This window comes from Astatotilapia calliptera, chromosome 11, assembly GCF_964374335.1.
Source record: "Astatotilapia calliptera chromosome 11, fAstCal68.1, whole genome shotgun sequence".
NCBI lineage: Eukaryota > Metazoa > Chordata > Actinopteri > Cichliformes > Cichlidae > Astatotilapia > Astatotilapia calliptera.
Genome location: NC_137432.1, coordinates 6541750 through 6678050, shown reverse-complemented (window position 1 = coordinate 6678050; position 136301 = coordinate 6541750). Strand labels below are relative to the sequence as shown.

The following is a 136301-nucleotide window of genomic DNA, read 5'->3' as shown; positions in this document are numbered from 1 at the left end:
GACTTAATTGCCATGACAATGATCCCCAAGACACCGCCAGGACAGTGAAAGTATTACTGGAAAGGAACACACACAGTGGAACACTATCAGCAATGGACTTGCCTCCACAGTGCCCGAAAATCAACATTATTGACGCAGTGTGGGATCGTCCTGACAGAGATTGTAATAAAAGACAGGCAACATCCAAAGAAGAGATTTGAAATGTCTTTTGAGAAGCCTGGAGAACTATTTCTGAAGACTGCTTAATGAATTCACAAGAAAGCTGCATCAGAGAGTTCAAACTGTGTGGAATAATCACATGTTCATCCCAAATATTGACTTTCAGTCTTATTTTAATCAGTGCTGCTATTTCACATTTTACTAGCAAAGAGTGGTGGATTGAGATTGTGTTTTACTTTGCATCTCAGATTGTTTTATTATCTAAATTATTATCGAAACAACATATGTAGAATGTGCAATGGAAAAAATTCATTTGTCTGATTATTGGATTCAATATGTTCACACAAAGAGATTCATCATTTCTAATTACTTTGGGGGCTACTAGCAAATTACCAAAAGCTTCACAGGAAACAGAAATAAAAATACCAAAACAACTTAAAGCACAGCTCTTTCTTTGACTCTTTGACATGTACATACATGCCATTGTGTCTTGCAGTGCAGTGTCCCATCTCACTCTGAACAAAAAAAGAATTTAGGATAGTTTTGAAAGAATTAAACTATCAGCTTAAAGACATAGAAAATCTCATTACCAAACAGTGAAAAGTGAACACGCTCAGGTTCATTCATGAACGTTCTCCTAACTCATTGCGATCGTGTAAAAAGACTCTAGAGCTCTGTTTCCACCAGAATTTCCTACCGCGGCTCCATTACTCATCCAGACACATACACACAAAAACACTCACACACCAATATCCACTACACACACACACACACACACACACACACACACACACACACACACACACACACACACTTCTGTCACTCTTTGACGTTTACATCCCGAGCTGATTATTTTGACACGAAATTATGAAAATGGCAGTGTACACAAGTCCTGGTCTGCGTTCGTTTATGCACGCACGCATGCACCCACCAACACAACCACACACACACATGCATAATACTAATTGAAAACAGCTCTTTGCAGATAAACGTGCATGTGTGCATGTACACCTGTTCTCCTCTGGACTGAGAGGGAGCTAATGTTACAGCATATGGCTCTGTGCTGAGATGTTCATTAAATTAACCACAACACAAGGTGCTAAGAAAAGAATGAATGACTGATAAAGCTGTAGACACAGCTCATCCACAGACATATTTCAACCTTTTAACCCTTTCTGCTGACTTTAAGGAACGATGTTATGAAGGAGAACACCATAATCGAAGGTCATTACCATCCAATTACATTCAGCTGACACTGGCCATCACAGGCTTGCTGCTCTGTTCCCCCATGTTTTGCTTCTCTATCCATTGTTTATACCAGTGCTTTCAGTCCAGAAAGGAGTCATTCTCCATAAGGATATAGAGGTCATTCACTTCACATTGGCCTCAGTGGAAACTCAAGACCCTTTCATTATACCCTCATTCAGCAGCTCTTAGAGCTTTGGGAAGTACCCTTCACCCCCACACCTAAATCCTCTCCTATCCAGCAGTATTCTCCAGCCAGCAGGGTTGAGGACGAAGCATTGTACAAGTTAAATGACTCTTCTCATAAGGCACCCCACACCCCACAAGAGCTGCAGTTTGGAAGATGCTCTGACCCAGTCATCTAGCCATCACAGTTTGGCCTGTTTTCAAACTTGCTTAAATCCTTACACTTGCCCATTTGAGGACAAAATGTTCTTTATTTCTTTATTAATTTATTGTTATTAACATGATGAATGCAGGTAGATGATCTGTCTGTGGCAGTAACATGACAAATCATGTTGGTCTAATCTCATGGAGCGAATTAAGGTCAGTCATAACACTAAGTCTTCTTTGAGGAGGTGGTGCTTGGACAAAGGCCAGGAGAGCAAGCACATGCCAATACACAACGTTTCAGAATGAGAAAATGGCATAGGTCAAAGGTCAAGGATGTCCCCTCTGACTTTACCTCTTTCAATTCAGAAAAACTACAAGCTAGCTATGCTATTCTTACCATCATGTTTTGGTACAATTCCATGTTCACACACATTCTCTTGCTTTATTTCCATTCAGAGGGGAAAACAGATTTTTGTTTGTAATCTGACCCCATTTTGCTGGAAGTGTTTGTCCAGGGAAGAAAGTTGTTTCTCTTCACAGAAACCATAATATGCAGGAGGAATACTCAGTATGAAATTCTGCTGGGAAGGGCAAGACCTAGAGCAAAGAAACAAAAGACTGAAGAGGAAGAAGGTAAAGAGGAAAAGAAATAAGGAAAATAATAACAGTCAGAGAATACTTTCTCTGATTTAGTTTGTTTATAGAAAAACTTATCTACAACTTATTTAGTCCCGTAAAGGAAAAAAGATGGTTTAATCCCATTTTCTAGTTCTGGGTAAAACATGGTGAACTGTTACACTGCAGCTGTCTCCACAGAAGCCCTGAAAAGTAATCCAGGGATCGTCTTTCCTTCCTCTGTTGCTTTTTTGATGGGATTAGAGCACCATAGTAATTACCAGAAAACAGGAACTCGTGAGCATTTGTCAGGATGTGTTTTTGTGCTTTCTGAGACACACAGACAAACCTGCAGTTCTGTTAATCAACCAAAAAAATAATACTTGCTCGAAGGACCATTCCTAGGATTGCATGTGTTTAAGCCAAATAATTGCCATGGCCTTGCATAATTTCCCAAAACATGCAGCAATAGTTTGGCTTTTTTACTTGATGCATCCACTTTCAAATATGTTAAGAACATATTTAAAAATTGCAGTAATTTAATTTAAACTTATAAAACTGCATTTTGGTCTGGGCCTTCCTCAGCCTCTTCCTGTTGTGCTGTTCAGTGTTGGATCAGTAAGATGGGCAGATGTCCAGGCCACCCTCCAGAGACAGAATAAAAATAGTTCTTTTAGCGTACTGAGTCACTAAAATTGGTCTAGTTCAATATATATTTCATGTCACAAAAAGTGTAGAAAAAGTGGGGAAATGTCACCATGGCAACCAGAAAAGCAAAGTTTTAAAAGAGTAGCCCCTAATATATTTCTCCAAACCTAATCAAGAAGTTTTTCATGGCCAAATAATGACTTTAACTCACCACTTGACTTTGTGGTGTGAAAGTCAACATCAGTTACTCCTCCACCACACACAAGGTGCAGACACACTGGTGGTCCTGTGCTGGCCCATGTGTGGACTACGTCTGACAAACCTGATCTCGGCCACCAAAGGGCCGTCATTCTTTGTGGTATGTGGGCCGTGTGTAATTTGTGTGCAGCCACGGACCAGTTGTAGACACACTGCTGGTCCTGTGCTGGCCCAGAACAGTTTCAGCTCTGGCCCCAGATGTCAGCCTAATGTGTACCTTAATCAAGCTATGTAATAACAACATGTGCCAGAACATCAAAAGTAACATGACGACACTCTATTCAGACAGTGAAAAGACTGACTCTTACATAATGCTTTTCTAGTCTACCGGATTATTCAAAGTGCTCTATAGAACATGCCACATTCACCCAATCACAGACTTTCTCTAAACTGAGTGCTTCCTAGCAACATTCATACTTTTGACGTGCAGACTGGAGGAGCCAGGGATCAAACCACTAAACTTCCGATCAGTAAGTGACCTGCTCTACCTCCTGAGCTACAGCCACTCACTGGCAAAGACGAGTAAACCGTCTTTAGGTTTTGGATAAAGTGTGCACTCACAAACCTGTCAAACCTGCCTTTGAAACGTTGGCTACCATAGCAGTATAGTATTGCAACATTGCATTTGGGTCTTCTAACTAAAATAGGAAAATAGGAACATAAATAGTGCCATCATTGCCAGACCTGGCCCACATCTGGTTGACATGCACCCTGCCATGACAGTGGTCAGTCAGAAGTACCAGCTTGATGCTAGATCCGGACTAGACCTGTTTTCTATGGGCTTGGGCCACATAAACCAAACCACAATCGAGCCAGATATGGCATGCCATCACATCTATGCCAGGTCCGGCCCAAATCTGGATGACATACATCTTATCATGCCAGAAGTCAGCCAGCAGTGCCGGCTTGATACCAGATCCGGGCCAGACCTGCTTGCTATGTGGGTATGAGAGCGTACTGTTGACAACTCATTTTCAGGGACACAAAACAATGTTGGGAAATTTGTATTGAGGAACATAAAAAAGAACGGGTAAATATTTGTGTCTGTCCGTGTGAATCAATAACTTAAAGGTCATGACTATTTCACAAACTGCTTCGAGACTGGGTTGGTAAATCATGTCTAATGAGTCTAGACTGTCACAGCCATCGCGTCTCTGCCTTGTAATATCATCATTATAAACTGTGATGTGTAATCATCAGTCCAGTATGTTTAGAAATATGCTCCAAAACCCTCAACTATATTACTCCATTGCATCATGCTATGTTTTTTCTGTGATGTTCCTAGTGTTCAGAGTATTTTGCTTAATTTATTTAGAATATGACAGAAAATATAAGATAACAGTTCTTGAATTCAAACCTTCTCTTGCTAGGAAGTCAAACAAACATGCATGCAAGCATCCAAGCATGGTTTAAGTATATTAAACAATTCTAAACTCAACAGCTCGTGAGCAGGAATTTAGCTCATGCTCATGTGGCTTTCTAACTACAAGGGGTAAAAGGGTGATTTGGAAGGTGAAGGAACCCTAAGACTGGGTGTAGGCGTAGGGAAAATAACCATTTAGAAAGAAATTGCTCAATAATTTGTACTGTGAGCTCCAATGAGATGTAAGTGGATATTTCACAAGCTATAATAGCTGATTTCCAACAGCCAGACATTAGTAAGAAAGATAGTAAGAAAATGAAAGTGAATCTAATCAGCATCATCTCTTTAAGTTGTCTGTTAACCTTAATGCAACCTTACACCAGTCTGCTCTGTACCAGCCCAACATGCATTATGTTAGACTTCCCCACAATAGTGCAAACTACTTCTTCTAGCAAACTGCAAACTACTTCTTCTAGAAAACTGCACAAAATTGCCTAGCTGTTAATTTAATCTGTGAATAGTGTGAATAAGTTATTACACTTAAGTTTGTTTCAAAATATGAAGAAAACAAAAAAACATGACTGCCAGGATATGATTTCAAAATAAAAGCTCTAAAATAAAATAGAACATTACAAGTAAGCTTTAAATTTCCAGTTGATCAAATGTCACTTACTGACCAGTCCTTGGCTTTGAAAACACTGTTTTATCTTCCTCTGTTTCTTACAATGTTCTCCTTCTCTGAGAGCTTATTAATACACTATGATTTTTTTTCTTTGTGAGAAATACACCATGTGTTGGTTTAGCTTCCGAGACATGTGTGGCATTCCCACATATGTTTATGCAAACATGTTTTTCTTTTGTGCTTTCAATCTAAAATTCATAGTCCAATGACAACAACTTGGTATCTTGCCCCAAAATTCATAGGCACACAGACTGGAGCAGCCAGGGATTGAACCAGCAACCAGCAATTTTCTGATTAGTCGATAATCTATTGCCACCCCTGAAGGACAAAGGAGTGTATTGAGGGAGCAAGATGTGATGTCATAATTTTATACTTGCTGGAAGCAACACTAATTCACTCAACAGTACTAATGAAGTAATCTGCCTATCAGATTTAATTACTTATTTACTGAAGATGCAGTTTTTAAATCCTCCCTGGTAGTGCTGTTCTGACCATATGTAAGTGCACATCAGCTTTGCATGCAGGCTGAGCCATCCTCTGCTGAGCCAAAATAGTGTCTCACAGAAGCTTTTGATCCCATCTTTTTTGTCAGCAAAGATAGTTTGGTCTTGGTGATATGTGATGACTTTTAAAGAAAGGCAAGCAGAGGAGATTGCCCTGACTCGGTACCAGTGTTTGGTACATGTTACACTGTCATCAACAGCTATTCTCAGACCCCCATGTTGTGGTTGATCTATCAGGATAGCATCAGTGTCTCCGTCAGGGTGCAAAAGCATACATCAAACCCCAGTTAAGTATTCGCATACGCAAAATTTTTTTAATTCAAATGATTATTGGATCATAAATGATGATAATTTATTTTTACTAAATTTACTTTCCAAATATTGACAGCCTAAAAACAATATTATGTATACAAAACACATAAATGAGTCAAACTGTATTAAATGTAATTATTGCCAAAAATCAGATATAGGCCTTGGCTTTTTACACCATGCCATAAAAAACGTCCTTAGCTTTAATAATTGGGTTATAAAAACTACTAAGAAATAACTTAATAATTAGATAGATAGACATGATTTTATGTATATTTCCATGCTGTCTTGATGCTTGCTCAGTCATCCAGGTAAGTAAATCCCAAAAGGTTGAAAATGGAAATGCTACATGGTCCGGAAAACCTGTGGTCAGCTGAGACTGAAGAAGTCACTTGAATGAGTGACGAAACGTATCTCTCATTGAAAATGCTACATCCAGGTGGACAGCATCAACCTTTTGGTACTTGCATGCATGTTACTTAGTCCAGGTTAAAGATACAGAGGATGCCATTGGGGTTTCTTATGGGTCTTTTGGGTCAAACTAATTAGTTTTCAGCAGTTTCTTTCTAAATATGTGTGGACTTGCCTGATCAAGCAAGCTTTATTTTAGTGTGTGTGATTGCCAAGACCGTGCAGCAGACTCTGTCATTTTACTGATGTCCATTGCAAAATCTTTCCCAAACTAAATCATGAATCCCGCCTTTCATCTGTGCCAACAATGCTGTAAAATGAGCTTTTCTCTGGAACTCATATGAGAAGTAAAGGCCTTTTCTCTTTATTGACCAGTTTACAGTAAAGACAGAAAAGAAAGAAGGAAGTCTGATATGAATAGAATAGAATAGAACAGCCCTTTATTGTCATTGTACATGCACAACAGAATTATGGCACCAACTGGGCCAAAATGAAAATTATATAGTACACAGCAGGAATAAATAACAAACAAGATAAAAAATATATACAATCAAGATGGCTATATACACAAGCAGAGAAATACATGCAAAACTAAGAGGAAGGCACACAATAGAGAGCAAGTTGCAAAGTGCTTGGAAGTAGTGCAAACAAAAAGACTGAATACAGTCGGTGTGTGAGTGGCCTGAGTGGTTAAGATTATTCAGACCATGGCTCAGATTGGTGAGGTGAATGGACAAGGGTGGGGTGTAGGGCAATAGTGTTTGTTAAGAGTCTGAATGGCCTGGTGGAAGAAGCTGTTTGTCAGTCTGACCTGAGGTGCTGACCAGAGGGCAGCAGGTCAAACAGGTGGGTAGGGTTCAATGGGTCACCCGCCTGGATTTCCTGAGACAGGAGAATCTGTCCATGGCCTCCAGGGGTGGCAGAGGGCAGCTAATGATTTTTTGGGCGCTGTCAATTACCACCTGTGCACTTCTTGTTCTGAGTTGTGGCCCCTGTATACCAAGCACCCAGGCAGTGGAAGAGCACCCTCTCCACTGAGGAGCAGTAGAAGGCCAGCAGCAGCTTCTGGTCCAGATTATTCTTCCTCAGGGTACGGTCAGTGCAGCTGCTGCTAGGCCAGTGGGTCCACTGTAAGGTGGAGACAGATTCTAAGAGTTCTCCATTTATAATGACAGGGGTGTTGACCAGAGATGGGCAACGCGTTACTTGTAACGCGTTACTGTAATCCGATTACTTTTTTCAAGTAATGAGTAAAGTAAGGGATTACTATTGCAAAAAAGGTAATTAGATTACTGTTACTTTCCTGCAAGCACACTGTGTTACTGCATTACTAAAACCGTGATTTTTTTTGTGAGAATGTCTCATGACAATGATGTAAGCGAGTGCGACGTTCGTGGCAACAGCTGTGTGCAGATCAACAATGGATCACATATCGAGTGCGGCAGAGAGTATGACCGTGCAGCGTTTAAAGCGTGGAAGTACTGACCTTATTTTGAGTTTGATTCCGTAAAAAGTGACAAAAACATTAGCGTCTGCTGTACTGTGCGTGGGAAGAAAACTTCTTTTTACAGCGAAAAAACCCCCCTAAACCTCTGAGCAAGCACCGAGTACGCTGCCACGGAATGAGAAATTCACAGAGAAACTCGCGGATTCTTCCACTGACCGCTGCAGCACACCTGCACCAGGGCAAACATCCGCCTGCACCACTCCTGCTATACAGGTGAAAATAGAGCAACAGGACCGCTGAGTCTTTGATTTTATTTATTTTCTGCTGTGTTTTACTTGCATTTATTTGAAAGACTTTGTGTAAACACAAAACCTATTTTATTTTATGTGCCGAAATGTGCAGAAAATACGTTTAAATGTTAAACAAATTTCTTCCAGTCAGAGAATGTTGCATATAATTTAATGTTTGCTTCATGCGTAAAGTTAAAAGATTAAAACTAATAAAACAAGTTTTAAAAAGAGACTTTTCCATTTGATTACATTTTGTATGATGGATTATGCAGAAAAAGTAGAATTGGGCTGAAAAATGTATTGCTTTATTACCTATTCAGGTTGTAAATCATGTTTTTAAAAAGTAACTAATTACTTTTGAAAATAAGTTATCAGTAAAGTAACAGGATTACTTTTTGGGGAAGTAATCAGTAATTAGTTACTGACCACTTTTTTCAAGTAACTTGACCAACACTGGTGTTGACCTGTCTGTGCCTCCTGAAGTCCACAATAAGTTCTTTGGTTTTAAGGGTTAGGGATGAGAACCTCTCAGTATCTGGTGCTGAGAGACTGTGGAGGGGAGAGGTGGGGGCTGAGTCAGACTGTTCAACGTCAGTTGGTTAGGAAATCTTAGCAATGGATGCACCAAAAAAAAAAAAAAATGTAATAAAAAATCCACACAGTCCTTTATTTTCTCTTAGCTTATCAAACTTGTGATCCCATGTTGTGATTCCGTGGCCAGCATATATGGTGTGTGTCAAACTGTTTTATCTCAGTAACAGATGTGGGAGGCCAGGAGAAATCTGAGTAAGGGAACAAATAACAGCTGATAAGAGTGGGTGGAGGAGCATGTGGTGTGTGTGTGTGTGTGTGTGTGTGTGTACGTGTTTGCGCGCGCGTGTGTGTGTGTGTGTGTGTGTCAGTTTAACCCTTTAGAGCCGATCGGAGCGGGACGCTCTGTTTTGCGTAACTATTTTTAAATCCCGGTAGCTCTGCAACCACGTAAGCTAGCACAATAATTTTTTTTGCATATGAAACCGGAGGAGTTGTACTTACATCTCATGCCATCAGCTTGTCCTAGGTCACAGTTTCCTTCCACATATAGCTTTGCAAAAACTACATAAAAAGCACTTGCAGCAACAAAAACAAAATATTTCAGAAACACGCTTTGCCGATCCGATCAGCTGTTCATAATACTTCCTACGTTGGAATAGACGTCAGCGTGAACTTTTGCATGTCCGCTATTACCTGCTCGAAACCGGAAGTGACGTCATTTTCGTGGAAATGTAGTTGTTTTTTACCATCAGGGCCTCAGGGCCTATACTGGTGTTTTTAAAAGTTATGTTTGACTTTATGACTATCTGTGTCTTTTCTGGGATGCTTAGGACTCATATTGCACTGCTGGAAATAGTTTATTTTGATGCAGATGCTGCTTTTTTGCAAATTTGCAGTATAATATTTATTTTCGTTTTTCCTGCAGTATATAAAAAATTGGTGTATGTCAAAAATAAAACTATGAAGACACTCAAAATAAATTTCCTGTGGTGGGAAACTATTTTGTGCAACTTTTTTGTATTTACAGTTTTGAGGGATAAGCCTCTTAAATTTCTCTAACTAGAAATATATGTTATATGCTGATTCACTGATTACTTTTAAAAAACAGCTAAAAACACATCTTTTTAAAATTGCATTTTGTTAACTTTTGATTGTACTTCGTCTTTTTAATCTGTGTCTATACCTTGTAAAGCACTTTGTGATCCCTTATCTAGAAATGTGCTATATAAATAAAATTTTACTTACTTACTTACTTAAAAAAGCAAAAACGATTTTAAATTTTTTGTGGTTTATTGCACTTTTTTGCAATTTATGTAATTACTATGCACTTAATGCATACATATTATTAAAATCTGGGCTATAATTGTTTTATTGATGTATAGCAACTTGAAATGCTCCCAAAAATGGCACTACAGCATGTAAAAATATAATATAAGCTCTGGCGGACATGGTTCTATGGTAGGTCTTAAAGGGTTAAAGGGCAACCACTTGTTCTTGCAGGAATTATCAAGAATGCACTTCCATGTCCTGCAATGCACGTACCATAAACTTACATTAATAAACACACACACATTTTTTTCTAACCCATTAGAAGGTGTCACGGTTCTGGGTCAGTTTGACCCAGTATTTTGAGTTGTTATGTTTTGGTGTGTTTTTGCATTTTGGATTATTTTCTTATGATGATGATGATGATGATTATGAATCTATGTTTCAGTTATTCTTGTTTAGGGATTAGTTCGTAGGTTTTGTGTTCTCATGTTTATTGCAGGTTTAGTTCTAGTTCCATGTGTCATTTTCTGTCTGTCTCTCAGTGTCGTGTTTGCGTCCTTGTGTAGTGTTTTCTTGTTTCCTGTTTTATTGTGAAGGTCTGCGTCTCATTTGAGTGTGTTCAGTTTTACCGCCCTTGTCTCGTCTTGTTAATTACTCCCAGCTGTGTCCACCACCTGTGTTTCTATGTGTGTATTTAAGTTGCGTCTTCTGTCATTGTAGTTGCTGGTCTGTCTGTGTATCCACCGTGCTCCTTCTGTGTGTTATCCCTGCTGTCATCTGTCGTCATTCTCCGCTGCTCATCCTCCTTCATGTTCATGTCCTGGTTTGTGTTCACTAGTTTAGTTGTTCTCAGTTTAGATAACCTTCTGTTCCTTTTTGCCGTTTGCCCATTTTTATTTTGTGTTTAATAAACCTCCCTCACACCTTTACAAGTACCTGTGTTTGGATCCTCCTTTTCTTTCTTCCACATGGCTCACTCAACTCGCCGTGACAGAAGGAGCCTGAGTTAGTGCTTGAGGGTGAGAGGTACCAACTAGATATAGTCGGGCTCGCCTCAAAGCACCACTTGGGCTCCAGAACCAGTCTCCTGGAGAGGGTCTGGACAAATGTTCCCTCTAAGCTGCGTAACGTAATTGCGCACTGCTGGCATGGTCTCTGCGCACAGAAAATCTGAGTTGCACACAAAAAAAAAATCTAACCTGAATTGAAATTAAAATAAATACTTTAAGATGGCGCCGCCATTGCATGCAATAGGTCGGCAGCCTTATGAAATTTCCCCTTGTGGGACTAATAAAGGTATATCAAAAATAATTCTGTTTTGCAGTGTTAGTCAGTAAGTGACTGGCTGCTCCCGTATGGGATTAGAACAATGCCACCTTATCCCATAGTCCAGCCAATGATGGGATTCACATTTGTATATACGCAGCTAATCAACGTCGTTGACAGGCTATGACAGCGTCCTTATGTGCCGACACCGGTGTTTTAGCTAGCAAAGTGGCGTGGCTGATGTGGAGTGAAGCCAACCATTGGAGATGTGAGCAGGACAGACGGAACAATTGATGGGAAAAGTGTGGACTTTATACCATTTTTTAAATTGTGTTGATAGGCCACGTAAAACCAGAGTTGTGATAAAAATATCTGCAGTGTTTGTTTTTCTTCCTGAATCCTATCGTTGTTTATATTTACTGCGGGAAGAAACGGTAAAAACAGCGTTTTATAAGGAAAACGCTCCAAAACACTCTCCGCCTGTGAGCAAAACCAAAACCAAAAAACCCCAGCCTTTCCTATTGGTCGAAAAATGTACCATGTCGACCAATCAATACTTCCAATAGTGTTAACATACTACACAGGTCATGAACAAGATTTTTTTTTTAATTTTCGTTGTAAGTGGTCTGGACTCTGTCTCAGTCTGGAGTTTCCCTTAGCGGCGGACTGGGGTGGGTATCTTAGTATCCCCTCGGGTTTCTACCTATATGTTGAGGTTTTCCCCTTGGACTAGAGGGTTTTTGTCCATTCGCCATTGGATGAGGGAATGGGACCTGACTGTCTATGCGCCGAACGACAGTTCAGATTACCTGGCCTTCTTGGAGTCCCTGAGTGGGTTGCTTGAGGGTGCTCCACCTGGGGACTCTGTCATCGGAGGCAGCTGATAGGTACCAACAGGGCAAGCGGAACATGGCTGAAGCATAAACTCGAGTGTGTGAGGAGTTCATAGAAAAAGACCTTTGGACTGTCTTGAAAAGATTCTGGCAAACCGTCAGGCACTTCAGGATAGGAAAGAGGTGCTCTATCTGCACTGTTTATAGTGCAGGTGGAGTGCTGCTGATTTCAACTGAGGATATTGTTGGGTGGTGCAAGGAATACTCCGGTTACCTTCTCAATTCCACTGACACGTCTTCCGTAGATGAAGCAAAGTCTGGGGTTGAGGGGGATGTCCATCTCCTGGGGTGAGGAAGTGTTGGGGAGTAACAGAATACATGTACCGCCGTTACGTATTTAAAATACAAAATATGAATAAATGTATTCCGTTAAAGTTATTGTTTAAAAAGGTGGTATTCAAAATACAATTACTTTGTTGAAATAAAGGAATTACACGGCAGGCTTTTCCTGTTTCATATGTTAGGCTATGCCCTCTCTATTTTAGGTAATTCCACGCCGGTGGAAACCCAAACAAAACACGCATTAAGAGGCTCCAATGTAAAAAGTATTTAGTCAGCCACCGATTGTGCAAGTTCCCCCACTTAAAATGATGACAGAGGTCAGTAATTTGCACCAGAGGTACACTTCAACTGTGAGAGACAGAATGTGAAAAAAAAATCCATGAATTCACATGGTAGGATTTGTAAAAAATTTATTCGTAAATTAGGGTGGAAAATAAGTATTTGGTCACCTCAAACAAGGAAAACCTCTGGCTCTCACAGACCTGTAACGTCCTCTGTAAGAAGCTTTTCTGTCCCCCACTCGTTACCTGTATGAATGGCACCTGTTTGAACTCATCATCTGTATAAAAGACACCTGTCCACAGCCTCAAACAGTCAGACTCCAAACTCCGCCATGGCCAAGACCAAAGAGCTTTCGAAGGACACCAGGAAAAGTATTGTAGACCTGCACCAGACTGGGAAGAGTGAATCTACAATAGGCAAGCAGCTTGGTGTGAAAAAATCAACTGTGGGAGCAATCATCAGAAAATGGAAGACATACAAGACCACTGATAATCTCCCTCGATCTGGGGCTCCACGCAAGATCTCATCCCGTGGGGTCAAAATGATCATGAGAACGGTGAGCAAAGATCCCAGAACCACACGGGGGGACCTGGTGAATGACCTGCAGAGAGCTGGGACCAAAGTAACAAAGGTCACCATCAGTAACACACTACAACGGCAGGGAATCAAATCCCGCAGTGCCAGACGTGTTCCGCTGCTGAAGCCAGTGCATGTCCAGGCCCGTCTGAAGTTTGCCAGAGAGCACATGGATGATACAGCAGAGGATTGGGAGAATGTCATGTGGTCAGATGAAACCAAAGTAGAACTTTTTGGTATAAACTCAACTCGTCGTGTTTGGAGGAAGAAGAATACTGAGTTGCATCCCAAGAACACCATACCTACTGTGAAGCATGGGGGTGGAAACATCATGCTATGGGGCTGTTTTTCTGCCAAGGGGACAGGACGACTGATCCGTGTTAAGGACAGAATGAATGGGGCCATGTATCGTGAGATTTTGAGCCAAAACCTCCTTCCATCAGTGAGAACTTTGAAGATGAAACGAGGCTGGGTCTTCCAACATGACAATGATCCAAAACACACCGCCCGGGCAACAAAGGAGTGGCTCCGTAAGAAGCATTTGAAAGTCCTGGAGTGGCCTAGCCAGTCTCCAGACCTCAACCCCATAGAAAATCTGTGGCGGGAGTTGAAAGTCCGTGTTGCTCGGCGACAGCCCCAAAACATCACTGTTCTCGAGAAGATCTGCATGGAGGAATGGGCCAAAATACCAGCTACTGTGTGTGCAAACCTGGTAAAGACCTATAGTAAACGTTTGACCTCTGTTATTGCCAACAAAGCTTATGTTACAAAGTATTGAGTTGTATTTTTGTTATTGACCAAATACTTATTTTCCACCCTGATTTACGAATAAATTCTTTACAAATCCTACCATGTGGATTCATGGATTTTTTTTTCACATTCTGTCTCTCACAGTTGAAGTGTACCTCTGGTGCAAATTACTGACCTCTGTCATCATTTTAGGTGGGGGAACTTGCACAATCGGTGGCTGACTAAATACTTTTTTGCCCCACTGTATGTCTCAATCAAAGTCACCTCTACTTGCGGCCCGCATAATGACATGAAGACATATTTTTTTAAATTATTGTTCAAAAAATGATTTAATATGAAGGCAATAGGCAGAGTTTTACAGGCATAGCCCTAAAGAATGTAGCCTCATGGGCAGTGTAGCCCAGTTGTAAGTAAGCTGTTAAGACTCGACTGTGTTCGTGTTTTCCTCCGAAACAATAAGTTCCGTTGGAGCAGCCTTTCAACGCCTCTTTCTGTCTCTCGCTACCAAAGTTGACCCAGACAACAAAGTAAAGCTAGTTTTTGGCTACGAGCCCGACATAGAACCCAATGTATTAGCCAGAGGTCCCTTTACTACGGTTCAGAGCCGCGGACCTGTTTTATATACGCGTGGATTCATTTTCTATACGAGATCGCTGCAAAAAGTGCAACCTCACCTAATGTCCACCCAACTGTTACTCATTTTATATTAAGATTTAAAAATCTAGTTGGTATTGGTATGGTGAGTAACCTTCAGTAATAGTAATAAATCACACAGCAATAGTACATTCATGTAGTTGTAAAAAGCTTGATAATGTATTAAGTAATCCAAAGTATTCAGAATACGTTACACTCATTGAGTAACGTAACGGAATACGTAACAAAATACATTTGGGGGCATGTATTCTGTAATCTGTAGTGGAATACATTTTAAAAGTAACCTTCCCAACAATGGGGTGAGGTCACTGAGGCAGTTAAACAACTCCTTGGTGGCAAGGGCCGCTGGGGTGGATGAGGTTTGCTCTAAGTTCCTGAAGGCTCTGGATGCTGTAGAGCTGTCTTGGTTGACGTACCTCTACAACATTGTGTGGTGATCACAATGGTGAGGGTGTGCTCAGCCTCCCTAGGAAAGTCTATGTCAGGGTGCTGGAAAGGAGAGTCTGTGTGTTAGTAGAACCTCGAATTCAGGAGAAACAAACAATGCTGTTTTTGTCCAAGTCGTGGAACACATATGTTTTGTGAACTTGGAAAAGGCATTCAACCGTGTCCCTCGGGATGTTCTATGGGAGGTGCTTTGGGAGCATGGAGTTTCTGGCTCCTTCAATTCTTGTACAACTCTTGCAAAAGCTTGGTCTGTATAGCCAGCAATAAATTGGACTTATTCCCAGTGGGCCTTGGACTCCGCCAGGGCTGCCCTTTGTTACTGATTCTGTTAATCATTTTTTATGGACAGAATTTCTGGGCTTAGTCAAGTGCAGGGCTGCCCAATCCCAGTCCTCGAGAGCTACTATCCTGCAGCTTTTAGATGCATCCCTACTCCAACACAGCTGAATCAAATGGTTTGATTACCTCTTCAGCATGCCATCATGTTTGGCAAAGGCCTGATAACAAGCCATTCATTTGATTCGGGTGTGTGGGAACAAGGATGCATCTAAAAGCTGCAGGACGGTAGCTCTCGAGGACCGGGATTGGGCACCCCTGGTCAAGTGGCTTCATCAGGTGGTATCCTCGAGCTCACACTAGAGCAGTTCGCAGCCAAGTGTAAAGTGGTATGAATGAGAATTAGTATCTCCAAGTCTGAGGCTATGGTCCTCAGCTGGAAAAGGGTGGAGTGCCCACTCAGGCTCAGAACGAGTTACTGCACCTAGTGGATTATTAAGTATCTCAGGGTCTTGTTTACAAGTGAGGGGAGCGGAAGTTCAACAGACGCATTGGTGCTGGGGCTGCAGTGAATCGGACACTCTAGAGGTCGGCTGAGAGTTAAAAGTGAAGCTCTCTACCCGTTGATTTATGTGCCAACCCTCACCTTTGATCACGAGCTTTGTATAGTGACCAAAAGAACGAGATCATGGATACAATTGCGGAAATTAACTTTCTCTGAAGGGTGGCTGGCCTCACCCTTAGTGTGGAGTTCAGCTATCTGGGAGGGGCTCATAATAGAGCTGCTACTCCTCCACATCGAAAAGAGCTAGTTGAGGTGGTTCAAGCATCTGACAAGGATGCCTCCTGGGCGCATTCTGAAGTGATCTGAGCATGTCCCACCAGGAAGAGGCCCTGGGGCAGACCCAGGACACACTGGAGAGATTGGGCTACATCTTATGCAGATGGTGCTATCTGAAGGAGATTATAGACTGCAACATGGTGGCAGGAGAGACTGTAGCTAGAAAGTGTTGGATGGTAGTCTGTAAGATAACTTTGGAACTCAAAAAGAGGTGTTGAGTGAAAGCAGAGGGCATGATTAAATGTTGGAAGTTGAAGAAGGAAAAATGTTTTACATAGGTTATAGAGGAATTGAAACAAACTGCGAGGTAGGCAAATGTTACAACATGACAGGGTAGGTACAGCTGAATTGGTGAAGGAAACTGCAAAGAAGCTGTTTGGTGCATCCTCTGGAGGGAGGAAAGAGGACCTGGGGAGATCTGATGGTAGAATCAGGAAGTACAGGGGCGAGGGGCTGCTCGAGCCGGGAGCGGCGGCGGTGGTAGCAGTAGTGACGGAGGAGTTGCGCAACGGGCTGCTCCAGCGGGGAGCGACGGCAATGACGGAGGGGCCACGTAAGGAGCCGGAGGTCCCCCGTGCTCGATTGGAGCTGGCGAGCTCGCGGTGGGGGAGTAGGTTCAGCTGAATGACTCCCCGGCCTCAATCGGGCGTGGTGGGGCGTGGTCTCCGGTGCCGTGCAGGGAGGGCGGACGCACCTGCACGGCATCCTTAATCACGCCCGCCTAGTTAAAAACACGGGGACTCAGGGGTTGGGGTGTGTTGTGTTGTGACGAGTATTGAATAAAATGGTTCAAACCTATGATCCCTGGACCCGCCGTGTCTCATTCACACCACAGGAACACACTGATTATGTGTTTTAAAAGTATCCTAAAAAGAGAAAGTGATTACACAAGACTGTTTGTGTTCGATAGTGTTGAAGAGTAAAAGAGAAGTAAAATAGAAACTCCTCCTGAAAAAGAAGTATCCTTCTATTTGTGTTGTTCTAATGTAAAAAGCCATTTGACATAATCTTTTTCTTCCTGCATTTCCCCTTCTAATTAATCACTTATCTGGGCTTTCCGGGCACGGATGCAGGAAAGAGAGACGTCAGCAACACAGGGCGTGGATTTGTTGGGAAAGACTGCGTGCTGTGGAGGGCTTTTGGGGATACAGAAAGTTTAGAGCATTAAGACTATATCACCAACAACAAAGAGGGAGGAAAGGAAAGCAAAGGAAAGGAAAGCAAAGGAAACCAAAGGAAAGCAAAGGAAAGCCCATAGGCTATAAGTCATATGTGCAGCAAATATCTTCCCAGTGGCAGTCTATGTTGGTTAACCGTTTGACTCTTTGGTGCAGACTGAAAGTTTTGAACTGTTGGATAGTTTGGGGCTTATGTTATGACAGAATCCTCTGTGCGGAGAGTATTTTTAAGGAATCCAGTTTATATTCAGCTTGAAATTTTTTAATTTGCAGATTCAATTCAATGTTATTTATATAACATTGACTTGAGGTGACCACAGCAACAGTCACCTCAAGTCAAAGGGAAAAAATACCAGACTGTGGACCTGGAAAACTGGTGTTGACTCTCCCTCAAGTTTCATTTTCACTCCTTTTTTGAAAAGCATTGAGTCATAAACATTTAAATATATTCTCTTTCTGGTGTGCAGAGCCCATGTAGAGCGTTAACATGAAGCCTGTGCATTTGGCTTCTTGTCATGGTGGCATTACACTTCAAATTTCAACTGTTGAGGACTAATTTGCCAGCTTCGAGTTGAGTAGTTATATGAATGAACTCAGTGGAATTTTATATTTCTCTCTGCAGAGGTTTATAAGATATTTCTACTGATTAGCGCAATATGAATGTACCACAATGTAAGTGTGAGAACTGTGCCCTGTTGATTTAACTTTATGTTAGGTTTTGGTACAGTTTTTATTTTTTTCTAAGGGATGCACTGAATGTAGGTAAATAAAGAGAACTAGTTTTATTTTAATGCAAAAAAAAACAAAACAGTGTTCCGTTTAGATAACAGCAATGAAAACATTTTCTGTCATCAAAATCAATGAATATTTGTGATCTCAATACTGAACAACACAACCATGATGATCATCCTGGTCATAACTGTGTAACCTCATAGGACATGCATTTTGTTGCATGTATCATATGCTGTTGATCACAGTTGTGATTCTCTTTGTTGCATTTGTTTTTGATATGTTAGCTCAGCAAATCTAGTTTTCTTAATCTTGTTGGAATGTGTGTATACAGTCTCTGAACATGGCAAAGTCTCTGAAGGTTCATTTATAAAAGTAAAAGGCCACATTAATGAGTCCTGATACTATTCAAAAATGATTATCTGATTACTATAAGACTGCAGTGATGATTTAGATTCAGCATAGCTGCACATTCAACCTCTGTCTGAGTCTTCCTGCCTTTTCTTTCTCCTCAGCAGAAGGCTGTGTGTCTGTGGTGTACCTCAGACATCAGATGTCACAGCTCATCTTAGCTTTTAGATGTTTGACCTTTCACCTCTGCGGTTTGGAGTCTTCAGGCTTTCACTTGTGAAGGGGGGAAGTGCATGTCATAATGGGCTGCATTCAGGACTTGATTCATGACCACGAAGAATATGATATAGTTCACTCACACACACACACACACACACACACACACACACACACACACACACACACACACACACACACACACACACACACACACACACACACACACACACACACACAAATGAATGTGCCTGCACATACATGTAGGCTGACACATACACAGACCACAAAACATCTGTGACCAGCCTGGTCCCAGCTCCACTGCTTGTGGTTTATACAGGCAGGGAAATTATGGAGAATCCAACTGGCAGACGTGTACAGCACTGTGTGAACGTTTTGGGCACATTAAATATTTGGATTATGATAACTGTTAATACTGATAACAATACTGATAACACAATTATCATATGACTTTTGACAGAGGACACAATTCCCCTGTAATTACATGGAATTTCAAACAGATTCATCTGAAATTACTAGAAAATTAAATGCACCTACAGACACATTGGGACACTAGAATAAGAGGATAACAAGTCAGGTTTTTTTAAAGGAAACAAAAATAAATATAGTGTAAGGACATTTAATTACTTAATTAAGTACCAATTACCTATGTATCTAGTGAGTAATTACTTAATCAGTTACTTTCCAAATAAGTAACAGAGTAAAGGAATTTTGCAAAAAAAAAAAAAGAAACAAGCAATATTTCCCCATCATGAATACACTGTACTTTTCAATGTGTGGCTGTATTATGGAGTTGTCCTGAATATATGTGATAGAGATTGTTCTCCCTGAGCAACTTACAATAAACTATTCTATACTATTAATATTTCCATCCCTATGCGACCCTATAATGATGAAGCCAGGTTTAACTTAACTTTACTTTTTCTTTCACAATTACTGTTAAGACCAAACTTTCAAGAGGAGTGTACAGAAAGTACCCAGAGGTTAGGCAAGGTTAAGCCACTCCATAATATGACCCACAACCCCAAAAATACAGCATACTTACAATGTAAGATGGAGAAATATTGTTTTTCCAGAAAATGACCAAGAAATCTTTTAAAAGCGCAGCACTTATTATGGAGTGCCCAAAATTACTTACAGTATAATTTGTGTCTCCTTTCCTGTAAAATACCTGGAATTTACAGCACTACTTAAAATTAGTTATGTATCACCTACTTTCCTGTAAAAGCCTGACTTATTAGACCCTTATTTAACTGTACCAACCTTTAAGTATTTATTGATAAAAATGATTACATTTTAATTAACAAAAACAGGATATTATAGCACAAATACCATTAAGGACAACAACAGTCTGACAAAAGGTTGTCGAAAATGGCCAAGAGCCAAGAGGCCCAGCATTATTGGTGAGAAGTGTGCACAGTGTAGTTAGTACATCATCTGGGTTCTCATGGTGCACTGGAGCCATATTCCTCAATGTGAGTGCTCTTAAAATAGCAAGTTTAAATACAGGCATATTAAAATTGATGCAATGACACAGCAAAGTCTTTGTTATTGTTGGTTAAAGGTTGTTGTTGGTTGTAGTGTTTTCTTTTAATACTGGAGGTTTGAAGCATGAGAACCAGTACATCTGTAGATGAAGAAGTAGCTGAAGCTATGATTGATGAAGAAAATTCAAAGTTATTCATTATTCTTTAAGATCATATAAATACTACTGCAATAAGACACCCAGAAAACATTGTGATGCTGAATGACCATCACATGACTTTCTTTTATGGACATCAAGTCTTGTTTGAAAAATACTTTCAAAATAAAGGTATTGTGGACAATGGAAACGCAACCTGGAACCTTCTGCTGGATGTCTTCCGTGATCATTGGACTTTCTACCAAAAGGGAAGTTTGTGTACAATTCTTTCTTTTATGATTTAGGAAAAAGAAGAAACAAAACATTATTGCGTGCCATGAAATACCAACATGTAACTAGTTCCCATAAGCTGATGTGGTCACATCTAGAACACAGCAGCATCACATCTTACAAAAGTTTTTTTTAATTGTTTGTTCATATTCAGAACCACTTTAGTTTTAAATCTGTTACAAAAATTCCAGAGATTCCTAAACTGTCCATCAGCACTCAACCACAAAGCAGTGGAGTGGAGTGCACTGTGCAATAACCACAAACACATGACTGTGATTAGTGGTCACTGTGGGGACTCACTGAGAATTTACAGCTAATGTGATAAGACAGTATAAACATATATAACTCTAAAAAGGAAGAAAAGGACTCATTTGTCTGACATGCACAAATGATTGGAAAACTACATATGATATTCTGAAAATGCCAAAGCTATTCTGAAGCTATTATGACAGATAATTAATAGAAGTGGAAGGATGGAATCAAGCCCTAAATCATTAGAATATTTAATTTCAAGTTTGAATAAATAATATTGCAAAAGCAGGTAGCTCTTGGTCTCATTCTGTCAGGGCTCTGTGTGCGGGCAGGCAGAGAGGAGGATCCAAACGCAGGACTCAGACACTAACGTGAAACTCAAAAACCTCAGCTTTATTGCTGGCAAGAAAACAAAACATGAAGTGACCACTGAAACCGGTGAACAGGAACACACAGGCATAATCTAAGGGTACAACGCAACACCAAGCATGGGAAAACACAGGGCTTATATACACAGGGTAGTAACGGGGGAATCGGCAACAGGCGGGAGACACAGCTGGGAGAGATCAGGGCTAACGAGACAGGGGGAACAAAGCTGCACACACTAACATAAGACAGACTTTCACAATAAAACAGGAAACATGAATCACAACTCAGAGACATGGACTCAACACAGAGACAGAAAATGACACATGGAACTGAACTATACATGATACCACAATTCCTAAAACATGGATAACAGAAACATGAAACTCTAATAATAATCATCATCACAACCACAAGAAAACAAGAAAACAATCCATGATGCAAAATTACACCAAAACATAATAAACTCAAAATACTGGGTCCAACGGACTCAGAACCGTGACACATTCAGTACATGTAATCACAATTAAAGAGAAGCCCATTGCACTCACAGTTGACCAGATGACAACTGTTGACATTCTCCACAAGCAAGGTAAGTCACAGAAGGTGGTCGCTGTTCACACAGTGCTGTATCAAAGCCCGTTAAAGAAAACTTGACTGGAAGCGAAGTGTGGTAAGGTGCAGATGCAGGAGGAATGACCACAGCCTGAGAAGATTGTCAAGGCAAGTTTGCTCAAGAACTCGTGAGACCTTCACAAGGAGTGGATTTAGGATAGTGAGAGTACAACATGGCCCATCGTGCACAGATGTCTTCGGGGCTACAGGCTTTTGGATTTCGTAAAATCAAACCGTTCCTGAACCAGAAACAGCTGAAACATCTTACCTGAGCTAAGGATGAAAAAAACTGGACTCAGATTCTCACTTGATGGTTCAAAGTCCTCTTTTCAGATGAAAGTAAATTTTGCATTTCATTTGGTAATCGTGGTCCTAGGTGGAAGAGCAGAGAGGGCATTGTGTTTTACGAAGTCCAAAGTCAGGATAGCAGTTTGTTGATCAATCTGCAGACAAGTTTTATGGAGATGCTGCTTTCCTTTTCCTTCTATAATGGTTGGTTAAACACTGACCATTAAATTATTAAAGATCCAATCTAAAAACTAAAGAATGTTGTTTCATTCAATAAAGGAAGCTGAAATGTACAGCATGAGTCAGGTAATGGAAGTACAACCACACAACTTGTAAAATGCTTCGTCTCATCACTCAAGATGGCAGAACGGGAGTTCACTGTGCTCCTCTGGCAAAGCCATCTCTCTCTCTCTCTCTCTGACACACACACACACGCGCACAAACACACACACACACACACACACACACACACACACACACACACACACACACACACACACACATCTGCTGAAACATTCACCCCCATCATGGTGGTAAGTGAAAATCAAGAAAGATGTTTTGATCTGAGAGAAATACTACTGGAGGAGAGCATGAAATTCAGACTTTTTAAGTGAAGATCTGAAGAAAGAAGGATTAAGACGGAGATTTAAGAGTCCAAAAATGAGGGTAGAGCATAACAAGGAACACAGTAACAAGGTTCCAAAGTGTCATACTCTACACAGAAAGAAGCACATGCCACATGTTGCTTTCATGCAGTTGGGAGTGACTGGAGGAGCTGCAGGAAAGCAGGGGCTCATCAGTCAGCAGAACATGATATGTTCGCAGTGTCGCCTTGTGATTTCCCCACTGCTGTTGTTAATCTGCTTCCTAACCTCTCCATTTCTTTTTCTGCAGCCAGAACAAAACCCTGGAGATGGGTGGGGAGCAGGGGAGTGTTCTCCTGTCTTCAGCTTTATATAATTTGGATTTTATTTTCCTAAAATGTACAACGTTTCAGTTTGTTTTTAATTACTATTATTCTTGGTTGGATTTTCTTGAAGGATTTTGCTACAGCGGATCAGAGAAAGTAGTAAAACTTGTAACAGATCATCTGCTCAGGCAGTCCATTAACATGCCTTCACAAGCAACATTTAATTGGCAATTATTATAGGACAGAAGGAGTCACGCTAAAAGAGAGATGCTTATTTTCTTCAAAGGAGAAGAGTCCCCATGAAAGACAAAACAGATAATTGATGGTTTGTTTGTTTTTTTCACATTTTCTTTGCTTAAATTATTCGTGACAGTCTTCTGTTCACAATGTGTGTTCCTATTTTTATTGGTATTACTATAATTAAAGAGTGTCTGCATTTCTTTCTTCTTTTGAGGTTGGAGTGAAGAAAAAATAACATACCATGTTGATCTTTTAGACAAACTGCATATGAAAGGATAAAGCTGAAGTTTCTCTCTATTTTTCTTGTTGTTTACAAATCCTTTGAAATAATTCTGTTGCCAGACAAAGAATAGTCACATTAGATGTTTCTGCAAAACCCCAAATTACAGAGTACATTGTTGAAATTCTTTCTTTCTGCAACATCTGCACACAACAGTCACATCACTATAAAGGTTATAGGGAAATATAATAATAATGGAAAGTGACAGGCATACATTGACTTTATTCCTTCTGAAAATTTACTTGCTAACCTAAAATGCAAATGATTTCTAAGACAGAGCCATATGGGAAGTTAACCTTGGAAATTCTTTCAAGGACGACTTCCTACCAACAAAAGGCTTCAGTGCATCTCTTTGATATTCTATTAATGAAGAAGAATCATGTATTTCTTATATAAATAATGCCGTAGAACCATCCTATCATCGCCTTGTTTTCCGTTATCGTCACACCTGAATTATAGTTGCCATAGTTGCAGTACAGGAAATTGACTTGTGTAAGATTTAAGGAACTTTACAAGATGAGTTGTCTGAAAAGACCACACTAACTATGCTAGGTTAGGCCCAAGCTTAATTTTTTTCAGATTACACATACATTATTGCTGAAAAACGTCTTCTTCTTCTTTCTTTCTTTTTTATCGTTATTGTCATTGTAAATACTTGAAGAAATACATGGAGGTGGCTTCCTTATGGTGACAGTCATGCACACAATACACATTGCACTTAACACGTGGCACTATTGCATGAGAACACCATCACATGTGTGGCATTATTGCACATCTTTTACAGTAATGGCTAGCGGACAGAAGTTAATCTTGGGGCCAGGGTGTGAGGAGTCTTTTAAAATGTTCTTGGCTTTCCTAAGGCAGCAGGATCTATGGAGTTCTTCAAAAGAGGGTAGAGGATAGCTGATGGTCTTCTGGGAAGTCTTAATGATTCTCTGGAGTGTTTTCCTCTGTGCTGCTGTGCAGCATGATAACCACACACAGAGGTACTAGAAAAAAGGATGCTCTTAATAGAGCATCTATAGAAGGACACCAGCTTTTTTTGAGAGATGCTGAGGACTCTTTTGCTGGGCCTTCTTTGTCAGCTCTCCCACCTTCGCATCTCAGCTCAAGTAGGGAGGTGGGAACCAGTGTTGGCTATGCTAAACATGCTAAACATATTACTAACGAGTAATCTGAGTATTTTAATGTTTTACTTTATTACACATTGTGCCAAACACAGGTCACAACTGCTAAACATATTGTGTCTTGTGTGTGTGACACACTACAAGCCACATCCGCTAGCAGTTACAATGCACAACATTAAACACAGACAGACTTATTTTTGATCCACTGAGTGATGTTCCATTCTGTTTACTCTGCTGTTGTAGAGCAAACACGAGTTTTGGCTCTCTTTGAAACACTGATATGTCATATATCACTACAAAGTCCAAGAGCAGCAGATTTACAGATGAATAACTGCGTGACTCAAAGTTTTCAACAGCAAAGTTAACATCTGCACATTTCAGAATGCATTCAGACCCGTTTACTTTCAATACATGTCATTTAGTTGTCGATTTGTTTTGAATGGATGAAACTAAATGTTTTCTCTTCAGTCAGTACTCCATAGCAAACACAAAGTGAAAACGTCAAAACCTGAAGTGTCTTATTACACACTTTAATACTTTATGAAACATAGACTTTATAGAAGTTACAGTTTCAAGTCTCTACAAGTGTCCACATCTGGATTTGAGCAATTTATTCCATTCTTTCTGGCAGATCCCATCCAGTGCTGTCAGACTAGATGGAAAGCGTATGTGAACAGGTCTCTCCACAGATATCCTGTGGGGCTTAAGGCTGGGCTTTGACTGAGCCCCTCAAAGACAGTCAGAGACTTTTGCTGAGATTTCCTAAGTGCTGTTTTGGCTGTATTCTTCCAGTGCTGTGTTGTGGCTGAATCATGGACCCAGTCTTAGTTTGCTGTGCTGTAAAATGTTTTCTTTTAGGACCTTTTTTGCTTTTAGCTGCACTCATCCTGCCTTCATTTCTGACCTGTCTCTTTTTCTGTTGCTGAGAAGCACTCACAAAGCATGAAGCATGATGCTGCCACCACCATGCTTCACTGCAGGGAGGGAGGACTAGATGGAAAGTTCGTACTTGTCATCTAACCATGTCGCAGCCCGGAGGATCAGCAGGTAGCTGATCAGTAGCATTACAGTTTCTCTCTCGCTCTCTCTTTCTCTTGCTCTCTCTCGCCAGGGTGGAACTCATTGTGGGTTCACGCCCTCGACCTACGCACCTGTGAAGTGGAAACACCTGGGCCTCATTATTGCTGTCAGCATTTAAGCCGAGGGATGGCAGCTACTCATCGCTGGATTGTTGTGTGACTAGCGTCAGTGTAGCCAAGCTCTCAAAGATTTCTGTATAGCTCTTGTTACTTCTTTGCCTTCGTGCATGTCCTGTTTATAGATTCCCTGCACCCGTCGCTGTGTTCCCTGAGAGGATTCCTTGTCGTGAGTGATTGGAGAGTGGCTGGCAGCGAGCAGTGAGTGACCGAAGAGGAGCAAGTGTTTTCTCCTGTCCTCCCCACCTTGGATTCCCTGGAGCCCATACCCCTGTCACCTTGGTATGAAGCACTCTTCCCTGCACTGTCTGTTGGAGATTCCCGCGTGTCCTCAGTGAACCGTGACAAGCCAGGAATGGATTTTATTTCCATTTGGTGATCACACAATTATAGTATCTGTTGTATCATCTTTGAGAACAAACTGCAGCTAAACTGAATAAGGAAGATGTGTTCAAGGCTTCTTCACTGATTTAAAGAAACCCTGTTAATAATAAGGGTTTTGTTACCAAGTTATCAGAGTTCAGTTTCTCACAATTCACTGGATGAACTCATATCTTAAAGATAGAAAAAATGTATTTGAGTGAATAATAAAACTTTGACTTCGTGAATAACAGTTTATTCGAGCATGTTAATTAATGTGTGTTATCTGTCTTAAAAACAGAAACAATATAACTTTAAATCTCCCTGAGGGGCATATTATAAGGTTTAAGTTCAACAAAGCCATGCTTCTTTTGTATTAGCTGACAAAACGTGAACAAAAAACCCTCCGATTTCAAGTTCTGTCGCAAAACAGCGACACGTTAACTGTTCAATTCAATTCAATTCTTTATTTATTTGTCACATGTAGTTATAGCTGGTACAACATACAGTGAAATGTTTTTTCTGGCTAAAAAAGTACTCCCCCCGACTGTGCAAACATGCTAAAAAGGATTTTACATAAGCTAAGAAAAAAAGGAAAAGAAACAAAAGTTAAAAGTAAAAAAAAAAAAATATATATATAAAAAAACAATGTAAAAGTCCATATGTTTGTGCTTATAAATATATATCCATGACGTGCAAGATATTGCACTGTAATGATTTGAATGAGAAGACTATAAAAATATACATATTTACATAGTACAGATGTATATAATAAGGTACGGATAAGGTTCAGAGAAGAAAGATAAAGTGCAAATTATGTACTGTGTGTGAGATTGTCCATCATGTTGTCCGGTTTGTGTTTTGGTTGAGGAGTCTCACTGTTTGTGGGTAAAAACTCCTCCTGAACCTTTCTGTTCTTGTTTTCAGGCTACAGAGGCGCTTCCCTGACCTCAGTGGCCTGAACAGTTTGTGGGCGGGATGGCTAGAATCCCTAATGATCCTGATGGCCCTGGATCTGCACCTTTCAGCATAGATGTCCTGCAGTGCTGGTAGAGATGTTCCCATAGTGCGTTCAGCTGTGCGCACAACCCTCTGCAGGGCTTTCTGTTGCTGTACTGTGCAGTTCCCGTACCACACCATGATGTTGTTGCACAGGATGCTCTCAATGACACCAGTGTAGAATCTCCTCTGTATATTCTTGGAGATCTTAAACCTCTTTAGACGCCTCAGGTGATAGAGGCGCTGTCTGCCTTTACTAATGAGGAAGTCCGTGTGTGTACTCCAAGTGAGGTCCTCGTTGATGTGGACACCGAGGTATTTGAAGTTGGAGACTTTCTCCACAGGGGTTCCATAGATCTGAATTGGGGTGTGAGTTTTCTCACCTCTCTGTTTTCTGAAGTCAATCACCATCTCCTTTGTTTTACTGATGTTCATGGAGAGGTGATTTGCCTCACACCACTTTGCTAGTCCATCCACCTCACTCTGGTAGGCCGTCTCGTCGTTCCCAGAGATGAGTCCCACCACCACTGTGTCGTCAGCAAACTTCACAATGGAATTAGTGGGGTGTCTGGCCGTGCAGTCCGCGGTGTAGAGGGAGTAGAGAAGGGGGCTCAGTACACATCCCTGGGGGGCCCCTATGTTCAATGAGAGTGTATGGGAGTACACATCCCCTATTCTCACTGACTGTGGTCTCATGGTCAGGAAGCTATAAATCCACCTGCACAAAGATGTACTGAATCCCAGATCTTGGAGCTTACCCGAGAGGGTGTGGGGAACTATGGTGTTGAATGCTGAGCTGTAATCTATAAACAGCATTCTCACATAGTTCCCACATCCCTCATCTAGATGGCTCAGTGTGGTATGCAGGACCTGTGCTATAGCATCTCCGGTAGATCTGTTTGTCCGGTATGCAAACTGCAGTGAGTCGAAGTCGGGAGGAAGGAGGGAACTGATGAAGGGTTTCATGAGCCTCTCAAAACACTTCATCACTACAGATGTTAGGGCTACTGGGCGATAATCATTTAGGCTGGCTGGGCGGGTGTTCTTCGGGATCGGAACAATCACTGATGTTTTAAAGCAGGTGGGGACTACCTGCTGAGCCAGAGAGGCATTGAAGAGGCTAGTGAAAACTGTGGTCAGCTGATCTGCACATACTCTTAGCACACGTCCCGGTATGCTATCTGGTCCCGCTGCCTTCCTGCAGTTTGTTGCCCTCAGAGCTCTCCTCACATCATGCTCAGACTGCAGAAGTTCCTGTATGAACTGAACAACTCTGAAAATCCAAGGAAAAGCTGAGTGTATCTTCTTTAGACCTCATCTGGAATTTGATGGATTACTATGCTGCATTCAGGACTTTATCACAATGGTATATGAAGAGTGGTACCACTAGAACGTGTACACACAGTGTCTCACTTCATGCTTGCTCTTCACCAACCTCTGGTGTCACTTTGTAGTCACTTGTGTTGTAATTGTCTTATTTGTTGCAGAGGTTTTTGCTCGGGAAGTAACCGTGACCTCTTTATCAGAGGCTTTTCTAACATTTAATGCTTGTGAAAAATGTTTTTCTCCTTTACTTTAACAGCTAACAGCATTTTGAGCACAGTATAGACAACGGGTTGCACTGAGGATTTTGAACTATGGTCTGTTGTCACTGCTGAGGATTCGTGTACACAGATCCTTTTTCACTGAGCTGCTGTTTACAGTTTCAAAGTCTTCATCAGAACAAGCACTTCTAATTGTACTTTGCTCCTCACTGTCTTTGAAAAGCAAGAGCTGATAAAACAAATCCAGTAAATGCATTTTTATCTTGACGTTTGGTTTAGTAATCTGTCTTAATATATTTTGTGTTTTATTTATTATATGGGGAACAGGCTGTGGTCCTGTTCTAATAAACCCGAATTTCAGGAACACCTTTAGATCTGTTCAGTTTTATTCATATAGCACCAGTTAACAGTCAACAAATCTTGTCTTGGGTCATATTGTAAGGTAAAGACCCTACTGTGTTAACCAAAGTCAAATGTTCACTCTGATTCATTGATGAAGTGAATGCAAGTCAGTAATCAAAGGTGAGTTTTTGGCCATAACTCACTATATGGTAAATGGCCTGTATTTATATAGCGCCTTACTAGTCCCTAAGGACCCCAAAGCGCTTTACATATCCAGTCATCCACCCATTCACACACACATTCACACACTGGTGATGGCAAGCTACATTGTAGCCACAGCCACCCTGGGGCGCACTGACAGAGGCGAGGCTGCCGGACACTGGCGCCACCGGGCCCTCTGACCACCACCAGTAGGCAACGGGTGAAGTGTCTTGCCCAAGGACACAACGACCGAGACTGTCCAAGCCAGGGCTCGAACCGGCAACCTTCCGATTACAAGACGAACTCCCAACTCTTGAGCCACGATATATCTATAGTATATCATGAGTGGACAGACATGGATGTAAACCACACCTTAACGGTTTGGCTGAGCCAAAACAACCGCAGCAGTGATTCTAGCTACATTCTTTGTTTGTCAGGTGTCCTATTTGGAGAAAACACTTTGAAGCCACTTGAATGTATAGGAACACAATTACATGAGGACAAACTGACTTCAAGAAAAATAAAAATGCTCAAATTGTAAAGTTTGTGAGTTATGCTGTCTTTATATTTTAGTATAGTTTTTGAGTTGAGGCAATAAAAGAATATTTAACATTAAATGCACCAATGTGCTTGTGTACTACTTGTGCACAGATCATTTTAAGAAGTTTTCATTTAGAAGCAAATAGTGTGTAAGCTTGTAAATGCATAGAAATGTGTGGTTAAGGATATAAAAAAGTATATTTAATGGGTTAAAGTTAAAAGAAGTGACAGTAAATAAGAATAGAAACAGAATTTTCAGTTTTTCTATTAATGGAAAATATCCACTAATGATACAGAAACTATACCGTGAATATCTGTAAATAGTACAGAGAATATACTGTAAATCTACAGAATTTTACTGCTTATGGAAAAGTCTGTCAACTTCCATAAATAAAACAGAAAATGTACTGGCAAAAAACAATACCAGGACATTTTCTGTTTCTTTACAGAATTGGTTTTTACAGTAAAGGAGCAATTAGAGGAAGTACTTCAGTCTTGTCATCATGGGTACTGATAGAGGTTTTTGTGGTTAATGAACACTCCACGAAGCCTGTGTGCAACACGAGACAATAAAGAAATGCTGACAGAGTAGGGCAGGTTATTGTCAGTCCTCTTGTCTCTCTGTGGCACAGTTGCTACATTCTGTTACGGAAGGGCCCTCCCTACAGGAAAGAATAAATGTATTTCCCTGGCTGACCAGTGAGGGTAGTGAGTGGCTTTGGGCAGTATTTGTGTTGGGTGGATCATCTCTTCCTAATGAAACTCAGCAGGCTGGAAATCCACAGAGAGGCAGAGGTGGTGTCAGCAATGATCCGTTTGGGTGGATTTCCTTAAAAATACCAAAAAAGGAAATGGTGCTATTAAATCACTGGAACAAGGACTACTTTTTGCAGTTTGACCCAAATCTAACACAGCGAGTGATCTAACAATCACCTGCTATGTTAGATTTGTTTGTTTCCTTTACACGCTCGTAATGACAAGCATGCAAGACTGTATTGTAAGGAAATGGAAAATAATTCAGCTGCTAGGTTTCTCTTAGTATATTCTGTCCAATATCATGCCTTGCTGGGAGTTCGTGTGCATATTAGTCCTCACGAAATACCCTTTTCTCCACATACTTCTACATGTTCTTCCAATGAGTGCTCAAGATTTTATTCCCATCCTCCCTCTGTGAGCGACTGTAGTTGCTGCGGAACAAACGGCATGTGCGTTTCATTGTGCAGCCCCTTTATATGTGCGTGTGTTTGTGTGTATCTTTTCTGGGGCAGTTATATGTCACTTTTGGTCAAGTGTTTTATGGAATTGACATGTGTTGCAAATTGTCTGCCAATGCAGTCACTGGAGTGTCTGCGAGCTCGAAAGAAAGACTGAGACAGTGAGCACACATGGGCATAATTCTTCAGAATGACGATGGGAGTGGACTTACGGAAAGTTGCCTCAGTATCATTTATCCTGCACGGCTAATGTGTTTTGTAGTCTGTGGTCTAGACAGTGCGAACACGCATTTCACAGAAATGAACGTGGTCATAATTATGAACAAATGTACTCGTTAATCACATGTTCTGCAAAAGAGAGAAAATAAACACATTTGGTGCAAGCTGTGCTTTTTGGTCTGACAGTACAAATAACACATAAAAATCAAAGGATGTGAGCCAACATATGAAAGACACACAGATGTCATGGCATTCCAAAAATTGTCAGAAGTGATAGTAGTATCATCTGATCACTAATCACACTCCAACACTTGCTTACCATTCAGCTTACAGTTCAGGCCTTGTCCATAAACCCTTTGATGCAATGACAGGAGATGCTGGTGATTGAAATGCCAAGCAGGAATAAGTAAGTTTTCTCACTACAAACTTCCTGGTATAATGGTCTTAACTGGTTCTTGCCTTTCCACCAGATGTGTATAAGTGGTTGCCAGGATTTTCCCCTAAACAATAACAAGAGCTGCAGTGAGAGCCAACACTATTGCTGGGTAAGAACTGGCTCATTTCAAAGGTGTTTAATAGGAGGTTAAAACCAGTGTTCTTTGCAACTGGCTTTCATTACAATTAGAGGAGTTTCAGACCTTGATTATATTGTGGATATGTTGACATGTACAGTGTTATGAAGAAATATTTGCCCCCTTCCTGATTTGTGATTTTGGTTTTGCATATTTGTCACACTACACCTACAGCTACAGGATGACTGTAGGTTAGCAAGTGACTGCTTAATCAGAAATGTGGTGATTTGATCCTTTGGCAAGGTGCTGAACCACATGAATATGAATGTGTGTCAAAGTTAGACAGAAAGCACTCTCACTACACTACCGGTGTAGAAAAAAGTGCTTGGGTGAATGAAGCGCTTTGAAACCTCAAGTAGAATTCAAAAGCGCTATATAAGAACCAGAGGCTTTTTCATGACTTATATATTATGGCATCAAGCACATTTCAGTATTATACAAAGCTGACCCGAGTCAATGCAAAATGCAGAGACATTAGAGGGTTTTCAAGCATGAGCAGCCTTTTAAGGTCATGCCAACATATCTCAATCTGATCTAAGTCTGGATTTTGAATATGGCTGCTCTGAAACTTTTTCATGATTCAGAAGCTCTGGCAGTAATCAGGTCTGTTTGTGGATACTGAAATTTAACTCAGCTTTTACTTGCCAAGAAGGTTTGGATAACCATGTTATATTTTGTATTTAATCTTGTTATTTTGTTTAATATGAACATTTGTTTGATGATGTGAAACATGTAAGTGTGAGAAATATGCAAAAATGGGGCAAATACTTGTTTATAGCGCTGTTTGTGGACAGCTGTGGACATCACAGACAAGTAGTTGTTTCTTTTTGACTTGGTGGTATGGCTCTGTCTTGGACCTCCTCTTCTTTTTACTTGCCTACACAGAATTGAAAAGCCAGGCAGCATAGCAGCATGACCAATGTACAGAAGAAAGCAGGCATCAGTGAAAACAGGTATAACAGGGAGCAAGTCAAACAGAACATGAAAGGAAGAGCTGAGGTGGAGCTGGATATAAAACAGCTTGTAGCTTTGCAGCTTTGCAACAGTTAGGGGCAGGCTAAAGGAGCTCGAATAATATGGTTTATGTGATATTTGTCAATTGGATTTGAAGAAGGATATTAACTGAGTCATTAGATGATTTGAGCCGGAAATGAGATCATCTCTTCCAGGATTGTTGCTAAGTATATCTTCCTGGCCTGCCTGAATTGGCTCATTGTTTTTCAACTCCATTGGGAGTCAACCTGGAGGATGGTCTAAGGAGCTTGGAAAGAAAAGCATCTGGACTTCTTTAAGTTGCTTGAAGACGTTTCACCTCTCATCCGAGAAGCTTCTTCAGTTCTAGGGTCAAAATGGTGGAGAGTCCCAGATTTAAACCCCGTGGGTGTATCCCCCCAAACAGGGACAAAAGGACCCCCTGAGTATCCTCTGCTTTTTTAAAGAGACAAGCAGCTGATCGGTCAGTCTATGATGACAAAATTTATCACACAGACTCAACTGGTCCACCGTGATTATGGAACTCTATAACAGTGGCATCACATTAAAACAGCAGGACAAGCACAGGTCCAAAGAAGCATCCTGAGAATAAAATCTGAACAGATCTTCAAGTAAGGAACACTTTCAGTACCATGATGATCCAACAATCATTGATGAGCCACAGTCAGAATGTTTTCTGCATTTTATACTTAAGTCTTTCGACCGTGGGGAGTATAATTCAATATGTGATACAGAATCTTATCAAAAAGGTCCATAAGAGGGCCTAAAAAAATCTAAAGCTTTTCCTGATATTAAATAATTGAATCTCCCATTTGAAGATGATCCTGTGATGATGATCTGTTCAGCCAATAATATGAGCTAAGCAGCTGTAGTGTAGCAGTAATCCTACTGTGTAGTGACCAGAGAAAATCAAGTACCATGCATATACATGTCTGTCTTTGTCTTGTTCTTCTGTATCTTTACCTAAATATGTCATACTGTGCATATGGATTAGGAACATTAGAGGTTTAGATTCATATTGGAGAACTCAACCTGCCAAGGAGTAACCAAGGAGGCCAGGTACAGTTTAAAGGCAAATGTAGATTCATTTTTTGTCTTTACTGCACTCTATTATTTGTTAATGGATATAATAAGAAGATAAGATAAGATAAGATAAGATAACCTTTATTTGTCCCACACGTGGGAAATTTGTTTTGTCACAGCAGGAAGTGGACAGTGCAAAAGTTATGAGGCAAAAATTAGAATACAATAAGAATAAATACAGTACACAACTGTACAGAATAGAATAAAATAAAATACTATATACAGTAGAATAAAATAAAATAAATATACAATAAGATAAAAATAGAATACAAATACAAATACTATATACAACTGAGTTAAAATACAACGATGACAGAAAGGATTATTGCACTTAGTATTATTGCATATGTATGGATGTGTGTGCTTGATCAGTTAAAGTCTTTATTATGGAGTCTGACAGCAGTGGGGAGGAAAGACCTGCGAAATCTCTCCGTCCCACACCGTGGGTGCCGCAGTCTCCCACTGAAGGAGCTGCTCAGTGCTGTCACAGTCTGCTGCATGGGGTGGGAGATGTTGTCCATCAGGGATGACAGCTTAGCCGCTGTTCTCCTGTCACTCACCACCTCCACTGGGTCCAGAGGGCATCCTAGAACAGAGCTGGCCCTTATATTACTTATATTATAGACGTATTATACTTAGTTAATCTTTGTATAGTGCTACAGCCAATCTGCAGCTCTAAATATCTTCAGTCTTACACAAACACAAGCAGCACAGTTACTATTCTAAAAACAACCCCCCCCCAAAAAACAACAATTAACACTATTTTAATTCTTCTCTCTATATATGTAAATTAATCATGCCTATAAGCTCAGCTTAGGCATCACCTCAGGTTCATCTGACCCAGAGCCTCTATCCTATTTGGCAGTGAGCTGTGACAGTGGTCAAAGGATTAATGGAGATCAAACACTCGCTTTAACATGAAAAGACAAACCAAAGCTCAATTAGCTGCGTGTACATAACCATCAGCTGACTCCAATCACGGCACAGGGCACTCTGAGCAGAGGAAGAGAGGTGAGACTAAGTCTTCTCTTCTCATTGTTGTAAATTGGGGATACTGTGAAATAGATCTGATTGATTGCCTGAAAGATTTTTTGTGTTATAAAAAGTTGGCAAACAGATCAGTACAATTTGTTTTGCTAACAAAACAAAGCCACGTGCTCCTGTCACTGCCCAGCTGTTTTAGGTACACAGAGGTTTTAATTAGTTATAAATATCAAAACAGAGATACTCTTGAGAACTCTTCATATCCAGTTTCATAGACGATGCTTGTAAAAACCACAATGACTGAGGCTTCATGGAGCCCACAAATGCACATTTCTTGAGGTAAGCAAAGAGGGGTGAGATAATATTGTTCAATTTGTTTATTATTAAGGGCGTTGATTATAGGAAAATACTTTCCTGTTTATTTTATGGATTTTTTGCCGCAACAAGACTCTAAATTTCTAGCAGCAGTCTCCTCTAAACCACTGCAACCAGCTGCTTCTTCTACAGACATGGAAGCTTTTGTTGTGGTTTAACTTTCAACTTTAGTTATAATCTGGAAACAGATTCCATTGTTTTGCAATGTATTACGTATCATCCAATTCAATTTTATTCATAGAGCGCCAAATCACAACATCAGTCGCCTCAAGGTGTTTTATATTGTCAGGCAGACCCTACAATAATATATACAAAGAAAAACCCAACAATCATATGACCCCCTATGAACAAGCACTTTGGCGACAGTAGGAAGGAAAAACTCCCTTTTAACAGGAAGAAACCTCCAGCAGAACCAGGCTCAGGGAGGGGCGGGGCCATCTGCTGCGACCGGTTGGGGTGAGAGAAGGAAGACAGGATAAAGACATGCTGTGGAAGAGAGACAGAGGTTAATAACAAGTAGCATGCAGTGCAGAGAGGTCTATTAACACACAGTGAGTGAGAAAAGGTGACTGAAAAAGAAAAACTCAATGCATCATAGGAATCTCCCAGCAGCCTACCTCTATTGCAGCATAACTAAGGGAGGATTCAGGGTTACCTGATCCAGTCCTAACTATATGTTTTAGCAAAAAGGAAAGTTTGAAGCTTAATCTTAAAAGCAGAAACAGTGTCTGTCTCCTGAATCCAAACTGGAAGCTGGTTCCATAGAAGAGGGGCCTGAAAACTGAAGGCTCTGCCTCCCATTCTACTTTTAAATACTCTACCAACAACAAGTAGGCCTGCAGTGTGAGAGCGAAGTGCTCTAATAGGGTGTTGTTAGAGCACTTCGCGCTCGCACTGCATCGTAAGCCCTCAACTGACCAATCAGCATGCAGTAGCAGCATTGTTTAGATAGTATAACAAAAAAGGAAAAAGAAGGACATTAGTGTTTTATTTTAAAATGGACATATTATCAATACTGTGTGTGAAATGAAATGAAAATGAAATGAGAATTTATTTATTTATTTTTGCTTTGTTTCATTTTGTTTTGCCTGAAAGCTATTGGAAATGATTCGGACACCACTGAATCCTGTAGATTGAGGACTTTTTAGCACCTTCTGCTGTGCCCCTGGCTGAATTGCTGACAATTTCTCTATAATGGGAGTAAAGGGAAGATGAATGGCTCGCCTAAATTGGTTCTGTTCTTTGTGCTGATGTGTCTTCCCCCAGGGCATGAGATCCAGCACGCTACTGTACAAAAACAGGGTGAGAGTAATACTTAAAGGCAACACAATACACCTGTGTCAATCACATCCGCTCCCTGGCTCCATTCCCTAAACCACTTGTGCTATCTCTTCCTCCTGCAGCTTCTCTAACCAGAAGCACTACAACAACATTGTCAAGTTACCGTAACGTTTGACTTAAAGCCAGCTGTTCATGAACCAAGCCTCTGAGGTATTTAGTCTGTGTTTGTAATAGAAAACTATATAAAAAATGTATTTTATATATTAGTTTTATGTAAAAATATAAAAAATTATTAAGGGACATAATTAAATGGCAATTTTCACCAAGTCAAATTAAGTTATTCTACTGTTTTAATTATATTTTGGAAATGTAAAACTTCTTGCTAATGCCTTGTTCACATTTGAACTAATAAGTTGGCTTTTTTTGGTCTATGGAGCAGCCACTATGTTGTTATTATACAGGGAGTGCAGAATTATTAGGCAAGTTGTATTTTTGAGGAATAATTTTATTATTGAACAACAACCATGTTCTCAATGAAATCAAAAAACTAATATCAAAGCTGAATGTTTTTGGAAGTAGTTTTTAGTTTGTTTTTAGTTTTAGCTATTTTAGGGGGATATCTGTGTGTGCAGGTGACTATTACTGTGCATAATTATTAGGCAACTTAACAAAAAACAAATATATACCCATTTCAATTATTTATTTTTACCAGTGAAACCAATATAACATCTCCACATTCACAAATATACATTTCTGACATTCAAAAACAAAACAAAAACAAATCAGCGACCAATATAGCCACCTTTCTTTGCAAGGACACTCAAAAGCCTGCCATCCATGGATTCTGTCAGTGTTTTGATCTGTTCACCATCAACATTGCGTGCAGCAGCAGCCACAGCCTCCCAGACACTGTTCAGAGAGGTGTACTGTTTTCCCTCCTTGTAAATCTCACATTTGATGATGGACCACAGGTTCTCAATGGGGTTCAGATCAGGTGAACAAGGAGGCCATGTCATTAGTTTTTCTTCTTTTATACCCTTTCTTGCCAGCCACGCTGTGGAGTACTTGGACACGTGTGATGGAGCATTGTCCTGCATGAAAATCATATTTTTCTTGCAGGATGCAGACTTCTTCCTGTACCACTGCTTGAAGAAGGTGTCTTCCAGAAACTGGCAGTAGGACTGGGAGTTGAGCTTGACTCCATCCTCAACCCGAAAAGGCCCCACAAGCTCATCTTTGATGATTCCAGCCCAAACCAGTACTCCACCTCCACCTTGCTGGCGTCTGAGTCAGACTGGAGCTCTCTGCCCTTTACCAATCCAGCCACGGGCCCATCCATCTGGTCCATCAAGACTCACTCTCATTTCATCAGTCCATAAAACCTTAGAAAAACCAGTCTTGAGATATTTCTTGGCCCAGTCTTGACGTTTCAGCTTGTGTGTCTTGTTCAGTGGTGGTCGTCTTTCAGCCTTTCTTACCTTGGCCATGTCTCTGAGTATTGCACACCTTGTGCTTTTGGGCACTCCAGTGATGTTGCAGCTCTGAAATATGGCCAAACTGGTGGCAAGTGGCATCTTGGCAGCTGCACGCTTGACTTTTCTCAGTTCATGGGCAGTTATTTGGCGCCTTGGTTTTTCCACACGCTTCTTGCGACCCTGTTGACTGTTTTGAATGAAACGCTTGATTGTTCGATGATCACGCTTCAGAAGCTTTGCAATTTTGAGACTGCTGCATCCCTCTGCAAGATATCTCACTATTTTTGACTTTTCTGAGCCTGTCAAGTCCTTCTTTTGACCCATTTTGCCAAAGGAAAGGACGTTGCCTAATAATTATGCACACCTGATATAGGGTGTTGATGTCATTAGACCACACCCCTTCTCATTACAGAGATGCACATCACCTAATATGCTTAATTGGTAGTAGGCTTTCAAGCCTATACAGCTTGGAGTAAGACAACATGCATGAAGAGGATGATGTGGACAAAATACTCATTTGCCTAATAATTCTGCACTCCCTGTAGTAGAGGCTGAATGGATCAGTGGGAAATGTGGGATTGCTGGGGCTAATCAACCTGATCGCCCTGTGTTGGAAATGTGGGAGCAATTTCAGCTCCCAGCATAGACCATTTAAACTGTATTGTCCACCAGCTGAGGCACTTTCGCTCCCTCCTATGTCACAATTCTAGAAATTCAACTTTACCAATTATAAGTTGGATTTCAGAGTATTTAAAATGAAGTTATCATAAAATATTTTTGATTATTTTAGTAAACTTATTTTAGAGCCTACTAAAAAAACAAAGGGTGCAAGAAATACCACAATATTTAATGTAACTAAGTCATTTGGTTAATGTTGAAGCATAGAAAAGTTAAAAATGAACTTATTCTAAGATAAAGAAGAACAGAGCAGTAACTGTGAAGGACTGAATCAATCACCGCCTGCATATTAAAACTGACCTCACCGCTGGCTACAACAAAACATGAAACAGATTTTAATAAATTAATGTAAAAGTAGAAAAGTTCAAATTAGCTAATTTTTTCTGCATCAGCTGAAGAGGGTGAAAAAGGCAGGATAATTATTGTAATTTTATATTATTTTTGTCATCATTTTATGTTGAGTTGTTGGTTAGTTGTGTTTACTTCCACTTCCTCTTCCTGATCATTTTTTGCTAACGGTTTAAAATAACCCGGATTTTTCACTGACTGTGAATGTTGTTGTTTTGTTATCTTTTATTTTTACTTCAGTCATGAGCATGATACCATTAACATGGAGATTCCCAGTATTCATTTCCACAAATTTGGCAGCAGTTCGTCTGAGGACTGCTGTTGTACTGTCCTGAGTTTCTGTTGGCACTCACACTGGATGCTTTTTTTTAAAGACAAGGGTTCCTCTCCCTTTGAGATACAGTGCACTCATACTGTACTGTAACTCTTGTGTAATGTAAATATACTTTTTTTTTTCATTTACACAGGACACATAGATATTTTATATTGTCTAAATACTCCTAATCTGTTCCATGTTTGAGCTGTGTTTGCCACACACTAATGAATTCCAGTGTTCTTTGGATGGTAAAACTTAGTCACTGCAACAGAGACTCTGTGTTATGTTGAAAACTTCCCAGACCAATGCATTTTTTTCTCAACACAGAATGCTAGGGAAAAATAGCAGGAAACAAAACAAGATGAAAATGTGTTTCCTGCTGTGCAAAACACTGTGAAATTGTCCCTTCATGTCATGATCACACCATGATTTATTAATTAGTGGCTGGGTGGTCAGCCATGAGGACCGTGTGATGTAACTGAACAATAATAGGCGGGATACTTCATTTAAATTTAAATTTTAATTGAATGAATGATCAGCGAATTCATCATCATCACTCTGGGACTGGGCAGAGGCATCTGGACGCAGACATGGAGACAGACGTTGGATGTCTTTCCATGGATCCAGTTGGGTGGGGTGGGTGGTACTGTATGCCATGGTTAAGAACTGGCAAAAAGGACAATGCACCAACCGACCCTGAGGAATGATGCATATTATTTATGCACCATTTGACAAAAAAATAGTTGTGACTCACGATAAGCATAACACACTTCATATGTTGCTATGTGTTTTTGGTTTGTTGTCTTTTGTTTAGTACATATTATACTGGATTACAATTTCAGCATAACTTTTTCCAACAAGCATTTCTCTCAACATCTGAAATAGATGAGAGAAAGAGTTACTGGGCACATAAACTGGTAGGTGGGAGATGTTTACCTTCTGGTATGTGTTTAGAGTTGTAAAAGGGTATATTTGAAACCAAATAACCCAAATCCCAAAATTTCAGGACTCAGCTTTGTTGCCTAAAAATAACCACATATTTCCTAAAGGCCAAGGCCTAACCTAAATAGTAACAAAAAGAGTAAAGTCACTCACACAAGTAAAATATAATTGGAAAAAGAAAGTCACCCAGTTAGACTTAAATGCTTGTCTCATATTTAGATTCATACCAGCCAACAAGAACTTTTCCCCCTCAATGTTTTTAAATTATACTAAAATGATGGTAAGGGGGAGACCCCTTTCATTAAAAGATGATGAAAAAAGGTTCCTCTTAAGTGTACCAACAAAATATTGCAAAATATAACTGAACTCCTAGTTTAATCACAGGTAGTGAACTACTAAACAACACCGCTCATTTAATTGTAGGAGACCTCTAACAGCTGTAATGAGTACATATTTTCTGCAATTTTGTCTTGAAGGTACAAATCTTGAACATTCACAAAATTAGAGGAGAGTCAGAGGACATATATAACTTCAGAGGCCTGTATCAAATAGGTTAACACATATTTGACCAGTTTTACTCAAATTCATTAATCAACTGATTGATTGATTCATATATTAAGCGCAGTACCCATCTTTTAGAAAGAATATATAAAGTAAGCAAGAATCAAATAGTCCACCTTATCAACTCTGACCTGACTGAGTGAGTTCCATGCTTTTCATTTAAAACCCTCATTGCGGAGCATGTTTTTGTAGCTGTCTGAAGTGTTGAACTATGCCTATAAACATATTGCAGTACTGTAATGATGAAAGAGAAGAGTTCTTCAGAATTGCTCTGTCAGAATTTTACAAAGTGCAATATACATCCACTGTGAGTCATGATTCATTAGAGGGTAGGGACAAGCCTTGTTGTCTTGGCAAATTCAGCTCGGGAATCCAAACTCCCAAGCATGGGTAGATACAATACATTCCTCTAATCTGCAACCCACACAGCAGACCTCCAGTTAATATTACTACTGTTCATCCACCCATCCATCAATCCTTGTGGCCAACATAGATCAACTCGTAAGCTACCTCCACAGTCAGCGCTCTCCAATACGATGTCTGTGCCACTTCTGTCATTGAGGAATACATAAAACAGAGACTCTCAAAGAGATCAAGTGTGCTTGTGCAGATTAAATTATTACCAAATGTGCCTACGATTAATGATTACAATGCAAAAAAAAAAAAAAAAAAAAAAAAAAAGCACATTCACACACACTGATTCCAGGGAAAAGAATTCCTGGAGGACCAATGCTTTATTCCAAGAGATGATTTAAATTCTCAGGTTTTCTCAGAATACAGAGTCCCTGAGTGGGTGAAAGAGATCAGAGGTATTTATATAAGTATAAAAGTATTTTAATCCGTATAATATTGATAGACTTGGTAGTAATGAGCACTAAAGATGGGTGTTCTTAATCAGACTCATACGTCACACTTGTTGTTTTAACTTTTACAGGCTTGAGTCTGTGGGCGTCCTAGTTCAGATTAGTAACTAATGACCACAGTCAGCAAACCCACATGGCAACGTACGCCCACATGGCTTGGCTGCATTAGTCCTACGTGCCTCATTCTTTAAGCCAACACAGCTGTTGTATAGACTGTAGAATAAACTGTGGCTTTACTCACTGCCTTTGTCATCACTCTGTGCTTCAAGTGTATCTCCGACCAGAACCCTTTCAGTGCACGCACAGCTCACAATTCAAGGCTTCGTACCAATGCATTACTTATTTCCAGGTTTGCTCATCGTTCAGGGAGTGGCAGTAATATGATACACTTGTGTTACACTCCATATGCTGTATATGAAGATGGGCAGCCTGACAGCTCCTTGCAAGGATTCCAAAATAAAGGGATCATTCTCTGATGGCTCGCTGCAATATAGGCTCTCAGCGTTAGAGGTAATGTACCTAAACTAAATTTATTTGATGCTATAAAATCATAATCAGTGACAGCTGAGATTGACAGCTTCTTTGAATGAAATAGTTGGAGCGACACTGCAGACTTCTGTTCAGGGGCTGTACTGATGAATGTGGAGAAATCAGTGTTTTGTTGCATTGTTTATGGTTCGTTGAAGGCATCACTATAATACAAAACATTGTAAGCATGCTAATTTTGTACCCTGCAGACCCTTTAGATAGCTATTTCTACAGATTCAGTTTTTTCCTTGTTAAGAATAGAAAAGGCAGTTCAACATCAGCCTTTTTCATGCAACTAAACACGCTTCCCTTTTTATTGGTTCTGTCTCTAACGATGTCATTGTTCTGACAAGTAGCCCACTGGACTAATCTATGTTGCTCTTTCATTCTGGGACAGTTGATTTCAGAACACCCTCCCCCAACCCCCCGACCCTGTTGCCCCTCAGGCCTAACCATATGCCCTTTCACCTCTGCTATCCTCCAGTCCCCCATGTACTTCGTCATTACCCTGCTCACACGTCTGTTTACTTCTGTTGTTAGGGCTGTTCACATGGTGACCAATCTGGACTCTCAAACCAACGTCTGGGCTTGTGAACAAGTCTGGAGAGAAAGAGTGGAAAGGAAGAGGAGTGAGAGAATGAGAGAGGAAGCCAAAGAGAGAAAAAGAGACTCGATCTAAAACACTCTCCAGACATGGCAGAGGAAAGTACATCTATCTGGGAAAGCAAGTCCAGCGCCCCAGCTTTAATTATCTTTTAAGATGCACATGGGGCAGGGCAAACGATTCCAGAATGTAGCGACGAGTACAGAGGCCGGGCAGATTCATGCTGCAGATTCCTCTTTTTCCTCACAGCAGACAAACAAATGTAAATAGAAACCAAAAGTCGACAAGGAAGAAAACATTCACGGGGATGTAATGAGGGAGATAACTTATTATTTCAGCATTATTCTCTACCGGTTAAAGCTTCTAGAGGCCTTAAATGAACCTGCTGTGCAGAGCAGCATCTGTTTGCCAGAGAGCAAGCGAAGCCTCCACCCCGGACCAGACCAACACTGAGATCATTGTTGTTCCACAGCCCTCGCCGGGCTCTAGCAGTGGGGCTCTACTGTGGTAGGTCTTCCATAGACATTTAAAGTGTTTTCCAAACTCATTTCTGCTCTATTAGATAATGCACCTAAGAGAATGGCAGTTAGGCAGCAGGAAGATGTAACTGATGTATGAGGAACTAGGAAATCCAGAGGTCACGAGACAAAATCCTATGATGCTGCTCAATCACCTCACCATTTGCTCAAGGAGGAAAACCCTGACTGCAAACATTTTGTCTTTTTGTGGTGTTTTTTTTCCTTCTGGTTTAGTTTTTGCTGATCTTTTGTGGCTTATGTATGTCCCATTTTAGCTGTTTCTGTTTCTTTCATATTTTATAGGCATATAGCATATAAGCACACACTATATTGAATATACACACACCAGCCATTCCATTAGTTGTACCTGTTCAACTGCTCATTAATGCAAATGTTGAACTATCCAGTAGCATCAAGACAATATATATATATATATATATATATATATATATATATATATTTGTGTGTCTGTGTGTGTCCATGGAGGGAAAAAAAAGCTTTTTAATGCCATAAAGTTGGGATTCTATGGGGATTCACTTTAACTTTCACTAAGCCCCCTTCCCACCTCTTGCACTGAAAGCAGAGGTGGGGGAGCTGACGTGCTCTCAGTTCAGATAGACGCGATGCATGGTTAATTCCATTTTAACCTTCACTAGGGAGTCTCACGTATGTTTGCTGTCTTTAACTTCAAATTATTTTCCTTTATTTATTTATATTTCTCCAAGCACCTTTTAGATGATTTCCTTAGCTGCTTTGCTGCTATATACACTGAACAAAAATATAAACGCAACACTTTTGTTTTTGCTCCCATTCCCCATGGGATGGACGTAGAGACCTAAAATTCATTCCAGATACACAATATAACCATCCCTCCCAAACAGTGGTCACAAATCAGTCCAAATGTGTGGTAGTGGCCACATCTGCTATATTGAGATAATCCATCCCACCTCACAGGTGTGCCACATCAGGATGCTGATCTGACATCATGAGTAGTGCACAGGTGTACCTCAGACTGCCCACAACAAAAGGCCACCCTGGAATGTGCAGTTTTTTGCGCTATTGGGGGTCTGGGGACCCAGAACCGGTCAGTATCTGGTGTGACCACCATTTGCCTCATGCAGTGCAACACATCGTCGCATGGAGTCTATCAGATTGTCAATTGTGGCCTGTGGAATGTTGGTCCACTCCACTTCAATGGCTGTGCGAGGTTGTTGGATATTCGTGGGAACTGGTACACGCTGTCGTATACGCCGGTCAAGCACATCCTGAACATGCTCAATGGGTGACATGTCCGGTGAGTATGCTGGGACATTCTCAGCTGCCATCTGCCCTGAACAATGTGAACCATGATTCATCCGTGAAGCGCACACCTCTCCAACGTGCCAGACGCCATCGAATGTGAGCATTTGCCCACACAAGTCTGTTACGGCGACGAGCTGGAGTCAGGTCAAGACCCCGATGAGGACGACGGGCATGCAGTTGAGCGTCCCTGAGACGGTTTCTGACAGTTTGTGCAGAAATTGTTTGGTTGTGCAACCGGTTGGCCGGTTGGATGTGCTGCCATATTCTCGGAAACGCCTGTGGAGACGGCTTATGGTTGAGAAATGAACATTCAATGCACGGGCGACAGATCTGGTTGACATTCCTGCTGTCAGCATGCCAATTGCACGCTCCCTCATTGCTTGTGGCATCTGTGGCATTTTGCTGTGAGACAAAACTGCACATTCCAGGGTGGCCTTTTGTTGTGGGCAGTCTGAGGTACACCTGTGCACTACTCATGATGTCAGATCAGCATCCTGATGTGGCACACCTGTGAGGTGGGATGGATTATTTCAATATAGAAGATGTGCCCACTACCACACATTTGGACTGATTTGTGACCACTGTTTGGGAGGGATGGTTATATTGTGTATCTGGAATGAATTTTAGGTCTCTACGTCCATCCCATGGGGAATGGGAGCAAAAACAAAAGTGTTGCGTTTATATTTTTGTTCAGTGTATGATATAACAGGGAACTGTGCTGTCCCCTCTTCTCTTCACCCTGTACACCTCTGACTTCTGCTACAACTCTGAATTATGCCATATTCAGAAGTTTGCAGATGACACGGCCATCATGGGGTGTATCTGGGATGATCAGGAAGAGGAGTACAGAAGTCTGGTGAGGAACTTTGTCGCATGGAGTCACACAAACCACCTGCAACTCAACACGTCAAAGACTAAGGAACTGGTTGTGGACTTCGGGAGGTCCAGAGAAGGTCCACTGCCGGTTCAGATAGAGGGGGAGGAGGTGGAGGTGGTCAACAAGTACAAGTACCTCGGGCTGTGGGTGGACAATAAACTGGACTGGTCATGCAACACAGAGCACCTGTATAAAAAAAGCCCAAAGCCGACTGTACTTCCTCAGGAGGCTGAGGTCTTTTAACGTCTGCAGGAAGCTCCTGAGGATGTTTTACCAGTCAGTGGTTGCTGGAGTACTTTTCTATGCTGTGGTGTGCTGGGGGAGCAGCACAGCAAAGAAGGACTCATCCAGGCTGGAGAAACTGATCAGGAAGGCTAGCTCTGTGGTCGGCATGAAGCTGGACACTCTGGTGACAGTGGCAGAGAAAAGGACACTAAAAAAAACTGCTGGACATTATGAACAATGCTGGGCATCCTCTGCACACGGCCATAAACAACCAGAAGAGTCTGTTCAGTGACAGGTTGCTTCTCACAAAGACAAGAACCAACAGACTTAAAAACTCCTTTGTCCCACACGCCATCAAACTGTTTAACTCCTCTCTGGAGGGGAGGGAGGGGAAACAGGAGGACAAAGGAGGGGGGAACAACTAAGCTGTAGTGCCTCTTCACTTCACTGTGTAATACCTTTTGTGCAATACTTTTGTTAATAGTCAATGGTGCAATAGACCTCAATACTTGAAATGTGCAATTCACTTGTATTTTTATTCCTATTTATTCTATTTATCCACTTCATATATTTTATTTATATATGTCTCTGCATTTATGTGTGTGTGTGTGTGTGTATATGTATAATATTCTGTAACTGTAACTTCTGTCGGTGCTGTGCTTTTGGAAACCGAATTTCCCAAAGGAACCCACCCGAGGGATTAATAAAGTTTTATCTTATCTTATCACAGCACCGATCACTGATAAGTCACAATACATCAACGCTGTTGCCAATCTTATTAATTGATCAACTGAAAATCCTTGTTTTGTCAAGCCACAAATGTTAGGCTCTGTGCCTTTACTGTATGTGTGAAAGCACTGATGATCACACAGTTCCTGAGTTTCAGTGTCCCACCTACTCCCTTTGTTTGGATAATGCTAAAAACAACTGTGGTAAATCCTATCCAAATACTGAAATCTGGCTTTCATTGCAGTGGAGGGAATCTCTCTTTAGCTCTCTCTCACACACACACACACACGGCTCATCCTGTTTTTTGTCCTCAGTGGAAGAGAGTTTGTAGCTGACAATTGTTAAAACTAATGACATCACTCCTAGTGGACCAGAGGCCATGCTGAGTGTTGTCATTATTTCTTTGTAGCTATGATGTGATGCTCCTGTTTACAGTGGACATATTTTGGGTGTGTGGTTCCTATAATTTAGTGGTGATGTTACTGAATATTCAGTAACAGTGAGACAGGCGTGTGCTTCACATCACAGACACAAAATTAGAACCAAAATACCTAAATAATTTCAACAAAGTGCTGTATGTATGCACAATGTTAATCAACTACCCTTAACAGCATCAACATATACTATGAGGGCTATTCTGGGCCAGTTAAAAACATAACTGTTCCTTAACATTATAAAGATCCACCCAAAATACTTGCATTTCATGCCCCTGAATCACCTTTTAAAAAACATGCAGCGGAGGCATCAGATGTTTTCACTTCAACAACAGACTGCATTAGTCAGTCTGTGGTTGGGATGAGATGGCAGAAAGACAAAATAAGGCTGGTTAAAATCATCGGATTAGCTGGGAACATAATGATCATGGATGTAAACAGATGACTACTATTGTAGCTGTACTGAAAATTTAAAAAAAATATTTCTGGGTGCAATTCAAGGATCATTTGTGCCCATGTAAGTAAAAGTTGCTATCTTTTAACTTCATTTAATTGAAGTTTTTAAAGTATGTTTTTCATTACTTGTGTTAAATAATGCTACTCCCGCCTCTACATTTACTACAGGTCTGCACATCACCCTTGTTCCACGCATAGTCTCACTCTCCAGGGCTGTGTTAAACAATCTAGGTAAAAAATCCACTGCTCTTTTTTACACTCTTCATAGGTGTCCTCACTTCCTCCTTACTAATCCTCTGCACTTCCTGATTCATTAACTGTCCTCCATCCATCCTTCTCTCTCCATCATTTTCTTCATTCATTGCATGTCTCTCCTTTTTCACCCTGAGATGTGTAGAGGCACAGAGACGCTTCAGCTGTACTTCCCCAGTCATCAGGCAACTCTTCCTTACCACCAAGAGTCTATCACAGTTCTTTCCTGAACTCTGTTGAACGTTTATCCTTCTTCAACTTCCAGCATTTAATCCTCGCCTTTGCTTTCACTAGCTTCTTCTTGGTTTCTAAAGTCATCCTACAGAATACCATCCAATCCTTAAGATCCAGAGTCGTTCCTGACAACACCTTGTAGTCTCCGATCTTTTTCACATTTCACCTTCTGCATAAGATGCGTGCACCTTCCTGTGTTCCTGCCTCTTCTTGAAGTGCATGGTCACTGCAGCCATTTTTGATCTTTTTTGCAAAATCCACTATGATCATTTCTCTCCTCGCCACCTCTGTTCCCCTCACTTACACGTCCGTTGAAGTCTGTACCAATCGCCAGTCTCTAGAGAGTGGAGACACACTCTACTACTTCATCCAGTGTATCCAAGAATTCTTCTCTTTTAACAGACCTACCTGCAGTAAAACCTCAGTTTTCACCTCTATAATACTATTCCCATACTCTTCCTTCGGGATTACTCCTACTTCATTTCACTTCCATACAGCTTGAATCCATCTACAATGCCTTGATTTCTACTCTAGTCCTATCAGTCAGATCTCTCTTTCACCATAGTCCCTGCATTTCAAGGCCTCTCCTTCTCTCTCACTGCCTTCTCGTGCCTTCCTCCTCTCCTCGTCGTTTGTCTTTAGCCAACAATAGCACAGTTTCACGTAGCCCTGTTGGCCAACGGCACCGGAGGTGGTCATTTTTAACCTGGGCCTCAACCAAGGTCAGTAAATCCCAGGCTTTATGACTGCTATGTCCTCACATGAAAGCTAGTTGAAGAGGGTGGGGGACAGTAACAGTTGGATCCGGGTTGAAATGAAAAAACGCCAGGCAGAGGTATTTAACACAAAATATCTTTATCATCAATTAACTCAATATTCATATAAACAGTAACAACAAAACGAGACAGCAACGCTGCATTAATGATAAATCAGACAAGCCAACCCAAAGAGATGGTGACCACTTCAACAAAGAAAACAACTATAAGGCTTCAACAGAAAAAGACAGCAACGCTGCTATTAGCAATAACTAGGCAGGCCAAACAAAATAATGGAGGCCACCGACACTTAAGGAAAAGCACTGCTCAGTTAAGAGCTACGCACAAAGAGCCACGCAGGGTGGGGCTGGTCACACACAGCAGGCCTTTTCCACACCTAGACCAGTATCACACACTGACCAGCACAGAGGAAAACCACCAGAAGCCTCTCCCACTGCTCCTACCACTCCACACTGTAGGCAGGACAATCACACACCTAGCTCTCAAACCAGAGAACGCCACCCTCCCACATCCAGCCCATCCCCAGCTTATATGACCTCAGACAGGTGATTGCTGACTGGGCCCAGGTGGTAAATGAGGCCAATGAACAGCAGCTGTGTCCTGGGGAGAGAGAAGACCAAGAGAGGGACAGAGGGGTGGAGCAAGAGAGGAAGAGGCGGAGAGAAAACACCACACCCACACAAGGGCAGTTTCAGGAGGCCCAGCTAGGGCCGGAACAATGATCCACAAGTTTCATTTGGCAAAGTTTTATGCCCTGAATGCCCTACCTGACACAACTGCATTTACCTGAGCTTGGGACCGGACTAGAAGTGCACTGGCTTATGTCCCTGTTCACGGCTTAATTATAACTACATTATGTCATATATTTATTGTCCTTTCATTTTTTCTTATTTTTAGCTGTTTTAAGTATAAATTCATACATTTAAAACCACTTACTTGTTAGATGTAATTTAAACATCTGGTTATAAAAAACACTTTCGGCTGCTCCCTTGTTAAAACGGGTCCCCACAGCAGGAAGCTCTGCATGCTTAATTTGGCGAATGCCATTCGTGACGCAACCGCAACAGAGGATTTTGTCTCCTACAGTCTGAAGTGTTTATTGATTATTTTGACCATATTTAAATCATTTAGCTATCGCTTTGAAAAATATCCACAGACATTCATGCAGAATATGTAAAGTTGGCAGCGTAGTGAGAAAAAATGTAACTTAAAGAGTGTGAAACAAACTTTGATGTGTATAAAGTCTTTAGCTGGGTTTTCCCCATACCTATCAGATCTTTACCACTGCTGACTGAACATACAAGACAACTTATCTGATATGGTTTCAAATACACATTTGCGAAACAAGGCCCCGTTTGTTATCTCTGACTGTGAGTCATAATCTTGTAGGTTTATGGTGGCTGTCTCTGAGGGCATGCTTTGGGAGTTTCTGCAGATTTTAATGAAACTGGCCCTGGCCGGCTGTGGATCCTGAAACGAGACAGTTATATAACCACTGCTGTGTTGACAAAGAGGTGTTTGATGTGTTTCTCATAGGTTTAAGACGTCTGGGTTTTTCACACAATCTGAACGAACAGCCAGGAGCTGTGAGACTCTTAGACATCACATTTTTACCTCTAAGCTATAGATTTTACAAAAACCTATCAGGAAATACATCATCTTTCTTTAGCTGAAATAACAATTCTCCAAGTACAACGGGGGATACATCTCTGCAGCTTAAATGATTATATAGATTACTGCTAATAATGTTCAGTAATGTAAAGTTAAAGGAATCTCATCGTGGAACAAAGCTCTCGCTGTGTGGCAGGGAAACATCTATGAGGCTCCCTGTGGTTTGGAAATAATCTAAATGCCATGGCAGCCTAAAAGAAAGGATTAATACAGTAGAAGATGGTTCACATATGCCCTGTAAATGCATACAGTTAACTGGGTGTGCACTCAGCTGCACAAAAAACCTGCCTTTGTTTTCTGTGCACACTGAGCTCCCTGTTTAACAGATCTTTTATTCAGCTCAAATGTCATGAAGCGTGAGCTGTAGGGGTCGTGTGGCCGGGAGGTTCAGAGGGAAGGGTCAGAGGCCAGTAGAGTCAGATGAAGCAGCTGATTGTATAATGGGACAGTACTGAACACCAGTGCTGAGTGAGTGGGTTGCCAGGCAGCCAGAAAGGTCAGAGAGCAGATGAGAACCATCAGCCTAGCTTTCTGCTATCACACTGTCGCTCACACACACTCTCCATATCGCTCTTCTTTTCTTTTTGTGGATCATTGCACTCACGCTTGGATAGATTAAAAATAAATAAATACATTAAAAAAAGTTTTAGTTTTTGATTTTTTGAGGTGAGTTAAGGTGTTGTCTAGAGAAGGAAATTTGTACATGCAGTACAAGTAGAATTTCTATAAAAGAAGCTAAAAGTTATGCTTAATAAAACTGATAACATTTAAGTTATGATTTCTCTTTCTTTTTACTTTTTACTGTCCAAGCTATTCTGCTCATAAATGTTAAATGTTTTCAGAGTACAAACAGTTCATTTATTTACTAAAATCTCAGGGAGCATTAACAATAAAACAATCACATCATTTTACCAGTTTAAGCTTAAGAGTTTCAAAACACAACAGTGTCACCATCTACAGGCTGTTGTATGTCAGCACATCTGAGAGCGGGATGAGGGTGACACCCATACAAGTACAGGCTTTTATTTTTCTAAGAGAATATAATTTTTTGGATCTCTTGGACAACTTAAGGATCATTTTCCCACACACCTGCTTATTTAATTTCAAATGGAAACTAGAAGGGCCCACAGAGTAGATCCTGCACTAAGGCCAGTTATTGTGCATCAATGTATAAATACTTTTTCCTTTTCCCAGCTCTCCACCGTGTTTAAGTGTGCCTTGGTCATTTTTTGCACAACCTTCTGATAGTCAGACAAACAATCAGCCTATCTGATACCTATGCGTCCTTGTTTACCTTCTCTGAGGAATCAAACATTCAAAATTTTATTTTTGCAAGCCATCAGAACTGCAGTTGTAAATGATAACATGCACAAATAAGCTGCTCTGTATGTCTAAAAACCAAGAATAATGTTCAACAGTCTGGAAATCCCTGTCCCTATACTGCCTTACAACTCATTACTAGTAAATAATGTTGTAACCATTAATAGGACCACTGATTAAAACTGTGTATTATTAGAACATGGTATCTATAAATGGTTGTTTCAAGTGATCAATCACATAATGGAAATATCTTTTTAATACTGAAATGTTCAGTGTTGTTTAAAGAAAAATCTACAAAGAAAAATAACATGCTTATGGAAAATTTTGTTGAATTATGTTTAATTTTTTGAATGAATGTAAAAAACACTTTAAACCTAAACAAGTGAAGTAAGACATTTCTTCTTCTTCTTCTTCTTCTTCTTCTTCTTCTTCTTCTTCTCCTTCTTCTTCTTCTTCTTGACAAACTTTCATTTCCAGGCTTCTTCAACCCAACACAAGTAAGACAAAAACCCTCATTGAACACAAGATGTCATCCTCAACCTTCCTCAAGATTAACACAGTACATCAGCCACAGCCCTGGCAGGGGTCATTTCTAACAGAAGCCGTAATTATCTGCGCCTGCTGACGAACTGGACCATCATCTTGGCCTGTCAGATCTCACAGCATCTAGATCTACTTGAATAAATGTTCATCAGATTACTGTAAATTTAAAAAGAGATACTCTTCTGAAAAGCTATGCATTAAGCTGTAAAAACTAATCTAATTTTAACATTTATCTTATCATGACAAATTAATGCTTTCAATTTTTTTTGTCATCAACAATTTTTATTTATTTCATTTTAAACTTCAACAACAGAACTTAAGGATAACTATACAAATAAATAGTTTAAAAAACAAAAAAACAAAAACAAACAAAACACAACAACAAAACACAACAACAACAAAAAACCAAAACAAAGGAAGTTATCCTATTCTTTCTTCGCACACCAATCCCCACACCACCACTCTGTCATTACTCCTCTGTTCTTCAAGTTACAGAAAGCTTGTAAAGGGGGACCAAATACAATCATATTGATGCAATTTGTCTAATAAACCATAAGTCACTTTTTCGTAAGACGCCAACTTAGCCATTGTCTTTAACCACTCTTCATAGGGAGGGGGGATTCTTTTTCCGCCAATGTCTTAGCAGGACCCGTTTGGCTGTAGTAAGAGCCAGAATAATCCATCTTTTTGTATAACTGGAAAAATCTCCATCAGAAAGTTCTGCTTTCAAATTTTTCATTTAAATCTGCTTGTGATTTAAAAGTGAAAAGTACACTGCCCATAAATATAAGCAGTGTTTTGTATTTGTTTGTTTTTTTGTAGCTGACTGTTCTTATGATTGTGGCCTTGTTACTGAAGATTTTATAATGTTGTCTTGATAAATCATTTGTGCAGAACTTTTAAAATGTTGAGTCTTTAAATTTGGTGCAGTCTGTGTTTGGTCCTGCTCATAAACACACTGGATCTTGTCCTCTCATACAGTTTGGTATGCCCGTGTCAAACCTAGAGATTTGTGACACTATGTTCTCTGATCATATGTCTGTATCATATGAGGTTGGGTTGTCTTGTGCTATACTTACAAACCCGTGTTCGGCGCTGTCGGATGTTCAACCCTTTCACTGCTGATCAGTTCTCTGTTGTTTTTGATCTATTCTGTGGTGACTCTGTGAATCCAGAGGAGCTTAGTGCCTGGTTCACTTCCTCCTGCAAAACCATCTTAGACTCTGTGGTGCCACTAAAAATTAAACAACCAAAAGCTAGATCTGATAAACCTGGTTCAATGACGGGAGTGCCAAAGAGCTGAACGAAGGCAGAAGAAGGACAAGCTGCAGGTGTCCTTTCAAATCAAGATTGTTGGCGTCTGTATTAAATACCTTTAAACAGGCTAAAAGATGAGACAAAGATGACTGCAGCCAACTGTTATAACTCTCGCCTGCTGTTTAAAACTATTGACTACATTCTTAATGCCTTTATTTTGAAACCTCCCTTTTGTTATTGATAAGGTTGTCACCACCAGGGCCCTGTTTCAGGAAGCCGGTTTGGAAAACTCAGAGTGAAAAACGACACTCACGGTTGAGTAACCCCGAACTGTCCAACTCGGAATATTTGGTTTCAGAAAGGCTGATAACAATTAGTTCAGTCAACGCGGAGTTGCTTTAACCCCAAGTGAAGCGCGCGGACGAGGATACATAAAGCCCTGATAAGCGGAGCACAGATTAAGCGAGTCACCATGGAGACGGAGGGAAAGAAGGCACGGTCAATGTATTTCACAGCGCTTGAGGCCGAAATTCTGATGGCAGCATATGCCGATAACATGCAAATTCCGCGGAAAAAAAGTAACACAGCCACAGCTGCAAAAGAAAGGGAGCATGCATGGCAAAACATAGCCGACAGAGTCAATGCGTGAGTGTTAATATAAACATTGATCGAGGGATTTCCACCCATTTAACACGTTATTTTATCATATGTTATTTTATTTGTTATTTTATACATTTTATTTTTTGATGTGATGTGAGCGCAGGTGCAACCCAACAGGCCCCAAACGTTCCTGGCAGCAAGTAAAAATGAAATATAAAAATATAGTCCAAACAGGTAAGGTGTAATTGTATTATGAGCCATAGTGCTTGGTCTGTTTGTCCGATGTAAATCAATTGCAGTTAGAGGCTACATTAATTTTCTTTCTGTAAGCACTTATTGAAATTATCTGAGCACATTACAAGTACATATTTGCTTACTCTGTATGCTCAAATGTGGCCCGTTATAGCCAACAGAAAAAAAGCGGAGGCCCGAAAAACAGGTGGGGGTCCTCCACCACCACCACTCACAGAGGCTGAGCAGTTGGCCCTCAGCCAAAACAGTGGGCGCCCTGTGGCCGAAGGCATCTCTGCGGGGACATCCTCTGAGTCAATAACCCCGCAAGACACAAGTGGCTACATAGGGGGTAAATTCAAAATAATACATGATGTGCATACATCCTTTCTCCACAGTCACCTTTGCAGTGCTACTCATTCATTTGATAAACTCTTCACCATAATGGATTATTTTGTAGTGAAGTTATTTTCCTACTGATTTTGCCTTCCCTCAGCCTTGGTTGTCTTTGAGAGCATAATGACAATGAAGTGTAAGCTGAGTGCTATATGTTTGTTAATTGCCATTTGGTCCCTTGTAAGTTATAAGTGACCTGTATAAACCTCATATTCTATCAGTTGATGGTGATGGTGTACTGCATCTGGTGCAGCCTCCTGTTGAGCCAGACCAACATGCAGTTGTGAGTAATACTCCACAGATTATATGAGTTTACAGTAGAACAGCAATGTTGTCTATTTCTTTACTACAGGAAAATAATGAAGAAACATTGACAGCTGTTACAGAGGAGGAAGCAACAGAGACACTTTGTGAGGTTTACATCTTTTAATACTTTGTGTACAGGAAACACAGGCGACCAATAAAGCCAGTTGAACAAAAAATCTGTTTATTCTTCTTTCAACATGTTGAGGTGATGGGTCAAAAGAAATGATTGTGACATATGGTGTCTCTGACTGCGCTTCCATCTTGTATGTCCGTGGGAGGGTCAGGATGTTCATGGTTTGGATCACTGCTGATGTTTGGTTCAGAAGGACAGTGTTCTCCTCTAATTGTGGCAATGTTGTGAAGAATCACACATGCCACAATAATGTCACATGCCCTTTCTGGGGTGACCCTGAGTCTTTGAAGGCACTGGAACCGGGCCTTAAACATTCCGATAGTCATTTCAATTCTGGCTCTTGTCCTGCAATTAGCCAGATTATATCGCTGCTGTGGGCCCGGTTCAGGGTCAGAGTAAGGGGTAAGCAAATAGGGTAAACATGGATACCCCCTATCACCAAGCAAGTAGCCAGTGAACTCTCCTAAGACAGAAGGATACACTTCAGTTCAAATGTCCCTGAAGCAATTGGTCTTTACATATTTTAAAGTATTCTCAACTCACCATGTCCAAATTTTGTGCTCAGTGTACATTCACGGAATATTTGTGAGTCATGGACAGAGCCTGGCCACTTGGCTTCCACATTTGTGATAATGTTGGCAGCATCACATATGATCTTCACAGTGCAGAGAACACAAATTAGCATCCATTACTATAATGAAATAATTTGTTAGTTTGACATGCTACAGGGAACTATGTACCTGTACATTAATGCTGTGGAAAGACTTCCTGTTCACATAGTCTCCTTCATTTACTGAAGGAGCAATGATTGGAATGTGAGTGCCATCTGTACAGCCAATCACGCCTGGGAACCGTGAAAATAAATGTGCAATTTAAGTAGTAGTCCAAGTATCACCACATCATGAATTAAGTTTTGGTCATCCTGATACCTGCAATTTTGTGGCATCCCTCTTTGATAAATCTTGTGGGTCTGTGACCGGGGAACACCACAGACGAGTACAGGAGACGTTTCAGTGCAACTGTAACATTCCTGACTGCCCGACAGACGGTAGCCTTGGAAACGTGCTCAGCGTCACCAATATTATACAGAAAGCTCCCGTTTGCAAGAAACCGAAGTGCAATACAAATAATATGCAATGAACTGAGAGCATGTCCGCGATGTGTCACATGCGTAATATATGGCCTGAGGATGTTATCCAAATAAATTATAGATTGTGCTGAGAAACGGTAACGTTCGCACAGAAAATCATCAGGAAATGATAAAATGTCCAAACGCGCTCTGATCACTCTCTCCCGGCGGAGAGCTCTGCGGAGAATTTGGGCTTCACGATCTACTGGCTCTTCAAGGAAGTGGCACGCCATGTCCGACACTTCCTACTGTCAGGTTTCCGACAAAGGGGCGGAGACAGTCAGGGTTAGTTGTAGTAAACCTGCTAGGGGGCAGGTTAGCTTCACGGAGTGTGTCGTCATAGTGACTCACTCAGGCTGCAGCTGAACTCGCTTTGTGAAACCGAAAACCCAGAGTTTTCGTTAACTCAGGGTATACTTACTCAGTTTTTCCACTAAACCGGCTTCCTGAAACAGGGCCCAGGGCTCTCATTTCAACCCCTGTTTTTGACTTCTAAGCCTCGGTCCCTTGTTCTGCTGTTTTTAACCAGTTTGAGCCTGTGTCTCTGTGTTCTTAGAGGATGTGGTTCATCACATTAAGCCCTCAGGTCCTCTGCATGATGCTGTTCCTCCTTAATTTTTAAAGAGGTTTTTCCCAGTATAGGGCAGTCAGTTTTTGCCATCATTAATAGTAGTCAGTCTTCTGGTGTAGTCCCTGGAAACTTAGAAACTGCAGTTGTGCAACGTTCAATTAAGAGATCTGATCTTGATCAAACTGTGTTAGCTAATTTTAGGCCTATCACTAAGCTGTCGTTACTTTTCCAAAAGATTGTTCATTATATTCAGTTGAAGTCTTTTTTGGAAAAGCAAGATATCTTGGGTCATAATCCCCCCCCCCCCCCCCCCCCTCGAAATTACACCCCTGCCCCCTGATAGAAACTCTTTCAAGGTTAAACTTTGTGCCCTCTCATTCCTCAAATATGCAGTCACAAAGTTATTGATCATTTTTCAGTATCAGTACCTTCACAAACACCTATCCTTTACACCACTCGTCAACATTTTGTAATACCTTACTAATAGCTAAAAAGAAAAAAACTATAAACATTTTAAATATTAACAAAGAGTAACACATAGCACTTTGAAACATAAAACAACAAACCTACTCAGTCCATTACAGACATGATGGGGAGTAAGGGATCTTGCTATAGCCTATAGCCTGCTGAGTCTGAGTCTGCAGAGGGTCCCAGTGATGTGGAAGACATCATGCCTCGTCCCTGTACCAAAGACGCCTCTTCCCAGTGGCCCCCAGGATTACAGGCCTGTGGCACTGACCTGCCACATCATGAAGACCCTGGAAAGGCTCATCCTGGACCAGCTGCGACCCATAGTAAGACCACATCTGGATCCCCTTCAGTTCGCTTATCAGCCTCGTCTCGGAACTGAGGACGCCATCATCTACCTGCTCAATCGTGTCTACACCCATCTGGACCAGCCGGCGAGCACTGTGAGGGTCATGTTTTTTGACTTTTCTAGTGCTTTCACTGGGTGATAAGTTAGCAGCGATGCAGGTGGATGCGTCTCTGGTGTCCTGGATTGTTGATTACCTGACAGGAAGACCACAATATGTACGTCTCCCACAGTGTGTCTGACAAGGTAATCAGCAACACAGGGGCACCACAGGGGACTGTCCTCTCCCCCTTCCTCTTCACCCTCTACACCACAGACTTCAGCCACTGCACAGAGACCTGCCATCTTCAGAAGTTTTCTGATGACTCTGCGGTGGTTGGATGCATCAGCAGGGATGATGAGACAGAGTACCGGGCTGTGGTCGACTCCTTTGTCACGTGGTGTGAGCAGAATCATCTGCAGCTCAACGTGGCAAAGACCAAGGAACTGATCGTGGACTTCAGGAAGACCAGGAAACACTTGACCCCTGTTTCAATCCAGGGGGTCAGTGTTGACATTGTGGAGGACTATAAATACCTTGGAGTACACATTGACAATAAACTGGACTGGGCTAAAAACACCACAGCACTTTACAGGAAGGGCCAGAGTCGTCTCTATTTTTTGAGGCGACTGAGGTCCTTCAACATCTGCCAGAAAATGCTGAGGATTTTCTATGAGTCTGTTGTGGCCAGTGCGATCCTCTATGCTGTTGCATGCTGGGGGAGCAGGCTGAGGGTCGCAGATGCCAACAGACTCAATAAACTAATCTGTAAGGCCAGCAATGTTGTGGGGATGGAGCTGGACTCCCTCGAAGTGGTGTCGGAGAGGCGGATGTTGTCCAAAATAAAGACAATGTTGGATTACACCTCCCACCCACTCCTTGACATGCTGATCAGTCACAGGAGCTCGTTCAGTGAGAGACTGAAATTACCGAAAAGCACCACTGAACGACACAGGAAATCTTTCCTGCCTGTGGCCATCTCCCTGTACAACGCATCCACTTAACACACTCAGAGAAGAGCTCGAGAGGATGTGGAGGGTGAAGGTAACGGTGGTCCCCGTGGTAATCGGAGCACTAGGTGCGGTGACTCCCAAGCTAGGCGAGTGGCTCCAGCAGATCCCGGGAATAACATCGGAGACCTCTGTCCAGAAGAGCGCAGTCCTGGGAACAGCTAAGATACTGCGCAGGACCCTCAAGCTCCCAGGCCTCTGGTAGAGGACCCGAGCTTGAAGGATAAACCGCCCGCAGGGGCGTGCTGGGTGTTTTTTTTTTTTTATATATATATATATATATATATATTGTACTATTGTTGGTTTATAATGGAGCACTGGAACAAAAACATAATTTCCCCCAGGGATCAATAAAGTATTCTGATTCTGATTCTATATTTACTGCGTTACTGCTGGGTACATGTGTATGTGATGTGTGCACCAGCATACACAAAGACGGCAAACTGGTGGAAGGAGTATGATTATCTTGGCAATACACGTTTGGGAAACCCTGTATTCACTATTCACATGGTCGATAATTTGCCACCTACTTAAAAAGTGTTGCAGGCAAGGAACATCTATCCATTAATTCATCAATACCTACAATCATGCATCCTCTTAACCATGTATCCAATTCAAGGGGGCTGAAGCCTATCAAAGGTGCTACTATAAGAGAGGCAGGGTACACCTTGAACAGTACCAGGAACATTAATTTGTGGCTCTGGTACTCTCTGCTACACAGGGATAGCAGTCTTGCTTTGTAATACAGACTTTAGATCTCACGAGCTGGCGTTGCGTTAGTGGCACACAAAGAGGATCACCAGCATGTAAGACTGTTCATAATTTTCATGTCTAGAGATTAAAATATTAATAATTTTAAAGAAAAACTATAGAAATGGTAAATGGAGTGGTATTTATATAGCGTTTTTTACTCTTTTACTCAACCCTATTGAGCCATAGCCGTTATCATGCTTGCTTTTTTTTGTAACAGTCAAGTTCCTGGTCACAGTTCTTGTTGCAGTTACAGGGGATTGTAGTCTGCCTTCTTCCTTTCTTGTTCCTATATCTGCCTTAAGCTGTCTGCCGGTTCGGAGACGCGTTGTTATGTTTTCAGGGAGAAATCATCTCAAATTTCACACTGAGCAGGCAGCCCCTCCTTAAACAGCACGGCTTTTACTTTGAAAAGTCATTTCCCAGACGCTCGCGTAGCAGCTGCGCGTTCCCCTGGGAGAGAGAACGGCGCTCGCGACACCCCGTAGACTCATTTTTTTGAACTTTGCAGATACAAAATTAAGGACCTGGTTATGTAACTTCTGGAAAATGACATATTAGAAGCAAACACAGTTTTTAGTTAGCAAAGCAAGCAGTTTTCAGACTAGAAATTTCGTTGTCCGACTGGCCCGTGGCCGTTGCAACTTCAGGACCACCGGCTGTCTCATGCTTGTGTGGAGATTCAGCAACCTCCAGTCAAAGGGGATGTCTGTGTGATAAATGAGATAAGGGTAATGCGCTCGACCAGCGACACGCACCATGGTGAGAGTCTTCTTTTGTCTTCCTGCAGTTTTCCCTTCAGCCTTGCAGTCTGAGACAAGACGGAACACTTTGAAAGTTTTCAGCCAAGTGCTGAGTAGGCAGATCCACGAGTCTGTTTCAGAGAGTGCATAGTACAGTCGACCACATATTTCATATGTAAAATGAGTTTATAGCTAGTAGTGGAAAAAATATAGTTGTAGGTCCTAAATGTGGACTGTTTGTACATTGCAGAGCACCAGTCTCCATTGTAAAATGGAATCTTAGTGAGCAGAGCTCCCCACTCTATAAATAATAAGTATAAATAATAAGGACACTGCCATGTAAAAGTAGTGTAATGGAAGTGTGCATATTTAAAGACCACATACACAACAGACAGCTAAGCAGGTCCTCATGCATGTGTGTGATTACTGCTGTCGGCGGCTCCCTTCCTTTCTCAGCCCCAGTTGTTGTAATTCTGCCTTAAACACACTCTGCTGTGTGTTGGTTTCAGCTGCAGATGTTTTTTCTTTCATTTAATTGCCAGTTTATATTTTGTGCATGGTCTTGGTTCAGTGTGAAACCATCTAAAACTGCAGTTTTGCGCTGATAAAAAGGAATTTGGAAATGAGTACACACCAGCATATAGATAAATTATATGCACAACTGAAATTGTTACACTATGGTGTTTTAACTGAAATGCATCTGCGTTTTATTTATTTATTTTAAAACCGAAAACAAGGACATTGTTGGGTGACTCTTCAAGAGTGCTCTTTCTTCTGCTTTCTTTTGTGGTCTCTCTCTTCTGCTATGTTTTTCTCTCAGCACAAGCTGTTTTAAATTTCTGGGTGACTAATGGAGGAAACCTGGTGCAGATGGTGCTGTTGGCCTTGCACACGTGCATTTCTCATTGACCGTAAGTCATGACCACTGAGAAGTGCAGTCTCTTTGAATGCTCTTAACAAGGCAGCTATATTTGTGCAGCTACTTGGATAATTAGAGAGAATTCATGTATACAAATTAACTACTGAGGTAATAAACTGTGACTTTGCGTGACAGCTTACTTCTCAAACATAAAGTTTACAATGTCATTAGCTCCTTATTGATCTTGTCCCCACATTGGGGTTAATTTATCATCACTTACTACTGATGTGCTACTTTTTGGATGGATTCTGCCTTTGTGACGCAGCAGGTTTTCAATAAATTAAGAGAAGACTTCTCAGAACAGCTGGAAGCAACAACCTACCTTTAATCTTTTGTCAAAATATATGTTGTAGTCATTAGAAGTGAGCCTAGTTTTTACAAACTTTCACATTTCTTTAATCTCAAGTTGTATTTTATAAAATTGTATTCTGTAAAAGATACTGTAGAGCAAAGCAAAAGACAGGGAATTCGCCATACATAAAAATGTATTTTAAAAATAAAAACAAACTTGTGGTGAGGAAATGTTTTTCATTTGATATTTATTACTAAACATGTGAACAGATTTTACCTAACAGTAAAATGAATGCTACACATGTGCCATATACACATAAATAAAAAAAATAAAAAAATATGGGCAAAATTGTCAGGTATATTAAAATAGGTTTTAACAGAATAAAACACTTGTTTTCACTTCACGGTAAACTTCTAAAAGTATATTTATGTGAAAAAAAAATGAATATATATAAAATACAATACTATACCCTTAAAAGTAAATACTGCCCAGAGAGTGAGCTGCCTTAATGGTGGTTTGTGCTTCTTGTACTTATATTAGTTTGGTATGTTTGTTTTTGCCGTATCTCACAGCGGGTAAGAATCCTTAGATTCTTAGATCCAGCTCCTGTGTCAGTTTGGCCCACCTCTGGTAAAATTTTGATGGAAATCTATCAATAAGTTTTTGATTAAGCTTCTTAACAGACAGATAATCCAACCATATAACTGCCATTAATCTCTCCTGTAAGTTACAGTCACAGCAAATGTAACCTTTGAAAGGAAAAAAGATGCACACAGCCTGAAACTCTCTGAGACGAGATATACAGGACCAGAAAACACAGTGTAACCTGATATATTTTGATACAAAATTTGAAAAGAGCTTGGTTGGCATTTACATACTTGTTTTTCTATCATCTGATTGGCAGTCATCCTTCTTTCAAGGAGTCCCTATAGTTTCACATTTCAAATTGGTTCCATGTGCAGAGCAGGCGCCTGGGTTTAAATTGCCACATGGAAACCACAAACCTCTTCTCTTCTCTTCTCTTCTCTTCTCTTCTCTTCTCTTCTCTTCTCTTCTCTTCTCTTCTCTTCTCTTCTCTTCTCTTCTTCCTGCACTGCATGCTGGGAGTGTGAGTGAATGGGTGTGTGAAGGTGTTTGGTGAGTGCGTGGAGCTGCTGAGTGAGTTTGGGAGATTTGGACTGTTTTTTTCCAGAAAACTTTGGGCTTTATGGGTGGTTAACAGGTAAGGCACGTTTATTTCATTGTGTTGTGAAGTGAAGAATTTTAGCTAATTGGCCAGTTTTACCTTGAGTCATGGCGTCCCTCCCTAGTGAGGGTTCGCCTCCCCTGTCTGTTAGACATGGGGCCAGGGTGGTGGCACCCCAACAGTACACCGTGGAGCAGGTTTTGCTAGCTGTTGGTGAACAGGTGGGCCATGAGAACATAACTTATGGCTCTTGGATGAACAAGGCTGTGGTTGCCTTTCTCCGTGAGGAGCGCTTGGTTCACCTGTTAGTTGAAAGGGGGATCATTTTGGATGATTTGTTTGTGGCTGTTTCGCCACTGTTTGTGCCATCTATGCAGGTCACCGTGTCCGGTGTCCCGCCATTCATCCCAAATGAACTGCTTGAAAAGGAACTGACCCGCTTTGGAAAGTTTGCTAGTGGGTTCAGGGTTGTTCGCCTTGGCTGCAAAGATGCCAGACTGCAGCACGTTCAGTCTCTACGAAGGCAGGCCTTCATGTATCTAAACGATCCTTCACAGACACTGGAAGTGTCGTTTAAAGTGAGATATGAAAACAGCTTATATACTGTTTATGCAAGTGCACGTAGCATGAAGTGCTTTGAGTGTGGTGATGTTGGCCATAAATGCTCTTCCTGGTGCCACTGGAAACAAAGGAAAACTGACTTTTGCAATTTGGCTCAATGGTGGGAGGTGGGGAAAACGCAGATTAAGCTTTTTTGTCAACAATACACGTCACATGCAACGGCCACTGTTAAAGACTGCTTTGAGGACTTAGAACGAGAGCTCAAGATGCTAGAGGATAAGATTATAAGTGGGACAGATGATACAAATAGTACCTGGGACAGTAGGAGGAAGGCTTTAGGCAAGTTTCTCCACTAAAGAGCAAAAGGTGCTCTTATAAGAACTCGGATTTCTACTATTAAAGAAATAGATACCCCAACCAGATTTTTCTTCAAGCTGGAGAAAAGGATTCGTGAGTCACACCAAATGATGCACTTAAGGCTTCCAAATGGGAAGGTAACATCTGACCCAGCAGAAATGAGGAAGCTTGCTATTTACTTTTATGCCAGCTTCTTTAGTGCTGAAATGTGTGACCCTGACTGTGTGACGAAGATGCTGGAGGCGCTGCCACGGCTGGATATGGCTGAATCGGCTGTGTTGGAGTCTGCTATCTCTTTTGATGAGATGTCTTCAGCGGTTCAACAACTCAACTGTGGTCGGTCATCAGGAGTTGATGGTCTTCCTGCGGCATTTTATCAGAAATTCTGGTCGCTGCTAGGAGAGGACATACATGAGGTTTTAACATACTGTATGACCACTGGGATCTTGCCAGCAAGTTGCACAAGGGCAGTTTTGACTTTACTGCCAAAGAAAGGGGACCTGGGCCTGCTTAAAAATTGGAGACCAGTTTCTTTGCTTTGTACGGACTATAAGATTATTGCAAAATGTCTTTCCAATAGGTTGAAGACCTGTATCGACATGATTGTAGATGTGGATGAAGCATACTGTGTCCTTGAAAGGACTATAATGCACAACTTGTTTTTAATTCGAGACATTATTGATCTGGCCAAGCTCAGAGACTTGGATGTGGGGGTTTTATCTCTGGATCAGCTGCATCACAGCGTTCCGTCTTCAGACAGCATAGCAGTATCTTTATCGAAAGCAATAACCACTCTGGTTCAAGACTGCATCTATGCTGCTTCACTGAATAAAGGACCTTGCATATGACAAGCACCTGTTTCTTATTGACGTAACTGGCATAGACCTTTCGCAGACCTCTGTTTTTTACCAGTCTGTTTTGACTGCTTGGAAGACTGTTTTTAAAGTACAGAGAGACTGTTCTCAATTTTATGGTGATGTTGGTGAAGAGCCTCTTTTTTTTTTTTTTTTTACAATCCCCTGATGCCAAGTAGGATGATCAGCACTACTAGTGTGCAGAGGTTCCTCGTAAATGCTGGTCTAACTAAGCTGGCGGGCCTCAGGATGGCAGGGCAGTGGAAAACGGCTGCCAAGCTGGCTCAGGAGACTGGAATCAGATCTCTGCGCTTTCTGGACAAGCTGGTGGAAGAAGTCATGGGTGGTCTTCCTGGACTTGTAAGGGCTGCGCTGGGGACTCTGCAGGTGGTCAACCGAGTTCAGCTGACTTTCTGTCGTTGCCTGTTTGTGCCGCAGTTGGGGAGCAGGATGAGGAGGGAGGCTCTCTACTTTCCTTTCGAACACCTGTTCTGGGTGACCTGTCAAAGATTTCACAGAAGGCTATATATGAGGTGGCTGTAAAGCTGCTGAACAGATTGTTGGCTGGTGTTCTGGAGTCGAGGTGGTCAGGTGTGTTGGCTCTGGGGTCATCTCCAAGGGGCAGCTGGAGGTCCCTGTACAAACCTCCCATAGAGAAACACAGTCCGGATCTCCAGTGGAGAATAGTGCATGGAGCCATGGCTGCGAACAGGCATGTGGCACATATGGATCCACGAACAGGGAACCACTGTCTTTTCTAACTGAGGAAACACTGCAGCACCTGTGGCTTGGCTGTCCCAGGCTAGCTGGCCTTTTTTCATTGCTGCGGCAGTGGCTTGCTGGCCTTAGGAGTGTTTTAGAGGAGGGTCTCTTTATCCTGGGTCCAAGGTACTCTGCACTGCAGCGTAGGAAGGTTTGCTTGATTATTTTTTAATAGGTCAGGCTAAGATGAGTATATGGCTCACAAGGAGGAACAAAATGAAGGGAACAGGATCTGTTAATTTAGGAATTATGTTTAAAGGGTTAGTAGGTGCACGTTTGAAAGTAGAGTTTGTTTATTACAAGATGGTGTCCAACATTGAAGAGTTTGTCTCTATTTGGGGTATTAATGGAGTTTTGTGTAAAATAACCGATGATAATTTAGTTCTGAATTTTTGAAAAAAACAGAATGGAGTGTCTTCTGTTTTTGTTTTCATTTTTGTGTTTATTGTATTTGGGTGGGGTTGATGGTTGTTCATATGTTGATTTGGCATTCATTTTCAGTTATGGTTGTAAGTTGAAGAATTGATATAACTGATAATATAATAAAGGTGTGTTAAAGGTCAAAGGTCTCTTTTCTTCTCTTCTCTTCTCTTCTCTTTTCTTCTCTTCTCTTCTCTTCTCTTCTCTTCTCTTCTCTTCTCTTCTCTTCTCTTCTCGTAATGTAAATTATATAACTAGGTTTTTGCAGCAGATTGGATTCAGTGAAGGTGACAGACCTACCTAAATACAGACAGAACAACAACGCAGCCCTCTGCAGTGTTCTCAGCTGTGTTGTACTCCATGTCTGCATCTGTGTGAGAGACAGAAAGAAAAGCAGGTAGACACGCCTTTGCTGATTGCAGTGTATCAGTGGAGTGCATCCCTACTAAATATACTGTAACAGAAGTGTGGTTAAAGCACCAGTTATAATTTTGTCATGCACGCTACAACCATTTCAAAGTTAGACAGCACTGTAACTCAGAGATTTACACTTGCACCAAATTACCCATTACTATTCTACAATTACTGTACTGTCACTGGACCTGGAACTTAATTTTATGGAGAACCATATTCCTAAATGGCTGCTACACCAAACACACATATACACTGATAAGGCATAACACCCTGACCAATGACAGGTGAAGTAAATAATGATTATCTCTTCGTTGGGGCACCTGTTAGTGGGTGGGATATATTAGGGAGGAAGTGAACATTTTGACATCAAAGTTGATGTATTAGAAACTGGAGAAATGGGCAAGCAAGGGCCAAATTGTGATGATCTTCAACACTGCAGCTCTCGTGGAGAGTTTGTGGAGAGAGGTCAGTGGTCCATAGAAGGAACAGTGGTTACCTCATTGGAGGCCAAGGATCATTGATGCACAGCGGGAGTGAAGGCGGGTCCATGTATTCTGATCCAGTACACAAGCCACTGTAGCTCAAATTGCCAAAAACGTTTTAGCTTTACCTAACAGTAAACATACCTGAATTAATTTTAGTAAATAAAGTAATTAGCAGTGTAATGACAAACTCAGGATTCAGACCATAATTAATGATTCTCCATGTGGGAGTATACTGACCCTAATTACAAACATGAACTACTCTCACACTTGCTCACATTTATTATTCACATTGGTTTCTCTGTTGGAGTATATATGACCCAGAAAATCTCAGTGTATGTCCCCTGTAAATGTGCAAATGGCTAGAGGGCAACCAAACAAAAGGTTAATGAGGAGACTTGGATTCTTCTCTTGCACTAAGCATCCTCCTACTGTGTTGCATGTCAGGTGGAACAAACAGATGGAACAATGGAGTTGCGTAGCACTGCCAGCACTTCCTGCCATTTCTGTGCAGATACACTGTTTGTGATGAAAGGAGAGGGACATGAGAATATTTTTCCACTTCCAGCAGCTGGATATACTAGCATGGGAGCAGCAAATAATAGTTAACCTTGTTTGCCTACAGTGATGAATAATTTAGCCTAGCATAATTAGTGAGTATTGGATCAGTGGATGGACATCAGTTAATCAAATGCTGTTTAAAAAGTTTATTTCTTCTATACTTTACACTTTATAGTTCTAACTCTTTTGAGCTCCTTTAAGGTGCTAATAAGTACTGTTAGTATTAGACAACTGAATGATAGTAAGATGTCTAGAAAGTGCACATACATAAAAATTAAAAAAAATTCCCCGCTCGCCCCTGCGGGCATCTATCCCTCAAGCTTGGGTCCTCTACAAGAGGCCTGGGAGCTTGAGGGTCCTGTGCAGTAACTTGGCTGTTCCTAGGACTGCGCTCTTCTGGACATAGATCTCTGATGTTGTTCCCGGGACCTCCTAGAGCCATTCGCCTAGCTTGGGAGTCACTGCACCTAGTGTTCCAATTACCACTGAGACCACTGGGACCTTCACCCAGTTACTGTTCATTGGAACTCTCTGTTTGAGGTCTAAAGAGATGTCAGTAGAAGTGAGGGAAGCCATTGTTGGACTGAAAAAACTAAATAAGATGTAAATAAATAATAAGAGGGACACGAAAACCTTTAGAAGTAGTAAATCAACAATATTGCACATTTTTAAAAAGCAGAAATGCACTGGCCAGCCGTTTGGTATGAAAAACACATCAGACAGCTCATAGTGCAAAAGCAACCCTAGAGTTTCTCAAACTGGGATATTATTCAATGGCTAAATCACTCAAGTGATCTCAATCCACTACAGCATGCTTTTAGTTACTGATGACAAAACTAAAGGGAGAGACATACAAACAATCTGCAAATGAAGGTGGCTGCAGCAAAAGCCAAGGAGAGCATTCCAAGGGAGGAAACGGCATGTGGTCATATCCATGGTTTCTAGACTTCAGGCAGCACACTGACTGCAAACAAGTTTCCTTCAAATCTTTATATTTTAAATTATGTTAGTTTGTTAGAGCCTCTGAAAATGTGTCTCTGTAAAAACTGTAATTCCTAAATAGTCACAGTTAATACAGTACTTTGAATTAAAGATGAAAGTCTACACTTCAGTGACGTCTTGATTGTTTTATTTATATATACCCACTGTAATGGTGCACAGAGACAAAATTAGAAAAAATTATGGACTTGACTGTATCTCTCCTCCACACTCCACCATGCCCTCTCCACAGTGTTTCACCAACAAACACACACTTACATTGAGTTTTAAAACTGAAAAAGCAGACAGAAATATCACCTTCAGTTTTTTCATTGCAGTGGTGATGGATCAGTGTAGCAGTGTAGAGGGCAGGAGTGCAAGCTTTAACTTTGTGTTTTGGGCACTGGTGTGTGCCCACACATCTGTGTTGCAAGTGCTGGTTATAAACCGGGATGCCTACATGAAACTAAGCCAGTAGGATTAAATCCAACATAAATTTAATCTTAATCATAATAATAATAATTTATTAAGTGATTATTAATTAGTAAAGAAGCTAAAACCAGTGACACTGCCCTGGATCAGCACAACCCATGAATTAAAGATGTTACTACTACTGTGCAAAAAGAAAATATCTGTGGTGCTGGTAGTGCTTTTATGCTAATTGATGCTAATTATCAGTGAGCAGTGGTTCTGTTCAGAGTTTGGAAATCGTAATTTGTGGTAACTAAACAGTTCCTCTAGACAGGATTATCAGGTGCTCAGAATTAATAATGTCAGATCTTTAACACTGACTTACTTTAAAGGAGTACAATTATATTTCAAGTTACTAATTATACCAGTGCTTTGTTTTTACACTGACACAAAGAAATCTTATCTTTAGTAATATGTTCCACGTCTGCAGAAACTTTACCCAACATTAGTGTCTTGGAATCTGGTCATCATAGCAGAGGCCAGCCCATCGCTGCTGTTCTCATAGTTAGTATTGCATTTTTAATTTCTCTTTGCTATTTGGGCTGATTGGGACATGATGAATGTAAAAACAAAGAATTACCAGATTTTTTATTTATTTATTTTTTTTACCTGATTTTTGTTTCCACATATGAGGACATTCGCTTTAAATTTCGATAGAACAGTGGCAGGATAATGTCCTCATAAGTGGATATCAGGTACTTGTAGAGCACAATTTAGTATTTTGGTCTAGACAACCCGAAATGTGATGTCCACACATGTGGACGCCAGGTCCTAGAAGGTTAAAGCAGCATTATAACCCTGCATCAGTTGAATGCAACATTAAATTGGCCCTCACCCTGTCTGTCAAGCAGCCTTTCTGATAGAAAACCCTAATTATGGCTGTAGACTAGTTTGACTTATTTGCACCATGTTGAAGAAAGTGAGCAGCAGTGATGATGATGTAATCTCATGCAGTCTTACTAACTCTTGCATTTGTGTGCTTGCATAGATGATATGAGTTTCTGCAGTACATTGGTTTTGGTTGCTTTGGCTTTGCAGCGTAATGAAACTGGACAGGAAACAGAAGAAAGTGCAGTGAAAGTGACTTCAGAGGCGCCTTGCCTCCCACTCAATCTGTCGCGAGTACAACTCCAAGAGGGACGCTGTCCACACAGCCATCTGCTCTTCGTGTTTGTGTGGAGGTGGCTGGTGTATCGCTCAAAACTCATAATGATATGCATTGTGACTTGTTGGGTAAACCAAGTAGTGGGTGGTGAAAGGGAAAGACAGGCTGATGTAAGGAGATGGTAGAGAGTGGGGTGTTAGGAAGTAGTGACAGATGAAAAGCTATAATAGTTGTAGAAGTCGATAGAGTTTATAACCTCTGTTTATGGTGGATGTGTTATATTAGGCCAGTGCTAATAACCATTTGGTCTATGATACCTGATGGATTTGCATCAGCTGTGCTTCTGTCTCGTCACAGAACAAGGAGAGAGAATGCCACTCATTTTCTTTCTTGCTCTAATTTTCTACAGTTTATTGTAAAAATGAAACACTTGGCTGGGATGTCTAGCCATTAAAACGGACACCTGCGAGGGTCTTTGTTAAATATCTTTAAAGTCTTTAAAGACTTAAAGATTAACACGAAGAAATTAACAGAAATTGCAAATAACAGAAAGAGATACAACGGAGAAAATATCTATATGTAGTCATTATCTTAAGTAATTTGGCAAATGTGGCTTGCACGTAGTCTGGCCTGTGGTTGCCAATGTTTGTTCGTCCGTCTGTCAGCCAGTCCGTTTGTGACGCCCACGTCTTCCATCTGGGCATCTATCGATCAAACAGAGCAGTTTTTCCTGACACAATTTGCCACATTGCAGACTTTCCACCAGAAAATTGCCCAGCGGAGGTGGTGATCGGTGAGCAGCTGGTGTCAGTGTCAGGTCACATATATATTTGTAAATAAGAAGTATGTAATGCTGCTGGCCAGACAGCTATTAAAATCTTTCAGCCACACATACACTTCTCCAAGGACAAACTCACAAGGTTTCAGAGATTTATGCAACATAATGGTTTATATAATGAGCTGCTGCCAGTTTAGCAAATTAAAAGCACAAGGCTGTAAAGGTAAAGACAATTCTATACTTTCTGAAGCCTGTGAAAATCTCCTCTTTACAGAACTGTGGATGCATCCTAAACAGGCAGGGATGACTATTACAGCTGCATTTCTAGTGAAATGAGTACACACACACACACACACACACACACACACACACACACACACACACACACACACACACAAACTGGCCTTTTAATGCCTTTTAGCTTGGCTGTTTTACCAAAGCTGTCGATGAGGATTACTTGAGATTGGATTAATTTTGAATCCAGTCTCAAGTGGCAAACCCAAGAACTGCACTTCCACATCCACTTTTCTTATCAGCCGTGGGGATTGCTGCTTGGTATTAGGACTGTGCCATCATTGGTATGAAGTTTTATGTCATATGAAAGTGTTTTATCACAGTATCATTGCTATAGCAAGGCAGTTTATGTTCCCTAGTGTAAATAACAAGACGAGCTCAGGCATCTCTGAGACCAAGAGCGGCATTTCAGTTTCCGATAGGGCCTAAAAAGGGATCTACTTCAACAAATTACAACATGTGCAAGAAAAATGTTTCTGTTAACGGTGCAGAGAACAACATGTTTCATCTCTGCTTGGTTTTAACACACATGGCAATTCAGGGAAATATGCATGGAGAACCCATTGGGATTGAAATGCACATTTAGGTATCTTCGCATGTGATCTGGGACAGGTACGTTTTTGTAAATCCTAACTAATCTAAAAACTGACATCAAATGTAATTGCATTTGATGTGTCCGTTAAAAAAAGCAAAGACCCAAGGATACTTGATACTGGAGTATCAAGATAATGTATTCAGCCTTAGTAGTGACATTACTTTTTTATAATTTGTGTTTAATATAAGTATATATGACCTTTGAATAATTCAATTATGAATACTCCTTATTTATCTTATAGTGGTACTTTTTGCAGCCCACAGGGGATGCATTATCTGAATCAAAGCGGTTTTCACAGCCAGACCTGTGTATTTGAGACAGCCCATTTAGGGATCGACAACACACAGAGCCAGGAGTAGAAAAAGAGCTTCAAAGCAAAGTTTTTAAGCTCTTGAGATACTGGGTGCATCTACACATATTTGGAACCTTTGGTCATGTTTAATATTAGAATCTCCCTTTATGACAGCATACAGTGCTATGAAAAAGTATTTTCCTCCCTCCTGATTTCTTACTATATTTTTGTCAAGCTTGGAAATCATAAAACCGATTCGTCAAAAAATGTTTTAGTATGACTTTGATAAGCTACGAAGCCGCACTGCTTGATAGATTGCATTAAGGCTACCGTAGGCGGGAGCCTCGTGGAGGAATCTGGGTCCAAAATTCCGTCCGCTTCAGGTCCCAAAGTCAAACGAACACTGCGGCATTACTGAGAGTTAAAAACTGTCTACATTCTTTTATCTTTAATAAAATGATCAGTGTTGCTGCTTTACCAGGTGTAACAATTAAGTTTAACATCCATGAAAACAGAATTTATTAAATTTAACAGAGTTAAATGTTAGCAGGAAGTTAGCTCACTAGTTTCCACCTAAACATGACATACCACGTTCTGACTGAGAGATTTCTGAAAAAATTAAACTGTACAGCTCTGCTATCACTTCCAACACAAATGAAGACAGAAAACTAAACAGCAGTGACTTTTTTAGGGTTACTGAAGTTGGACCGGATATATATCGATGTGCTACGTGATCGCTAGCGACACAGCTATGTTAGCATAACATAAACACAGTGAAGGTGGAAGATGAATGCTAACTTTTTTACATTCGATAAAAGTTAGATTCATTCTCCACCTTCAATGCAAGAGTTCCCGATGGTTAGGGACAAATGCAATGGCAGGATGCTGTAAACAGACTAAACTTCAGTCAGGAGAACAACTGAGATAATTCATCCACAATACGAGGTTAGTCATTAATATACAGCAACAACACGGGAATAGAGCAGCTGCAAGAGAATTCAACATTAATGAATCAATGGTACGTAAGTGGAAAAACCAAGAAGAATGAGTTGAGTAAAGTTTGACTTATCTGACTGTTTTGTTTCACTTAATGAGCCTTATAATCCGGTGCACCTTATGTATGAAAACAGACCTTTTCATCGACAGTGCGCGTTATAATCCGGTGCGCCTCATGGTCCAAAAAATACGGTATACATTTTTTAAATAATGAGTTCATCTATTAAGGAATAAAGCTTTCTAGACAAACCTGATCCTTCACTAGTCACATCCAGTGGCTAATGAAAGTAAAGGGCTTTTTAATGACTCAAATACCTCAAAACTATACAGGGCTTAGGTTAATGTACTTACATTTCACAAGTACAAATAAGCAGCCAGGGATGGTTTCCATTTGTAACCAGTTGGTCTACTGAAGCATTAGATTAAATGCATGGTGACACTAAGAAATATAGAGGAAGTCATCTACCATCACTCAAGCTATGTGACCATGGCAGGGTTGCTGTGTTCAGTCAATTGAGACAACATTTTTGTCCTTTAAACAAGAATCACTATTTCTGCTTTTGTTTAATTTTGGCTTAAGTTGATGTAATTTGGCTGCAGCCCAAATGTAGTCTGTTTCTTGCGAGCCAGTAAATGATCCTGAAAAGTCAGCCTTCATTTTCTTCTTGCTACCACATCTTTCTGCAAAATTTGCTCTTATGCAGCCCCTTCCACTTAGGAGAATGGAATGTGCGTTGTGGAACAGACTCGACCACGTATGCACTCAGATCTCTTTGCAGCCATATGGAGGAAGGATTTTTGTGCCATAGAGTAATTACTTTCAGAGCTGTGATCTGATGTTTGGGCTTCATTCTACACACGGAGATGAAGAATATGAAGAAATGTATTCTTTATTCCTTTGCCAAAAGGGAGAAAAATCAGGTCTGTGCACTCACATAAAGCTTTTTAACAAAGTGAGATTGGTTTGGGATTCTGAACAAAAAGAGACGTTTTCTCAGTGCCTGTAGTATATATCTTATTAGGAGGTAGCTTTTAGAAAATGAGCAACTTTCAAAGGCAGATGGGGTTTTCTTGAAGCTTAAAAAAAACTTAAATTAATCAGCACATAAATCCCTAAAAGTCAGCACTCATTGAGTGTTTGCTTTTAACATGTCAGAAAAACTTGTGGTTTTAAGGAGTTGACTTGTCCTTATTGATTGTTATAATCAATGGGCAGGTTGCACAGTTGCTTCACTCTTTTGAAACTTGCATCTGTTCAACTTACTCATTTTATTAAACTGGACATGGCAGGAGTTCCCCTCCTCATAATCAAGGCTTTCATTAAAATGAGAATAAATTGAAGTGATTGTTTCCTTTCTAACGCTAGCTCTGTTTCAACAAATGCCCAGATGAGAACTTCTCAGAGCAGTGAAAGCAGAGCTAGCAGCAGCTTGTCTAGCATGCTGGTCTCCCATCAGTCTTCCGACAAAGACCAAAGGTTTAATGCGCATGTGTAGACAACCAGAAAAAAGTTACTGGTTTCTCGTTAATGAGACATAGACACAGACATGAGAACACCTACCCCATACACATTTCAGCTAATTTAGCAGCGCTAATTCTGCTTCCAGAGACAATAGCCAACTGTGGCCACAAGATGGCAATAATACAAGGGATATAAGTAAACAGACCAGGGGCCTATTTGATTCCTCTGTTGTTACTGAGCTGTTTGTCATTGTCTTGAATCTGGTTTCAGAGACCCTTTAAAGTAATCAGTTCTTTTGCGCTTTCTTTTATTTTTATTTTTCACTTGATGATTTTTTTCTTTTCAGTTGGTAGTGAGGGAGTGACAGATGCATCTAATGTCATAGTCCAGGGGATTCAGTGCACAGGCACCAAAAGATACGTTGTCAGCAGTTTTGAGAAATGGGCTGAGAACAGACTAAAACACTAGGACCCAGGGTTTCCTAGAAGACAGTTGCACTGTAACGAGAGGATCAACTTTATTCACCTAATCAGAATCAGAATACTTTATTAATCCCTAAGGAAGTTATGTGGGTTACAGTTGCTCCAGTACAGTAACATTAACAGAAACAGACTGTACTATTTAACAATAAAATCTGTTACAGATTTAAGAAACTGCACAATATATACAAATCACTAAATAATAAATATCAAGGATTGACAGAGGTGATTATATATAAGTATCTAGAATATTGACAGCAACATTACTGAGTAGAAAAGAGTGTGTGCAAAAAGGGTGTAACTATTGCAGTGTTTACAGTGTATTAGATGGAGGAGTTATACAGGGAGATGGCCACAGGCAGGAATGATTTCCTGGTGCTTTTTGGTAATCTCAGTCTCTCACTGAACATGCTCCTGTGGCTAGCCAGAAAGTCATGGACTGGATGGAAGGTATTATCCAACATTGCCTTTATTTTGGACAACATCCGCCTCTCCGACACCACCTTAAGGGAGTCCAACTCCATCCCCACAACATTGCTGGCCTTGTAGATCAGTTTATTGAGTCTGTTGGTGTCTAGGGGCCTCAACCTGTTCCCCCAGCATGCAACAGCATAGAGAATAGCACGTGCCACAACAGACTCATAGAAAATCCTGAGCATTGTCTGACAGATGTTGATAGAATAGAGACGACACTGCACTTTAACTTCCGTTAAAGTGCAGTGGTGTTTTTAACCCAGTCCAGTTTATTGTCTATGTGTACTCCAAGGTTTTTATAGTCCTCCACAATGCCCACGTTGACCCCCTACATTAAAACACAGGTCAAGGTTTTCCTGGTCTTCCTAAAGTCCACAATCAGTTCCTTAGTCTTTGCCACGTTGAGCTGCAGATGATTCTGCTTGCACCACGTGACAAAGGAGTCGACCACAGCCCTGACTCATCACCCCTGCTGATACATCTAACCACCACAGAGTCATCAGAAAACTTCTGAGGATGGCAGATCTCTGTGCGGTGGCTGAAGTCTGTGGTGTAGAGGGTGAAGAGGAAGGGGTGGAGGACAGTCTCTTGTGGTGCCCATGTATTGCTGATTACCTTGTCAGACACACAATGTGGAAGGCGCACATATTGTGGTCTTCCTGTCAGGTAATCAACAATCCAGGACACCAGAGAAGCATCCACCTGCATCGCTGTTAGCTTATCATCCTTATCACAGTTTCTCTTGTGTGTGGCATAGTAAGTAAAAGCCACTTTTTTGATTGAAGTATTAATATAATAATTTAATTGATCAAATAGTCTTGAGATGAGCTTTGTCTGTCGTTTAGAGAAAATTAATATGTAAATAAAGAAAAGGCAGTGCAATTCTCTTCTATATTTAACAGTGATCCCCATTTCACATCTTGAGGTGTACATGTTAAAGAAAACTATTGCTTTCTCTAACATCAAATTAAAAACATCACTGTTGTTTTCAGTGTGCACATATGGAACAAGGCATGACATCTGGAACATTTTTAAACACAGGAATTTCAGTATTATAAATTATGAGCAATTTATATTAATCCCAGTTATGACGACAGGGCTGTTTCCAGGACAACCAGTACGTGGTCCGGCAGTGTACAGCTCAAAAGAATGACTGAATCGCTGTTCCTCACACACACAAACACAGCCTATGTGCACTTTAGAGGTATGCAAATTAAAGGATATGCAAAAACGTGCACGAGGCCACACACAGTCACACAGCACTTGGCCATCTGAAGGTCTTGTCAGCGAGAAGATTGCCAGATTGCCTGCTGTCACGCTCCACCTACTCAGCTGACACATAGTACGATGGCAGACAGGTCACCATGCAAAGAGACCACACAGTCACATCACAATGGATGACAGCAGGTTCCACACAAAGCAAACAGAGCACAAAAAGACATTTCTGGGTTTTTCCTGCTCACCGTCTGTGAGGTATGTTACGGGATATACACAACTATAAAACTGCATCAGCTGAGTCTACATTTCCTGTTATAGGACAGCAAACACAGTACATCAGGTGCAGATTGCAGTTATCTGTGTACATGTAGTAATACTATTCCATTACAGAAATATTGCTCTACATTTAAAAATACTGGTGTTGGAACAAAAAGCTGCTCAGGAAATGACAGTACTTACTTTTTAATCATCTAGCAAACATAGTACTCTTAATGTTTAAAAAGGATTTGCAGCAGGTTAGGGTGATCAAGGACAGACATGGAAATGTGTTAATGACACTGTGTTTTGAGAAGATGGAAGGAGTAGGCCTGCTTTGAGAAGCTGACTAATGTGGAAAATGAGAGGAGGCTGGGTGGAGGACAGTTAGCGAATCAGGAAGTGCCGAGGATTGGTAATGAGAAAGGCAGGGCACCTATGAAGAGGATGAAGAGGGGAAAGGTGGTTGGTCCAGATGACATACATGTAGAGGTATGGAGATGTCTAGGAGAGAAAGCAGTGGACTTTTTAACCACATTGGTTTAACACACTCTCTGAGAGTGAGAGGATGTCTGAGGAATGAAGAAGATGTGTACTTGAACCAATTTTCATGAACAAGGGTGATGTGCAGAGCTGTAGTAACTACAGGGGGATAAAGATGATGAGTCATACCATGAAGATATGGGAAGGAGTTGTTGAAGTGAGGCCAAGACTAGAGGTGTGAGCAGCTTCATGCCATGAAAGAGAACTCCAGATGAAATGTTTGCTTTGAGAGTGTTGATGGAGAAGTGTAGAGAATACAGAAAGAGTTTTGGATCCAGATACAGTCTAATCCAGATGGGCTCTAAAGAGGAAATGAGTATATCGCAGGGGCAGCTCAGAGTGAGTGGTTTGGCGAGGCGAGGCTGAGATGGTTTGGACATCTGCAGAGGAGGGAGCATGGATACATGTAAAGGATAACGGATATTGAAGATGGAGCTGCCAGGCAGGAGGAAAAGAGGAAGACAGTAGAGAAGATTCATGCATATAGTGAAGGAAAATATGTGGAGGGTTGTTGTGACGGGACAGGGTGAGGTGGAGGCAGATGATCTGCTGTGGCAGGCCTCATAGGGAGCTACTGGAAGAACACTAAGCGTTTGAAACAGGTTTTTAATGTTGTATTACTTATTTTTCAGTCATGTAATATAATGTGATTTATTGCTATGTTGAGAAATTAAAGCCATCTCCAGCTACAACATTTAAATGTTTTATGCATTAATTAATCGACATTTATGATTATTATATATTATAATATGTAAAACTAGAAGTGGGAATCACCAGAGACCCAGTGATACCATATTATCATGATAATTAACTCACAATATAGACATTAGTGTGATTTCAAACATTTAGTGATATGGTATTTGTGTTTTATTATAATAATATTGTGAATAATGCCACCAAACGTAAGCTTTGTCTGTTTTAGGCATTTAATTTGATTTGAGAAATTATTGGTCGCTTGCTCTCACCTAGCCATCACCACAGACCATAAATGTTATCTAAACTTTACAAACTGAACTCTTTGTGTTACGATCTAGTTCAAATTAACTGAATGCAGACGTGTGAACTGTAGTATTAAGATAATGAGCTGTTTTAGTCACATAGGACTCTATAGCCCATGACGTTCATAAGTTGTACAGTTAATTCCTCATAACCCCTCATCATACTTCATTTTCCACAGCATGTAACAAAAGTCCTGGTTTTCCACAGCACTGCATCAGTGGAGGCCTTTGCACATGAAGTGGGTGATGGTTTGTGCTTTTTTTTTTCTTAGCTCACTTTGAATTGGAACAGTTTGTTTTAAGCTAGCTTTGCCATCATTGGCTGACTACATTTAAGGACACTCCTAGCAAATCACATATGTCACATTCATCTTTTTCATCTCATCCTTATTAACAAATCAAAAATAATTCCATACATTTGAATTTAACACAGATGGGTCTTTTATGATTTCATTCTCTGATGCCTCTGTCTTTGTTTTACTTAGTTCCTCCAGCATGGTGATCGTCACTTTTGCTAACACAACATTTCATTTGTTAATGTGAAATAATAACATGGAAAAAATGACCACCTGACCACAGGTCTCCACCTTTTACTCTGTATTTGTCTGATCTATTTACAAATAACTATGACTGTCGCTCCCAGGCCACAATCACTTGACCTGCATGCATTACTGTATATCTGAGCTGTAAGCAAATAGCCAAGTTTGCAATTTCCTGGAAATGTTTGAATGAAGCTTTATGCTATATGGCTTATGTCTGACAGGCGTTTGACAGAATACGGTGACTTTAAGAAAACTGAGGCCAGTCGTTTTAAGTATTTCATGTCTGAAAAGAGGAAAACGGATTTTCAGTAGATTGATATGTTGTTTCATCAGCCATCCCATTAACTTTGAAAAGTGTAGAGTAGAGATTTGGTTGTTTATTACTTCACAGATGGAAAATATCGAAGCAGTTTTATGGAGTCAACCTTACACAAATATCCACTATAGAAACATTTATTTTTAGTGTCTATGTGTGTTTCTGTGTGTGTAAATCTTTTCTAAAATCATATTTGAAAATAGACACTCTCTTTAAGACCAAATAATTGGGGGGGGGGGGGGGGGATACCCGTCATAGGTGATGTTATACTTCATAAAAATGATATGGAGTGGACCTGGCACCTGATTTAAAGTGCTGTTCCTGGGCTCTTGCCTGTTTTGCTTGGCTGATAGTCTAACCTTGGTAATTACTTGTCCTCCAGACGTTGCTCTTCATTAGAAACAGCTAACCATCCTTTAAAAAGGCAAAAGGATTTTCCAGGATGATTAAATACACTTCAGGTTTCACCGTTTGTCAATTGGATCCAACGCCTGCTTTCCGGAAGAAAAAGTTGCTGACAGGAGAGCAGGATAGAACAGTACTCATATTTCAAACTCCAGGAAAAGCAGGGGTTAGTTTTCTTCTCGAAAGAGGATCTCTGTGGGAATATTTAGATTTATGCTTATTCAAAGGCCTGAACTGAAGTGCGTTATTCACTGTGCTCTAGCTTCGGAAAGATATGGGAGCACATGCAGGGTGGAGTTCATACTTTATGAACGCACAAATGCATTTTCTTGTGCACGTGTGTAGCTGCCTTCATGGATTAGTTCCTGCTGTGTGAACATTCATCCCTCTGACTGTGCAAGCTCATATCAAGATACCAAAAACATCGGTTTGCATTACATCAGCAATTCCATAGCCCACTGATGTATCCAATGCCTCAGGCTTGTGTGCCCTTGAGCTGAGGTGTTACATATACCAATATTATTGCTTACTTCCATTTCTGTGCACTGTATGTCATATGGTATCAACCATTTCTTTCTGTGCTATATACGACCATTTCTAAAGTATCATTTTGAGCCCTACTGTTGTGGGCGAACTGTGGAATTCATTATGCTGTATTGTGCATCACTGGATAGGATGGTGCAGCAAAATCCCAGCTCTATGCCAAAGACTCAGCACAAGGCAAGCTGATGACTTGAGCTGACTAAAACTGTGTCTCTGGCCCAGTGACCAGTCTAGTTGGAGATGCAGTGTTACAGACTGGAGTAGCTGTTTCTGACTGACTGGTAGTTGCATCAAGTAGAGCTTTTTCACCTTACTGTGCGTTGCTTGGCTTCACACTACTCTTTGTTCAGCTTTGATGCTACAGGGATGGACCTATCAAACTATTTCCAGCTCTAAGATGATATTGATACCTTTGGGTGGGGCAGAAATAATTATTAATATTAATAATATTATTGCAATATTTTGCATTGTATTGATACAGGGACACCAAGTAGCAATATTCTAATAAAATAAAAAGCAAGCTCATGCCCCAGCATCCTGAGATAAAGTTAACCGAGCAAACTTACATTAAATCGGCTTAACTGAAAAACCAACCAATGCTGGGCACACTGAGCTTGGCAAAGCTACCTCTGAATTCAGAGCAAGCTAATGGCTCTGTAAAAGGAGTAAAAATAGGACAACAACCATCTAGCATCTACTAAAAAAAAAAAAATCAATGGCGACTGCATTTAATTTTTTCCACCTTCTGTGACCAATTGCAACTTTCAGTGCGTTTCAGTGTCCATAGTTGAGGTTGCACACTCACAGCCACTTTTGACTGTGAGGCAATTGCACAGATTGTCCAATAAGACAGATACATTCTGACTTGGACTGACTATAATCACTCTTGAAGAGATTATTCTCTAATTTATGAATATGTTGCCATCATTTTAATTGCTGTACCATCAGAAATGATTGCATGACATTTCCAACTTGACCCCAGTCAAGCAGACTGACTCCATCATTTTGAAACATTTATGGCAGGGTTTAGTATTGGTATGCTTGATAATTGAATTGGCAAATTTTAGGTCTGATGACATTATTTGCGACTGAATAAATGTGATAAACACACATGTTAAATGTTATTGAAATTATCTGTGTAACACTAAGTGCAGCCACAGTAGAAAAAATGTTTTTATCCTCTGTTTCAAAGATGAAATTGAAAATAACCAATATTTAAATAATCTGAACTCTTTCTCCCTCATCTCCTCTTTCTATAGTTGCTTTGTTCCCATTATTTTCTGGGTAGAAAAATACACTGATATCAGGCTGTAATCTCAAAAGTCATTTATTTTTCATCTTTCATGTGTTGTCATCATCCTCAGACTCAGATGCATCAGAAAGTGAAGCGAGCAGTTGCTGAATGCATTTTGTGCCTTGGTACATCACTTTGCTTTTGTTGCATTGCTTTTGCATTTCTTTCATCTTCCTGCCATCCTTTCTCACACGCTCTTCCTTATTCATGTGCATGTCAGAGAAAAAGAGGATCTGACCACTTTCATTAAGGTCTGCTGTCGACAGCTGAGAGAGACACACACACACACACACACACACACACACACACACACACACACACACACACACACACACACTTCATCTCTCCTATAGAATTCCTCAGATGCGCTTTTGTCCTCCTTTTCTTCTCTTTGCTTTTTTGCACCTTTCCTTTTCGGTTGTTCGGCTGTCATTTTTCGGTTGTTTTCGACTCAGTAAATGACTCTGGGGTTTTCCTCTAAACAAAAACAGCAGACTGGACATGCTAAAAACATTCAAAGTCTCAGCTGGTTTTAAACTACATATAGTCTGTCACGGCATGCTGTTCTTCATCACCACTTGGGCAGGGTTTTTATATGAGATGTCCTGAGTCAGTCATAAGTTGAAATCAACACTTATCCAGCCATATTTTAATGGATCATTATTGAATAAAGTAAAGCTGAGCCAAATCCAATTCTTTTCTCTGTAAGATCTACAATCTGAACTGCTTTTTATCATTAGAGTCTAAGGTCATACAGTAGTACAGCAGCACAGCAGTACAGGAGCACAGGTAGAGGCCAGCAGCCTTCGATGTGGTATTGCATGTTGTAGGCTAATTTAACCTACCTTACCAGTAACACAATAAGACATTCCCGGTTAAATAAAGGTTAATTATTCAAATTATAACATTTCTTTTCATTTATTTATTGTCATTCATTTTATTCATTAATTCGTTATCATTTATCTCATCCATTTAAAAAAAGCTAGTACTCGTAGCTTTAATTCTCCCAACCTGCACAGAATTGAAAACTGTGTTTCTTCTGAAAATAGCTAATGTTAAATCTAATGGTCTTAGGGCGTTCTTGGACCACTGTCCACTCACCTTGTTTGGCGAAGTCAGAGTAGCTATGTAGGTGAGAGCTGTAATGATTTGGGCTTCCGTGATTAGTGATCATCAGTCGAACAAAGTAAACTGTGTCCCAACATTGGTTATGATACTGCTTACATTTTTTAAATTAACTTCTTTTAAATCCTGTTTTAGTTCTTCTGACTCATTCAGGCTGTTTGTATTTTTGCAGAGGTAATCAACACTAACTTTGAGGTAACATTTGTGTTTTGTGAGCCAAAATACAAAATTCTTTGATGCTTCGTCCAAGTCAGGTATGAGTTTAGTCATGGATTTATTCAGGCAACCGTTTGGAAAGGATGACACAAAGTTCAAAACCAGCTACAGATAGAATGAGAATTGTTAAACAATGTTTGGCAACACCTTAGAATTTGTCAGCAGACAGCAAAGTTGAAGAACCCTGACTGCTGTGGCTGAACGCATACTGAATTAAGCTTTGAAATGGCTAGTGATAAATGCAGGTCTCTGTTTTTGATTGTTGGTGAATTGAGGCTGTTTCATGTCTTTCATAGCAGAGATCACTCAGGCTTTCTAATATCCTATCTGTGAAACTAAACTTAGGTATTTTATAAATTAATTTTATCCTCACTGTTTATCCTGCAGCAGCAACCTGTACAGATAATCGTGTTCTTGTTGGGAATCAGCCAGTGATGTGTATTTGCTTGTAAAGGTGAACTCTTTGTAAGAGCATTGCACAAATGTAATTGGCCTCTGAACGCACATCCAATTAATTTAACACTGATATTAAAGGACACCAGTCCAAACCGGGTGTTATGAAGTGGCAAGCTGTATCTTTTGTGTTGACGCTTGGCTGTTAGTTAGTTGATGTTGCACATAAACACGCGCGGTATATCTGTGTCTCTGAAGATTTGATGTCTCTCTGATTGAATTAATCCAGATTGAATTAACTCGTTATTTTTTTTAGTCTCTCCATCCACTTTGATCCAGACGGGGAGTTATTCTTTGCTTGTGTGTGTGTGTGTGTTTGTGTGTGTGTGTTTATGAGGGGATGATGTGTGTATTCGTGTGTGTTTTTGGTTTTTCTTTTCTTTTCTTTCTTATAATTGAAGCTGGCACAGACAGAGACCTTCTGACCTCATAAATTTCAAACATAATTCCAGCTTTGATAGCTCTATTAAACCAATCTCAGATGCTGGCTCATTCAAACTCTCTAAAGCCCTGATGCCAGCTTCTTATCATTCATACGCTGTTAAACCTTCTTTTCCCGTTAGTATCACTTCATTATACAACAACATCATAGAGTTGCTTCTTTCTGTACTTCTCTATATAAATGTTTAATTGCTAGACTATAACACTAATGATTAATGAAGACTTCAGCTCTGTTGTACATTTAAATCAAAGTGCACTCAGCTTTACTTAATTCCACACTCCGTTTGACCTTCAAGCACCACATTTGGAATAAAACAGCTCAACAGAATGGAATGAAGATAGTAGCAGTAAAAAATTTCAAGTACTCATGCAGCTTAAACAGCTGGGATAACAATTATCAAATAACTTGGATGTATATTGGTAGATATGTTTTATAGATGTTGACTTTTATTCTTTTTTGGTTGTTTAGATATATATATACGTATATAAAAATTGTGCTTTGCATCTCTCCCGACCTCTGATCCCACCTTACTCTGCAGGGACTGAAATGCCATTTGTTCAAGACATGAAATCTTTGAGGATGAATCCTTATACCTCCTTATACCTCTTTTTCGCCATGGTGTTGCCGTTTGTAGTTCAAAGTCAAGAGCTTAATAACTAATAATAAAGTCCCCAATGAGGATTTCAGAGCCTTAGTTAATTACGGCCTCGAGCCACATTTACTTTCCCTAATTTGTAGCATTTGTAATTTTTGATCTTGATTTCCGTCAGTTATTTTATACTAGTGCTAGCCAAACGGTCAATCAAACAGGACTAGCATTAGTTGCCTTGCTTTGTTTACTACAGAGGGCTGCAGTCACCTGTAGTTTGCACAGTTATGTGGCAACACCTATGTGTGCAAACCGATTCACTTTTGGATCCGTTTGCAGCAACCCTCACTGGTTCATTTGACTGCATGACTAACTTAACAGTCAACTCCAAACCGTTTTTTGTTTTTCATTTTTCACTTAATTTTTCAGGTTCAGCAGTGATTCTAATTCTAATGTAATAGAGTTTTAAGTTAATTCTAAATCTGTCCCTTTTTACTGTGAAGCACTCGTTTTATCTGTTTCATAATAAGCACAACCATTGCCTTCACAGCATTGCTGTGTTTCCCCTTCTTAAAAGCTGAAGCTAGGAGCTGTTTGGTGCAGTCTGAGTAAAAATGAATGAAAGAGCCCAGACTCACAAGGTGAGCGTGTGAAAGGATTATGAACAGTTTGTGCTTTTGACTCTTGACTTTGAGACTTTGTTGCTTGCCCCAAGGTACTGTGCTAGTCTGCTGTTGCTGGGGGGGCTCTCTTCGTCCCTGTCTGCAGAAATCTTGCAGTGAAGGCTTGTGCATGACTGACTTAGCAGTCAACTCCAAACTGTTTTTTGTATTTTTCATTTGAATAATATTTTAAGTTTAAGAAAATCCTCTGTGAAGAATAAATAAACTAGTAACTGAATGATGTAACTGAAAGAGTTCTATTAAAACTGTGATACTGATCAAACATGTGGACGGTAACACAAGAGGACCTTCCTGCTTTGGGTATGATTTGACTGGTGTATGTCCAGTAAGGTGGTCATTTCTGGCTAATTTTTCCCTTTTATAGCACTAAGTCCAAATATACCCCTCCTTACCCTCATTAGGTGTAACAGAAGTGTACTGAGTCTACCCTTCTGTTAGTAAATCACAAAGTGTATTTGTTTTGAGCCATGTCACACTAACTACAGCACAGATGGTTAGCTAATGCTCTTCCAACCTGATGGCCAGTTTCCGTTTGTTAATGTGAGGACATCCATCTGGTATGTTAGAGTTTACCCGTAATTGCACTGTTCTGCTGACTTTGTCTCACAGTTAAACACACTTTTGGAAACAGCACATCCACTTCTGCCAGCACACTGCTCTGTCAAGACTTTTATTCTGTTGTGTCTTGCCCTGTCTCTTTAAACACACTGATAAAAGGTGCCATAGAGAAGACGGTGAAATGAGACAGGTTTCTGGGTCCAGACATTCTCACCTCCTTTCTTCTCCATTCTCTCCTGAGGCTGGCTGGCTGCAGCACCTGTTGCGTGTCTTGACCTAATGCTGCATACCTCGCCGTCAGCTTTGAGCAGGAAGAGAAGAAAAGAAGTGATATTAAAAAGAAAAGAAAGGGGAAATGAGCCAGGAGCTGTCAGATAGTGGCACACCTGGCCTGTCAGAGCAGGTAAGAGGTATACATACATGTGGAGGGTTAGATATGAAGCTGCCAGATATTAAATAAACAACATATCATCTTTTAGTCACAAATCTACTTAGAGGGGACTAATTATTCTTCATCATCATCATCATCATCATCATCATCATCATCATCATCATCAACAACAACAACTTTGCCACAGTCTTTATTCCTGGACTTTACTAGACCAGCTTTTCATGATTAAGACTTCAAAATGATTCATCTTCTTAGTTCATCCTTTGTAATAAGCTTTTTTGAGTTTCCTTTCCCGTCCCCAGTTATAATCTGATTGGCTGCCTCTCACAAACACAAAGTTTGAACATCAGGTTTTATAGGTTTTCTGTGCTCAGTGCCTGAGATGACCATAACAGCGACATCCTCTCTGTATTACATCACATAGAGCCAAGAACAAAAATAGCTGTCTGAAACAGAGTTTTAGGAGAAGTCCAAATCCTGAGCTTTTGGCTCACAGGGATTACTTGGACTTTATTTGAAACTCTGGCCATGTTTCATATGAACATCCACCAGTGTTGCAGGATATAACAGAAAAATCAAAAGCATAATATGTCCGCTAAACCATGATATCATTCTGCAAACACACATGCAGATGCAGAACACTTTGTAGTGCTTTAATACAGATGACTCCAGTTTACATTAGCGATAAACTCTTAGCAGATAAGAGAGATGAAACATGATGAATTCGCTGTTCTCTAAATCCCCCCCCTTTGTGCGTTGTGCTAAAAGATGACTCCCTTTGTATTGCTGTCCTCTAGTAGGTGAAAACCACAAAATCATTTAGTTTCATTTGGATATATTGCAGACAGGTTGATAGGATTGGGCAGTAGGGGTAGGCCATATTATACCTTTCACGGTAATTCCGGTACAATGTTAGGCAATGATAAGAAAATGAAATATCGCAACAGAATATGGGTAAAATGCGCATGCGCAGTACCTTTCGTACACACATCTCAGAAAAAGCATGGCAGCGACAGAGAAAAGGGCGAAAGCGGATCGTTGAATGAAACAGATGAACCAGAACTGGTTTGTAAAAATTGTGCAACTTCAGTGGTGTGAAGTGGTTTGGTTTTCTTCCGTCAGATACCCACCAAAGCACAATTTTTTGTAGAACAAGCAAGCAGGCCGTCGTAGCGAAGGGAGGAAACACCGCAAGCCTATTTCATCATTTGAAGCAGAAGCACTTGTTGGAGTACAACAAAGCTGCTAAAGCATGTGAAAAGGCGTCCGCTTCAACTAGCGAGGTGGTGAGACCAAAGAAGCGGACTCAACAAACAATCGGCGTACTTTAAATAGCTGCACGCCTTATGACAAAAGCAGCAAATGCTGGGGGGAACTAACTAATGAACTAAACTAATATAAATAGCTGCTTGGGTTTTTTTTGCACTAACAAAGTTGTGGAGTTGTAAAGCATTTTGTCTTGCGTCAATTATAGTGTCAGTCATATCGTTTCGCAAATCTTCAAATATATATCGTGATAAATATTTTTGGCCATATTGCCCTGCCCTATTGGGCAGCATATCTTCATTATATCATCTGAACGTTTTATTGATGCTTGCAGGCAACTGCATTTATAAGTGTAAATAAATAAAGGGCCAGTCTTTTCCAATGACCGACTTTCAGTGATGACACAATGATATGAAATGATAATCTATTGACACAAGGTGCCACAGCAGTATTGCAGTGCAATAGTAATGACACAGCATAAGTCAACTATATGGACAAAAGCCGTGCAGGCAGTTTTTTGCATACAAGTATAAAATATCTGCTTAACACTTAATTTGAAGTGAAGTAAACTAAACTTGTATCTCATTTCAGGAGCTTCACAAATATCGTCACTCAAAAATATTTTAATTGGATGGAAATCAGTCATTTTCATCCACTGTTTACTTTTCCTGTTCTAAGAAGTGCATTTACAAGAATAGCTAGCAATGCTTGTTAGAGTCATTTCTTTACATCTGTGCCGCACATCACCAGAGGCTAGCATCTCCTCCTTCATAGCCTGGTTTGACTTGACAGGGTGTCGAACATGTTTGTTGTTTCCATATTTTGAAACGGTCTATTCTTTATCAGATGATGTTGAAGTTTTGAAAAACAAAAGCCTGAGCCGATAGCAGCATACCTAAGGAATGGTTCAGGGTAATTTAAAACGTCATCACAAAGGAAAATTTGAAGTTTCCTCATTAGACTGAAATATCTCTAAACTGCTTTCACTGCTTCCCACCATGCTTTAATGCATTAAATCCACGTTGCATGCTGCTTTGTGCCTGCACCTGGTGACCTGTTTTGAATCTACGGGAGCTATGCGTACCTGAACTCTGGTAACCGTGGACACCGGTTTCATTTCATTTGTAGTGGAGAGAGAAACTGCTGGCCCTAGGGCTGCTGTCAAAGCAGCGGAGGAAGAAGAGTGGAGCCAGACAAAGAGGCAGGACTGCAGACACAAATAACCTGTCAGAGAAAAAAGAAAACTGGGAAGATAACAAGTGTAAAATATCTTTAGCTTGGCAGTAATAGTGTCATTTTTCTCTTTGAAAGCACAAACAAAACGCTACATTGAGTTAGACTCTATAACCTCAGGTCTTTAGGGGTTTGTGATTCTTATCGCGGCAGAAAAGGCTTACATACGCATGTGAGTGTGTGTGTGTGTGTGTGTGTGTGCGCGGCTTCTCACCACTCTGTATATTTATTCATTGTGTTTTTCCAGTTCTTTCTTTCAAAGTATTTATTCTGTGGGTCAAAGTGCATGACAGCACAGTCAAAAGTACAGCCAACCACATCACGTGACTCATGCAGTGAGTTTTCCCTCCCCTCTCATTCTAAACATTTAAAAAGCCTGGCATCTTTGGATGCTATAGAGTGGTGCTGAAGGCAACAGCACACTCCACTGTTGGCATATTCACATCAAGCTATGCTAGGCTGCACACGAATGGACACTAATTAGCAAATCTCAGCCAAAGTAACTGCTAACGCAGAGGAGTGTGTGTGTGTGTGTGTTGTGTGGGGCTGTAGTATTGCATATGGAATGCTATCACCTTGTGTCTTCAATGCAAGGTCATAATTTGAGCTATAATTTGAAACACAAAGTTTAAAGTCACTGCAGAGCCAGGTTGATTGTATTAAATAAGAATCCTGTAAACTGTTAGCAGTTAAAAATTTGTCTTGATGGTGGCAGTGTCGTGTGAGTCTTACAGTGGCTAAAATGAAACTCAATGATAAAGACATTTTTCAGCTTGACCTGCCACAATAACAGGATGGCACTTGTGACTACTATACTGCTTTTCCTTGGTGGGGGAGTTGTCACTGATGAGTTAATGCAGGCTGTTGGTGGGATATTTCATTGGACTACAATGAAAACACATTAGAAATTATTATTATTAGGAAACACTATGTGCATAAGAAGAAAGTACAATTTTAAACTGACCAAAATGTATTGTGTTTGTATTATGTGTGAAGTGCATTAAAAGATTAGTAATGGCTTACATGACTAGAAACAGTAAGAGTATTTTCACTTAGTGGCACACTCACTGCAAATGATTATCTCTCTCAGTTCCCGGTTTGGTTTTTTATAGTCTGAAGTCTACTGTCGGTATCACACTGAGCACTTTTTCACAGACTTAATTTCTCAAAGCAGCAGGCAACTTTTTTCTGTGAAAAAGCTTCAAACGGCCACGGTACAGTACACTACCTGCTCAGCACAGCAGACAGGCTGAAGAATTAGGAAGGAAAAAGAGCCACATACTTTCTTCAGTAGCGGAAGAAGACCAAGGTGGAACTAAATTAAAAATCAATGTTGAACTTGAATAAAGTTCATTTATATGGTACTATGAAGGTATCATGTTAGATTTAATAGTTCAGTATTATAATCAAATTCAGTCATTAGCTGAAAAACTGACTTTGTGCAGTTTAGCTTCATAAATTGTATACAGGAGTGGGGATGGGAACTGGGAACGTCACTTATTAATTTGATTCTCAATGGATTGTCACTGGCTCCACTTGAGAGTCACCACCATCACTAAGCAGCACATCAATGACAACACGGCATGTAATAAATCTGCATGAATGTAATGTCTAATGTTGGGAGTATTTCACCTATTTGTTGTGGTCAGTGTTGGGGTTGTTACTCAAAAAACGAATGTATTACACAGAACACTTTCCTAAAAAATTATGTCGTACTTTACTGAAACCTGAAACACACTGTCTCATAATTACCATTTGACAATATAAACCGATAGGCTACAGTTACACACACCATTACAAATCCTTATCCTAATGAGGTCACGTGTGATCTTTCTCTTTAGTATTTAGGGTAAGAACACAAAGCCGACAGCACAAATCAAAGATGAAAACGAGCACAAAGAGACTTTAAAGTAAAGTGATTTTACTTGAGAAAAATGTACAGTTAGAAACAGTCGTTGCTTTGGTTACCTGTTTAAGTTCAGGGTCTGGTTGCTGCTGGGGTCAGCAGACACTCAGTTTTATCATCACTCTGTGTAGGTGCTTGCAAAGAGTTGTTGTAGCAGCAGAATGCAGTTGTCTTCTGGATGCACTCTCGTCTTTTGACCAAAAAAAAGTTTTGTTTGTTAGCAGGTTAACGGCCACAGTTGTGAAGGTATGTTCACATTTTATGTGATGTAGATACCAGTGATAGGTTGAACTAAGATGAAAATCCGGCCAAGGTCCCACCAGATTTGAAAATCAATAAAAACTTTATCCATCCATTCATTTGCTTCTGCTTATCCTTTTTCACGGTCGCGCGGGGTTGGAGTCCTCCCAGCTGTCTTAGAGCGAGTGGCCAGGTACACCCTGAACAGGCCGCCAGTCTGTCGCAGGGCAAACATATAGACACAGACAACCCTTTGCACTCACAACCATTTAGAGTTTCCAATTAACAAATCCCCACCAACTGCATGTCTTTGGACAGTGGGGATAGGTTAAAAACTATATATTACCCATAATATTTTATTGATCATCTTCAAACTTAAAAATAGACTAGGCCGCGAGGGACATACCTAGGTACCTAGGTTGGCTAAACATTTGACCTTGACCTTCATTGGTACTGCCCTAAGGTCAAAGTTGACCTTGAAAAGAATTTCAAGAAACCATATTGAGTAACGTATTAAAGTGCTGTGCAATCTGTCACCCGACAACATCACAATGATGCCATAAAGATTCGCAAAATCACAGACTACATGAATATATCTTAAAATCTCAAGTTTTTACAGCTTATAGACGCCAAAGATTTCAACCAGTTCTGTGTAAGTTAAAAATAATATAATGCACCATCTTGGTATGTCATACATCTGTATTGTGTATTTAAAAACATCATAGAACATCGGAGTTGAATGAATTTGAACATTTCAGATAAGCTATTTCTGTATTACTTGAGGATTTGTATTAATAGTTAAAATATTATGATTGTGAATTTCTTAATATTTTTTGATATTTTTAAGCTATCTAACAATTGACCAACCAGTTAAAGATTAAAGTGTTAGTGGGACTGCAAATAGCAGTAGCATCTGATTGGTTAAATAAACATTTCAGATAATAAATGGATGGATAAAGGATCTGTATTATTGACTTGGAGTAACTATTTAAACCTCTTTACAACGAAGGTTAAGGTGAGTTTTCAGTCAGAGCAGTCCTGCTCGAAAGTGTCTGAGGCAGGCGAGCTGCAGATTTGCTGTGAAATCCAATCCATTAGCGTGAAATATAAAAAGGCATTAAGAGGTCAGTAAACGCTGCCAGTCTGCTCAGTAATGATCTCATTTATTTAAAGTAATTCAGCAGAGTCTCACACTAATGATTCAGTGACATTCAATTTCTCCATGTAGCACATTTGATCAATTCTGGACTGAATGTGTGGCTACTATAATATACTGTAGTCTCTTTAACACTGTTAACTACAGCATTAAAAATTGTCTTTGAGCGGTAGATGAATATATCTATATAAGTCTGACGCTCCAAGTCTCACACTGGTACTGTTGGGTAGTTTGTACAGGCTCTGTCAGCACAGGCAGCCTGATTCAGGCCGTCCAGTCCAGGAGAAGAATAATGGAACCCTTTCACAGGTGGAGGAATCTGGGCATGTTGTTAAGAGGCTTTGAGATGAGGAAGAGATCTCAAGGGTCTGAAACATTCCTTCACCTGAATGCAGAAAAAAATGAAGGTGATGCAAAGGGAGGGAGCGAGCGAGAGAGCAGGCAGGGAGAGAGCAGTTATCTGGGTCAACCTGGCAGCATTCACATATGGCTTTACTTACAGGTGGGGGGAAAGTGTGGTATTCAGATGGAGCTGTGTGGTTAATCCAACAGTTGCAGGAAGTTTTGCTGATGGGAAAAGTGCTGTATGCATCCTCTGCCACTTAGCTTCTTAATATTTCCACTGGTAGGCCACCCTGTCTGCAGAGGAGCTACCATCCTGTTCTCAAACAATTTTATTTCGAGTTTCAGCTCAGATCTGTCAAATAAAACAAATGCTGCTACAGAGACTTCTTGCAACACAACCCCTTGAAAAATTGGACGATAAATCATTGGAAGGGCCAATTCCAGCTCTATTATTTGAATGTCAGAGTCATGGAGTTATAGTTTTGCTGTTTAAAAGCAAATAGAAGGAGTGCAGTCTACAGTAAATAAAGGGCTAGCACCTCTGCGACAAAATCACTTTGACAGAGCCTTCAGCAAGAACACCACAAGTCGTACTGGGGCAGTGAGAGCACATTGTGAGGAATACGGCTTTTCCATCCTTGCTGGGCACAGGCAATGGGCATGCCACAGCTGTATTGGTCTCAGCTGGATAGGTCCAATGCAATTGTAAGCTACTGGAAAAATGCAGCCGCCTGACACGAGCTTTATATTCTTTATATTCTGCTCCTCACACATTCATGTTTGTGCAGCATGCACAGGACGTTTCAGTGCTGATGGCTCTGTGCTACAAAATTCCAGATTATTCCTCTCACGTAAACTGATGACTCAGAGGTCACTATTCTGATCTCATGCAACCGACCCGAGCTGTGTGCCCACATCAGATTGTTTTTCAGCTTTCCCTTGTAGAGTTTGTTTTCTACATGCCAGGAGAAAGACCCCGCAGGAGCACTGAGCACTCCAGTCTGTTTATTGCAGATGCTATCTTTGATTTTTATGTTCCCTCTCCATTATAATCATTGGTCTCTCACTCTCCCTCTAACTTCTGTTTCTTTTTATCTGTTTTTGTGTTTGGTTTTGTTTTTTAACCACAGGCCTGGCGAGTGTGGTCCAAACTCTGGTGTGGTCACAAATGGATCCTACTTCTTACCCCTCTTTTCCTTCTCTTCCTCATGATCTTTGTGATGACAGTCACCCTGCCACTCCCTTCACCACCCGCTCACATCGCCTGGAGGTCGTCCCGGGCCCTGAGTTCTACGGGGGAGTTCAGGTCCAGGAACAGGATTGTGGAGACCCTTCCAGCTGCTGGCTTCCAGCAGCCACTCACTCACATGTACAGCAGGAGCTTGAGAAGCAGCAGTAGAAGAGAGACATCTAAACATTCTGTGCCACTTAAACCTTTCGGGGACGCTGCTGGCAATGACAAAAACAGCATCAAAGAGAGACGTCGCGCTGACATACAAAGAAATAAACACAAAAGCAAAGGCATTGCCTCCAAGAGAAAAGAGCTGGCAGGCGTCAGCCAGCCAGCCAGTCATCACCGTCCCCATCCAGAGTTTATAGACAACAACATGCTGCCAAAGCACAGAATTAAACCAAGCAACCACAGTGCTGTGGCAACGCAAGCTACACAAACATATATTTATCTTGAAAAGAATGCTTCAGCAGATCCCATAGAAAGTGAGACAGGAGCTGCAGATAGACAGGCAGCCAAATTTTGGTTTAGACACACAAACAGGAATGCAGACAAACAGATACATGGCAGCCATACAAGTGCAAAGATAGCACAACAACACCTGGGTTTAAAAAGACACAAACAACCAACAAAACGCAATCTGAAATCAGACAATGTGCAGGCTGTTAAAAAGCCCGCTGGATATTTCATAAAACACCGTAATCTCTCTGAGGATCCCTCAGATGCGAAAAAGATCCCGGGATCACTGGCCAACAGAAAGGCTTTGTCCAAACCAGAGGTAGCTGTGATGGAAGATGACATCGACTGGTGTCAAAGCTTTACAGAGCAGGACTTCCCAGACAGCGACCGCAGAAGGATCAGGGCCGACTTGCACCGCCTTCCCTGGTTCAGCAGGGAAGACATCCAGAAGATGGAGTTCCTCGCTAAGGGCGAGGTGGTTAGCAAGACCAGGATGCCGGGACACGGACAGGTGCTCCAAGTGGCACTGGATGCTCCAGCAGACCAGCAGGTGTGTTGTATTGCTGACTGTAATTTTAAGTTGAAAACACTTCTCAATGTTAAAAAGCTGTTTCCTACTTTTTCAATCACATAATGCAGACGCCTCACAGACTGACACAGATGAGGTGAAAGCAGGTGAAAGAGCGCTGCTCTGATATGACCATAACAAGCCAAAGGTGTAATTTGGCAATGTAAGCTGAATACTGCTTGAGATTGTCAGCCCGTATTGTGTTGGCCTTGAATATTGTGCCATCCTTGTCACACTTCCTGAGACACACAGGGTCAGTGGTGACGACATGCCTGGGTGACAGGATGAGATGCTGAATTCTGCAAAAACCAACAGTGAATGCATCTTAGCGCTGTGCATGTGTAATCGAAGCCGGATACTGTGTGAGGCATGTTATTCTGCACCAAAGAGCAGCTATTCTTCTCTAGAACTATTTAAAACAGCACTCCTGCTGCTGCACTTCATTCTCTGAACACACACACTGTGGTATATTTTGACTCAGTCTCACAGTCGCAGTCATCTCACTGGAAAAACTCATTATTGCACCAAATGTGGATGAATTGGTTAGACTTTATAATCCTATTACTGCATAAAATGTTTGTAATATAGTTACGCACTATGAAGCATTAGTAATCAGTTAGTAAATACTTATTTGAAGACCTTTCTACTTTCTAAACATGGTTTATTTTGAATTAATAAGCTCATATATAATGGAAATAATGCCAGCACTGTTATACTTATAAATGATGGATTAACTGTAAAATATTACAGTAAGTACTACAAGTTATTTATTTATTTATTTAATGGTTTGTGCTGTCATTTAGAAAGTCCATGTAAGTGATACAAAAAGTATTTTGCTCATTCATGCAAAAAAATATGATAAAGACATGAATTCATTGTTTGTGTGGTGAAAGCGGTTTTATAAATACTTATTTCATATTTTAATTCAGTTGATTACTAGTTGTTAGTTTAGTATTTTGTGTGACTGCCTCAGCCTTACAAAGCAGAAAGTATAAATAAAACTGAAAGGTCAGCAGGACGCTGCCTTCACAACAGAAAAGAAACAGAAGCATAACGTGACAGAGAACACATGCAAACAGAATACTGAAATATGTGCCAGACCACAGTCTGAGTTTGTAGAGGATTTAAGACATGCTGAGCAATCAAACATAATAACATTATCACAAAACAATAGAGAATATTTCACAAAGCTTCACAAACAAGTGTAGATACCATAAATTGTCCACCATGTTAAACAGTTATATTCAAGTCTAGCGTGTTAATAAAGCCTTCACAAATATGTTGAGTATTACTCAAAGCTGCCCATCTTCACTCGGGGGAAACTACCTGTCTCAGGGTTGCTTGTTTTATACCCAGTCGTGTTATTGACTTGTCAGTTTTGTCAGTTTAATTCCAGAATGAAGGTGTTGGAATAACATATTGTTGTTTCAGTCTTTTCATGGGATTTGTGGCCAAAACCAAAAATCTAGAGTAACAGCAGTTTCATCGATTAATCTGGATTGTCATGCAGTGACAGTGTGACACAACTAAGAGCTGATGGTTGTGCTCACAAGTCAAGCAGGTTTTTGAGTCTGATAATGGATTCCTGCTGTTTATGGAAAAGGAGAGAAAAATATATTACATTTGAAAGAATTCAACAATATTATTATGTATACTCTAGCTCCACCTTTGGCACATTTATATATGAAAGATGTTAAAAGGTCCCATCCTTTAATTACTGGATAAAAAGTCATAATCTGCTAGTTGAATAAATATTCAGTTTGTCGTAAATGAAGTCCTTACAATTAAATATACATGGCTATAGGATCATAATGGGTGCATGGTCTTAGAGTAAAGTGAACAGCATTTTCTAACTGTATTCATCCATCACAGAAGCCATCCGTGATGAAAAACTCACATCAGCACGGAGAAGGACGTGGACGTTCAACTACCCACAGTGAGCGCTGTCAGCAGGGCTGCTGCGCCCTGGTCAAGCGCACTGATGACTGGATTGAAGTGTTCGCCTTCCACCTGGACAGAGTGCTGGGACTCAACAGAAGTCTCCCCGCAGTTCTGAGGACCTTTCATAGCCACGTGCTGCCCAACAGGTACATTAATGGCACCCCCAGACCTGCAGTGTGGTGGGACCCAGATATTCACCACCTTTCTGATGAAGACAATGACCAGAACTCAATACAGCTCAGCTGGGTTCACTACCAGAAACTGCTAAAAGCTCGCTGTGGGAGTGAAACAGACCTGAGGTCAGCCCCCTGCGTGGGAGTGCAGCACTCAGAGTGGGGAAGCCTAGCTCTTTTTGACTTCCTGCTGCAGGTAAGAGAAGTGATTTTGTCCATTTTCCTGTGGCTTCCTACTGTAGTAATATTAAACTGTCTATATACATCTCCAAAAATTGGTTCTGCTCATCTGGACGTAGCGTTTTGTGGGAGAAACGTTTCGTCACTCATCCAAGTGACTTCTTCAGTCTCAGCTGACTGCAGGGAGGAACGCTGGTTTGAGCGCGGAGTATAGGAGGCCATTTACGTGAAAAGGGAAAGACCATCTCTGAATCGAGGAGGGGGCCTAAGGGTACATCTTTCGCCATCTTACAATGCTGTGATTGCAGCCATTCCCGAACTCTCTGTGAATGGTACTCATGGTCTTTGATCAGTGGTCTTTGATCAGTGGTCTTTGATCAGTGGGTTTTGATCAGTGGTTGTTGATCAATGGTTATGAGAATTTGTATAATTAAGATTAAGGAACTGACCTTCCCAGCCCATTGTTCCCTCAGTGGGCTGGTTTCAGTCATAATGTAAATGTACTGTTTATAAGGTTGGGGAAACCTGCAGTCAGCTGAGACTGAAGAAGTCACTTGGATGAGTGACGAAACGTTTCTCCCACAAAACGCTACGTCCAGATGAACAGAATCAACTTTTGGAGATTTACTTTCCTGGATGATTGAGAATGCATCAAGATGTGTATATACAGTTCAGCAGGACAATTTCTTTAGATCAAAAAAGCTGACATGCACTATTAAAGTTATCCAGAAGACACAGGACAATGAATGGAGTTTGCTACTACTACTGATAATAACAATAATAACAATAATAATAATGATGACATGATGACAATGAGTGAAAGGCACGTTTTTTTAAAAGCATCAACCTACCCACAAACCCAGAAAAAAACAGCTAGGTCATGTGACCCTCACCTTGTGGGTTGTAGTGTAGTAACTTCCCAAGCTAGTTAACATTGATACAACCTAAATTTCATTACGTGCTAGCTAGCTAAATTGCTAACTAGACAATAAGTTAATAGAGTTCATCGCAGACACTCAGATCTTGACTTTTCTGTTTATCAGTTTGTTAAAAGTTTTATTTTTTTAAACAAGCAAAACACTCCAGTGTCAATGTCTGCTTTGGATTCTCCGCTCTCTTGAAGGTTACCAGTGTCAGGCTGACGTGCTGTTGGTCAGCTGCTTTATTTAGGCATGCATTTCAGACCTAAATACAGTTGAATCCAAGTTTTAAATTACTTGCATGCACAAGTCAAATGTTATTTTATGAGATCAGTCATGAGCTATTTTACATTATATGGAGGAGGCTGAGTGATGCCTTTCAGCTTTAAAAGGTGGAACATCTTGTATCTTGTATGTAGACAAACATGGGCTTTTTGATCGGCCTTAATATCGAAACATTAATTCTGGCTAATATTCATACATGAATCTAGCATGAAATGTCTTATTCCTTGTACAACATTGAAAAGCCAACATTTGTTTCAACCAGGTTCCAACACTGAGGGTCAGTCATGTGCAGCCTGGGTTTCCTCCTCTTTTTAAAGCTCTCCCAGTCATGGTTCTGACATTGATTTCTGCTTTGCTGGATAAAAGCAATAAAAAGACCTGTTGTTGTTATTACTCTGACATTTGCTTCACAAGTTACACAAAGCACATAGTTGTATAAGCATGTGCTTTCATTGGCTCGTGGATTGGGAAAAAAAGACATTTATGGAGTGAGATTGATGAATGTCTGCTCTCAGACACAAAAACCCACACTGGCCAAACTGTTACATTTAGGAGGTAATTAAAGATGCAGCGTTATGTGTAAGAAGCCATCTGGTCACACCTTGTAACTAACGCAAAGCTGTTTGTAGTAATGTTCCCACCAAGAAGAAAGTCGCCTAAACATTTTTCCTAAGAGGATTACAAGCCACAGATCACTTGTAAAGTATAAAGCTGAAGTGGTGATGTACTAGAATAATATAATGTCATGTTATGGGTAACTTTAATCTGAAACACCTGGTTCATGCTGAGTTGGATTTAATGAGCTTTTATAATAAATGTTTCATGTACATAGTGTACAAAACTAATCTCTGCACACTTTATGCCTGTGGGAAAAAAAGGTTTCCACTGGACAGAAAATTATACCGTGTGAAGACTATTATATATTCAACAAGTATAATTTGTAGCATTTTTTTGTATTAAAAGCTTATTATTGCCAATATGAACTCTTACCCGACTTATACATGACATAGCAGATACAACAGAGGAGCATAGCAGTACAGGGCAGTCTGCTGTATGTCTGATTGCACTTAAGTTGATGGCTGTGCCATTTCTAATGTTTTTCCTAACCAGACAATCTTCAAGGAGATAAATAATCTGGAAAAACTTATCATTGTGACTGCACTGAATTTGAATTGTATTCTTTCTAACTTCATTCATTTAGTCAAAGTGACACCCAAGCATATTATGGGCTATTATAAAGTCCACTGATGTGGTCATTTCGTGTTTATTGTATTTCTGGCTGTTCATCAAATTCCCAGTTTTATGCAGTTTTCCTGGTAATCACATTCATCCTGCATAGAGATTTTCTCATCAGTACAATCGCAGCCCAGGAGTAGAGTGGAGGGGGTGTGATGTGGGGCTGTCAACGTTAGCTATAATATGTACTGCCATCACTATAAGGATTGGTTTATGTATTCCAGTGATACTGCGAGCTAATATGTACTTTCACTGTAAGTGATGTCCAGCCATCTGTGATCGGGATGATCTTTCCCTACAAATATTTTTTCTAATTTTGTCTGTAGTGGTATATTAAATAACTCTGTGTGTGGCTACAAATGTAATATGTGGGTTAAAGTTCATAAATGAAATCTTTAAACCTGTTGTTACTGGCTCTCAAATCTTTTCAGTGTCAGTTTGGCTGCAGTAGCAACTGCTGAAGCTGGTAAGCTCCTTGGATGAGAAGAGGGAGGCAAAAAGAGTTAATTGTAGTTGGCCTGAGCTGCAGTTCCTGTCAGACTTTAGCTTGCCTAATGAGCCAAGTGCACTGTCATGTTGCTTTTTGTCAGCCACACTTAGGAGAATGAATGCAGTTATAAAAAAAGTTTACATTGCAGATTACGGTGTGAAATTTTAAACCAGTGGTATTTTTTTCTGTTTGTTCACATTTTAACCCTCTCGAGGCAGGCGTTGCCAATTTGCAACAGTTAAAAACTAACAACCTGATTACCCCACATACATATTCTATGAGTTTTTTTTACTCAGAAGTACCACTGCAGGACTTGGTTGTGCATTAGCAACAAAAAGTTTCATTTGAGCCTGAGAGGGTTAAAGATAGATGAACAAAAAGTGCTACAGACGTGCTGCTAGACTGATTTATTTGGTTTGAGGGGTTGTGACATCAGTAATGTAATTAGAAAATAGACTGCACTTGCACAGTAGTTCATTTTGTTGGTGAAATACAATTATGAATATATCCATTTTAATCCAGTTTATAAGTAACCCCCCAAACGTTCCAGGGCCTCCACCATTTCTGCTGAAAAGGATGTGTGCTTCCATTAATGTAATTTCCAGGTTTTTCCACCTGGACGGGAAAAACATGACCTTTATGGTTTTCCCTTCCAGAGACTGGATCACATCCTCATTTTCTTTAAAAGACACTGAAACGTTCCCAAGCAGACATAGGAGTATTACCTTTTTCTGTACTAAGACGTTCTTACTTACATACTGCCGACATTTGAATTCTCAAACATAACATTGCCTACATAACATTTACATTTGGGACAGCTGAGGTCCCAAATTGTAATTCTGGATGGCAATTGCAAAACCTTGTCCCAAACATCACTGTCTATTACAACATTTGAGCAAAATATACCAGGATGTTCTTAGCCGTGCAGGGAATTGAGGGTCGGGGGAGCAATCAAACACACATCACAGGTTCTGCAAACGTGTGTTCTGGTTGTTCAACAGGTGTTTGATAAATTGCTTGTATTGTCTCCCTTACTGTTGGATCATGTTGCACCTATGATTACAAGAACTGGAGTCACTTACTTGAGAAAAACACAATCTGAAGTCTGTTATATTTTCTCCACAGTGGCCTCTGTTCTGGTGTGTGTGTGTGTGTGTGTGTGTGTGTGTGTGTGTGTGTGTGTGTGTGTGTGTGTGTGTGTGTGTGTGTGTGTGTGTGTGTGTGTGTGTGTCAGGGGTAGAGTTTCATCCTCAGCCAGACAGTAACCAACAGAGCATGAGAGATTTCCTGAAATAGTTGCCTTTATTTCTCATTCCCTTTTTATTCTAAGTGTGATGCCTAATTCTCCTCTCCCTTCCTCTGTTCAAGTCACTGAGTTATGCTGTGCACTGTGGTGACTCACACCTGAGAGGAATTGCTAGGCTAGTTCCAGCTTTTGTCAGCAGTCCTTTATGCAGACAATAAGAAGAGCATCACTCTGATTAGGATTTATCCATTACGCCCCTGGGATAGCGCTCAGTTCTATGACCCACTGTGTGCACCTTCGCTAATCTAATATAAATTGCTGTTTCTCAGCAAGTACTCTTTGTGCGTGGGTTTTTTTTCATGTGTAGATGACATCACAGGCCATTTTCAGAGATCCTAGTTTTAACTGACCAAGGTTTTTATTTGATCACTTAAGGAAAGTTTTGGGTTTCTTGTGCGACTAACAGGGACACAAACCTCATGTTATGCTTGGGGTTGGTACTATTTTCTCCTTTATTTGTCATCCTGGAGGAGCTGGACTAGTTACAGGATGTTATCAAAAACCAAACCTAAAGAAAAATCCATTTAGCAGAGGGTTTTGGAGAGGATAACTTAGTTGGTCTGTGGAAACCCCCGGTTTGGGGATTTCTCTTCCAGTGCTCCATTTGTCATGTTCATCTACACCAACGCAGGTTAAATTGATTCTCAGTGGTTTAAGCTTCCTCACTGGATAGAGTGGGCTCCCTGAAGATTAATGTGTTTTTACACTTTGCTGATCAAGTCTGTTCATCTCATTTTTTTTCAGTAATCTACTGTGACAAATTGTGACAAAGTTCCCACCCACTGCATTTCTTTTATCTTCTGGAAGGCATCACCACTACTGAGTTGAAATCCATACAGCTACTCACTGAGTTTATTAGATTTTAAAAGAAACAATCAGTACTTTAAAAACTATGTTTCTGACTTTTTTCTTTAAGAAGTTGGAGAGCAGAGAAATTACCTTCTATATGGACAGTGTGTGGAAAGCAGATGTTTATCTCCACTTTTTTAAATTGGACTAACATGACGAATAACTTGTAGCATGTTGAATTTTGGGTAATGTAGGTTTTGACAGAGAAGAAAAACGTGGATTAATGCATTGGATTTAACAGACGGTGAGCTTTTTTTAGTGGAGTAAGATGATCTAATAAGACTACAGTCTTTCAAATGTGGGAGGAAACCTGAGCATTAGTATTAAATTCATACAAGCGTTTAAACACCACACATGCATGTCTTTGCCAGCAAGGTCATCAGAGGCAGATGCATTTAAGCTTTTTTATGATCCAAGCACTGCATCCATGTTCCCGCAAACACAATAGCCTCCTTCTCTTCCTAATGCAGCAGATGTTTAACTATGTTTTCCTTTTATATCTATTCCAGTTTTTTTTCTTAACAGCAAATAACACAGTCAGGTTGGCAAGTTTTTCCCCAGAGAAAACTCACAAATGTGTGGTGTTTATATTATGCTAGAAAGAATCTGTTGTGTAATGTCACTGCTTGCAGTAAGAATTCACAGGAGCCAATATATTTTACATACAATGTACCATATGTACGGTAATTTTTGAAAGTACATTTTGTGTTAGTGACTCACTATAATTTGTAGCAGTGCAGTAATTGCCAAGTTAAGAATCACCAGACTGTTGGCATGTTGTATGAAGCACCTCGAGTTACTTTTAATACTTTGATGAAGGAGCTAAAATAAAATTGAGTGTTTCTGGTTAAAAAAATAAATAAATAAAAGCAGTGCATCTCTTTTAGCGACAGGCTGAACATCGTATAAGTAACGAGTAGCAAACTGTGCAGATGGAATTTATGTGCATGTCACTGCCAGTACGCTTAAGCTCTGGAGACGAGAAGTACTGCAGTTTTCCTGGATTTATCACTGGAGACATTTCCAGCACCCGTCAGTGCTTCCCCTGTGAGAAAACAATGACGGACATCTTTGCAAATGGAAACATGAACAAAATGAAACAAATACAACAGCAGTGATAACACATTATAACGCATTTTATTTAAAATTCTAGATTCAACTGATTTTTGGTGTGACTTTGAATCCAGCCCTCACAGGGTGGGTGGTTTTGGTTTCCACTGAGCATTAATACGCCAGTAAAGATGTTATAATTTAATATTTCTTTCAAGATCTGATGTGTGAGTTAAATCATCCCTTAATTAATAATTGTGAGTATATGATGTGATTAATTGCTCAGTCTCATTCATTCTATCTTTTAACTCTTTTGTTAGTTTGAGTGTGTTCTGCAGCATACCAGAGCTGACAGGCTGATTTTTTTTTTACATCATGGATTCACTTAATGAGCAATACCTACACACCAGAAGTGTTTCTTTGGATTTCTGCTTGTGTGTGCAAAAAGTGTGTGCCTGTGTCTGTGAGTATAGATCCAGTACCATCGGTTCAATTAAAAATCCAATATAGCTCCCGGTGTGTATGTGCACTTTTGGTTCTCAGGGTCTGTGTCTTTGGGTTTGCAATTTTAGTGGAGCTCGTTTAAAAAGTGTTAGCTGCTAATGATCCTGTCAGAGCTGCTGTTTCTGTGCTAAACGACAGCCTGCGAGTAGAGAGTGGAAACTTGACAATGATAGGTAGTTACTTTGTAGTATATGGGAATACTACACTAATGATTGGGAGTCATTCAGTGTGGATATTTACAACATTTATTAGTGCACTGATGAGAAACCAAATCAAATGGAAGCACTAAAGGATTCAGAGGTACAAATGCAATAAGTAAAAGCAGTAAGCTGCAATGAATCCCCCCAGGAACATCACTGAGCTGTGAGGGTAGTCCGGGGGCCACGATCGATTAGGATCTTTTCATGTAATTTGGCCACAAGTCTCCAGCATCCTGAAATTACTCACTTTGAACAGAGACAGTATGAAGGAAACACGGCAGTCTGAGAGTCCTGGTCTGAGCTCAATGTTCCCTACATCTTCCTCACTGACTCACAGAACTGTGTATCATGAAGAGTGATGAGTAAATGTCCTTCAGAACTGAGTGAAAATGCTGGAGACATGCGTAACTTATCTGATTACCCGTAGTGTGTGGGAAGAGGCTTTGCTCACAGCCCTATTCTCTCTATTCCACTATTACCCTGTGGGATGATTGCCCCCTCTCTTTATCTGATGCTTAATTTCTTTAATTAACGAAGAAAAAAAACATACATTTGAAATGTGTAATTTTGTAATTTATGTTATATTTTTAGCTTGTAATTTGAGTTTTCCATAAAAAGGCGATGACAAGGCTTTAGATTTGAAAATCATATAGGAGAAACAGAAATACAATGTTAATAAGAATGAATAAGAAAACAGCAACAATGTTCATGATTGTACTGTTTCAGCTACAAAAATAAAAGGATCTTTTACTGCTTTTACATTTGCAGTTAGAAATAGGCATTTATTGGAGATTATGTATGGGAATTTCAGGAGTGGGACCACGCCTCCAAACACCCTCCTTCCGGTTGTCATCTATATAGGTTCACCCAGTTCTGCAAGCTGTTCATTCTCGTTTACGTGCCCCACCCTCCCTCTCTCCTTGTTCTCAATTCTTTAACTTCTTCACTCCTATTTAGTACATGGGGATCTGCCAGGCCTGGGAGCCGTCGCCAGTCCCCTTCCAGCCCTTTCCCCAACCGCAGCTCAATTCATGTCCAAGCATTCACCTTTAACTACTAACCTAAAATGAGAACGTCGGCCCAGCTAGTGAATTTCAATTTACTGTGCTGTTGCTGAGGCAACCAGCACCATATAAGTTTAAGGTTCATTTTTCTTACATTTTACCATAAAGCATAAGTGTACAGTTACCATTAGCTTAAATTAAGCAGAATGTGAATCTGCCATTTCCTCATTTGCAGAAATAAAGTGGTGAAACATTTTTATGTTGCGCTCCAGCAGCACTGCACATGTGGCTCTATGCATTAGAGGCATTAGTTGTGTTTCATGCCAAGTTTTTTCTCTTTATGTTTTTAGGGGAGTTTAGAGTAGCAAGAAAATCCAAATTCAAAACTCAAAGACTAATTCCTGTGCCAGTTTGCAAATGTTTGCAAATATCTGGATATTTATGCAGTTAGAAAAGCTGAGATATTTTTTTGCTTGATTTGGTCAAATGCCTTTCGTGGTAAGTTGGCAATGCAGCCCGTGATCAGCACACCGTCACTGTGAATGATAACAAACATTAGAGGTAGGAATCATGACATTATCACTTCACTCACAATACTTTTTTCAACTGTAAATCACGTCTGTGCCCCAGTATTTGTGTTTCAGGTCCTGGATTAATGTTCTTTGATTTAGTGTTATTCATGTTTTCCCTATTTGTCTCTGTGTGTTATATGCGTAGTTTCTAGTCTCTAGTTTTCTGCCTTCCCTGTGTTCCACGGTTAGTTCCTCTTGTCTCCATGTTTCATGTTCCCTCTGTTCCCCTAGTCATCTTGTCTCCATGTCACAGTGTCAAGTCTGCGTCTTTGTAAAAGTCTTATGTTTCCTTTTTTATTTTGATAGTTCCTTGTCCTCTGTTCGGTGTATTCAGTTTTGCTTCCTGTCTGATTAGTCCTGTGTTTTCCTCTGTGCGTTGTCGCGTCGTACTCCCTCATTGCTGTCGTTTTTCTCTGTCTTGCCTGAGATCTTCTGGTGCTGTGTTTTTCTAGTTTCCTAGTTTCCAGTGTCGGTTTTGTTTTTCTCTGTTGTAATATTCCGAGTTTTTGTCACAGCAAATAAAGCTGTCTTTTTCAGTTCGACCTTTTGTTTGGGTCCTAATCCTGCGTGCCACAGCTGTAATATGACAGGGAGACCTTCCTGCATCCTTCCTGTCTCTACTGCTGCTTGGTCTCCACAGTTGGTTGTGGTCACTTCAGGTTTCTGTGGCCATGTGGACTCTGTGTTGTGATGTTTGTACTCTGGTGATTTGGGTGATTTTGGTGGCAGTGGAAGTGTCCTCACTGCTGTCTGTTTCTGCTTGGTTCTTTATCCTTTTTTCGCTGTTTGGTTTCTGGCTTTCATTGTGATACATTTTGCTGCAGATTGGATAGTGAGGAATATCACAATGATGTCTTCACAAATTTGCAACAAAACCAAAAAACAATGTTGCATCAGAGGTATACTAGGTTATCTTACTTCAGTTTTTCTTAGTAACCAACACTGTTACTAAACCCTGCCATAATTTGGAGATAGTGTGTTATCAGTTTGTGACTGAATGGGGTCAGGTTAGCAATTACGTGCAGTCTGTTTCTGATAATACAGCAATTAACTGTGATGAACTGTCAAAAATCTCCATAGACAGAAATTCGCAATTAATTATTACATTTGCACTCAGTGACCTTCCTGTTCTTTAGGAGTATAACCAGAATACAACCAGCAGGGCAGCACGGTGGTTAGCACTGTTGCCGCACAGCAAGAAGATCCCGAGTTCAATTCCAACATCAGGCCGGGGTCTTTCTGTGTGGAGTTTGCATGTTCTCCCCGTGTTTGCGTGGGTTCCCTCCGGGTACTCAGGCTTCCTCCCACCGTCCAAAGACATGCAGCTTGTGGGGATAGGTTAATTGGAAAATCCAAATTGCCATTAGGTGTAAATGTGCGAGTGAATGTGAGGGCGAATGGTTGTCTGTCCCTGTGTGTTGGCCCTGCGACAGACTGGTGACCTGTCCAGGGTGTACCCCGCCTCTCGCCCTATGACAGCTGGGATAGGCTCCAGCGACCCTGAAAAGGAGAAGCGGAAGCGAATGGATGGATGGATGGACAACCAGCTGGCACCCAGTTGCTTCCAGTTCCCTTGTGCTAAATGGGACTTTGTCAAGCTAAGTGTGTCAGGTGGTTTTTTGGTTGAGCTGATTTATAGTAAGTTTGCTCGCCTAACATTATCTCGATATTTAGTGTCCCTGTTTCGGTACATGCAAAACATACTAAAATACTAAAAATTAAATACTATGCTCTATCAGTTAATTCTCACAACCCTAATGAACATAAGGTGACAGTATACTCGGTATACTCAGTCTCGGTAAATCGATTGACTCAAACACACTGTCCTTTATTCTGTGCCTTTAAGCATTTTCTACCTACCGCGCACAGAGACACTATGACAGCTGCGTCTGGAGCATTTTGGGTTTCAGTGCCTTGCCCAAGGACACTTTGAATGTGCCAGGGATTGAACACACATTTCAATTGGGTTGAGAGGAGCCTTTTATCAGTGGCTGTCTTGGAACTCAACAGGCCTTTTTTTAATGAGGCTGCAACACTGACAGTAAAGATAAATGTAACATTTACCCCCTCATTATTCTCAACTGCCATCTGGCTCTTAAAACAAACAGTTTGATAAGCCAGTAAGTTTGCCTGCTGGTGACATTAGACATTAAATAAAGGTTCAGTGTATTGTACCTGTTGTTTCAATTGAAAGTGCTTTGTTCATTGAGTCAAGGGCAAGCTAGTAAGCTAGATGTTTAAGTGCTGCAGGTGCATGTGGACCTGTGAACCTGCAAGGAACGAGAGCTATTGCTGTTTGCTAATCTTAGCCATACTGGTTTACAGAATGTGATTAATGGTTCGTAACGGCTAACAATAAATGTTTATATAGATAATGTGTGACATTTTCAGCTCTCTTTTCACAACACAGAACCAAATGAAATGTTTTACTTTAAGAGCTTAAGAAAATGTCTCGTGACTACAGATACAGTAGTGGTGCATTGGTGACTTGCAGTATACATTTACAAGGTACTGGCTACATTTCTGTTTGTTTACTGTTTGATTAAGAAGGTGGGATTCAGTTGGCCATATCTTGGTATGTTTACACACACACTTCAAAGCAACGACTGCAAATAAAGCCTGGCTCCTTAGATTAGAGCTGCCCACAGTAATCCTGTTTACACCACTGGAAGTACGCTTGAGATTATCCAGAGAAAATTATGTTTCTACTAAATTAAAGGAAAAAAGCATGCTTTTGACAGCTTTGATGGTGCTCAGGGTGACAATAAATGTGAAATCTGGGTAATTGTTCTAGGCTGGAGTTGGATTTGCAGTTTGTGTGCCAAGATTTTTAGACTGGTGGAGTTAAGGATCATACATTCAAAAACACCTACACATACTGACACTGACCTTACTTATGTTCACTTAATGAAGACATCTGCTAGCAATACAGTTGTCCAGACTCACTAGCCAGTTAAGTGTGCATCTTGCTAGTGCTGGGTTGGACCCAGTTTTGCATTGAGAACCGTCTTAATGCTTCATAGCACAGATTCGACAAAGTGCTGAAAACACTCGTCAGAGATTTTGGTCCTTACAGACCTGAACAGCATCACACACTTGCTGCAGATTTGGAAAATCTCTTTTTCAGTCTATTCTCTGTAAATCATAGAGACGATTATACTGGAAAATCTGGGAGGACCAGCAGTTCCTGATATACTCAGAACACCCATGCCACATTCAAAGTCACTAAATCACTTTTCTTCCTCAGTCTTGACCATACTTACATGCCTAAATGGATTGATTTCCTGCCATGTGAGTGGCTTTTTAGATATTGTGTTAACGACGCAAGTAACAAATTGCCTGGTTAGTGTTTTTAAAGGTATTTTTCCCAAAGGGCGGTGGGATCTATGATTGTTACTAGAATTTTCAATTTGTATTTTAAATACCGTTACAAATACAAAAAAATACAAACAATTATGTTATGCAAACAAAGTTTTTTGCAGCTGTTTAGCTAAAAATGCAGCAAAGGCGGTTTTTTTAAATAAACATTTCAAACTATTTACAGAACAATCAGCTGTTCTGCATCAAATTTGATGCCACACAAATTATTTGTGCCACTCCAAAAAAAAAATTTCTGTCCACTATGAGATAAAGGAGAACATCAGCCTGATACCTGCAGGCCTGACACCAGGAGATGTATCACTCCTGTAACACCTGTAACATTCAGCAGTCGCCTCATTGTTCTGACACACACAACAAAACTACTGACTACACACTAACTACACAAGATTTGCGCTAAACGTCGCAAATCTCTCACATCTCAAAACACCGCCGTCACTCCTAAAACTTCCCCCTTCCTAAACAATTGGTCATGTTGGCCATGTTGTCATATCATTTTTTGATTGGTCGACATGGTACATTTTTCGACCAATAGGAAAGGGTGGTTTTTTTTGGTTTTGGTTTTGCTCACAGGCTTTCGAGCGTTTTCCTTATAAAACGCAGTTTTTACCGTTTTTTCCCGCAGTAAATATAAACAACGATAGGATTCAGGAAGAAAACCAAACATTGCAGATATTTTTATCATAACTCTGGTTTTACGTGGCTTATCAACACAATTTAAAAACTGGTGTGAAGTCCACACTTGTTCCATCTGTCCTGCTCACGTCTCCAATGGTTGTACACGTTGTCATTAACATGGCTTCACTCCACATCAGCCACGCTGTCATAGCCTGTCAACGACGTTGATTAGCTGCGTATATACGAATGTGAATCGCATCATTGGATGGACTATGGGATAAGGTGGCATCATTCTAAACACATACGGGAGCAGCCAGTCACTCACTGACTAACACTGCAAAACAGAATTGTTAAAGTTTTAATTTTAATTTCAATTCAGGTTAGTTTTTTTTTTGTGCACAATGCAGATTTTCTGTGCGCAGAGACCGTGCCAGCAGTGCGCAATTGCGCACGCGCACAGCTTAGAGGGAACATTGGGTGCTGTGCTTCTGGTGACTGGCTCCATACTTTGCTGATCAAACAGAGTTGGTAAGATAGGCTGTTTCTCTCTAGTTGATGTTAGACTTTTCTCAGCTTCAGACTAGAGCCCTAGTTTCGCTGGACGATAAGTTATACTATTTTAACTCAAACACACAGCTTGATGCTGCTCCAGGTCAGTCGGATCCTTGACAGAGTTGGTCCCAACTCTGTCAACAAGAGCTCAGACTGCCAGCTGGCATCCTGAAATATGTACAAAAGTGGTCGTGACACAGCTTCAACTTCTGGATCAAACCATGAAACTCTCCCTGCTGCTGGTTGCTCGTGAGAACTGGATGAACCCAGAATCTCCATTTCTTTCTTTTCTTGTTTAGAAACATCAGGAATAGCTCATCATCATTTGATGCTGACTTAATTTTTTCACAGTGTGTTTTTTGAGGAGAGATTTTCTGCAGAAGCGCTTTCAGTATACATACACGACAAGTTCATATCCAAGAAATTCTGAATTTTCTGTTGCTTTTTCACAGCGTTTTAGTTGCAGGACTGATAAGATTTGCTGCCTCATGGCAACCATAATGTTATTGTTTTATTATGAGCCATAGCCTTTAGCTTATGATAAGACACAGCACCGAGAAGGTGACATGAAAAGAATGCTATTTGATAAAGTTATTTTCAACTACTCATCCTTTGCAGGATGAGCTAGCTGACACCACTCTTCAGTACCTTGTGACTGTTGTGCAAATGCTAATAGTTGGGTGGCTAACACTGACGCGCACAGTGAGGCTAACATTTATGATAAGTGTTCAATACTTGAGGGGAGGAGCTGTGTGTCAACCGGAGTAGGCAAAGATGATTCTGTTGCCATTAGTACTGTTACAAATGAGTATCTAATCCCACAGTAATTTTTAATATTGATTAGTATCAATATTATAAGTTTTGTCTTATGTTATGTCCTCCAAGCAGAAGCAATACAAGAACGCAACACTAATGGCTAGAAAAGAAACTAAACTGTTTGCCTAATACAGACCAAGGGACAAAATATTCCCTGTGGTTTCATGTATGATGGGAAATAATAAACATGCACATTACGCAGAAGAAACAAAACAGCATACATCTGCAAACCACAGCTGTCGGATTTGCCTAAGAATTCTTATATTTTTTACTTCTTTTCTAGCGTCATCATTAGCTGACAGTTGTCTGTGCATAAACGGGTATAAACAGGAACATCTTAGAATTAAACCTGCACGATTTTATTTGCAGCAATTCTACAAATCTGCCTGTATGTTAGTGCTAGAATGCAGGAGAGAGAAATATATCAAAGATAACGTTCTGTGGACAGGATTAACTGAACATGACATCTGTTGAAGAACAGGTGGTGATTTTAAGTTGTAATTATTCCTCTAGCAGTTCTGAAAACCAGCTCACAGATGTACTACACAGTAAATTATTAAGCGCCCAGTTAGGCGAGGTAATATTAGATACCTCTGTTTTTTCATACCTTGACATTTTTCACTGAGGTGTATCGCAGCGTTTGTAAAAACGAAAAGAAAAAGAACAGAAAGGTGCAGAGCAGCTGGTGATGGAAGGCACTCATGCAATGAATGTGAACAAACAAACAAGTTAATGTCTGATTTAACTTTGCTTCCCTCACTACAAACTAGAAACACTCATTTGGATGCCTGTAGTCCATGTTGTCTTGACAGCTGTCCACCCTTCTGGGCTAATAAAAGCATTAGGATACTAGCTACAGTGGTTTCTTTGTACTAGACCAGTTGGTTAGTCTAACGTATTGTTTAAGTAAGTATTATGTAGGGAATCCTAACCTTATTCCACAGATTCCTACAGGACGACTTGATGACATTACTGAGTCCACTGCAGCAGCAAAGGGTTACTCTCTTTAACTAGAGGCGATGCTCATGTTATCAGTTATCAGTGGGACTAAACCCACAACATTTGCAAACAGTTCTCTAGTTCGACATTGTTTTCTACTTCTTGTCTCCATCTTTCAAAGCTCACTGAAATTAACTGGCTGTTTACTACTACATATCACATATGGTATCTTCATGCAGTGCATAGGGTCACACGACTGAATTCAGAGACATTATAGAAGAGGGACATGGCACTCAAATACAAATGAATAAAAATATATATGCAAATGACACAATGGGAAAGATGGTGTGCACCTGTTCATCTATTCATAACAAATGGAGGGTGCTACGTTACTGTAGTAAAATGTTGAGCATTTACTTTTATTTGGGTCATTTATATCATCCATCCATCCATTCGCTTCCACTCATCCTTTTCAGGGGGCGCTGGAGCCTATCCCAGCTGTCATAGGGCAAGAGGCAGGGTACACCCTGGACAGGTTGTCAGTCTGTCATAGGGCCAACACACAGAGACAGACAACCATTCGCACTCACATTCACTCCCGCATTCACACCTATGGGCAATTTGGATTAATCAATTAACCTAGCCCCACAAACCCCCACATTTATATCTGCAGAAATTAAAAAAAAAAATAGAAAAAAACAGAAAATAACCAAGAGGGTGTAAGTTGAAGCTACAGCTTATATAACACCAACCTGATGCAAGAAACTCAACGTATAAGGAAAATTAGAACAGTGACAGTTTTAATCTCCCACTTAAAAAAGGAATCACGACAGAGAAGAAAAAGAAAGAAAAGGTAGACCGTTCACGTCAAACCCAGCTATAGATGAACTCTTTGTATACAGAGCGTCTTCACACTGAATATTTAACACAGTACTGAATAATTACGTTCAGTTCTTTTCATGTCACCTTCTCGGTGTCAGGCTTGTCGCGACATGCGCTGCTTGCACTGTGGCGACTGCACCCTGCCGCTAATTTTACAACGTCCAATAGTCATTTGGACCTGCTTCGTTCTGTCCACACTCTCAGATGGAATGTGTATCTAACACCCATCTACAGTGTGTGTGTGGGATGGAATATGAATAACCCATGAGGCTGCTCTCTCCCCCTCTAGATGTCAATCCCTGTAATAGGGCCAAGCTCTAATAGCCTCCTATTGATTTGCTGAGAGCCGATGAGGGCGCCTCTGAACACTTGTTTCTACCTTCTCCCTTAACACCTCCCTTGACTCTGATAGCAGGGAACCAAACACCAAAGGCGCAGGAAGAATAGTGTGAAGGACACATATTCTCACACACATACAATGGCAGTGAAGAACACCCTGGGTAGGATAAGGGAACTGAGGCTAAGGTAACAATTTGAGTGTAGGTTTAAAAAATGAAAGGTACACTGTTTCAGACTGCTACCTAGCTGTTTGTGCTACAGCTGCAAGGAAAGAAATCGACCAAAGCTTAGCACGCTCAGCATGTTTCTGATGGGCTCGGATTATATTCTGAAATCGTTTCACAGTGTGATCAAACCAGCCTGAAGCCAGTCACTCAAGTCTGATACCCAGAGAGCAGTCCTTGCTGAAGATAAACAGCTTGGTGATTTTCTTATTTTCTGAGATTTATTAAAATGTGAACATAGATTTTAATGACATGAGGTTAAAATTTTGGGTTGTCTGTCTATTCAGTTTGTGGAAATGTTGAGTTCTCCTCAAGCTGGCACTAAAGAAAATTGTGTGAATCTTCAGCACCAGCGTAAGCTTTCACCACTTCCAAAAAAGGGGTTGTCCCCTCTCCACCACCTTTAAAGGGCTTTGATTCCGTAAATGCACCTCAAGGAGAGAGGTGGCTTATGGAAGACCTTACGAGTGAAGTAACACCAGTGTGTTCTAGCCTTTTTTATTAATTATTGTGAGATGCAAATTTGTCTCAGTACAGCAATCTAACCTCTTTACCAGCACTGAACTGCAGAGTATTTTCCTCCAACAGAAGGAGACATTTTGCAATAGAGATCCAATATCTGATTTACCAATTGACGACTTAGATCTAAACTTTAAATTTTCAGTTACTGCCTTTATGCTTGCTCCTTTTCTGTAGTGCTAGCTAGATGCTAACTTAGCCTTACTTACCATAACTTATGAACATTTGCACTCATTCCAGTGTCGTGCCAATTTAAAAAAAATATTATATGGTTTTGCGGCTTTCATCTTATTCATCTCTGAAATAATAATTCTCCCTAAATATACTGAACAAGTCTGTTTTGAAAACGTTATAATAATGATAATGATGGGTTGGATTTATATAGCGCTTTTCAAGGCACCTAAAGTGCTTTACAATGCCACTATTCATTCACACACTGGTGGAGGCAAGCTACGGTTGTAGCCACAGCTGCCCTGGGGCAGACTGACAGAAGCGAGGCTGCCATATCGCGCCATCGACCCCTCTGGCCATCACCAGTAGGCGGTAGGGTAAAGTGTCTTGCCCAAGGACACAACGACCAGGACAGAGAGCCCGGGGATCGAACCAGCGACCTTCCGGTTACAGATACGCTTCCCAACCCCCTGAGCCACGGTCGCCCATGGTTACTTGTTAAGAGTAGAAAGTATAAAGATAGTGTAGAAAAAAGTCAAAAAAAATAAATATTCAAGGTATGTGTACTTCCCACCTCTGGTGATGTATAAACTTCACTGTGTTTTTATTGTAGTGTTATTGGTGTGACTCAGATAATGTTATAGGACACTTACATATATTATTTGTATATCGTTCGTATGGTATTTTGGTACCTGTAGTTCATTTACTCTTGTCCGAATCAGTTGATGAGTTTGTAAACTTGTCAGCTTGTTTGTAACTTGTTTTCACACAGAGTTTGTTTTCACATAAACTCCGAGCGAACCAAAATATGTTCAGTCCGCTCAATGGCCAGATGTGTCTGGTAGTTGGTTCAAATTGAGGTCGGATAATGTTCATAACAGAAACGAACCGATCTGGAGTTTGTTTGGAGCTTACAGCAGCACCTCCTCCCAGGGGTCTTGGTGCGTTTGTTTTGGTCTGCACCCAAGTGTAATTACTGTGTTCACACCCGCACATATTAATCACAGCAAGGGGGGAAGACCAGAATTCGATTTAAATGGGCTAAACGGGGGTTTGACAACACCCTCAAAAATCTAATAGACAGTATTTAATAAGTGTAAACGAAGAAATCATAATAACCCCATGCAAGAGATAATGAACACATTTAAGAATAATGGTCTCTTTTAGTTTTTAGGCCATAACAGCAATAGCTCTTTAACAGGTGGGTACAAATGCCTTCCAGGTGAAGTTTATCAGGTCGACCAACTGAGAAGAGACCCTGTGACAGACCCAGGACATGTTGGAGAGGCTATGCGTCTACTGGGGGCTACCAGGAGAGGGATGTAGCTCTGCTTATACTCCTACCCCATGATGAGTAATGCAGAAAAAAGTAATACCCACCTTGAGACATTTTCTTTTTCAATCCAAACCTTCAGACTACTCATTCCCCAGTCTGGAAATCTTGATGCAACTTTTATCACACTAGGTTCCCCTTTGATTCTTAAGATACAACTAGTTATTCAAAATGCATTTCCTGGCCTTCACTCTATCACATTTGAATTTGTTATTTACAATCCAATATAACTTTCATGGTGTCTAATCTGTTCTCTGCTCTGAGTGACTGATGATGCATGTAACAGCATTATGCATAGCCTTTTTTTCAATTAGCAATTATAAACCTGTGCAGTCATTTTAAGAACAAATGATATGGTAATTCATGCGCATAGATTTCCTCATCCATTTTTTACTACAATGACCCCAATGCACTGCGCAAATGTGCTCGATAAGTTTCATAGCAGTTGAGCATGTAATAGGCAGAAAGCTGGCTTTAAAATAATCTTAGTGCTAATTTTCCTCCTCTGCATATACTTTATTTGCAAAGTACTTTGTTACAAATACATTACTGAGCAATATAATCAAGATTTCTCTCTAGTAAGACTCAGCCTGTGGATGAAGTCCACCATCTGGAGCAGCAGTTGGCTGTAGTCCCTCTTGACTGCAGCACTTGTGATCTTGGCATAATGGTGCATGAAACAGTTCTCCACCTGTTGCAGGTTCCAGTTAGAGTGGCCCTCCAGCTGTCAACAGCTGCAGTACAAGAACTGTGGAGCTGGAGTTTATCTCACAGCTGGTTAGCTGGTTAGACTCAAGCTAGCACAAAGTGAGAGACTATTAACACTGAACAGAGCTTAAGAGCAGAAGCCACTAACAGGGAAGCCTGATGACCACCGCAGGGGTGAAGATGAGCTGGTGAAACCCACCGTTGTCAACTCCAAAAAAAAACATGGCAACAAAAAAATAGAAAACACCCTTGCCTTGACACAACCACAATGGCTGCACCCTGCAAACGGACCACTAAAAAACCGCTGTGATTCCTGGACAGACCTCTTTTCATTATATATGAGGCGAACCTAGACAATCTTAGGAAGGTGGTTTTAATGTTATGCTTGTACATTGTATCTCCACAGGGTGCCAAATAGTAAATAGCATAGAAGAAATACATATATTGAAATTATTTTTGAAAAGCAGTCTGCTCCCTGGGATTCTGCTTTGAAACATTTTGATTGTGTGCAAAAAATGCTAAGTGCTCTCCTGATAATTTAGCATTCATATTTTTGCCATCCAGCCTATCTGAAAAACTATTAGATGGACTTCCATGAGATTCGGTTTCTTAGTGTTTCGACCATATTCAATTCAATTCAATTTTATTTATATAGCGCCAAATCACAACAACAGTCACCTCAAGGTGCTTTATATTGCAAGGTACACCCTGCAATAATACATACAGAGAAAAACCCAACAGCCATATGACCCCCTATGAGCAAGCACTTTTGCAACAGTGGGAAGGAAAAACTCCCTTTTAACAGGAAGAAACCTCCGGCAGAACCAGGCTCAGGGAGGGGCGGGGCCATCTGCTGCGACCGGCTGAGGTGAGGGAAGGAAGACAGCATAGAATATGCACAGAATTATGAAGTCTGCTTAGTATTAATATGTAGTTGGAGTTGTGAAACCATAATAAGTGGATTGAAAGCAGAGGAAAGAGCAACACCTACACAAAGTCTGATTTCATTAGAGTGAAAAAAGTAAGGAGCAATACACGCTGCCCACACTGAGACTGAACGCTGAAAAGTTGAAAGAAGAAAGATAGACATGGCACCAGAGGAAAGTGTTAATGGGGATAAATGGAAAATAAGGTCTGATTGCCATGTTAAATAGGTTGCTGAACACGTGATAATGCAGTGTATTACTCTGTTCCAAATGGACACACGCAGTGGAAAAATAGATTTGAGTAAATCATACTCCCCAGATGCACTTTACAATTTGTTCCACTTTAATATTGTGTTGACTCTGACCGCGGAAAGCTGTCTCACTCTGAGGCTTGCTGGTGTTCAGTGGCAGTGTAAGTCAATATTGGCTTAGTCTCCACAAAGCTGCTGGACTGTGCTCAAAATCACTATATTCCAGTGTGGGAGTGAAATGTGGCAACGGGGTGAGAAGTCTCCTCAAAGAAGCACACAAGTGAGAAGAAACAGCAGAGGTGCATCTTTAGTACACAACAAAACACACAATCACCTCTCACACATTCTCACCTACTGTTGACTTGAGGGCAATAGGGTCATGTGAGTCATACACCCTTGAACACGTACACAAACCTTCCTTACTACATATACACACAAACCCTTGCAGTTGACCTGAAGGCAGATCTCATCAAGGTTGTATCTGTTTGTTTCTCACTCTGTCAGTCTCTGCCTTCAACACCAGGGAGTAAATTACACTCTTACACTGAGCTTTCTGTCATATTGTTAATCATTTTACCAGCTGCAGAATGGGAGAGTTGACTACAGGTTCTCATTTTTGAAATCTAAAAGCCCAAAATTGCAGTAACATTCATGCCCATGATGAGTGGATGTAAACTACTGACCACAACTATGTAGTGGGGTTGGAGGTTCAGTCCTTAATCTCTCTGCGTGGTCAGATGTTCTTAGTAAAGACACTGAATCCCCCAAGGTTGCAACTGATAGCAGCCACTGTGGAAGGGAGCTCCACAGCCACTGGTGTGTTTGAATGTGTAAATGAGAAACACACTCTAAAGCACTTATCTGGCCAAGATTAAAAGGCGTTAAAGTCCACATTATTTAAAATTTCATGAAGGATGTCATCCCTGATCTTGCTAGGCTTAGATTACAGGAAGTAAAAGAGACTTGGCAGCAGGTAAAAAATAGCCAAGAGAACCTTTTGTTCCATGGAAAGTTCCATGATCACTTGAGTAAATTGCCCAGTTACCTCAGCTATTTGAGTTAAATATAGGACTTAGAATATCAGGTCACAGGCAGTTCTCACAGTAGTTGCACCGTTTTTTCACACTGAAATGTAAAAGCTGTGTTCAAATACTTTGCTGCATAGAAATAGAATGAACTTCAAAATATATGAAACCACATTCTCTCGTTTCACTAGAACATTAAAAGGTTCTATTAATTCATCTGCAGTCGCACTTGTACATGCTTTCATTTTTCAATATGTATGGTTTCAATGACTATATCTTATATACAACTGTGCACAGACGTGCTTGTTTGGAGTGCAGTCCTGTCCTGTATACATGTAACATGACGTTATCTGCAACTATTCTTTTTCAGTTGTGTTAAATCCATTGTCTGAAGTCAACACAACAGAAGTATAATACCAAACACTGGCCTGGTATGTCAGTAGAATTGAAATTCACTTAAACAGCTGTCACATTAGGTTGGACATTTCCCAAATATCAGGCATAGTCTGAGTTGTTCATAACACCAAATGTGTTCGCATACTCAGTGATCGCTGCCAAAAAATATGCAGTGTAGAATATTCATGTCTCATAACCAAAGCTATGAATTTCACTTTTAGCCCTAATCAGTACTTCTCTTGTTTTGAACACAGATACTAAATGTGAGTCTATTTTTTTTTAACTCCATGAGATTATCTGTCAGGCCAGCAGCCAGAAGCAGATAAGTGACTGGGGTGATGAGCAAGCAGGACTAACCCAAAGCTCCATGTCTTTTCCTTTGTAAGCATTGATCTTTATTCCAAATCATTTGGCCAAAAACAGTAAGATGTAAAATAACAGACTATAAGGAGAGCAGAATGAAGTCAGAGATTCTTCTTTTATATGCGTTATTTGAACTTTTTTTTTTTGCTCTCATACTGTTTAGAGATCTACTCCATAGTAATCATAGTACCAAACAGAGATGGGCAGTAACGCGTTACTGTAATCTGATTACTTTTTTCAAGTAACGCGTAAAGTAAGGGATTACTATTGCAAAAACGGTAATTAGATTACCGTTACTTTCCCGTAGGAACGCTGCGTTACTGCGTTACTAAAACTGTGATTTATTTTGCGAGAATGTCTCATGACAGTGACGTAAGCGAGTGCGACGTATGTGACAACAGCTGTGTGCAGATCAACAATGGATCATATATCGAGTGCGGGAGAGAGTATGACCGTGCAGCGTTTAAAGCGTGGAAGTACTGACCTTACTTTGAGTTTGATTCCATAAAAAGTGACAAAAACATTAGCGTCCATTAGCATGGTGCGTGGGAAGAAAACTTCTTTTTACAGCGAAAAAACCCCTAAACTTCCAACAAGCACCGAGTGCGCAACGACGTAATGGGAAATTCACAGAGAAACTCGCGGATTCTTCAACTGACCGCTGCGGCACACCTGCACCAGGGTAAACCTCCACCTACCCTGCTCCTGCTATACAGGTGAAAATAGAGCAAAAGGACCGCTAGTCTTTGATTTTATTTATTTTCTGCTGTGTTTTACTTGCATCTATTTGAAAGAGTGTAAACACACAAAAAAAATATTTTATGTGCTGGAATGTGCAGAAAATAGGTTTGAATATTAAACAAATTTCTTCCAGTCAGAGAATGTTGCATATAATTAAATTTTTGCTTGATGCATAAAGTTAAAAGATTAAAACTAATAAAACAAGTTTTAAAAAGAGACTTTTCCATTTGATTACATTTTGTATGATGGATTATGCAGAAAAAGCAGAATTGGGCTGAAAGATCTATCACTTTATCACCTATTCAGGTTGTAAATCGTGTTTTTAAAAAGTAACTAAGTAACTAAGTAATTAATTACTTTTGAAAATAAGTAATCAGTAAAGTAACGGGATTACTTTTTGGGGGAAGTAATCAGTAATTAGTTACTGATTACTTTTTTCAAGTAACTTGACCAACACTGGTACCAAATGCTTTGGGCTTTTAATAAAGATTTTAGTACTGGTTTGGTTTTATTACTGGTTACTTCCTCCCTACCATTGCTAGATGTTGCTCATAGGGTCTATATCTTACAGTATAAAGTGACCTGAGAAAGCTGTTGTTCGATACCGGTGCTGTAACTAAATTGAACTGAAAAATAATTCTTAACAAATTAGTAAACATTGTAATTTCAATTGTTTGTAACCAGTAAATAACTGTTAGCAGAGTTTTATTCACTATCAATTAATAATCATTCAATTGTGTTACATTAAATCTGATATTGATAATTCTACAGCTAAAGCCTCCACTCAGTGTTGATTTACTGTGTCATAAATAAATATGTATTTGTTTTAAATCATATTTTATTTGATAAATTACAATTAAAAGATCAAAGTGGAAATTTGCATGTATTACACAGTGCCCTTGTATTAATTCCTGAATTACAAATCACTTGTCTTGAATCACTGCAATATTTAATATGTTTAAATATTAAATATTATTCTATATAGTTTTCATCCTAAAAAAAACTATATTAGTGCGACTGTTTGTATTTCTGTCTTAGCCAAGCTTCATTATTGCAGCACTAAGTCTGAGGGGCACTCTTGGAGCAACTATTTTAGAGACGTGCTTCCTTTGCATACACTCGACCTTTCTACTGAGTATCACAAAGTGCAGCCTGGTAGCTTTTGCACAAACATGTTGACAGACAAACAGAAAGGCAAACAAATGCCCCTGAAAACTTTCTGCCGATGCATGTCCGCATAACAGCAGTTTGAGAATTCTTGCATTGCTAACTTTCTGCTAATTTACAGATCAAGGCTCTGCAGCAGAGGTCAGTTAGTAACCTCTAGGTCAATTATTATCATTGCATGTTCTTTGTTTTGCAGGTAAACGACCGGCTGGACAGGTACTGCTGTGGATTCATACCTGATCCCGCAGAACTCTGCGTGGAGAACCGGCTTTATGGAAAGTGTGCCAACACCAAAGACCTGCTGCTGGTTCACATCCTGGTACGTATCACAGCCTGCCATAATGCTTTTTCATCCTGTCTAGTCGCTGCAGACAGTAGACCCTTACGTTTCCTCTTTGTTCCATTATCAAAGTAATTTATGTCCCGAGACACTACAAGGCAAACATTAATCAGTCAGCAGACCACTTCACTGGTCACTGTTTGATGGATGTGATAGCAAACAATGCTTTTCTCTTGCCATTCTAAATTGTTATTTAATCAAAAAAATATTTAAGTGTCGGTTTTCTGTTGTTGCCAGATCATTATTCATTATATCAGTGGGAATGTACTGAATAAAAACCACCTTGGCTCCCCAGTTTTCGTTACACAACAATTTGTTGCTGTCATTCTTCCGTGGAAAGACAATGGTTCTATATTTAAATGATACAGCAGGAGTGGATATTAAACTCTCCGAGTGTTGATGTATGTGTATTCACAGACAGAAAATGAGTTCAGAGCCTGGCAGATGTTACCGAGCTGGAGCTGATTATGCTGCATGTGCTTCATATTGTTTATAAGAATAGATAAAAGCTCACAGCATTTCCTGCAGGAAACAAGCTCTGCAGAGAGAGTCTTGACACATCTTAGCAGCACAAAAGAAGCAACGTTAGGTACATTGGAACTTCACAGAAATTTAGACTCTTGAACAATATAAAGACAATAAAAACACCATGACGGCCCATCAGTCCAAGTTAGTCCAGGTGTGTTGTTTTTGTACAAGCAGTCGGGTTGTGTGCTTTTGTGCTTTCTCTGGGTTAGCTGAACATCTTTGCACGCTCCGAGTGACACACAGCAGTCTGTTTCTAACATCTGTTTGTTTGTACGTCTGATACAGTGGAGGGGTTTCTGGGCTGCATGTTCTCAAGTTGCAGTCAGACAGTTCTGTAACATAAAAAAGTGAAACATACCACGTTTGTATTTGGCCAGTCTCCCTTTTTTATGAACCCTTGGGCAGCACTGTTGATATTTTAAGATTACAGGTGCACAACTGCACTTTCATCTCAAACACCAACTTCTATGTCAAGCCAACTTGACCTTCATTATCAGGGATAATCGCTGGTGATGAAATCTACATCTGCAGGTATGACCTAACAAGGGAATCGTCATTTAAAGGGGCCAAGACACCAGGAGCATGCATGTCATTTTCTTTACAGGTCACAGGATTGTGCACTTGTTCTTCCTGTGGAGTCTGAGGGAGAATGGTCAGGCTGCCTGTGTATGATCAATATTAAAAAAATCAACATGAGCACAAAAGCTGAAATGGTAAATGGACTGATTCTTATATAGCGCTTTTCTACTCTCCCGGAGTACTCAAAGCGCTCTATACAACATGCCACATTCACCCAATCACACCGAATCTCACAAGCACTTTCTCTAATCCGAGTGCTTTCTAATGACATTTACACACAGTCATACTCTCTTGGATGCATCGGAGAGCAACTTGGGTTTAGTATCTTGCCCAAGGATACTTGACATGCAGGCTGGAGAAGCCAGGGATCAAACCACCAACCTTCCGATCAGTTGGTGACCTGCTCTACCTCCTGAGCTACAGCCACCCCAACCCCATCATTTTGGAATTAAGTGGATTCTTAATTCCAAAATGATGTTCCATGTAAATGGCCTGCATTTGTATAGCGCTTTTCTAGTCCATAGGACCCCAAAGCGCTTTACACTACATTCAGTCATCCACCCATTCACACACACATTCACACACTGGCGATAGCAAGCTACATTGTAGCCACAGCTGCCCTGGGGCGCACTGACAGAGGCGAGGCTGCCGGACACAGGCGCCACCGGGCCCTCTGACCACCACCAGTAGGCAAACACGGGGTTAGTATCTTGCCCAAGGATATTTGGCATGCAGCCAGGATGCAGCCTGGGATCGAACCACCGACCTTCTGACCTGCTCTGCCACCTGAGCTACAGCCACCCCAATAAACGTGCACCAATGATCAACCATAAAGACTCTGATTAATGACTGTGTGAGAGCATCACTGGCTTTATTTCCAGACTGCAGAGTGTACACAATGCATATGTCCAGGTGGGGATGATGTGTATGTGTGTGACTGGAGAAGGCAGATTGTGTTTCAGCTTTCTCGGGTGTGCGCTGTGCTCCTGACAGTGATCATGTTCACTGCAGAGATTTCACACACATAAGCTAAATGAGAGCTATCACCACGATCAATCACTTTGACGCTCTGTTCTGAAATTCTTTAATTCCCGGTGATGCTATCCTGGATATTAACCACTCATGATCTTCCTTAATGTGATGAGGAAGACTCACTACATTCATATTTGGGAAAGGTGCCCCAGACTTTTTCCTCATCCTGCCACATGCTGTCATTATCCTGTTAGCTGCTGTGAGCTACTCACCGTGAGTGTCGGTGTCAACAGTCCGACCCTCTGCTACGTTCTCCAGGAGTGTGGAAGTTGATTGTGAAACACTGAGCGGACGTTGAAATTTAATTTGGCTCACTGATACTGAAGTAACACTGCTGACATGAATGTTTATCATAAAATTAATGTTTTTCACGAAGTCTGCAAACCCAGTGCCAAAAGAGTTGGCACACTGTATAAAATGTCAGTAAAGAAAGAATGCAATGATAGAACATACAAAATATATCAGATGTTTGAAATATTTTCTCATTGTGAATTTAATGAAAGGAACACATCAGCCGGAGGAACATTTTGCACATAAGTCAGTAAGATAGGCAGCTGGTCAGTAATGTGATGGGCATAAAAAAGACTTTGGATATTTCATCATCAAAATATCCTGGGAGGCTGGAGCAATGACTCAGTGCAAAGGACAACACCAAATATTAATATTGGATCCCTGAGATCTTTGGGCTCTGCATGAAAAACAGACATGAATCTGGCATGGAAATCAGAGCAGGGCTCAGAAACGTTTCAGAAATAACTGTCTGTGAACACGTTTTGCTGTGCCATCCACAAATGGAGGTTAAAAAAGAAGCTGTATGTGAGCATGATCCAGAACCCTGGCTGTCTCCTCTGGACCAAAGCTCATCTAAAATGGACCGAGGCAAAGTGAAAAACTGCTCTGTGACTAGACAAATTGAAATTTGAATTTCTTTTTGGAAAATACGGACGCTGCATCCTCTGAACTAATAAGGAGAGTTACCATTCAGGTTGTAATCAGCACTCATTTCCAAAGCTGATATGGGGGTGCATTAGTGTCTGCAGCCTGGTCATCTGGAAAGGCACAGCCAGTGCATCTATAACAAGAGCATGGCTTTGTAGTACGAGAGTCTGGGTCCTGGCCTGCCTGTACTTTAGACCTTCTGGCACATCATGAACTGAAAAATATAGTTAGTTAAGACCCAAGATTGCTGAGGAGCTAGAGTCCTATATCAGACAAAAATAACAACATTCTTCTCCAAAAAGTTTAGCAGCTGCTCTCTTTCAGTTTCCAGATGTTTATGGACGAAGAGGGAAGCTACACAGTGGTGAATGTGGCCCTGTCCTGGCTTTTTTCAGATGTGTTGTTGTCATCAAATTCAAGCACTATTTCTATACTCTAAATATACCATAATATTACCTAGTAAAAGATGCTAGACTACAGTTAAATCCATATTATGATCATTCTGCACCACTCCAAAACCTTCTTTTGCCACGGAAAAGCAAACGTTCTATTTTGTAACTGAAATGCATGGACACTGTTATTCTGTGGCTAGCTTTATTGGAATGTGCATTTTATGGAGGAGAGTATTTGAATTGACGGTCAAACTAATCATCTTACTCTGCAGCTCTTGTGGCTGATACAGATGCTGTGTATCAGCCACAGCATCTGTATCATTTATTTGAAAGTCAGAGATGTTGTGAGGACAAGCAACGGCCTTGGATGGCTCAAAGCTATGATGTTTTGGCTCTGTCCCGTAACTCCTTAATGAGTTCCCCTGTCCCACATATTTCTGGTCCTTAATGATAGAGGTATTTTGATAAACAAAGCAGACTTAATTTACTTTGAAGCATCAGGGGGAAGAGGAGACTCCCAAAACAGCACAGTGAGGCAGACGAGTTTTTACAGTGAGTGATGCGCTATTAAAAAAGAAGAAAAAATGACAAACCTAAAAATATGTCAATCAACATCATTCAGTAGCTTTTTGGGTTTTCTCAACTTTTGCCTGTTGTTGTTGTTGTGAGCTTTACTAAGATTTGCATGTTTAGATAACAGCTTTGGCAACTTTAATTTTCTTTGTCACTAAATTATGTGCATGTGAGGTTAACAATACTAGCTTCAATTACATGTTCAGAAAATTTTGCTTGTAACCAAAAAATTGAGTTGACATATTTGGTTTGGCATTGATTTTTATGCCAGGCCTGGAACCAGCCGGGGTTTTACATCAGCTTGTGATTTGGTTGAGTTGGTTGTTACAATAAAAAATGTCAGTTAAATATATTTAACTGACATTTTTTATTGTAACAACCAACGATTTATACAGGAAAATAATGACTATTAACAAGGTTGCCCAAACGTTTGCATCCCACTGTATCTGCCAAAATGCAGCTACTAATGGGACTCACACAAATCTAAAGTGTATTTTATTATCTGAATGTTACAATGTGTAATATTGGCTTTGATAAATGCTGGCAAGTTTATATGGCATGTAGCAAATCACAAGCAACCCACACAGGTGGCACAGTAGCTAATTTCCTTATCATGTGGACGGATCAGGATGGGATATTAACAATGTATTGTCTTTTCCACAACCACATTGATTGAGTCGCACATTGATTTATCCAGAAAAGGTTTTCATTATTATAAAGTATTCCATCAAATAATGTTCTGTAATGCTGGGATTACACTGTGTGATTTTTTTTTTTTTTGCTCATTTTGAGCCGATTTTTCAGTCGTGCCTGATCAATGTTTTTCATTAGCAATTTAGCAAAGTTGATGGTGGCGCGTCTGTGTGAGTGAAAAACAGAGAGGGAGAGAAAGGGAGAGCGAGCGACAGATTTTCTGTTATAACCTTCATGTTATGGACGCACAGTGTGAGCACTCAGGTCGCATCAGAGTATCGGGCCGTATAGTGTGAGACCCTGCATCATCACCTATGAAATTCTAACCCCTGTGAGTCAATCGTACAGTTCGAGCAGGGGCTGAATAACGCGACTGAAAAAAATTGCACAGTGTATGCCCAGCTTAACTGAATTGATTTATCCAGATTGCTGATACAACATCCAAGACCCCACCCAGTTTCTAGTATTTTCTAACATTAGAGTCTGTCTTAATAGAAAATATCAGTTCTCATTGTTTGGCTGTTTCACTGCCATACTAATTTGCTAAGGGTACAGGGGAGGTCGTTAAATGTTTTGTTTATGAAGCGAAGAGTTCATGTCTGAAAAAGCCACTTGGGTTAATGTGAGAATGAAATACTGAAATGCTTAGAATGCAGTTTGACACGGTCCAAGTGGACTGTCGTGTGTCTTTCAATCTGTGTAATGGTGACACACTATTTAAAGAAACTGTTAAAGGTGAACTGTGGTTTCACTTATCTTTTTTATTTAGGGACACACATAATGTATTTTATCCCCTTTGTAAAGAAACTGCACAAAATTATATAAATCTGTTGTCACAATCTGGGTGAAGCAGACTGTGTGGAGTGAGGACCCAAGTGCTGACACTGACAGTGCTGAAACAGTACAAAACAAAAGGGTGAAACTAAACTATAACCAAAACTGTATGATCTAACGCTAACAAAAACAAACCTGGAACATGAACATTAAAACCTGGCATGAAATACCTGGACCATGAAGGCTTGACATGAATACGTGAAATCCCCCCAGACTGGACAAGGAATGAATGAAAACTCAGAGACTAAATAATAATAATAATAATGGATTGGATTGATATAGCGCTTTTCAAGGCACCCAAAGCGCTTTACAATGCCACTATTCATTCACTCTCACATTCATACACTGGTGGAGGCAGCTACAGTTGTAGCCACAGCTGCCCTGGGGCAGACTGACAGCAGCCTCGCTTCCATATCGCGCCATCGGCCCCTCTGGCCAAGACCAGTAGGGTAAAGTGTCTTGCCCAGGGACACAACGACCAAGACAGAGAGCCCTGGGATCGAACCGGCGACCTTCCGGTTACAGATGCGATTCCCAACCCCCTGAGCCACGGCCACAGGAGGTGATATGGTGAAGTGGAAACACATGGGGAAGCAATGGTTTTACTTAACATAATGACGACACAGGGGAAGTGAAACTAAACACACTGAGCACAGAACACCAGAGCATTTCAAAATAAAACAGGAAACATAATGGGAGGCAGACATGGCACACATGATAGACTAAGGTTGTGTCCACATTCATGGGCTGCATCCTCCTGAGGACCCGTCCTTCGCGGTCTACGTGGGCCGGGTCCTCAGAAGGTCAGGTAGGCGGGAAGTAAACAGCTGTGAAATTGGACGGTCTAGCCTTCAGATTTGCGTCACCGCTGTCTCGGTGGAGTTTAGTAAACTCAGCCGTCTGCTCCTTGCTATCTAAAATATAACAGGACACTGGTGTAAATTCTCGACCATCTCACACTTCTGTTTAATCAGTTTTCTGTTTGACGTTTATTCAGATGTGTGAAAACCACACAGCTAGTTTTATTTTATCTAATCTAATCTAATAATTTTAATCTCAGCCAAACCGATTTACTCACGAACAAATAAAACACTGAAAAAAGCCAAACAATAACATTTTTAGGTTATGTAAGTGACTTTTATATCACGTTTAACCTGAGTAGCGAAAGACCGCGGTGATCTGAAAATGATGCGCCGGGAGTTTGACGTTCTCGCCGGCTCTAGTGACCCTCGAGCTCCCAGCTAGCTATCGAGCTGGTGGATAACAGACGTTTCCGAAAACGTCGGAGCACTTTTGCAAATATGTGGTATCTTGATAAACCGAGCAGATATTTGAAGTTTACACAGCTGCATTCTCGCCTGAAAATATGTTTATTTTGTGACCCAGAAAGAATAATAAGAGTAATATTAAAAACTTAGCAGCGGCCACCATTGTTGGAAACTGGAACTGGCTGGGCCGCGCTATGAATTCTGGGATATGGTGGGCCACGAAGGACACACCCGACCCATCCTTCAAATTCGGGGAAAAAGAGGACACATTTGTCGGCTGCATTCGGAGGAGTCTACGAATTTGAACAGCCTGCGTTGCGTCACTGTGATGTAATCGGCCTTCAAATGCGTCCTCAGGAGAATACAGCCCATTAATTTGGACACGACCTAAGACACACGGACACAGAGGAAGAAGGAAACTGGAGATGAGACATGGAAATAACTAAGCACAAACAGACCATGATAACTGGGAGGAAAAGGAATGGTTCACAAGGGGAATACGTGTAAGCAAGGGGGAGATGGCAGACAAAAACATTACTGAAACGCATTAAACACAAGGGGGTGAAGACACTAGGGGGACTCTAATAAACAGAACCTAGGCAAAATAGAAATGAGCTTAAGATAACTAAATGAGACTTAAATATAAACCGTAAACATCAAAATATAAGAAAACAAAAAACACTGTGTCAAACAACCCAGGATCTGTAGTTTATCAGCTTTATTTATTCCTGTTAATATTGTATTACGTTTAATGTTACTCACTTCCAATCGGTGCACACTTCCTTCTTGGTGAGCAAACAGTAGGCTCTGTGTTGACTGTGTATGTTTGCGTGTATTCTCAGGTGAGGAAGACGGATCCCTCCACACTGGTGTTTATAGATAATGCAGGGAGACCACAACAGTCCACAGACAACCTCAACTTCAAGCTGGTTGAGGGCATTGATGAGTGAGTATAAAACATTATGTCAGAGAAGAAGCAGGCAAATGAGATTTTTTTTTTGTGTGCGTGTCCTTCAGTCTAGCAGTGAGGTTCAACAAATTACACCATGCCGATTGAGAAACTCATTTTAGCTCACAGCGGGTAGAAACAATGATGTAAGGAAATGTTCCAGGAAAAAATAAAACACATCCAACAACATATTTCCCTGGTGACGTTTCTGATTTGAACAGCTTTCAAATCAGCAGCACAGAAACGTCCACTGGAAGCTTGTTAGATTTTTGTTACAATGTCTGTCTGATTAGATTAGCGTGCTTTCAATTAGCCTGCTATTCAGTATACTGAATGAATCAGCTCTGATAGAAATTCCCCTTTGTCTGTCACTTAGGATTACTAAGCTCTTCCATAAAATTCTCTTAAATATCTTAAGCCTGGACTTGGAGCTGAATGAAAATAGAATGTTAAAGTCACATATTATTTCTCATGACTGAAGATTAAAGAGAAACTTGTTAGTTTTCAGAGGTGTTACAGGACAAATTTTATTGTATTTATTTATTGTATTTATTGTATTTAATGCTTGCTGTATTTAATTAATATAATTACATTTTAATATACATTCATTTTCACATGATAGTTATTCTTGCTTTTTTGTACACTTTATTGGGTTGAAGGTTTAATTTGAATTTATAAAATAAATTGTTTTTGTCAATAAATATGTCATTACTATACTGTTAAATTGTTCATGCTCATAATAAACATAGTGTGAAATATTGAAGTTAAATTAAGCCCAAAGCTCAGGCTTCAAACTTTGCTCTTTATGAGCAAAGAGTAGAAGAAAACTTTCAGAGATTGAGCGTTTAGCAGAGTGCTCTTTAAGAGCAAAGAGTAGATTTGCTCATAAAGAGCTGGATTTGAGCTGACCTCTAGGTCAGTCATACAAACAAAGCTCAAAACTTACATCTTCTTTTATACACATATCATCTTTTTTTTGTCCACAACAGCTGCAGCAGTGTCGGTCTACTGGAATTAGATTGAATTTCTTGGCTGATGAATAAAAAACATTAAACTAAACTACTAAAAAGATTTAGGTTCCAAAAGTTGTTTTTGTGTTTTTCTTTCTCTTTTTTTCTTTTTAGTGTGGTGATTTGTTGAGCTTTGCTGCTCTTGCAGCACTAGAGAATGGCTAATATTGATGTCTCTAAAGCTTTTTGCTTATGACTTATTGATTCAGGAAGCTTGAATCACCAAATGGCTTTCCAACCTGACAGAAGTCTGCACTGCATTATCACAAAAATCTAGTATGGCACAGCACTGTAAAATAAAAAAGTAATAATAATAATGTATGGCCTCCCTTTTCCTTGTTTGTGAAAATCTTCATTACAAAATCTCCCTGTATGATTATTGATCTGTTTGTGAAAAATCACGCAGAGACTCAGAGGCAGAGAACTATGGACAAAACAAAATTAACTTCAGATAAACTGCAGACAGAACAAAAGGCACAAATATTTAAAGGCAACAACAGGAAATCTGGCTTTGTTTAACCCGAAGAGCCAACAAAACTGAATTAAAGAGCAGATTACAAACAATAAGTTAAACGCCATCCTTCCAGCAGAAAGAAGCGAACATGTAGTATGAACACTCACATGCACGACATCTCCTGTACAGGAGTATAGTACTCTGTGTGAAAGCATGAACACAACAAATCAGAAAAGTCCAGAACACCATTATTTCAATTCAGTTCAAAAGATACAACAGCAATCAGTGCTTTTTGTGAGTCTGCCAGTGTCAGGGTTTTTATTGAAAAAATGACATATTCTTTCGATACAAAAACATGTTCATGCCTTTTTAATTTGTCATTTATTAAAGTTCTAAATATATATTTTACCTCAAAAGTACAGTTTTTAAATGTAATGTTACTGAAACAAAAAAATAATTAAAAAAAATAAAAATCTATCTGATCGAGAAATCCCTAATCTTTGGAAAAGAGAGTTTATTACAGAGAAATGTCTCTTTCCAAAATAAAAGCTATACTATCCGCTTCTTCTGGGCTATATTCTCAGCAGCATATTAAACATATCAGGTCCCCATAAGGAGAATCATGTGCTAATGACTCGGGTAAAGTTTGTAGCATGCGTGCTTGTTGTTTTTGTCTGCTTCCACTTGTCTTTGCACTAGGATGATGTCGGCGTAAATGTGCAGTAATATTCATTGTGTTCCCACTAGTGCTGTCAGCGTTAACCTCGTTAAAATGACATTAACGCCATAACGCAGCAAATCTCCGTTAACGAGTTACCGCAGATCGCCCCGTGCGTGGGGCTGGACGGCGTCAACACGTTGATGAGCTAACTGCGCTAACGCACTGCGTGGCACATCTAACATACTGTTTTACTTTTGTCCATGATGCGCTTACCTTCAGGGTCATGCTTGACATGAAAACCAAAATAGTTCCAAACGCCAGATCTGAATGAGGGTGGGGGAGGTTTAATTTTGGCTAGCGTTGAGGCAGTTGCCATGTTGCAACGAGCTTAGCTTCTGTCTTGCTAGCTTGCTCAGTGGATCTGCGCTCGACAGTGCAGCCTAGGCGAAGTATTTGAACGCAGATCCACTGAGTGCTCAACACAGACAGCATCGTCAGAAGAAAAGTTGTGTCAAACTTTTCTTCTGACGAAGAAAATTGTTTGATACATTTGCGTACCGAACCGAAAGCACTGTATCAAACGGTTCAATACCGATACGAGTATTGTTGCACCCCTAATTTATATATATATATATATGTGTGTGTGTATATATATATATGTATATATATATATATATATATATATAAAATCAACAGTGAGTTCTGTTGATTTTATTTGTGAACACATGTCCATAAACATGGCTTGCCCATAAAAATATAACCGCACATCCGAGGATAAGAGTCAACCTTGAGGTGACTTTTAAAAATGCAGTTTTTAAAAGATTGTGTTGTATAGAATGCATCTTGTGTAATAATTAAACAACAGTCTCTTACACATCCTTAAGTTGAATTTCACCTTTGCAGAGTAAAGGGTATGTTATGCAGTGGGATGCATACAGTATGAAGGGCGGTAGAGTTTTCAAAACTTTATTTATATTTACACAAACTCAAAGAGAAGGACAACATGTTTTTTAATTGCTGTGTAGTTGTTGCTTTTTGATTTTTTAGAAGAAGCTGAAATGGGGCTGTTAAGCCACGCCCCTGAGAGGTAATGAAGAAAAGTGTCAGCTTCCTTTTAATGAATCAGCCAGGTTCAAAAACTAATGATGGCTGAGGGAGTATCTGCTGTGTAATAATCACTATCAACATGAATTCTTCTTGTGGCACAGAGTGACTCCACCTCTAGCTCCGTCACCAAGTCTAAAAGTGTACTCGTATATTAAAAATATACAGTTTGTGTGTAACCTCAACATTGAAGTAGAAGAGCATCCCAGCAGAATGAACCTTTTTTTGATAATCCACAAGTTTTCTTCTTATGCCACCCTCAGGCTAAGATGTCAGCCTTCAGTAGCCTTGTAGCCTTTATTCTAGCAGCATGCTCAGGGCAATTTTTTGAACTTTTCATGGTAAAGCATTTTCTTCTTTTAAAGTGTTCTGTACAAATCAGGCTTGTCGCCATTGTTTCATCCCTGGCACTGCTAAAACCTAAATCATGAGCAGGTTCTTTGTTTTTTCCTATATTGTGACGAATAAAGAACATGACGATCTTTAGAGTCTGCACACAAATATTTTAGTTTTCTAGTCTGTGAAACAGCCATTAAAGCTACAACATATCAAAACCAATGTTATGTCTTTTGTCAGATTTCCAGAGAAAGCTGTGTCTGTGCTGCGCTCAGGCTGTCTGGAAAGTCTTCTGCTACGCTCCCTTTACACAGACAGGGAATTCTGGGACAGCCACGGCGGGTCCAGCGGTCTCGGGCCTCTCATCCACATGGTGGAGCGGAGAGGAAGAATTCTCCTGCAGCACATCAGGGACAAAAAGCTTCAGCTCAAGAGGGATCTGTGACTGACCTGATCAGGCCAGCCTGGATTATAAAGTAGATGCAAACTGCATCTATTAGCTGTCGTCAAAGAGAGCAAGAGTCTCTGGAAGAAAAGAAGCCTGCAGCAATGAAATGCATTGTATAATTTAAAGCACAAAAGTCATTAAGATTGAAAAGTGCGCCGAGGCACAATGAAAACAGATTTAGAATGGTTTTTGCAGTGCAGAGTCATCCAGGGCTTGCATGGTGGAATAAAATATTTAAATGTGTGCAAACAGATCAACAAAGCAACAAAGTGGACTGAAACACTGGGAGCTAAGTGCACTGTCTGGCAGCCTGAGCCCAGCAATTCATGAACATGTTTGACTTTTTCACTTCATAATACGCTTTTCATTCTTCGTTGGTTAGTCTTAGTGTTCTGTAGTATTGGCTGTACAGCAGATACAGTATTTTTAAAAGGTGCAACTGCTTTTAGGTCAGCTGGAGAGATGGACCCCTGTGCTCTTGCATTCTGGTCTGCACTTTGTAAAGATGCTAAAGGGCCCTCTAGACTGACCAAATGTCAGCATGTGGTGCTCTTAGAGTAAGATTGAGTTGATACAAAGCACTCTGAAACTTTCTAAAGGTATATTGCAATTTGCGTTATTTCACCAAGTCCTACCACAAAAGACAGTTCTGTTTTCACTTAAAGTTTGATGTCTAGGCTTCAAGCTCATCACTCCCACCACATATGATTCACACAGAAACTAGGGAGTGATGACTAAACATCCTCCCTGGAGCCTACAGGTTGATGGAGGTAGAGACCCCGGACAGCAGAGCCATTAATATGTCAGAGGGAGAAATGGGAAATTCGGGAATGAAGGAAGACCGCTAAGGTTTCGGCAGGTATATGACATAAGGAGAGATAGTGTGTATGACTTACCAGCCTGAGCTCACAAGCTTCACTCCATTTAATTCATTACAAAATAAAGTGTGTTGTCATGTCTCTGCTTTAGCCATTTTTATTGTTATTATTCAGGAAACAGATTCAAAACTAAACCTGAAGATGTGTCATTGTGTGTACCCCGTTAAAAAAAGAGCCAGCAGTCCTAAATTTGATTGACTCAAATTAGGGCTGGGCGATATGACCCAAAATTCATATCTCGATATTTTTTAGCTGGATGGTGATATACGATATATATCTCGATAATTTTTTTTTTAAAGCCATGATGTAAGAACAAAAAGAGAGTTGTTAGCCAAAGCTGTGGCCCAGATGTCACACAGGCACTTTTAGTAACATACAGCGTAGATGTACATGAAGAAATTACTCAAAAATAAATTATCAGCATTTATTAAATCAGTGGTTCCCAAACTTTTTTTGCTTGGCCCCCCTTTGTTTTACAAGAAAAATGTTTATATTCAGCTATGCTCCATCTCCTGCGCCCCCCCCTGCAATGGCTCTGCGCCCCCCCCCCCCCCCCCCCCTAGGGGGCGGGCCCACACTTTGGAAAGGTCTGCCAGCGCCGTGTTCCTCTGCGGACAGTGTACTCCCGAACCATCTGGTCCATCACATCCACGCCACACTTTGTTTTGTTGTAAAGGGTGACAGTGTTTGGCTTCCTTTTGGTAGTGTTATCAGTCTGAACCACGCTGTGCATGCTGCTAAGAATATAGACTGTCTTCTTCCGTTTGGCCGCATACGCCGTCAGCGTGGCAGCAGAGGTTGAAAACACCTAAGAAATAAGATAAATTGTTATTTCCATAGCCCTTTTACACACAATGAAACACATAAACATAGAACCACAAAAGACCTGCAACATACCTGAGTGGTGAATTCATTGCGATCTGTCTGTCTAGTGGATTGAGGAATTTTCCTGCGAATCTTGTTGACTGTGCCGAGGATGGTGGTTTTCCGTCTAAGAAGTTTTTGCGCAAGTGAAAGCAATGTGAAAAAATTGTCCGTGGTAACATTTCTGCCCTTGTCTAGGAATGGTTCCATCAGCCTCATTACTACATTTTCAGAAAGTCTCTCCCCAGTGGGACGATTGAGGTCCTTGCCAAGATATGGGAAGACATTGCAAATGTACTTGGATTTTAGGTCGCAAGCCACCCAAAACTTGATCCCAAACTTGTCAGGTTTACTTGCAATATTCTGCAGGAAACAGCACCGAGTCTTTGATGGGAAAAGCTGTTCATCAACGGTGATATGTAGACCAGGGTTGTAGCACGTGATGCAGTTGGTGACAAATGATCCCCACACACTGGAAATTGCAGCAAACTTATCAGTCTTTGCTCGATTTGCTCCATTGTGGCATCAATCAGACCACTGGTATAATGTTGAAATGTACTCACTCACTTTTTATTATTATTTGTAAATATGTGTACAAATGGTTGGTTTTTTTGTACTGTTTTTATCAATAAATCTCAGCAACAAAGGAAATACACCCATGTGTGTTGATTTCTCCCTAAGATGGCAAACTGAAACACTCCAAGTTGGTGACTTTTGGAGATTTATTTCCCTGGATGATTGAGAATGCATCAAGATGAAACACAAAAGGAAGTTCACAGCTTTTAGCAGCTCCCCCAACCCCTCAATCACACACCCCCACTCCCCTCCCTCCAGAATTCCCAGGTAACAACCCAATTTACATATGAATGACTAGCCAATTTAGTTTCCACTTGGCTGAAGCTAAAGCTTAGCTAAAAGCCATTTGGCTGCTCTCCCGGGTTTTAAAGGTAGAAAAAGCCAAATGGCAGTCCGTGGGGGTTTAAGTTAAATAATAATGCTCCATAAATAAAAGAAAACAATGTTGTTTTTGTGGATAACAAAAAGCTCACAATTGTGCAGTCAAAATGTAAACTAAAAGACGATGAGCATAATAACAAAGACAGACAGATTTCACAGCTGCTCTGTTCCCAAGTTCTACTACTGCGTGACTGACAGCCTTGAGTTTGAAATCCTCTTCGTAACCATGTCTCTTAACAGGTGCCATTTATGGCCCTTATACACACACAATACAGTAATATTACGTTGAAGCACAGTACGTATCACTCCACGAGGCTAAAGACTACGGTAGCCGTAATGCTCCGACAATCCATAAGCGGTGCTGCTCCGTAGCTTACCAAAGTCGTACTAAAACATTTTTTTGACAGATTGCTGAGCGTCGTGTACCACATAAAAACGGTTCGCGGTCATTAAGCACAACCAGAATTCATACATAAGGCGCACTGTCGATTTTTGAGAAAATGAAAGGATTTTAGCGCGGTTAGATCGCTAACACGTTGACGCCGTCCAGCCCCACGCACGGAGCGATCTGCGGTAACTCGTTAACGGAGATTTGCTGTGTTCATCTTGTCGTTGCCTGCAGGTGAAGCTATGGGTGAGGGGGAGTTGTGTTCAGTGAAGGAGAGGCGAGGCCAAGTAACGTTGCGTAGAGACAAAAGTGGACGAAAGAGGCAAACTTGCGGCTCCACAAGTATAATTATAACGTAACATATACTATATCGATATAAACGATATTGTCACATCTTATATCTCGTATGAAAATATATAGATTTTTTTTTTTAAAAAACTTGATATATCGCCCAGCCCTAACTCAAATGGTTTGATCATCTGCAGAATATGCAATACCGCTGTAGCTCCGTCTGTTCTTCAGGGCGCCTGTCACTGCTTTTCATTGAAGCCTCCCATCTGCACTCAGTAGCTTCTCCCCAAATGTCGCCTCATTGAAGGGAAATGTGAGACAAATTATCCCCCGTTTCCTCACTCTGTTTTAATATTACAGAGAGCTAGCAGCAGATCGAGTGATTGATTTGGAAATCTGCTTTTGTGAGATAAGCTTTTAATCGAGGGATTAAAACTGGCTGCCAGCAAATAGCTTCTGGAGCAGATCCTGGAAGCTTTTTGATTTATAAAAAATTACTAAATATATTTAGATATTTTTTTTTCTATTGCAAACTGGCTGAACTTGTACATTGTATAATACAAATAGTGAATCTAAAGTTGAAAGAAAATTTTATAAAAATCAAATACCATTAGTGAAGGAACCGAGCTGTGGTCTTTCTGTTTGAGCAGCACGTATTTTAATAA

General features: G+C 40.5%; 1 protein-coding gene and 1 long non-coding RNA gene across 6 annotated transcripts; one reads left to right on the top strand and one right to left on the bottom strand.

Moving 5' to 3' along the window:
* Positions 1 to 55264: 55264 nt before the first annotated feature.
* Positions 55265 to 56880, bottom strand: LOC145431736 (uncharacterized). Its single transcript, XR_013912016.1, has 2 exons — positions 55840 to 56880; positions 55265 to 55759 (listed from the first exon to the last, which is right to left on the bottom strand). It is a non-coding gene; the product is annotated as an uncharacterized LOC145431736 (long non-coding RNA).
* Positions 56881 to 60043: 3163 nt separating this feature from the next.
* On the top strand, positions 60044 to 134651 carry gask1a (golgi associated kinase 1A). 5 transcript variants are annotated; one of them, XM_026185008.2, is made up of 6 exons: positions 60044 to 60372; positions 93030 to 94042; positions 95933 to 96370; positions 120315 to 120437; positions 128139 to 128242; positions 132051 to 134651. In XM_026185008.2, the coding sequence occupies exons 1-6, from the start codon at positions 60345 to 60347 to the stop codon at positions 132253 to 132255; spliced, it is 1911 nt and encodes a 636-aa protein (XP_026040793.2). In that variant the 5' UTR covers positions 60044 to 60344; the 3' UTR covers positions 132256 to 134651. The 5 variants fall into 5 exon arrangements, with proteins under 5 accessions (XP_026040793.2, XP_026040792.2, XP_026040791.2 ...); XM_026185007.2 differs by having other exon boundaries at positions 92933 to 94042; positions 95936 to 96370; XM_026185006.2 differs by having other exon boundaries at positions 92933 to 94042.
* Positions 134652 to 136301: the final 1650 nt, after the last annotated feature.

Coding starts and splice junctions, on each gene's coding strand:
- gask1a (XM_026185006.2), top strand. Junction 120,438..128,138: donor TGCTGCTGGTTCACATCCTG/GTACGTATCACA, acceptor GTGTATTCTCAG/GTGAGGAAGACGGATCCCTC. Junction 128,243..132,050: donor CTGGTTGAGGGCATTGATGA/GTGAGTATAAAA, acceptor GTCTTTTGTCAG/ATTTCCAGAGAAAGCTGTGT.